Source organism: Coptis chinensis, chromosome 4 (genome assembly GCF_015680905.1).
Source record: "Coptis chinensis isolate HL-2020 chromosome 4, ASM1568090v1, whole genome shotgun sequence".
NCBI lineage: Eukaryota > Viridiplantae > Streptophyta > Magnoliopsida > Ranunculales > Ranunculaceae > Coptis > Coptis chinensis.
This window is the reverse complement of record NC_141459.1, coordinates 105,358,051-105,502,229: the sequence shown is the minus strand read 5'-3', so window position 1 is coordinate 105,502,229 and position 144,179 is coordinate 105,358,051. Positions and strand designations below refer to the sequence as shown.

At 35.9% G+C, this 144,179-nt stretch overlaps 8 protein-coding genes, 3 long non-coding RNA genes, 2 other non-coding genes and 5 pseudogenes across 20 annotated transcripts; 8 read left to right on the top strand and 10 right to left on the bottom strand.

The window, feature by feature from the left end:
- Window positions 1-419: 419 nt before the first annotated feature.
- On the bottom strand, window positions 420-2,550 carry LOC147506623 (caffeic acid 3-O-methyltransferase-like). The gene is made up of 4 exons (XM_086604275.1): window positions 2,074-2,550; window positions 1,496-1,809; window positions 1,319-1,383; window positions 420-907 (listed from the first exon to the last, which is right to left on the bottom strand). Exons 1-4 carry the CDS (start codon window positions 2,499-2,501, stop codon window positions 611-613), a joined length of 1,104 nt encoding a protein of 367 aa, XP_086460401.1. The 5' UTR covers window positions 2,502-2,550; the 3' UTR covers window positions 420-610.
- Window positions 2,551-6,722: 4,172 nt separating this feature from the next.
- Window positions 6,723-19,465, bottom strand: LOC147506622 (ubiquitin-activating enzyme E1 2-like). Its single transcript, XM_086558697.1, has 8 exons — window positions 19,337-19,465; window positions 19,058-19,260; window positions 18,450-18,486; window positions 18,293-18,350; window positions 17,324-17,541; window positions 15,049-15,129; window positions 14,115-14,221; window positions 6,723-7,092 (listed from the first exon to the last, which is right to left on the bottom strand). Exons 3-6 carry the CDS (start codon window positions 18,468-18,470, stop codon window positions 15,103-15,105), a joined length of 324 nt encoding a protein of 107 aa, XP_086414823.1. The 5' UTR covers window positions 18,471-18,486; window positions 19,058-19,260; window positions 19,337-19,465; the 3' UTR covers window positions 6,723-7,092; window positions 14,115-14,221; window positions 15,049-15,102.
- A 398-nt stretch (window positions 19,466-19,863) lies between these two features.
- LOC147506621 (phosphoglycolate phosphatase) lies at window positions 19,864-27,416 on the top strand. 3 transcript variants are annotated; one of them, XM_086558696.1, is made up of 10 exons: window positions 19,864-20,029; window positions 20,268-20,470; window positions 20,918-21,241; window positions 21,381-21,603; window positions 22,415-22,561; window positions 22,640-22,704; window positions 23,503-23,707; window positions 23,910-24,163; window positions 24,521-24,685; window positions 27,038-27,416. In XM_086558696.1, the coding sequence occupies exons 2-10, from the start codon at window positions 20,361-20,363 to the stop codon at window positions 27,048-27,050; spliced, it is 1,506 nt and encodes a 501-aa protein (XP_086414822.1). In that variant the 5' UTR covers window positions 19,864-20,029; window positions 20,268-20,360; the 3' UTR covers window positions 27,051-27,416. The 3 variants fall into 3 exon arrangements, with proteins under 3 accessions (XP_086414822.1, XP_086414821.1, XP_086414820.1); XM_086558694.1 differs by having other exon boundaries at window positions 19,865-20,029; window positions 22,640-22,764; XM_086558695.1 differs by lacking the exon at window positions 27,038-27,416 and having other exon boundaries at window positions 22,640-22,764; window positions 24,521-24,689.
- A 14,189-nt stretch (window positions 27,417-41,605) lies between these two features.
- LOC147506620 (uncharacterized) lies at window positions 41,606-42,751 on the top strand. The gene has a single exon (XM_086558693.1). It carries the CDS (start codon window positions 41,815-41,817, stop codon window positions 42,202-42,204), a length of 390 nt encoding a protein of 129 aa, XP_086414819.1. The 5' UTR covers window positions 41,606-41,814; the 3' UTR covers window positions 42,205-42,751.
- Window positions 42,752-45,218: 2,467 nt separating this feature from the next.
- EMB1974 (NHL domain-containing protein) lies at window positions 45,219-57,998 on the top strand. Of its 2 annotated transcripts, none has more exons than XM_086558690.1 (17): window positions 45,219-45,327; window positions 45,398-45,491; window positions 46,046-46,134; window positions 47,150-47,309; window positions 47,409-47,547; window positions 48,192-48,285; window positions 49,112-49,249; window positions 49,341-49,441; window positions 49,570-49,683; window positions 52,215-52,441; window positions 52,561-52,619; window positions 52,699-52,881; window positions 52,985-53,108; window positions 53,229-53,287; window positions 55,972-56,117; window positions 56,502-56,654; window positions 57,363-57,998. In XM_086558690.1, exons 1-17 carry the CDS (start codon window positions 45,258-45,260, stop codon window positions 57,672-57,674), a joined length of 2,262 nt encoding a protein of 753 aa, XP_086414816.1. In that variant the 5' UTR covers window positions 45,219-45,257; the 3' UTR covers window positions 57,675-57,998. The 2 variants fall into 2 exon arrangements, with proteins under 2 accessions (XP_086414816.1, XP_086414817.1); XM_086558691.1 differs by lacking the exon at window positions 57,363-57,998 and adding an exon at window positions 57,084-57,244.
- An 897-nt stretch (window positions 57,999-58,895) lies between these two features.
- Window positions 58,896-60,040, top strand: LOC147506618 (uncharacterized). The gene is made up of 2 exons (XM_086604274.1): window positions 58,896-59,382; window positions 59,606-60,040. The coding sequence occupies exons 1-2, from the start codon at window positions 59,062-59,064 to the stop codon at window positions 59,885-59,887; spliced, it is 603 nt and encodes a 200-aa protein (XP_086460400.1). The 5' UTR covers window positions 58,896-59,061; the 3' UTR covers window positions 59,888-60,040.
- A 604-nt stretch (window positions 60,041-60,644) lies between these two features.
- On the bottom strand, window positions 60,645-64,288 carry LOC147506617 (putative vacuolar membrane protein YML018C). Its single transcript, XM_086558689.1, has 3 exons — window positions 63,499-64,288; window positions 62,604-63,024; window positions 60,645-61,090 (listed from the first exon to the last, which is right to left on the bottom strand). The coding sequence occupies exons 1-3, from the start codon at window positions 63,988-63,990 to the stop codon at window positions 60,813-60,815; spliced, it is 1,191 nt and encodes a 396-aa protein (XP_086414815.1). The 5' UTR covers window positions 63,991-64,288; the 3' UTR covers window positions 60,645-60,812.
- A 9,021-nt stretch (window positions 64,289-73,309) lies between these two features.
- On the bottom strand, window positions 73,310-74,508 carry LOC147506616 (uncharacterized). The gene is made up of 2 exons (XR_015220839.1): window positions 73,718-74,508; window positions 73,310-73,633 (listed from the first exon to the last, which is right to left on the bottom strand). It is a non-coding gene; the product is annotated as an uncharacterized LOC147506616 (long non-coding RNA).
- Window positions 74,509-74,993: 485 nt separating this feature from the next.
- On the top strand, window positions 74,994-77,529 carry LOC147506615 (uncharacterized). Its single transcript, XR_015220837.1, has 2 exons — window positions 74,994-75,122; window positions 77,282-77,529. It is a non-coding gene; the product is annotated as an uncharacterized LOC147506615 (long non-coding RNA).
- A 4,098-nt stretch (window positions 77,530-81,627) lies between these two features.
- On the bottom strand, window positions 81,628-86,839 carry LOC147506614 (serine carboxypeptidase-like 18). The gene is made up of 12 exons (XM_086558688.1): window positions 86,675-86,839; window positions 86,365-86,510; window positions 86,006-86,082; window positions 85,759-85,881; window positions 85,281-85,383; window positions 85,127-85,164; window positions 84,825-84,926; window positions 84,636-84,722; window positions 84,350-84,532; window positions 84,167-84,238; window positions 83,966-84,087; window positions 81,628-81,739 (listed from the first exon to the last, which is right to left on the bottom strand). Exons 1-12 carry the CDS (start codon window positions 86,803-86,805, stop codon window positions 81,646-81,648), a joined length of 1,278 nt encoding a protein of 425 aa, XP_086414814.1. The 5' UTR covers window positions 86,806-86,839; the 3' UTR covers window positions 81,628-81,645.
- A 7,150-nt stretch (window positions 86,840-93,989) lies between these two features.
- LOC147506613 (uncharacterized) lies at window positions 93,990-94,996 on the bottom strand. The gene is made up of 3 exons (XR_015220836.1): window positions 94,977-94,996; window positions 94,348-94,403; window positions 93,990-94,228 (listed from the first exon to the last, which is right to left on the bottom strand). It is a non-coding gene; the product is annotated as an uncharacterized LOC147506613 (long non-coding RNA).
- A 6,240-nt stretch (window positions 94,997-101,236) lies between these two features.
- Window positions 101,237-102,961, bottom strand: LOC147506612 (putative vacuolar membrane protein YML018C; annotated as a pseudogene). The gene is made up of 2 exons (XR_015221154.1): window positions 102,161-102,961; window positions 101,237-101,686 (listed from the first exon to the last, which is right to left on the bottom strand). The product of XR_015221154.1 is annotated as a putative vacuolar membrane protein YML018C (transcript).
- Window positions 102,962-104,057: 1,096 nt separating this feature from the next.
- On the top strand, window positions 104,058-104,396 carry LOC147506611 (secreted RxLR effector protein 161 pseudogene; annotated as a pseudogene).
- Window positions 104,397-107,645: 3,249 nt separating this feature from the next.
- On the top strand, window positions 107,646-107,808 carry LOC147506610 (U1 spliceosomal RNA). Its single transcript, XR_015194078.1, has one exon. It is a non-coding gene; the product is annotated as a U1 spliceosomal RNA (small nuclear RNA).
- A 15,020-nt stretch (window positions 107,809-122,828) lies between these two features.
- LOC147506609 (serine carboxypeptidase-like 18) lies at window positions 122,829-125,274 on the bottom strand (annotated as a pseudogene). Its single transcript, XR_015221153.1, has 10 exons — window positions 125,144-125,274; window positions 124,671-124,979; window positions 124,395-124,607; window positions 124,206-124,292; window positions 123,920-124,105; window positions 123,737-123,808; window positions 123,560-123,657; window positions 123,365-123,478; window positions 123,232-123,277; window positions 122,829-123,150 (listed from the first exon to the last, which is right to left on the bottom strand). The product of XR_015221153.1 is annotated as a serine carboxypeptidase-like 18 (transcript).
- A 302-nt stretch (window positions 125,275-125,576) lies between these two features.
- Window positions 125,577-130,129, top strand: LOC147506607 (beta-1,3-galactosyltransferase 7-like; annotated as a pseudogene). Its single transcript, XR_015220834.1, has 7 exons — window positions 125,577-125,826; window positions 125,890-125,996; window positions 128,957-129,077; window positions 129,157-129,244; window positions 129,338-129,463; window positions 129,777-129,886; window positions 129,972-130,129. The product of XR_015220834.1 is annotated as a beta-1,3-galactosyltransferase 7-like (transcript).
- On the bottom strand, window positions 125,991-128,158 carry LOC147506608 (inactive RHOMBOID-like protein 8; annotated as a pseudogene). The gene is made up of 5 exons (XR_015220835.1): window positions 127,961-128,158; window positions 127,696-127,859; window positions 127,384-127,609; window positions 127,179-127,305; window positions 125,991-126,654 (listed from the first exon to the last, which is right to left on the bottom strand). The product of XR_015220835.1 is annotated as an inactive RHOMBOID-like protein 8 (transcript).
- Window positions 130,130-136,356: 6,227 nt separating the features above from the next.
- Window positions 136,357-136,510, bottom strand: LOC147506606 (U1 spliceosomal RNA). The gene has a single exon (XR_015194073.1). It is a non-coding gene; the product is annotated as a U1 spliceosomal RNA (small nuclear RNA).
- Between the last annotated feature and the right edge of the window lie 7,669 nt (window positions 136,511-144,179).

The window sequence follows — 144,179 nt, the reverse complement described above, 5'->3', positions numbered from 1 at the left end:
AGTGAGTATGTATTTTATTGTATTGTTGTGGTTTTTATTTCTAATGAAAACTTTTCCATTTGGTTGTGGATGTAGGCGAGACTTGCCGAACCCTGTAAATAATCTTTGTGTCTTTTCTCTTGGTTGTTTGTAATTTTGTAAGTATTTTACATTGTTTTACTACTCTTAATTATTATGAGTTATTTAGTTGATTTCGTACATTGTAGTTGTAGGTTGTTGTTTCTACCACGTCTGTTGCATTGGATTGATGTTTTTCTTCTTTAAAAGAGTTATAAGTTCTAACGAACTAGCAATTTTTTTAAGAGATATAGTAGGAATAAATTCATTTTGTTTTTCTTGCTTCTTCTTAAAACATGTCACCAATTTATTGGCTCCTTAATTGCAAAATATATTAAGAAAACTAGCTTCCGATGGAGTGAGAATAGGATTATTTTTTATTATTGAAAATTTGAAACTGCGATGTACTATCTATTTTCATGTTTTTTTACCCTGCACGCTTCACATTATATTTATTGGATTGAAATACTATGATAATTCAGGGCCCTTCACAATTTGGGGCCTTATGGCGGTCGTCCACCTGCACTTGCTCAGAGCCGGCCCTAAAGTTGGTTCACTTTGTAAGCTCCATAATCCAAGTATTGAATACACAACAAATAACACTAAAAGTCAAAAATCCAACTTCCTTTGCAAGTGCTTCGAATTCTTTCTCAGATCTTTCTTTTCCAATGCCAAGTAGTCCCATCATGATAAGATCATGTAAGAAGCAGACTTTTGCAGCATTATTTGTTTCAGTAGTTGTAGGATTAATCATATCCATTGCTATCACCTTTCCATTATTAGGTAATGCTACATAACAATTTTTCAATATCCTCAAGCAATTCTCGTCGCTCCAGTTATGCAACACCCACTGCATATATGCATGCAATGTTCATATTAGGTTTTTATAATTACTTGATAAATCAACAAAATAAATATTGTGATAAAGAGGCAGGCCTTTCCTAAATTTTGAGGGCCCAGAATAAGTTTCTTAAAATGGGCCTATATTATTGAGAAAAGAACAAGTCTTTAAAACAAGGGGTTGTAGGCCAATGTTCGAGGAGACTGGACTGTACATAATTTAACTAGACTGAACAGTTTTCACATGTGGCCTAGTGGGTATAAGATTATACTTGGAGGCCCAAATTTTAACCATCAAGTTGGGGGCTGAGGCAACTGCTTAGTTGGCCGGCCCTCAGAGCTAGCCCTGCAAAGAGTCTCAGATCGGTGTAACATATAAATAAACATTTTCATAAATGGTATATATATATATAAAACTCACTTTTAGAAGAATAGTCTCAGATTTTGGAATAATTTCAAACATATCCCCTCCAACATGTTCAACCCCTGCAACCAATTAAACTTTAGCCTAGAAGTTTATATACATACATAGGAATATGATCAACTTTTTCTACAATATTATCTTTATTTGCAGGTAGAAAATGAAATGTGATCTTACCAGGATAGGTTGGTGCTTGTTGGACAACATGGGGCAAATCAAAGTTAATACCCTTTATCAAAGGATACTTGGCAGTTATCATGCTAACGGCAATCCCAATTCCACCACCAATATCAGTTATTTCTTTCAAGTTTTCAAAACCTTTATATTTACCGATGAAAATTTCATTCATAATTAGGGATGTAGTATGAAACATTGCAGAGTTGAAGACTTGATTGAACCTTGGGTCTACGCTTGAGTATTGGAAAAGTGACATCCCATGTGCTTTGGTAAACGGAGAACCTCCTTTAATAATAACATCTTTCAAGTTGTACCTGAAATATATTGGATGTATGAACCAGAAAATCATCAACAACACTATAGGGACAGTTCTCTATATAAAACCCCAATATAAGATGGGGTTAAAACCTTCGAGTCTTTGACATCACCAAGATTTAATTAGGAAAAAAATATTGTAGACTTTTAATTATGAAGAAAATACACTGGTCAAATGGGTTAACGACTACCATTGTTATCCTATTGGGTTCGTCAAATGGGTTCACGACTACCATTGTTATCCTATTGGGTTCGCCACTTACCAGCTCTCGGCGACGACCTTGTCAAGACCCAAGATGAGAAAAGGACAAAACGAAATTCCATCTTTGTCCTGCACAAAGTATTTGCTTAGAGGTGCCAAACCATACAACCTTTCAATTAGACCATTTTCACGTATGATAGTGGTGCATGTAAGCACGGAGTGGCTAGCAAGAAGGCGCAACATACGATCCAACATCATGGAAGTCTCTGTTGGGTGGTTTTGAGTGGGTAGTTTAGAAGCAATTTGTAAGGGTGAAAGTTGTGCATTTGGCCCAGCTTTTGATATGATCTCCAACAAATCAAGCTCAATTGCTGCTCTCATCACCATGGGAAATGCTGATATCATGGATAAGTACATGGTGGATAAATTGACATCCTCCATCTCCACTGCACCATTGTTTTTCTTTTCGTTGTTCTTGGAACGACTCATGATTTTTTTAGTGTATGTAAATCAATGTGTTATGTGCCCTACTCCAAAGTCCTATAGATGAATAGATGTATTGAACCAAAGGAGCGTAACCCATATATATAGGTTAACGCACTTTTGTCTGTACGGAATCTTGTTGAAATAATTATGTTGCATGACTATAAGTCAGGGTAAAGATTTTTAAAATAGTAAAAGATAAGATTTTTAAAATAGTAAAAGATATAGAGCGAAAGGGTAATATACCTAAATATATACCTAAATTTTGACCTTACGCCGAAATTGGTCGTGATGTCTTTTTAAGTGACGTCTGTTTTAGTGCCTTAAATTGGTTGGGATTAATCCGTACCTGCTTTCATCACCCACCAGCTGACCAGCTTCATAAAAGCTAACAACAAGTACAAGTTATTACGATGCATATAAACTTATAAAGTGTGTTAGACTGTTAGTGATCAACTGCATTATGTGATCTTAGAGACGCTTTGGTTGAGAAAATCTTCGTGTTACATGCGACCATGCGGGTGAAAGTGTGGGAACAAAATGAAAGACCAAGAGAATATTGATTCGTTTCCAGGAGGACAATAACGGCCCAAAATCAACAGAGGCCTACGCCACTACTCCTCTTTACTCATACCAAGTATCACCGGTGATTTACCCCTCATTACTTGGAAACCAAAGTTCATAGTAGAAGATATTTTCACAGTAAAGTGCTCCCCTCTGTCTCAACAGATCCAGAACATGCAACACCCTCCGACTATTACCCACAAATTACAAAGGTGCTTTCCCACAAAAGTTCAGAATGTCCAAAGTCAGAAGTGAGAACAACAACCTCAACCCTGCTTTCAGTTGGCCATACGTAATTATAACCCCACCATCTAGAGGCACATAATCTGAACCAAAAATGTTCTTCTCACTACTCAGGTCGTATATCATCAGATCGGGGCTATCAATTCCAAACTCCCTTCTCAAGTCCCCAATGTTATCAAACACCAACCTAGACACCGCCTCCTCAGTCATCATCTCCAGTGAAGAGGACGATGACGCCTCACCTCCATTACGTGCCCTAACGCCATCATCTCCATCACTTTAAGTTCTCTCTCCACTGATCCAACTCCACTTTCCCACTCAAACTATCACTAGTAATCGACATTACGAAAGCAAAAGAAACAAAAGAACAAATTTTTGAAGTTCAAAAGAGATGCACCTGAAAACGAAAGGTTGGAAAGGTTTTTGTTTTTTTTTCTTTCGCTCTGCTTTTTCTTCCTTTGTTGATAGAATGAAGAAATGAAAAATCTTCACACACAAAAACCCTTCAGCTGCACAAACCTCAAGAAAGCCAAAATGTTTTGCCTTCCCCACAAAACACAATCATAACCTCGCCCACAAACTGCCACGATTTTCGGCCCATGGATCAGATCCAACAGTTCCCGCACATTTTCCAAACTTGTTCAAACAAAACCAGCTATGTGACACGTGTTGAACGCTTTATTTTATTTTTCTTTTCACACCACAACTATCCAAAAAGTAAATAAAATAAATGGGGTTGTGTAAGTGCCCTCCGTTCTCAAACATATCACTACAACACACGTGTCCACACTCCAGGTCATATCTGCACAGCTCGTACATCACCAGCTCGTACCAAGCCATCATGACGTAACAACGACCCAGACTCAGGTCGTCCCAAATATCAGATACAACCATATATGGAAGCAAATGATCTACCACGATCCTGGAGCTCAGTCAACACACCAATTAAGGAGACATTTACTTTGTAACATCAGGAGTAATGACGAATCATCAAGATCGCACAAAATATGGATCTACACTTGACAACGGCCTGGAGCAAATAAGGAAAGTCATCTCAAACATCTATAAGTAGAGAGAGATGAACTACGTAAGACTTGATTCAAGTTTACCCAAAAAACTTGATATGTAGGCAACTCTTGTCCCAAGAAAAAGTGCAGCCATTCCCTATCAAACTCAACATCAGGTCGTAGACACAAAATCTATACCTCTATAATCCTTATTAATCAATAACCATTGATTATTAATTTAAAGGTATTGCTAAACCAAAAGAAAAGCATACTATCTATTTCACATTCTCACCATAAAAAGAAACCAAAGATATGATTGCAAAATTTCGTTAGTCATGATTCTTCCACCTATTTTAGGGTTCATCACGTGGGAAGAAAACTATTCCAATTCTTACGTGAAAAAAGAATGTTTCTAAGGAACGAGTACTCTCGTAATAAAGATTTCTAAGAAAATATTTTCTAAATAAGTTACTAAGTAATAAATTAATAACTATTACCCACCTCACCACCGTAGGATCACACCAAAATTGTTGATGTATAGTATCCTGGATAACTTTATTAATATTTTGGACCATGACCATGTTTAGAAATTCAAGGAAAAAAACCAACATCATTAGCCACCCCTACCGAAGCCCCTCTTGGCATAATGAACACACAATATAATTCTGCGGTTCTGCCGCATACTTAGCCCATACTTACCTGAATGATGATTTCGCTTGGGCACTGATGATTTAGATTGGGCCCTTGCCATCTAAAAAACCATGTGAAATGAACTTCTTAATGTGAATAATTTAAGTAAGTAATGCAATTATACAAAGCAAAGCAATGCCCATTACCACGATTCCCTTGAATAACACACTTGTTGCATTAGTGAATATCTAGTTGAATAACATGTTGACCTGAAGATAAAACTACATACTCTTATGTATTCCATGCAGTTGAACTTCATACACCCTTTTTTATTTATGATACTCAAACATGATATTGGGATATTTGCATACCTTCTTTATTTGATGGAGTTCTATGTATGGCTTTTGGAGGTTAAAGAGAGTAATTGGTGCAAGACAAAAAGTAGTACAAACGTACATTTATATTAGTGTTTTGGAGAACATTTAAAAGAGAGAGAATATGCATACCTTCTTTATTTGGTGAAGTTCTATGTATGTTTTTAAAAAGAGAACTATGGAGTCGTGATTCGTGAAAAGAGAGTTGAGATGGAATCTAGTTTTTTTAGTACGTAAACCTGAGAAAACCTTTTTACATTTCTTACCCTTCTCTTCTTTTTTCTAGTGTAATATATAGTTTACAAGAAACAAAACTCTTAAAGGATAGAAATTGACTATTCCGCCCATGCATGCATATTTGGAAAAGCATTTCTTCACCGTTAGATCTCGCCAAAACTTAACCCGTAGCTCGAGTCAGTATGGGTGAATTTAGCAAAATAAAATCGTGTCAATTTATTATTTTAACCCCAATTTTATTGGAAAAAAATCAAGAGCATTTCCACTATTTTTTTACATTTAAATTGAACTTTTGTGTGTCATACATACTCAATTTCACACGACAATATGCCCATAAAAGTGATGCACCCACAAGTGCTTCAAATCCCATGAATAAATATGCCTTACGCCAACAAAACCTGAATAGTTGTTAAGTCCATTCATAAGAATTAGAAAATAAATAAAAAGTCAATAGAAAACTCCTACAATCCAAGGTATATATTGCTATCAATAAGAACCTAAAGCTCAAGGGTTATACAAACACTGTTAGAGCACTATTAGGCTCTTAGTAAAAGCAAGCAAATGCAATTTTCGCCAATGACAATCTTCTTGAGAGAACTTTTGTGGGTCTTTTGGCTTACTTGGTTTTAATCTTGTTAAATACATAGCAAGATTAGCTTATTCATGAGCACATAATTATTACTATCAATAGTTCTGCAGATAGTCCTACGGCAGAACATGCTTGGATCAAACAACTAAGATCCCAAATAAACAAAACATCTATGTAACGCTATTCATTGAAATTAGTATCCAACCCTTAGGTAAATTGGGCACGCTCGATAAGCCTGAACTGGAGAAGTAGTCTTGAGTAATTGCTGCTATTTAACCGAGGACATTGGCTCTAGTATTTCGCAATGTCGGTTGGCATGATGACATGTCCTGTAGAACGTAGACAACAAAAACTTAATTTAGTCACGAAACAAATTTACTTTTGGAACCCTCTAATTTATTCGTGGTGAACCTAACCATATTGGTTGGGTACTTGGGTTATGGGTCTCTAACTTGGTGCCTCAAGCGTTCAAGTGATAATAGGCCTTGGTCAATTTTATGTTAGCAAATTGGGTTATCACAGAATCAGAATCTACATCAGCACCTCGCAAGGAAGAGATCAATAAGAATGTAATGGCCTCATGGGACAGAACCAAGATTAATTCACATTGGAATGAGTTTAACGATTCACATTTACGTAAACTATAATTGGATAGGTTACATTGCGTAAATCCCATAATTAACTCCTATGAGGATCTTGCTAAGGCAATAAGGTTTAAGAGCTAGAGAAGTTAACATATCCTAATTCACCAATTTAAAATCGTTCCACAGGTATATGAAATGTACTATTTGAAAAGTAGGAAACTCTTGTGGCTTTCCTGGATTTGGCCCATGTGAACTGGAGGCAAGAAAAATAGCACCACTCCCTTTCAAGACAATGAAAACCACTTCACAAGAATGCCTCTGAATGGGCGTTCGTGAACCCGGAGCAAATGTCTGAAGCCATACTCCCACCTGAAAATCAAAAGTAACAGATATAGTTGGGTAAGGGGAGCAAACACTACTACAGAATGACACTTATACCACTGTTTTTAAGTGTGGTATAAATATATTTACCACTGTTATACAACCGTGACAATAGGTGGTGTGGTATATAATAATAGCAAAACTGTGGTATATATGTTTAACGGATACCACGGTTTTTCAAAGAAACGTGGTTTGTAATTCCCATTATATACCACGGTTATCAACATAACCATGACATATAAGCTATTGAAACCGTGGTTTATATTAGTGTATATGTTATAATAACGTGGTATATAATTATACTAAACACTACGGTTTATGCCAAACCGTGGTATATATATATATATATATATATATATATATATATATATATATATATATATATATATATATATATATATATATATATATATATATATATTTTTTTTTTTTTTTTTTTTTAATAATAATGCTAAAACAGTCTTCCACTTAAAAAAACTGAACTGCATAACAAAATTTACACAATTTGCCTACATACAACATTTCCATCTTCCCAACAAATTCCAAAATGTATAATAAACTATCAAACATTGCAAAAAAAGATAATAATAATAATAAAAAAACTTTCATTAATTTTTTTGAGTGCACTAAGAAAACAAACTTCAAATTCCTTTTCATAAATTAAAAAGGTAAGACTCATAAATTAAACCTGGAGGGTCCTAACATAGCTAAAACTCATCCTCATTAAACTTTTCATTTGAAACACCCCATTTTCCCCGATGAAACTGAATAATATCGAAGCGAACACCGTCAAGTTCATCTTTATGCGTGTATGTCTCCTTCAGTTCTAATTTGTTATCTGGATGAGTCAAAGCACAACATGTGGAGTTACTATATAAGAATAAAGGCGAAGTCGTTGAGCCAAATAAAGTGTTTGTCAAAACTTTCAATACCTTATTTTCAAATAATCCAGGTTAAACAAGCTTCTACTATTTCCCTCATAAACTTCATTGTATAATACCCACACTCTGTGCCACCGGTTAATATGGGCCCTAACATATAGACTCACAACATATGTAAACATATACTTTTCAAAGAAAAAAAACAATAATGTGTAGGATTTGTTTACCTTGATCTTGTCCCACTTCAAATGAACTTCGTTTCCCATCAACCCTTTGCAATATGAGGACCGCGACTTCACAATAAGATAAATGCAAAACATTTAATTCACAAGGTTTAGAGACAACCAATAGAAACTAAGCTACGCTCTATTAAGCGAAACATGATTCACTCCCACATAGTTTTGTACATACGAGGTTTTCACCTCACACATGACCGCCAAGAGGTTTGAGAATAGATGCATTGAAAGAGAATCAAGAAACTAGAAAGGTTAAAGCAAAATACCACCGTAATAGGGGTAAACAAGTAGGTCCCTCATCGACGATTTACTCCATCCATAAATTAACATTTTTTATGGTAAGGATGATCAATGATAATCATCAACTTGACACATTATGAAACAAAAGGAATAAGGTGGTTCGCAGATATTTCAAAACCAAATTAATATGAATGGAAAACCGAAAAAAAAATATCAATCATTTACTTTCTAAGTTGCACCGCAATAAAAAAAAAATATCGAGAGAGGGTGTCCTTACCGGAGAGTTGATGTAGCTTGCCCCTTGCCCAAAAGATCCCCTCGATAAGTGAAATGGAAAATTCAATTACCCGTATTTACAACAACTCTTTAAATCCCAAAAGACATTGTCACAAACACTTAGACCCCAAATCAATTCAACACAAACAATAACTATTACTAATTGAAAATAAAAAGGGAACAATTGAAGAAGTTGTCAAAAGATATTTTTTACTTCAAAATCATTGAGTAATAGAGCAATAGTATGAGGAATTTGCGAGTGATTAAAGAAACCACAAAATTAGTAAAAGATCTCACCGAAAAATTCCTCGCCAATCCCCCAAAAGTTTAATGAGGTTGAAGATTTTTGTTTATGTTCACTACCCCACCAAAATAAGGTATATGAAATCAAATCAAACACACTACTATATCAAGTGATAAAAGAAAAGAATATTGAAAGGGAGGACGAAAAACTAACCCTTCTTTGTTTGGATCATAGAAAGATGTGATGGTACATCTATAATTGCTCAATCAAAACTAACAATAAGAGGATTGGTTTTGCGTGAAGAAAATTATTGGTTATTTTTACGATCACTTTAAGCGCTCTAGATGATCAAATTTCTCGTTAGATAGTGACGAAATCATCGATATCACAAATTCTAACACAACTTTAAACACTTGAATGAGTGCCAAGCATATAGATATGAACTACCATACAAAATTTTGGATAGAGAAGCATTGGAGTTTACCGTCCCCGCAAAGTCCGGCCGGTTAATTGACTATGGCATGATCACGAACTTGCCGATTTTTGGGGTAGTCTCGACGGCCGTTGCTAGCTCTTCCAATTGAATTGCATTTCTCATATGAGGCCCCATATTCACTTCGATCGGTGAGAACAATATGGGTGTTGCATATAGCACTGTCATATCCTTCAAGATATTCCTACCGAAAAAAAATGGTGATATCCTAGCAACAAATTAGTCCGAAATAAGCATTGATATATAAATATCATAGTGAATGTCAACACCGCGAGTTCTTGGTACAATTACTGTTGACTTTATCACAAAGGTCACAAAAAAGAGTATAGATGAAAACATTTCATATCCGTTTAAGGTCTCCTTCAATGGGGGGGACGAAGAGGTGCTCTCAGTAGCTATCACTTATGCATGTGTCACGTCGGTTTGCACGCCATCTCTTCCTACAATTTGGTTTAAAATATAATATACCCGGGTTAGAGATGCTTAAGCGTAATAATCGAAAAACGTTAGAAATGATGCTAGGAAAACTCTGAGAAATAAGAAACATGGCTAACGTGAACACCTTCTATATGGTCAAAATTCATATGTATACTTGTTATCATTGACATAAGGCGATAAGGTTGAAGCATCTAAAGCGTCCGTTATGATCTACAATAAAGAGATAAAGAATAAAAATAAACATTGTTGCTAACTGTATAAAAAGGATTGCCCAGACGGTGTCATACCTTGGATCCCTTTTTATGATAATGGAAGGTATTGTATCTCCTTACTTGGTCGGTGCATATTTGAGTCACTGGAAATACAGAGAAATGTCAAACTCTGTTGTTTCGGTCCCATATAAGGATGAATGATATAGAAAATCCATAACACAACATTTGTAAACTACATCTGTTAAAGAACATTTACTGTAAAACAATGAGCATCTAAAACTAAGATTAGTCTTCACCATCTTCAAAAACCATTATGGTTCACGTTGAATCCAATTCCCCTCTTGACACACTTGAAAAGCACTTTCTCTCGAACTTTCACCCTCCTCGGAAAAATCAGATCCAATATCCGTTTTTCCATCATCAAGTCGATTTTGAGACAAAAATATTATTGTATAGGATTGATCTAATCTGACCCGGTCATAGAACACTAAGTGCATTTATAGTTAAGAAGCAAGTAAGAAACATGCTTATTATTATACTGGGATTCACTTTCGAATTTGGGCATAAGTCCTAGGGACAATATGGTTGAAGACCCATTGTGGTCGTTCCAAAAGTCGAATATTTGGCGGCTCCTTAAAGCCCCACAAACTTCAAACTTTAAAAGAGCAAAACCTAAATATGTTAAAAAAACAGAGTTTTTACAGAATAAAATACTATAGAAAAATACATTACACATTGTAAAGGATCATGTCTATCCATTTCATCTTTAATTATGAAAATAATAGAAGTTATAGAATTGTGAATACAAACGAAAAGTTTCCCGATTCACTAAACAAAAACTTTCACTATACGATAGTGATTAAACCTGAATCAGTAATATAATTCTCTAGAACTTCGAATGCCCGTGAGAACATATAGATAAGTGAAAAGGGCGAAGCAAAATCTTCTTAGGCATTTTCATAAACAATATCATATAGTTAATAGAGAAATGTGGAAGTAAAGTGTTCCTAAGCATTTTGTCAAACAACATAGGAAAAACGAAAGTGTTAAAGAAAAAAAAGAAAGAATTCTCAAGAAAAGTTAAAAAAAAAGAAGAAGAAAATAGAAGAAGGGCGACTGAAGAAACCGTTTGCTAATTTGCTCGATTGGTGGGAAGAAATCATCTTAAACCGATGATAAATTAAGGAATGGCGATTTGAAATGAAAGTGTCGCACTATTTGCAAATGAAGCAACTAGGTGAAAACCTAACGCGTCAACGCAGCTTCCTTGAGAGAAAGTTAGAGATTGGGGATCTAGGAGGGATAAGCCTAAGAATTGAATGGAGAAGGCAATTGCTTTTTTTTTAGTCTTTGGAAATGGAAAAAGTCCGAAATGGTGTTATATTTTCATTGAGATAGTTTTTTATTTCTTCGAGGTGTCTTTGAAATGTGCACCTTTGATTTTGAAAATGAAATTAGGGTTTAAATTTATGTTTCGTTGGTTGGGGCAAAGTGTTTGGGAATATCAGGAACGAAGAAGAGTAACGAACGGTTTACACTTTTTTTTTAAATTTTAATTGGGAAACCGCGAAACGCGGTGTCTTGTTTTCCTCAAGACGTTGAGTTTTATAGTTCGGAAATATTTAAATTACCGATTGACCCTTCGAATGTGAAGTGTAGAAAATTTGGGGGGTGAAACTTTTGGGTACCCTTTTGATTTAAAAGATTGGTTTAAAATGGAGAATATAGAAACTAATAAACGGGGGCAAGTTTTCCCATTATATATAAAATAAGATATAAAGAAGTCATAAACCACGGTAGAAAGTGAAAAATTACCTAAACTTATGTGTATTTAGCCTGACGCTGAAAGACGGTAATGCGCATACCCGTAGGATGTGTGAACGTGGGGAGAGTTTGTCTATGGGATGCTGAAAATTAAAAACAGTAATAAACACAAATAAATTTCAAATTTCAAATTAATGGTTGGAAAGAATGTAGGAGGAAGAACTAAATACCAAAAAAATTAAAACTTAAAATAGGACAGTAACACGGAATAATGACATCGATAAAATTAATGCAATGGCAAAGCAAATGTGGGTGTTCTAGGTAGTAAATCAACCAACGTGTGAAACACTGCGAAACGATAAAAACAAAATAAGAACAAATAGAATCACATAACATATATAATCATGTAAAATGGAAACGAATCACGTAACGGTTTGATGATCTAGGAGAAAAGAAATTAGGAAAAATATAAGGAAAAGTGAAATTACAAACTAAGAAATTAAAATACCAGAGAGAAAATTAATGTACCACCTCTTTCAATCTTTAGCATAAGAAACGAAGAAAGCAAGCTAATGAGATGCCAATGGCGAAAGCATCACCAACAACATGGCATGAAATGTAACGTGTGGGCTTATAAAGAAAACCATCGCAGTAGATGCGCTCTGCCTTCACAGTTGTCGAACGCTCCTTCCCCGATCTGATTAACTACTTAATTAGTAACCCATCCGAGTAACTTGAGATGTTCGAAAATGAGAACAAAATAAAAGATGTAATAGTGGTTTTCATAAGGGAAAAATAACTCGACAATTGACACGCGTGATGAGTAGCTATGTAGTGCGAGAGAAATAGAGAAGAGTGAGGCAAGAATGAAACACCTAGTTCACTCTTTTTTGAGGTACCAAGCTTTGTCATATCAAGGCAAAATGGGAAAGATCAATTTAAGTATGTGGAACAATCTTTTATAGGAACGACACCTTAAAGCGGGTTGTTCGGTTTTGTCCGTTTAGTGAAGATTACTTTTTTTTTTTTTTTTTTATGGATAGTCGAGAATGGAGAAGACGAACATTTTTTTTTCATATGTTATGGCGATGAATTATTCAGATGGATTTTCTCGATGGAAAATGAAAAGGAAATAAAAATGGGGTAAATGTACAATAGAAAGGAGCGCACCGGTTTATGAAGAAGGATTGCCTACAAATTGGAAACAAATAATAACAAATTAGGAATTCAGTGAATTAGAATTTGATTAAGAAACTTTAAGAAAAAATAAATCATCAAACTAACCTCATCCATTGCGGTTGCAAAGTATTAAACGTTGGTAACAATTCGTAGGAAAAAAAATGAGGGCCGGGAGAGAGGATACTATAACGAAGATAGAGAAATCATCGAGGGATTGAAAGACGTCTTTTTTTTTTTCTTCTATAGCAGCCGGAGATAGAAAGATCTGAAAGAGGGGTGATTGGTCATTATTGTAGGAGATTCAAATTTTTTTGGGAGAGAATAGCGAAGACGAACAGTTATTTGGGGGAAATAGGTGAAACGACGTGACTGTGATTTTTAGTTGGGGAATAGATAAACTTACTAAAATGCCCTTTCTATGAAGAGCAAAAAAAAAAGAAAATAGTTGTTGAATGACAAACATACCCTTCAACTTAAAACTGTCCAATTTTTTTTGGGTGAAACTTTTGGGTACCCTTGTAATTTAAAAGTTTGGGTTAAAACCAAAGATACGGGAACTAATAAACGGGGGCTAGTTTTCCCATTATATATAAGATAAGATAAGATATAAAGAAGTCATAAACCACGGTAGAAAGTGGAAAATTTATATACCACTGTTTATGTTTAAGGTAGTGGGGATGTGGAGTACTCTCATGCTGAAAAAAAACTAACCATGGTATATGGCCCAACTTATCCCACGGTTTTCATGTAACTGTGGCATATACTAGTAAACCAATGACCAAAGAAATTTCCACAGTGGTATATAAGTATTTCCCACGGTTTTTGGAAGAACCGTGGTATAAACGTTCTTATTGACCGTGGTATATGTGTCATTCTGTAGTAGTGAAAAAGGATTCAATTATAGATGTCAGTTTTTAGAGATAAACTTTTAGTTGGCATACCTCAGTTTATAACTCATATTATACACAGAGCTGCTTACTTTCAATATGCTTGTCAAATGAGACCCAATCAGACAAAAACTTAACTCTACGAAGAATTAACACAAACCTCTTTCATCCCATGTAGAAGAGAACCTGCAACTGTCATGTGTGATAGTCGTTCGCTCCCATGGTCACTCTGTGGGAGCTCACTAATATTCCTTACTATCGGTATCCCTACAACATACACAAAAAAGTCACTTCCCTCAACCACATATTAAGTAAATTAATTATTTACTGCATAGTCTAGCAAAAACAATCTTAAGAATAGTACAGAAAAACGTAATTGACTGGATTTCAATTCAGTTCTATTAATCATCTCCTATATTCTTTCAGTTTGTAAGCAAAAGTACATGCACCCAACCTATCCTTCTAACCACAATAAGAGCATATTAACAACTGAAAAAAACTAAAGGATTGATTTGGTCATAGAATACACTGCAAGAAAGTCTTGTTGGCATGAGGAGGTGGATACGACTTAGCTACTTTACAGTCTAACCAAAGAGGAGAGATATGATTGGATCTGATACTTAGAAGAAATAATCAGAACATAAAGCAGAGTGATCACTACTCTTGAAACTTGTCGGGGCTTGTGATAGCCATTATAGCAATTTACAGGTATGAATAATTATTATACACTAAAAAATGAAAGAGACCATTGTTCACACAAAGATCCTCCCCCAAGTAACATGTTAATACACCTATTAGCTAGTGATTCTTTCCTTCTAAATTCTAAAAACAATATTTGACAACCTAATAGCTTTCTCTGCAAGAGTCACCAACTGTCTGTTGGGAATCCTGTAATGATTACTTTTAAGAGTCCATGAGTCTTGGCCATACGTGCTAGGACAATTCTAGTGAACTGTACCTCTCCACCTTATACTTGACATGATACCAAAGCTGCAACTTAATTACAACAATCCTTTACCTTTTTGCATACAAACAATATAAGTAAATTTTGAACTGTAAAAGCGCATATAACCATATAACCGATAGATACTTACCGTTCACGCCTTTGAAATTAATTTGAATGATAATACAATCTGGTTCATTCTATCTTAGAAATGATTTTCAATCCAAGACGACTGGAAAAAAAAAAATGTTTATCAAGTATATATGGTACAAAAAACTTTGGATCCTAAACTGAAATAAGTATAGTAGCCTATGTTCAAGTAAGTACCTTGCTGGTACATGAATCCATGTAAAAGAATGTTGAAATTCAAACTAATCCCCTTGTTAAAAATAGAGAAATGCAAGCTAATCTTGAAATGCAAGCCAATTCACTCATACTAATTAACAACTCTTAGTATGACAGGACTGATTGACAACCCATTCCAATTGATTAACCAAAAAAACTCTCTTATCAGTGTTAGTAGGTCACATGCATGTTAGTACCATGTGCAAAAAGAATTCAAAGAATCGGTGTAAAGCGACACCATTTGGTTATGCTAGTATGCATACCACAAGTTGTTCACTTGTCCATGGTAAATCTCCTACTCATAAGACAATGAAAAAAATTAGTCAAGGTATTGCATTTAAAATTTGGTATAGTATAATTTGTTTGACGATAGAGCACGTGCATAGCATTGATCTAATTGTATGCATGCTACCCGTGACCAAAGGTAATGGCATTAGTAACAATTAATCACATTTTTTAGCTTGTCTTAAATCCCACCATCAACACCCCTGCCTTCAAAGGTATTATTAGTTAAACATTGCGGCCTAAATATGATATTATATGATGGCAATATTCACATATCGAAAAAACCTTGAGTGCCTTGTATTCAAGTTCGGTTCTCAAGTATTATTATTGGATTCAAATTCACATATTAGTTGGAACCCTTAGTTCAACCCATTAGGCGATTAATTGATAATAATGAAGAGGTCCTAGTCGGTTGGCATTTCACCTAGAGTCCGGGAGACATAATCGATATACAATTCACTACAGATTCAAAGATAAATGAGCAGAGAGCTCAAGAAACAGTTAAACAAATTGAGCTATCAAAAGAAAGCTAGAGACCGAGGAAAGAAGCTACTCAAACATTGTTTTATCGGAATATAGATATGCTACACCTGTAGTAATGCTTTCCACCACTTCATAAAATTCACTTTCTATAAAACCTTGATTCGAAATCTAAAAGTGAGCTCAAAATAGACCGAGGCAAACACAAGCATTTGCGCTATTATAGCCGACCTTAAAGTGTAGCAGAGAACATAAATCTAAAAAATCAGATCTAGTAATCAAATGTAATTAAATTGTGAGTGACGGTGTGTTCCAATAAACTCATAAGTCATAACATCAATATGATTTGCTATAAATTTAGTACACAACCATTTCTTGGAGTAAGGTTTTAAAATGCATGCGAGGTTTATGCCTCAAGGCGCCTTTAAGCCTCTTATAGGTTTAAGCATTCATGGTTAACTGCTTAAGCCTCACACATATTCTTATTACTTTTTTTCTTTGATTTTTTTGAAAATTTAACCCCTCATAACTTCTTTAAAGATTAAAAACTCACTATTAGATTATGTTTTGAGCATTAAAACATCTCATTCTATTAGAATCCCAAACTTCCATCATCAATGTCCATTTTTCATCCATTTTAAAAAAAAAAAATATTAAGGCTTAAGCTTCAAGCACCTCTAAGGCTTAGATGCACTTCTTTAAACACTGCCTAGGAGAACTTGTTAGCTTGTGATTTAGTGTTAGTGGTGTAGGAGACTCTGAACAAATTCGTGAGACATACCAAGCACCATTGGTAATGTATCTTTAAAGAAGTGCAATGAGTTGAAAGCCACAAGAATCAATATCTTTATCAAACACTAATGTGTAGAGTGTTCCGGGACAAAAGAACACGTTGCAATATGCAGCTGAGCAAAAATCAAACAAAGCCAACAAAGCACTAAAGTAATGAAATTATGTGTGATAAGCACATCCGTTAACTATGAAATTTTTTTCTAAAGAATGCATCGAAACATTTTGGGTCCTTTAATATATTGTTCAAGTACAAAGGCATCCAATTTGACTTCAAGCACTTCAGTTGCAAGTTTACTATATAACAAAATTTATTGGATTTGTGCAAGTGATAAGCATATGAAAAATGTCATGAATTATATAGAAAGAGAAACGCAGCTTAGAAGTTCAGTTCCTTCAAATTTCTGGGTTCAAGTGAGAATGTATACAATTTAACTCTCAAGCGCTTGTGCTAAGTTTATTATATATGGAAGGCTGACCTGAGCCATCAAGAGATACAACAATAGGAGAAGACGCGGAAGAAATACCTGAAAGTTGGAAAGTAGTTCCTTGGTTAATTTGGTTGTATTGGTGGAAACTAAAATAGCGTTATTCAGTTCCTGAAGCTTCTGCACAGAAGCCAGTGCCCGATTCTTTCCCACATCAACCTCAGAGAAGATGAAATTGCTGGACAAATCCCATAATTCCACTGTTCCTTCGTCATGCAATGTCTCAGATTTGACGCCAGCAAGTATAAGGTTCTTTGCTGCAAGAGGCAAAGGTCAATTGTTAGAATAGTCCACCATAATCAAACAGAAAGAGATAAATAACATTCGAAACCAAGACAGAGATCATATACAAATAGAACAATGAACCCTTCACAAATTGGGAATGTCGTGACTTTCTATTATGGCAAAAGTTGGCACCCTTGAGGTTAGATTTGAAAATTAAGTCACTTATATCTCAAAGAGAAAACAAAACTAAAAAAAAATTAAATGTATCAAGATGTGAATTTAATGAAAAGCAAAAAGGTAGATTGCACAAAACATGCGACACACCAAATTTTCTTATATCTTACGAACTTAATGGAGGAGAGCATAGTACGTTGTCAAATCATAATATATCATTTTCCATTTTTTGCATATCGTATCGTGTATCGTAAGATATGGTATTTTTAAAATTAATTATAAATATATGTATATATGAGTTAGTTTAATATATATGTATTGTTTAGCATAGGTGCTCTATCAGAACCGATCTAGATTGTTTAGCATATTTAGCAGTAGCATTTAAAGATGAGAAATTGGTGATAAGATGCTGCTTCTTTAAGATCTGAAACCCATTAGGCGATTAATGTGGCTCAAATGTGTGTACCAGCCATCATGAACATACTAAAATTTCTAACTTACACAAGTGTGAGTTGCATTGCCAAGATATGACATAAAACAGTTGTTTCGGCATCGAAAATTAAAACAGAAGCATAGAAGGATGCACATAGCTAGAGAAATTAAACCTACCATAAGATCCACAACCATCATTGCCAAGACAAATAAAATGATAGCCGAACTCCATAAACTGCGATTTAAAATTGAAAGCAAAGAGAACATCACTTCCTCAACTCTCAGTTTATCATAGATTAAAAAATAATGCAAGGTAAAGAAGAAGTATACACACCTGTATGTGATTAGCAGGCATACAACAAAAACAGCACCTGTGGAACCAAAGACCAAGAAATTTCAGTAAGCAGTCAGATGTGAATCACACTTCAAACTTAAGATTCTGTAAGATAGAAAGGACCACACTGCCCTTAGTATCTATTTTAAATTCTAAAATAATCAATTGACAAATTAAATTTTACTAACATGCTAGGGTCTGATCTCTATCGTGTAGAACATTGTTTCTGTGCTAAGAGGAATTACAACATCCACATGTAGAAACTTAAGAAATGATTCCAGTCGATGGTGTGGTATCAGCTATTATACTACAAACCCAAAAAAGTCAATTACAAACACACGAAGGAAATAATGCAAAAAAAAAACCCATCTCATGAAAAAGTGATTCAGTAATTTACTCAACACTAATCTCGTTTGTAACTCGATATACGGAAGTGGGATGGGCAGGGCTTATGATTTCTGACTTTGTATAATACGTGTTGTACATTAACGTTTTATCTCAGAAACAGTTCTAAAATTGCAGAAAATTGCTAGTAAATCATCATAGCCAAAAATGACAAATGAACTTCATTATAAGGCTTGACAATGTTCTCTGATCAAGGAAGTTACCGAATTTTTTTAAGGTTTCCTTTGCAACATAATTTCCAATCTTTCAATCGGTGAAGAATAACAATTTTACTCCACTACAGCACAAAAGCTTTCTTCTAAATGCAAGGAACCTTCCACCAAATGATCTCAGAACAGGAAGTCAAGTGCTTCCCACGAACATATACTAAACTTACATCTCGATGCTCCAACAATCCAATAAAAATCTGATTTGACACAAAAGAATTATTGAACATTTGAGAACTAACAAATCAAAATTTGATGAGTACAGAAAATTAGAACCTGAGTTTTTGAAGAGGAGAAATTTTGATTTTGATTTTCTTTTTTTCCTTTTGATTCTTTTTTAGTGGGCAGAGATGGAGAGAGATGGAGAGGAAGACGGAAAGAGAAAGGAATAAAGGATTTGTATTTATGGTAATTAAAGCCATTATTTATATTTATATTTATATTTATTTATGAGTAATAAATAAATAGCGTACAATTGAATAGTGGCGTGTAGTTGATTTCCGACTTGAATTTACACATACATCTTTAGATTACTATATAATCTTAAGGGTATAAATGGTAGTAAAATTTGAAATGACTAAATAGTCTTTTTTAAAGGCATTAAATAATTGATTTTAATTTTTTATTAAGGGCATTTCATGGTAGAAAAAAAGTTAGTCTAATTTAAAGGTCCATATTAATTATGGTATACTATACTAATAGAGATATATAAACTCTCTAAAATAGTCCCACGTGTGAACACCTATACATTCAGTTTAGTCCGGTTTATATCGAATGGGCCTGGATAGCTATCCTGATCCAGGTCCAGCCCATTTTTCAAAAAAGAGAGAGTGGAAGAAAACAACAAAGAGAGAAATGGGGAGATGAAACAAGAGACGCACAAATCCGATCCTCTTTTCCCTCCTTATAAATAATAATAATAATAATTAAAAAAAAAAAACACTCTGGTGGAGTTTCTCCATTTCAAAGGTAAACCCACCTTTTCTTATTTACTATTTATTTCCCCTTCCTCAATTGCTTTATTCATATGTTAGCTTATGTGTCATTATGTTTCTAATGTTGTTGTTTCATTGTACCACTATAGAAAATATAATGTGTGTGTGTGTTGACATTTGGAATTTCTGAACATTGGTTTATTAGAAGGAGTTTTTGGTTTGCCCACCACATGTTTGTTGAATTGAAAACTCATATAACTGCTGTTCTGCAGAAGTTAAAATGTTAGTTCAGAGTTGCTATATCATCTACCATTCCATTACTAGAGAGAATATATATTGCTGCGCGGAACATTAGTCTTTGTCAAATGGCAGAACAGGCAACTATACCATCTTGTGCCAAGTTACAGTTACCGAGAAGCTTCTATAAACTTAGCCACTTTGTTCCAAGGACTGTATGTCTCAGAATTGTACAAAGGTATTTTCCTTTTCCTACTGAATGAAATTTTTGTATCTCCATGGAGTCATGACACACCATATTGTAAAAATTATCCGTGTCGGATACGTATCTACTTGTCCGTATTGGGCACACCACGGACACATATTGTATGTGATATACACTTCATATTTGTGTCGGATATGGACACACGTATCCATGTCAGTCTAACTTAGGGACTATATTGTTAATGTAACAGCTAAATTAGAATTCTTAATATGGTCTCGAAGCAAAGTCGTAGACATGGTTATACAAATTACAGGATTGCAGATTTTGTTTTGTATGGTACTTGTATGCAGTGACTCATGACTGGATCATTCTATTTGATTATAATAACTTTCTTTAAAATTTCAGAAACTTTAGTTTTTCAGAACAGAGAAGTGGAAATAGTTTTAAAATTTTGAAATAATTAGGACATTTTTGTTTCAGAGGCTTTAAAAAGCAATGCTATGGGAGTTCAAAAGTTCTGGTTTCCGCACCGCTAGTCTGTGATTTCAATGCCCATATTTCCACGATATTGGAAAGAAGTGCGAACCTCAAGGATAGTTCAATGAGGTGTTGTTGCTTTGGGACTCTGATAAGTCCCGACAATGCAACAGTCCCAAACTGGGTACCTGTTCTTGATCAAGCACTTATGATGTTCAGTATAGTCCTCGCGTATATTGCTGGAGTAGTACCCCCGGAGAATGCTTACTTGAAACCTGAAAAGGTGTCAGATCTGGATGCTGCATCTTCACGTTCTTCTTCTGGTAGGTAAGGGTGAGCATATTTTCAATTTTCTGTGGTAAAAGCATGACATGCATATTTTTGAATGGTTTGGTAACCACAAATTAAATGTTTCGTTTGAGTCTGGCATGAAAATTAAAGTTTAGCTAGTTGTTTTTATTTGCAGTGCTGGGAGGAGTGATCAACAGGTAAATGTGGAGTATGCTTGGGCTGAAGTTAAAAGTAAACTTTTGGGTGCTCTTGATGCTGCTAAACAAGATGGGGGTTTGGAGAGTAGAGTGGTTGAAAGTGGAGATTATAGCACTAAGTGTCCTTTGAGTTTGTATGCGGTTGCTGACGGTCCTAGGTTGCGGTTACTTTGGACGACCTTGCAGAGACTTGAGAAAGAGGCAGGCACTGCCTCTACCATCTGCTTATATCATCGTTAGCATTGCTGTGCTTAGTCTAGTTCGTATGTTGGTAATAACTATCGTACTTGATTTGTTGTATGGATAAACTGGAAAATCTTAAAAAATAAGAATTGTGGAATGATTTCCTTAGCAGTGTATTGCAGGTCTAGGTTCATATTCTTGACATGCTTAATATTATAAAGGGAATTCATTACCTAGGAAAAGAATATTGAAAATTTACGAGATGAAATCCCGGTTTCATTACACAGGAAAAAGCTGATATATATGAAATGACATATAATATGATTATTTATTTTTCTTCAAGTCTTTACGTATTCAAACATATGTCACAAACCCACTCTGATTGGGGAAGTTGGAACCATTTTTAGTGAGTGAGTGTAGCAATCAATAATAACATGGGAGGCCTTCATGTATGTTACATAAACAAATTTCAGAACTTTGACAGGTCTTAAAAACCTAAATTTGAGAGATTCCAACAGTAACACACTGACAGATTTTGTGTGCAGTGTTGAAACATTGAATATATTGCACCTTAACAAATTCAATTACAAACTATTTTATGAAATTTCATGAAGTTCTGGGTGTAATAGTTATTTTTTTAATTTGTATTGAGAAGTAAAATAATTACCTGCTTCAGTGCTACATCTTGCCAATGGCTGTTGTGCAATTCACATGCATTTCCTCCAGCCAAAAGTAGAATTTTTTATAACTGTAACCAGATCATTTTTATAAATGCATCTAGAATTTTTTTTCATATTGCTAAGATCCTGCTAATTTTTATTTCTGGTAGGTCAATAACATTTCAGGAAGCCATCAAGTTGTTGATAGGGGTGACTGGATGGGTACTTCGTCAGAAGTTTTACAAATATCTAGTCAGTCCGTATTTGTTACGTGGCTGGAAGAGGAGCTCAACTTGGAGTGTAAGAAACATGACAAGGTACCATTAATGTAACTTTTTAGCCCAATAAAAACGCTGGCTAGTTTATTAATGAATTTCATTCTTTTCCATTTCCAGAATATTCTCTTAATGATGCTTCAGAAGTTAAAACAAGATGACAATATTACAAAGAACATTAAAAGGTCAGGCAAGGATGAACTCTATGCCGATTTATTGTACTTCCTCAGATTTCGCTTTCTCAGGTGATTTTAACTGTGGTTAAAGTTTCTTTCTTGTATACTCTTTGCTGTTCTTGCATGTTTAAATCTCTTGATATGGCTGTCAGTGCAATTGACTGTAAAAGTTGGTTCTGGACTTTTGGCTGCTTAAATAAGCATCAGCTACTTTTTACCACCGACAAGCAAGCATTACCAGTGAGCAATTAGCATAGACTGCTAGTTTAATGGCATTTCTGTAGCAACATAGAAACTATAATAGTAGAAAACCAAATAGTTTGTTAAAGCAACTTTCAGTTAGAAAATCTGAATGTTCAGCCAGCAACTTCTTGCACTCTGTACCTTCACCGGCATCTGCTTTTAAGAATAAGGGACAACTATTAAAAAATACTACTGCACCTTAATTCATTGTTTTATATAGCTTTTAAAGGGTTTTCCTCATTTTCTTTGTTTAGTGATCTGACAATTCAATTACCCCTCTTATAAGAAACAGAGCATATTGTGCTCTTACTCACGGGTATTTCCTCTAGATCCTTGTTACATCAAAAAGTAGGTGCTTAATGTGTTAGATATTCATTGCGCATTCATCATCTGATACTACAGTCTGGCAATGTTTCTGTGTTAGTGAATGCCTCATTTTTTACTTTTTATTTTCCTCTCTTTCGTAATGGATATTTTGGTACTTACTTTCATATCTTCCTTGCATGCCACAACATTTGGAAGCATTTGCCAATTTACAGTGACTCCTTTCTGCCTTATATCCAGCACAGGATGCCGTTATGATAATAAATTGCTTGCCCATCATGGGGTTGACATCTTAGAAGATCTGGTGATTACTTTGGCAGATGGAATCACAACCAATTACTTAGAGCTTATTTCCGTTGACAGTAACATGTCTAGTGATATGAATCGCATGGGTTTGAATTTGTGTTCCTTGTCAACGCGAGCACTTCAGAAATTACGGAATGAGGTAAAGTATCTCTATTTTTAATTTTTTAAATCTGATGCAAATTCCTCAGTTCTTTTACGAGTTCCCCAGACCCCAGGGGTGTATTATATTTTATTTTACCACATGTCGTGTTGCACATGCACATATAATTATTTGGGGATTGTCCGGATAGTTGTGCTACATTTGCCCATATTTTTAATTTGATTCATTGTCTTGATAATAGATGGCATTGAAACAATGGCTGCATCAAAATATGGATTCAGTTGTATCGATGTATGAGGATCGTTTTGATTTGTACAGTTTTCAAATCCAACTTACAAAGGAAGCAGACAAAAGCCGACAAGATAAACTTCCTTGGTGGAAGAAACTTACCCTGAAGAAAGCTACACCGGTAGTTAAGCCATTACAGTTTATGGTTATCAGCCCACTGTCCATGCCTGTGAAACGGACCAGAGAATTAAGGGCCTTAAATGGGTGGTAAGACTTTTCCTTCTCAGCTTGACATTGTCCATATATTGTTATGCATACTGTTTATAGGATGCATTTACAGAACCAGCGTCATATTTCTGTTAGAAATCTGGGAGGCCATAAATGTATCTCATCTTGTTTTAAGCTGTTGATTGAGTAGACAATAGTAACAAAGTTGAGTTATAGACTTATAGTCTCATTCGTCACACTGGATTAAATGCTGGAATGTACTTTGAGATGCTGTGTTATACATATATTCACATATAGCCTTATAGTTTTGATATTTTCGTTCTTGATTGTAAAACTTAAACTTCCATTCAATAAGGGAATTTTCTTACTTATTTTTCATCTTTTATTTTAATGCAGGAGGTATTATTTCAGCTTATTTCTTGAGTTCTCCGATATCACAATGCCTTTGGTTAGAGTCATTTTCTCGAAGATCTGTAGTGCTATCTCATTCTTTCTGGTTTGCTTGGTTGGGAGGTCATTAGGACTAATTTACAGTGGGATAAGGCAGTCCCTGGGGTGGAGGTGATATATCTACTCAGAACTATTTTTTTTCGTCATCTTCTTTCTTTCTTTCTTGTTGGAATGGTGAAGATAATCTGTAGTGTTATATAAAATGATGTCATCATTGAATATTTCTGTATTTGTGTTTTATGCTGATACTTGGCCATCTTAGTGAGCTCATTGTTATACACTGAAATAAGTCCTCTGGTGATAATTTAAATGTTTCTTCTCTGAGAAACTTCGTGCATTTGAACCCACACTGTACCTAGCTTGTGCATGGGAGTGCGAGAAAATTTAACTTTCAAGACTTTTAATTGTTCGGTTTGAAGGTGTCCAGTGGCCTATTGGTCAAGACTTGGAGGTTGTTCCCATATTCTTGAGTTCGGTTCTCACCTTCACAGGGGAAACAAGAATTTAAGGGATTAGGGAATAAAGTTTGCTTTGAAGTGAAGTCAAAGAAAATTAATTGTTTGCTTTGAAGTGAAATATATTTTGTTGCGCAGTAAATGCATATTAGATTTTTGCTATAGTGTTTCTTAGTTAAGTATAATTTTCATTAAATGATGCTTTTACACTTTACTTCCGTTGTTACCATTTCTTTAAATGATCAAGAAACTTGAAACAATCTTACAAATTACAATTAAACTGTTATTTTGGGATGTCTATCTTAAAGAGTCCTGGTAACCACCCCTGGATGCAATGATTCAATGATTCAAAATCTTGCCAAATTTTGCTGTTGGCCAGTTTTACTTTTTAAAAATCTAGAAGCATTCACTAGTTTAAGCATTCGCAAATGCAAACTTGTAGCCAACTTGTAAATATCTACTTCAATTAGGACCTTCCTTATATTTGATCATCTATTACAGTGCAGCTTGCAACAGACATAGTTATTCCACAAGTTCATTGTATGGTCGCACAGTTGGTAGTTTGTATGCTCCCTGTGAAGGTCACGGTTTCTCAGGGTACTGCATCATAATGTCTAAGAGAGTTGTGGGACTGAGTCTTCTGTATAGACTTATCCTTTATCTATTGTTCTGCGAGTTCTAGTCAACCTAGGCAAGTTGTAAAAACTTATTTTATGAAACTTCAAATATTTTAAGATTAGGGCATTAAACATAACTTTAGGAGAAGACTTTGTTGCTGTTGTAGAATTTTATTGCTAGTTCAAATGTAGCCTACAGAGGAAAAAATAAAATCTGAAAGAATTGTATGACCAGAGACCATGGACCTGGTGATTTCTTGAGCAGTTGATCTATGCCTCTGTGTTTACATGTATATCTGTAAAATATGATGTGTATGTAAAATGGGTTCAGTATTCCCGTGGGAACAAACAACTCGATAATCAAGGATAGGTAGAGAGTAGATAATTCTTTTTAAAAGTTCACAAAAGCAAAAGTACATTTCTCAAGATCTCTATATTTGTCTTTGTGTCCTACTAGCTTTACTTGCTAGCCTAATTTACTTAAGAAACTTCTTATTATATACCAACCATTATTTATGGTCCACTTATTTCTTAATATCTAGGCCCCTCAACTTTTCTTTTCATAGTCATTTTCAATATTCTTGGACATCAAACATGTCAGGACACTGAAACAGAAAGATTGCTTGGTCGGGTGGTTGATTTGATCTCCAAATATATATATATATATATATCTTGTTTTTTTTTCCCCAAAATTTTCGATATATCATATCCATGTAAACTACTTGAAATGCTGATAAATTAGAGAATGTTGGTCTTAAGTTTGTCCTTAAATTGGGGGAAAAACTATTGTATTGATGATACTTTGACTTTCTCTTTGGTGCCATTTTTTTTACTTGGTTTATTTATTACTTATTATTTTTATATTTTCACCCAAACTCTTTAACCCGCTTTCTGGGCGAAAGTGGGAATCCATCCTAAGACCTTGGGCCCAACCCCCCAAGGCTTGACTAGTGGTCCAGTTGAATGATTTGAAAGGTTATTAACTTGTAACTGTACCCAAGAGGCCAGGATGCAGCTCAGCTGGTTTGGAGTACACCGACATTCGTCTCTTAGATGTCTCTTGGGGGACTCCTTGTTTAGAGGATTGCTGGTTTACCTGGGTGGTGCCTAGCCTTGGACTATGGACCTGTTTCAGGTTACATATTGTTGCGAGCTAAGAAATTGCTTTGCTTTACAATACATATAATAAAGACCATGATTTGTTTTTTTCAATGATATTTATTCAGAAGCTGATATTTGATCATATATTGTGTCCTTGCTTCAAGATTTTTTTTTTTATTGCACTTGGAGAGAAACTGACAAAACTCGATAAAAGTTTATTTGAACAATCAATTTAAATAAAAAAAAAGTGTAATATGGTATGTTGTGACTCCCTTTATGTTTTATTCCAGGGGCACGAATTGATGATAGAAGGCAAGAGTTTAGGTGATCTTACCCTGGTAGATTGCGGTTAGAGGTCTCTTATGCTAAAAGCTAACTGGTGCCTTGGACCATATTTGCTTCAAGCCAGTGAAAGTTCTGATAAAAGAGCCAAAGTCATTAACAGAATGACAGAGGGGGGAGGTAGGTCTCTTTGTTTTATTTTCTTTTGTAAGAAGTTGATTTAAGGGGTAGCCACTTCTTAATGTACAACAATTGATTCTTGGGGCTTAGTAAAGGTCCTGACCTATACAATGTCTTTCTGACATTTGTTGGAAACCAAAACATGGCAGCTTCTGAATGGGGCTCAAATGAAAATGATCATAAATTGATGATTTTATCCATTCATAACTGAATGATTGATGTTTTATTTGATTGCATGTTTGTTAAGTGTGAGGACCACCTATTGAAAATATTTTAGGAAGAACTGGGACCATGTACTAAAATCTTTTCGGAGGATCTGGTGCTACTGTTGCCAAAACTGACACTGACATTTCCTTGCTATTGCATAACACTTTATGAAGGAAAACTGAACATTTTTTTTTCTTTTTTTGGTGTGTTTGTGTATGATGCACCACATTCTAGCACATTTCCTTTAATCAGATTATGATGGTTGTTTGGTTGGTTTGTTTTGGGGTTGGTTTGTCATAATCAATAATTAAGACATGAATCTTAGGCCTTCATTTTTGGGCTCCTTAAGAATGCTAAGATTGTTTGGCCATAAAAGGGTTATGGAATGTCGAAGTTATTTTGAACTTAAACTGGTAGGAATCCTGGAGTTGCATTGATGTATACTCCTATTAAGCGTTTCCTTTTTGATTGATGGGGTTTATTCAGTCCTTGCACAGGTGCAGATTGACTGCCTAAGAGCTAGGCACGAGCTAAGGCACGAATAAGCATAAGCCAACCCCATTTCTTACCATCTTTCATTTGTTGCTTAAAGTATTAAAGTGGTTTGATCATCATTCATGTAACTTTATACCTTTAGGCTTTACCATATTTGACTAATCAAATTATTATAGTGGTGATTTGATTCTAAAGTTCTGACTGCTTGACCCAAGGTTTTAGTGCAACACTTCAGTCTGCAGGGCATTCAATTAATTATTTAGTGCATCCTTCACATTTTTTGCCCCAATGGACAATATAATTTGATGAATATCCTAGGAAGGGTTGATTGTCCTTTTGTCACTCTTAAATCATAAATTAATAATTAGCTCTTTATGTATACATATATTTTATTTTCTCTTAACTTCCTCCATAAAGTTGTTACTTTCAAATTTAAAAGTATTATTTGAACTAAGATAAAACTAGTATGGGTATTCTGTTCTGGTGAGATTCTTTTGGAACTCCTTTGCTTTAATTTTTTTTTTGCAAATATACGATTACAGTTTTTCGTTTCTTCTGACGACATTATGGAGTATCAAATGTGTTGTTTCAGCAATTTTCTGTTTCCTTGAAGGCATTTTGTTTCATTTCAATTCTTTTGTGCTTTTTCTTGCTTTTAAAAAGAAAACGAAAATTGCAGACTTTCATCTTTTTATCGCATCTTTTGCTTTTTGTGCATATTGTGTTTTAAAATAGTAGTTGTACTGTTGTAATGGTCAGTTACCACACAGGTTGATCTTTTTTATAAGAATCACCCTTAACTATTATTATATATCTCTGCTCTTTATGTTATTCGAATATAAAATCAGCTAACCTTTATCACCATGATGGAAATGCTTTGTGTATTACCAAACTCACCTGAGTTTAATGTAAATTTTTCTTACGAATTAAAATATACAATCAAGGAAGATAGGTATTGTGTTAGCAAAATTTCCAACTTTGTTGTCCATAAAAACATCCAACGATTGCTAATTTTGGACAAACAAAATGGAATTAAGTTGTGTAAATGATCTAGATAGCTCGTTTCAAAATTTCTAATATTATCAGAAGGCTGAAAAGTTTATGCCAAAGTTTGACCGAATGTACTTGAAAGTTGGTTTGCGAGATAGATTTTGCAGGTTTAGAAGTTTTGAACTGAGCTGATTTTATAGTATGATCTCCATTGCCTCACAGCATCCTCAACAAAACTTGCAATGTAATTGCATGTCATTTGTGACATAAACTGTAATCTAATACTCCAACAGGGTGAGCCTGTCGATTGTGTTGCACACACAGGTCTTGCACCACGGAATATTAGAACCCACAGACTCTCCCTACTGTCTTCCCAAGATCTATATCACGACTCAGTAATTCTATCATTAACCAAAGAAGTAATGTAAAACACCTATACTGTTGGATCTCGATAAGTGTCCACTATAGAGTATCGATTATTGCCATCATGAACATAAATGATAAATCAATCATAAGCTGTAGGTTTAATGAGAACAGAGAAAAGGTAGGAAGTGGACTGATACAATTACTCTTTTGAAATGGGCATGTTAAAGCAATAAAGCATAAACACAATGGGATTCTTTTGTTGATTTTGCTGCATGAAAGCAATTGTGACAAAAGATGCGTTTGAAAATTGGAGTTTGCAAAAGTATGTCTCCGCATTCTCATTGTGAATGAGTGAAAGAAAAGGTAACATATGTTTTCTCTTTGCCCATGTATAAATCGAATTGTACTGTGAGTACTGACGTCTGTCCATCTCCTTTTCTTCTCCACCGCCATAACCATCTTGCAGTGCCATTTATAACACATAATAGTACATCAGATTTTGTCATGCCGACAATATGTTAAAATAGTTTTGACTGATCGAAATTTACTTTTCTGTTTTAATTTTTCTATTATTTTCTATTTTTTTTTTTTGTAAGTTAACTAGTATTACCCACTAGATGAGCCAATTAGGATTTTTCTTTTAGAATTCCGAAATCCTAATTGGCTCATCTCTAGTTATGGCTCAGCTCTAGTAACTATATTTTATTCAATTTAGTCACACATGCACGATTTATTGTTTTTAAATTATTGTTTTTGTTCCAAATTATAATGTAACATTATTATATGGTAATCAAGAAGTCATGCAAAAATGAACTGGCGAATTCGCAATGACATCGGTGATGTCGCTTATGCATTGGTATGGGTAGGGTAGCCTATGTCTAGTAAAAATTGTCATATTCCGGATTTCCATGACTGTTTTAGACCTGTTATGTCTTGTATGATTGCGGGTGATTGGTTCTGTTGGTTGACATTATACCATTATGGGTCTCCTTATCGACTTGTGTTCATCATTCTTTTAATGGAAATTTTGATATTTGGGATATAAGATATGATTATTGTTAGGCTGCGGCCATTCTTTTTGAACCTTAAGCTTTTGACTCTGTTGAGTAGATATGCAAAAAAATTAACAATAATAAGAACAAGATATCAGCAAGACTTTGGATGTCAATCTTGATAATAAAAACAATGTTACTAGCACATGGGGTCCCCATGTGCTAGGAAGGTCCCCATGTGCTAGGAACATTGTTTTAATGCTACTTGTTGATTTAATAACCTTCAACAGATTTCTGTTGTGCATTAGTTTATGATATATATTGTTAAAGTTGCATTTATATCAGCAATGTAAATTTACATAGATAAAAAAAAAATTGTACAAATTTATATTATCTGATGACGTAAGTCCGGTTTGTTCTTGAGCCGAAATTATTAGTAAAGATTGTTGATATTAATCCAATTTTTCTTAAATTCATAATTAAAATTTAGAATGGGACTTGAGGCCAAATTATTATTGGACTGTCTTTGGACTGTAATCCTTACATTGAAAAACCATTTTGCTGGTCCTGGAGACCATTGTAGCAAGTGCTTTCTGCTCTGCTACCCCATTGTCTCATGATTTAAGCTGCATCCTCAAGTGTTTTTAATTTCGGTTGGATTTGTGTCTATGAATGAGTCATGAACGGGTTTTAACTTATAGGCGCTCACAACAAAAACTAAGAGTCGCTAAATAGTTTGTTGTTACTAAGTAGGTATGAAGATATGATCGCATTTCACCTCAAGTTTTGGCATGAATTTACACAGTTACACCCCCTCAGATTCATGTATAAATCTTTAGATCTATTATCTATATACTAAAGCAGAGACCTCTAATGAAGGATTTTCTCTCTCCTATGTGGCACTCTAATATGAGAGTTAGTTTTTTTTCTCTCCTATGTGTCACTATAAATATGAAAGATAATATTTTATAATAGTTTACAATCCCACGTTGATATTGAACCTTTTTGAGAGTTTGAGTGTATTTCTAATTATTATATTTAGAGAGTTTGATTGTATTTCCAATTCTTATATATTTTATCAAATAAAAAATTTATTAAAAAATAGGTGATTTGTAAAAGTAATTTCTATTACTTAATCAAACACTTTTAGTGTTCCAATTCTTATATATTTGATCAAATAAAAAAATTGCTTTAAAAAATAGGTGATTTGTAAAACTAATTCCTATTACAAATCAACAATTTTAATGTCTATAATAAAATAAAAATTTTGAATATATCCTTAACACGGCCTCAAAACATAGTTAAAAACAATTATACAAAAAATAACCTCAAAAATATATAATAGAAAATGAAAAAAAAAATAACGGCAAAGTAATAATGACAAATATTTTAAAAAATATATAATAATTGAATGAAACTAACGCCAAAAACAATTAATAGGAAACCTAAAAACCTGGATGCAAATACATCGAACTAACCTCAAATAATATTTAATCTTAAATCATAAATATGGATGCAAATGCAAAGCATTAAACTAATCTTAAAAAGTAATTAATAGAAAATTAGAATATGGATACAATTGCATTAAACTAACCTCAAATAATAATTAATGGAAAATCTAAACTTGGATGCAAATACACCAAACTAACATAAAAAAATAATTGTCGGAAAATCGAACCTGGATGCAAATGCATTAGCTAACCTCAAAGAAAAATTAATTATAAATTTGAAACACGATTTATTATCGTGGAACTAATCTTAAAAAATAATTAACGGAGATCGAAAACCGGATGCAATCGATCAACTAATCTCAAAAAATAAAATGGATGCAAATGTATTGAACTAACGCCAAGAAATAATTAACGGAAATCGAAATTAGACGCAAATTCATTGAACTAACCTCAAAGAAAAATTAATTATAAATTGGAAACACGATGCAAATGCGTTAAACTAATCTTAAAAATAATTAACGAAAATGAAAACCGGATGCAATTGTAATTGAACTAATCTCACAAAATAAAATGGATGCAAATGTATTAAACTAACCTCAAGAAATAATTAACGGAAATCGAAATTGGATGCAAATTCATTGAACTAATCTCAAAACAATAATTAATGGGAAATTGGAAACTAGATGCAAATGCAACTTTATCAAATAATAAACGAGAAATCTCGGAAACCTGGATGCAAATACATTAAACTAATCTCACATAATAATTAACGTGAAATCGAAACCTGGATGCAAATGCATTGAATCGACCTCTCAAAGAACAATTAACAAAAATTGGAAATTGGATGCAAATGTATTAAACTAATCGAAAAGAATAATTAACGAGAAATCGGAAACCTGGATACAACTACATTGAACCAAAAAAAAAAATAACTTAATTGGAAATTGGATCAGCGTATTGAACTAACCTCAAAATATAAATAACTAAAAATCGAAACCTGGATGCAAATGCATTAAACTAATCTCAAAACATAGTCGCAGGGCCCGGCTCACGGGGGCAAGGCCAACTAGGGCGCTAGGGCCCCCTGTCAAAGCCCAATAATAAGGCTCCCCTTCAATGTTTGGGTCTGGAGTTTGTCTACTATTATCAAATGATCTGGATACAAAAATGTTTATAAAGAGAGTCAAACCTGGGGTAATTGCAGAGAAATTAGAATAGTAACCAACTACACTAGTTAATTTTGGATGCTTATTAGGCATTTAAAATACTTTTGTAGCATATTACTTAGGCCACTTTTTAAGAATTCGCCTTGGGCCCCAACAATCTCAGAGCCGGCCCTGCATAGTTGGGTTATATGTTGTGGGTATATCTCGATAAATATAGTTTTGCATTTAAAATGATGTTTATCTTATCTCTTTACGTATGATTGGGAACTCATTGTTATTCAAGTAGCTTCAATATATATATGAACTTCACATTATTAGGCAATCTCACAAAACTTCAATCAAACTTCTATTATTAAACAACAAAATGAAGTTGAATGGTTTTATCAAAGGTAAGTTCTTTTTTTCTAATGGAGAGTGAGGTTTTCACGTTATAAGAAATTTGGTTGAGTGATTAATATAATATTAATATATAATAGTTATGCATATTTGCAAATATTTTTTTCAGAATAATTAATATAACAACACCCGTTCGTAGATAATCTTTGAAGATTCCACATAGTGAGTCATGCATAATTTAAAAAATAATTAATGGGAAATCGGGAACTGGATAATCTTCGATGATCCCACATATAATAAATCAAGCATAATTTACTTTTTATGTCATGTTTGCAAGGACACTACAGATGGATCAGTAGACGTTGGTATTACACACCACAATGGATAATTAAAAGGAAATTGGAAATTGGAAATTGGATTCAAATACATAACTGAGCTTAAAGAGTATTTAACGGGAAATCGGAAACTTTATGCAAATGCAATAAACTAAACTCAAAAAGTAATTAACTAGAAATTGAAAACTGACCGGGTGCAATTGCATTAAACTAATGTCAGATAATAACTAACACGAAATTAGAAATTGGATGCAAATCTTTGAAAAATATTTAACGAGAAATAGGAAACAATATGCAAATACATCAAACAAACCTCAGATAATAATTAATGGGAAACCAAAAACTGGGTGCAAATGCATTGAACTAAACTCAAAAAATAATTGACATAAAATAAAAAAAACCGATACAACTGCATTGAACTAACCTCATAGAATAATTGGTGGAAAATCGGAAATTAAATATAAATGCATTGAAATAATCTCAAAGAATAATTAACGGGAAATAAAAAACCATATATAGTTGCAAATTAATTAACCTCAAAGCATAAATAAATATCGAAAACAAGATCTGAGATGTATTGAACTAATCTTAAAGAGTTATTAACGAGAAATCGAAACCGGATCATATGCAATGAACTAATCTCAAAGAGACTAATTAGCCAAACATTGAAAAGTGGATGAAACTACACCGAACTAACCTAAATGAATAATTAACGGAAATTATAAATTTGATGTAATTGCATTGAACTAACCTTAAAAATAATTAATGAAAAATCGAAAAGCTTGATGCAAATACATTGAACTAACCTCAAAAACAATTAACATAAAATCAGAATTGGATGCAATTACATTGAACTAACCTCAAAAGAATAATTAATGGAAAACCAAAAACTAGATGCAACCGTGCATTAAACTAAAATCGAGATTAACTAACGGAAATCAAAAATTTGATGCAAATACATTGAAATAATCTCAAAAAATAGTTAACTGAAAATCGGAAGTCGGATGTAATCAGATCACATCGACCTCAAAGCATAAATGTCCGCTTTTTTAGCCTTCTCACATGAGTAATTACAAGTAATTAGGAACCCAAAACAAAAGTGAGTTTATAAAAATAGACTCTTACATATATGCAATTTGTATAGAAATTGTAAACTATCGAACTAACCTAGAAAAACAATTAACGGAAAATTAAAAATTGAATGCAGATGTATTGAACTAACCTCAAAGAGTAATTAACGGGAGATTGGAACCTGGATGTAAATGTAATGAACTAATCTCAAATACTAATTAATGAAACATGAAAAACTAGATGTAACTGTATTGAATTAATTTTAATGAATAACTAACGGGAAATCATTAAGTGGATGCAATTGCACTGAACTAACCTCAAATAATAATGAACGAGAAATTAGAAACTTGATGCAACTGCATTGAACTAACCTCAATGAATAATTAATGAGAATTTGGAAACTGGATGCAACGTACTACATTAAACTAACCTCAAAGAATAATTAATGGAAAATCAAAAACTTGATGCAAATGCATTGAACTAATAACCCTAAAACATATTTGTATTATATGTAGGGGGAATAAATGTCTCCACAAATATAGTTTTGCATTTTAAGTAGTGTTTATCATAATTCTTTTATTATGATTGGGAATGTCTTGCTATTCAAGTAGCTTCAATATTATCTTCGCCACATTGGACATTCTCACAAAACTTCAATCAAACTTCTATTGTTAAACCTAACAATAAAAATAAGTCGATAAGTTTTATCAAGGTTTGATGATTCCTTTTTATAGAGAGTGGTGCAAGAAATTTAAATGAGTAATTAATATAATTTTCATATCTCATAGCTATGCATAGTTGCTAATATTTTTTAAATAATTTAATATAACGACACCCGTTTGTAGGACACGCTCATGTGATAAATTTTTTCAAGTGGGAGTAGTGTATTATTTGAGGATATGGAAACAATCAATCTGTTTTGGTGATTTGTACACATTAGTAAATGATTATGTTGGCGGTGATGATTTACCAAATCATCATAAATATAATAAAACTATTATACAAGCTAGATCGAGTTTAAGATAATTCCATTTGAAAATTACAGATTAATATCCTAAACAACAAAGTGAAGAGGCTATCTCAATTTGATCCCTTAGTTTCCAAGTACTTATACACCATAATTGCTGCTCATTAACGATTTGGTTTATTTTCAATAAAAATATATTACGATTCAAAATTTGCCTCTAAATCACCATAAATATAAGAAAACTATTATACAAGCTAAATCGAGTTTAAGATAATTATATTTGAAAATTATAGATTAATATCTTAAACCACAAAGTGAAGAGGCAATCTCAATTTGATCTCTTAGTTTCCAAATACTTATGCATCATAATCGCTGCTCATTAACGTATTTCGGTTTATTATCAATAAAAATATATTCTGATTCGAAAATTTGTGTGAGATATTTTGTAAAGCCTTTTTAGCAAACAAAATATTTAATAGATCCCGGGCGTATGCCCGGGTCCAAAATCTAGTATATATTATAGCTATACCCTCTTAGCTCTATTTTTCAAGGCTTCACAGAGTCTCCAATTTTTTGTAAACTCTAATACTAATTACAAAAAAAACAATTCCAAATCCTTAGATATATATTATAGTTATACCCCTCACCAATCTATTTTTTGGAACACTCAAAGAGACTCCAGTTTTTTCCAAACTCTATTACTATTTACTAATTACAAAAAAGTATGATATAAATAAAGAACTAATCCCATCTAGAGTTTCACAAAGTCTCCAACTTTTCCTAAACAATATAGCTAATTACGGAAAAAAAAAAAAATATACAAAAAAACTAAATTGCTAAAAACAATAGTTTCAACCAAAAATGATTTTCCTAAAATCCTTACGCGACAAAGAATAGTTTCCACACTAATCTCAGGTGAAATTCAACATAACAAAGTTTCTTTCTAGAAAATGACAATTAAACTATGAAAAAACAAAGGAAAAAATAAATTGAGTTGCTTGAACATTTACTTTATGCATTTGTTAACCACACATGTGACTAAGAAAAAAAAAGTAAACTAATCATAAAATAAGTAATAAGATGTGTACACCCAAAACAAATAAAATTGTATTGTATGTACTACATATATATGGGCCTAACAAATAAAGTTGGATCAATTTGATGTGTCATCCACTATGGGATTTAGACATTTAGTCATAGTTAAGAATTTCAAAAACTACAATTCCGACCACAATAATTATGACATATTCCAATTAAATTCATGAATTTTATAATTTCCAATTTTAGCAGAATAACGAGATTCAATTAAAATGGACGTTGACTTAAATAAATTATATAACTATTTATTTAGTTAAAGTGGACGTTGTGATTAAATAAATTATATACCAAACCAAAACAAATTACATGTGGAAAATTAAATTATACAAAAAATAACATTACAAAATATATAATAGAAAATGAAAAAAAAAAAAAAAACGGCAAACCAATAATGACAAATATTATAAAATATATATAATACTGTATGAAACTAACATCAAAGAACAATTAACGAGAAACATAAAACTATATGCAAATGCATCGAACTAATCTCAAATAATATTTAACGGAAAATCGAAAATTGGATACACATGCAAGCATTAAACTAATCTTAAAAAGTAATTAATGAACAATCGGAATATGGATACAACTGCATTAAACTAACCTCAAAGAATAATTAATGGAAAATCAAAACTTGGATGCAAATACATCAAACTAACATAAAAAAATAATTGTCGGGAAATCGGAAACTAGATGCAAATGCATTGAACTAACCCTCAAAGATTAAATTAAAAGAAAATCGGAAACTGGATGCAACTGTATTGAACTAGCCTAAAAAAATTAACTATAAATTGGAAACATGATGCAAATCGCGGAAACTAATATTAAAAAAATAATTAACAAAATCGAAAACTGGATGCAACTACACCGAACTAATTCTAAAAATAAATTGGATGCAAAGCATTGAACTAACCTCAAGAAATAATTAACGGAAAATTGGAAACTGGATGAAATTCATTGAACTAACCTCAAACAATAATTAAAGGGAAATCGGAAACTAGATGCAAATACAACCTCATCGAATAATAAATGAGAAATCGAAAACTGGATGCAAATGTATTAAACTAATCTCAAAAATGATTAACGGAAAATCAAAAACTGGATGCAAATGCATTGAACTGATCTTGAAGAACAATTAACAGGAAATTGGAAATTGGATGCAAATGTATTGAACTAACTACAAAGAATAATAAACAAGAAATCAGAAACTAGATGCAACTGTATTGAAATAACCTCAAAAAATAAATAACAGAAAATCAGAAACTTGATACAAATGCATTGAACTAATCTCAAAATATAGTTGTGTTATATATCGTGGGAATGTCTCGATAAGTATAGTTTTGTATTTAAAACGGTGTTTATCTTATCTTTTTTCTTATGATTGGAAACACCTTGCTATTTAAGTAGCTTCAATATGAACTTTTTCTTATTAGACAATCTCACATAACTTCAATCAAACTTCTATTATTAAATAACAAAATGAAGTTGAAGGGTTTTATCAATAGCGAGTTTTTTTTTAATAGAAAGTACATGTGGTTTTCATGTTATAAGAAATTTGGATGAGTGATCAATACAATATTTGTATATAATAGTTCTGCATATATAGTTGCATATATTTTTCAGAATAATTAATATGATAGGACCCGTTCATAGATAATCTTTGAAGATCCTACATAGTGAGCCAGGTATAATTTAAATAATAATTAACATAAAATTGGGAACTAGATAATCATTGATGATCCCATATAGTAAATCAAGCATAATTTATTTTTATGTCATGTTTGCAATTAAGGACACTACATATGGATTAGTAGAAAATTGGTATTACAAACCATATTGGATAATTAAAAGGAAATCAAAAACTGGATTCAAATACATTTAACTGAGCTCAAAGAGTAATTAACAGGAAATCGAAAACTTTATGAATATACGATAAACTAAACTCAAAAAGTAAATAACTAGAAATTTGAAACTGCTGCAACTGCATTAAACTAACGTCAAAGAATAACTAACGAAAAATTAGAAATTAGAAATTAGTTGCAAATCCTTAAAAAATATTTAACGTGAAATCGAAAACGGTATGCAAAAATGCATCAAACAAACCTCAATAATAATTAACGAGAATCGAAACCGGATGCAAATGCATTGAACTAATCTCAAAAAAATAATTAACGAAAAATCAAAACCAATGCAACTTTATTGAACTAAACTCATAGAATAATTAGCGGAAATCGAAACTAGGTGCAAATGCATTGAAATAACCTCAAAGAATAGTTAACAAGAAATCGAATCGGATGAAATTGCATTGAACTAACTTCAAAGCATAAATAATCGAAATCATAAACTAGATGCGGATGTATTGAACTAACCTCAAAGAGTTATTAATGAGAAATCAAAACCGGATGCAAATGCAATAAACTAATATAAAGACCAATTAACAAAACATCGAAAAATGGATGTAACCGCATTGAACTAACCTCAATAAATAATTAACGAGAAATCATAAATTTGATATAACTACATTGAACAAACCTTAAAAAATAATTAACTGGAAAATCGAAAAACTTGTCGCAAAATGAATTGAACTAACCTCAAAGAACAATTAACTAAAAATCAGAAATTAGATGCAACTACATTGAATTAACCTCAAACAATAATTAACGGAAAATCGAAACCTGGATGCAACTACATTGAAATCAAAAATTGGATGCAATATCCTTGATGAATATTTAACGTAAAATCGAACCTGGATTTAAATGCATTAAAATAACCTCAAAGAATAGTTAACTAGAAATCGGAAACCGGATGCAAGCGCATTGAACTACCCTCAAAACATAAATAACCGAAATTGAAAGTTAGATCTGCGAACTAACCTTTGAAAAATAATTAACGGAAATCGAACCTGGATGCTGAGATGTATTGAACTAACGTCAAAGAATAATTAACTAAAATTGGAATCTATATGCAAATGCAATGAGCTAATCTCAAAAGAGTAATTAACTAAAACATTGAAAACTATATGCAACTGCATTGAATTAACCTTAATGAATAATTAAAGAAAAATCGGGAACTTAATACAACTACATTGAATTAACCTCAAAGAATAATTAATAGAAATCGAAACTAGATATGCAACTACATTGAACAACCTAAAATAATAATTAACGTAAAATCGAAAACTTGATGCAAATGCATTGAACTAACCCCGAAACATAGTTATATTATATATAGGGAAAATATAATATCTCGACAAATATAGTTTTGCATTTTAAGTAGTATTTATTATAATTCTTTTATTATAATTGGAAATGTCATGCTATTCAAGTAGCTTCAATATCATCTTCGCCATTATTGTGATTCTCACAAAATTTTAATCAAACTTCATTATTAAACCTAACAACAAAAATAAATTCGATGAGTTTTATCAAGATTTAGTGTTTTTTTTTTATAGAAAGTGGCACAAGAAATTTAAATGAGTGATTAATATAATTTTTCTATCTCATAGTTATGCATAGTTGTTAATATTTTTTAAAATAATTTAATATAACGACACCCGTTTAAGTTTTCGGGTTCGAAAGCTAGTTTACATAAATAATGTACGAAGCAAGAACTGGGATTGTTTCAAATTCTCAAACCTTAATAGTAAATCCGAAAGCAGTTAGTAGTCGTGAAAAAGCAAAAGAAAAGAGAAGTTTTAAGAATCAATGGTAACTGCTAAATAAGCCTTTCCCAGTGCACAGGTTACATAAAGTAAAGCAGGCACATACAAGCATAAAGAAGAGCCATTCAAACCTGCAAGAGGACTTTGCAGCATTTTGAATCAAAAGACTAATGTATCCTTAACGTGTTAATCACATACTCTTCTTCATTCCTCTCTCAATAAGCTAGTAACGTAGTGGGGACCCATATGAATCCCATCATTGAGACAAGTACTGGCTTTTTTCACAAGGTGAGACCAGTTATTGAGATTTGAGAATACGATGCTTTGCTTTCTGTGTTTGATTTTTCAAAAAAAGCAAACCAAACAACACCACCATTATTTTCCCAAACTTAGTGTGTGTACTCTAAGTCAAAGAGAAGATTTCTTGAGCAAAAATCCAACCAAGAAAAAGCCACCACCTTATTATCTTTTTTTTTTTTTTTTTTTGTATGCTTCCTCTTTCAACATTCTTTACGTCTTAATTTACAAAATCACCCAACTTTTCAACTTAATATTTATTTATTTGCATAAGCTTTAGGCGCTCTAGCTTATAATACTACACTTATTATTTCCATAATGTTGATCTATATACAATAATATGCCTTTTTTTGTGTGGCTCTTGCTTCTTCTATACTTTTGGTGGAGTGGAAATAATATTTGTTGACCTTTAATCTTGACCTGATAGAACCCAGTGGATGGATGGTTAAAATGGTGTACATGTCGTCTTGTGTGTATTTTTCATTAATGTGTTGTAGTCAATGAGATTGCTTAGATCGACCTGGATGTGGTCCCTTTGATATGCATTGTTTTGCCAGAGGACTGAGAAAAAAAATTGTTTTGCCAGAGTATAATGGATCTTAATTAACAACTTATAGCATCACAGTCTATAACTACGTATTCAAGTATTAGATGGATGCTAGAATTTTCATAAAAAACAATGGACTAGTAATATATATGCAACACAGGGTTTGATGTGAAAACTTTGGCAACATCATAGCTTCACCGTACCTTCCATGATAATATTTGACTAGCTAGCACAGTCCTAAATGCATAAGATTGTAACTGTAATAGTGAGAGAAGTTGTTATGTGGATTTGTAGTCTACAGTCTTTTACTTTAGAACTTGTCCAAGCTTATGCATGGCAGTTATGCAAATAGGCTGATTTCGACTCATTTACAAGTTTAAAAGCCCATATTTCTTTTGATGAAATGGTTGTCTTGTAATTATAATTCTAAACAAGGGGGATTGTAGTAACAGAACCATTGAGCAACAGAATTTTTATACGTGTATATTTGCTATATTTTGTTCTTGGTTCCCATCCCACCAACAAATTTGGTTCGAATTTCAAAACTTCCTTTTCATTATTTACTTTTGCTGAAGCTTCTTCTTCTCCTTCTTCCTTTCTTTTGCCTTGGGTGGTTCTTGTGGTTCATGGATATTGATCTCTTGTGGGCTCTTGGGGGGTGGTCTATTGGTCCTGATTGCATGGCAACAACTACAACAACATCACACGCTACTACTACTACTACTACTAGATTGTTCTTTGTTGGATTCATTTTCATCATGGTTCTTTTCTTGGTTAATAATCCGACAGACAATCTGATGATGATGCCTACGTCCTCCTCTTCCTCAATAACAACAAGGAGACTAGTCTCAGCTTCAAGTTCAACAACAACATCCCACTTGCATCATAAGGAACAGAGTTTGGACACTCATCATACTTCATCATCATCTAGGTCTACTAAAACTAGTACTAGTAGACAGTTTGAAGCAAGCGCACACGAAGTACCAAGTGGTCCAAATCCCATCTCCAACAGGTAGATATACAATATATACAATTACTATTACGTACTACTGCTACTGCTAAGATCATCATCACCTCTCGTTGCTGTGGTTCGTTGTTGATGATGATGGATATTGTACGTACTGAAAACATTAATTATATGTTGTTGTTTTCCTCTTGCTAGCTGTAAGTGGTCATCATATACATGTATGAAAGGTTTGTTACACCATTGTCATCGTCAGTGTCTTCACTTTGACAACTATATCATTTCTTGAAGTAGTTACACATTTCAGTTCTGTTTAGAAATTTAAGATCATTGAAACAGATCGAGTCGTGATTGAATCAAGTGTGTGATGTTTATTATCCCCACATGGCCATCACCAACGCATAGCAAGTGGTTTTACTTTCTCTTATTATGTAATCACATATATGTGATGATCCTGGTTTGTTGCTTTACAAGGTCTTTGAGAGAGAAGGGGACAAAAAAACAATGTAGAGATGAACAGTTTATTTATTATGGTTGTTTGATATGGTCTGTTTGCATATATGTCTTCGAATCTTTTTTTATGAAGATACACTTGATCAGTTGTTGTCGTTACCTGAGGTTGATATCATATCCACCAGAAAGTTGTGCAATGTTAATGAGAAATTCAAGTTTGTCCATGAATTAAGAGATGAATGAACCGAAGCCACGCACAAACATATATGTTGTCCATGAATTCAGAGAGGGTACCGTCGTTAGAAAAACAGCCTGAGGGCACAATATTTTACGGTGGGGATTTTTGATGAACATTGAGACAAGTACGTGTTGATCTCTCGTCCCAATGCACTTATGCACAAGCCCTACGCGAATAATAAACCTTAGGCGTTTTGGTTTTTTTATCAGTGAGGTTACTTTTTCTGAGCCCTTTGTAGTGACAAAAACATTTATGTTGAACACATACCTCAAGGGGAAAAAAAAAAAAATGAAACTTCAGTTTAATTATACATTATATTTCTCAAGTTCTCCAACATTAGTAAGGTCTTAAGAGTTAGGACTTAGGAGTGATGTGCCTTACCAGCATTTTTAAGGCAGAGAGATTATTCTTTCAATGTAATTGTATTAGTTGTATTGGCTGGGGAAGTTCAAGCAGTTCAGGTGGGGGGAAGGGAGATAGATAAGATTGAAACTGACTTCACAGGGGGAGGAGTCAGATTAAAATAGATCTGTGAACAATCAACAATGACAACCTTTATTTTTTTTCTGCTTTTTCTGAGAATTAGTTAATACATATAAGCTAGTCATGGATGTTGCTTTTGATGTCTTTTCAAAACACAATATCCAAGACAATATGACACCGAAAGTCATTGAACCATATCATTTGCTAATAATAGTATCGCGCTCACTGTTGTTGATTGAACCACACCAAAACAACCAATCATACATATATGATTTTGATTTTTCCCCTTAGTCACTATATAGACAAAACTATCATCAACTCAACCGCCCGCCATTTGGTTAATTGGCAACGGACCTTTATGATAAATGACCATATATATCAGTATCCATACAGATATGCAGAATTCCTGAAAGAATACTTTCGGAGGATAATTTAGTGAAAAGACGCTCCCTGTCAATCGATAGTTCCATCAGGTGTAGCCACTGGATATGACGTTACCGGTGTGAATATGAATGTGGTGTGCTGCATTTCAAAACACGCAAGCCTCACTGCACCCACCATCTGTTGACAAACCCAAACCCAAAATTTTCTTTGATAATATATTTCAAATGATCATCAGCATTCATCAAAATGCATGCCATAGTGCCATGTCTCTCATCACCAACGTAGTACTTAATTAGACGTGGATGTATCTTCCACCTCGTGCCGGCCTCCAATTGAACTACCAAGTCTATTTATTTAAGAACTGGGCTCTATCAGTGTCTTACAACACTGTAACTTGAATAGAATCCACCATGCATGTTGGTTGTTACACCAGGTCTAAACTAAACGAGACTTTGCAAGTGACACTCCATAAGGCCGGCCAAATGGATTTACCATGGATATGATGTAATTAAACTGCTCCATAGCTGCTCTAGTAGGAATTCTATAATCTGTTATTTCTTTCTTCACACATGAGTATACGATATTTAAGTCCCCAATAATGTGACTAATAACCAGGTTGTCCAATAATTCAGCTCTTCAAGATCATCCCATAAGCTTCTGCGTTGAATCAGCAAGCAATGAGCATATATACAAAACAGGTTAGAGTTCAAACCATGCATCATCACTGTGAGAGACTTTTTATACATAACCAATGTATATTATATACGTGTCCAGCACAACTCATCACAAAACCATATCAAGACCTCAACCAGGTCAGGTCATATTAAGTCACTTAACTAGGTCAGGTCATATCAGGTCCTCAGCCAAGTCTTGTAACGGTCAGAGGAGGAAAGACAGTTACAACAATTCTATAACAGCAGCCATGCACTTATTTATCCTCAATTTAAGTTCATTCAAGTCCTACATTAAAAGAGATGGACCAAAAGCCATATGCTATAAATCAGGAGGGAACTATCAAAAGAAGTGAAGGATCGAGGCTCAGTTTCTTTCCATTTTCCAACTCAATCACTCAATTCCAATATGAACTACGTCTGACTTGATTCCAGTCCACCGAAAAATTGAATATGTAGGTAGTTTGATCATTCGAATTCCGTCATAACATTATCTTCCCTAATCACCTAGACGTCGTGACAAGAACACACCTTTACAATCACTACTTATAATTTGTCGTGTTATTGAAAATTGGCAACATTTACAACCCACGGCCGGACTCATATTAATCCAAATCCTTCATTTAATTGTAGTAAGAAGAACCTGGCAATTTTATGAGTCCAATAATAGATCTGGTTCAGTTTCTAAAACGCAGATCTGAACCAAGTAAGCTAACCCAAGCCCAAATAGTACCCACATTCAAACCCGAAACCCATTGGGCTATATTCAACAAGGCCCAAGACACTAAAAGCCCAATTCACCCCTCTTAAACCTCCATTAAAACCTCAGTAGTAGTTTTGGCAGTGAACGTAAAAAAAAGCAAGAAGAAGAAGAAAATGATTCCAAGACTATGGAGTTTCAGAAGAAAACTATCAAACACACAACTCCCTCGTTATTTTCACTCAGGTAAAAACCACTTCTTTTCCTTTCAAAACATTTGGTTGTTAATTGCCTATTGTTGTTTCACTGTGCCCAGGTGTATTCAATCAACATGTAAAGCCAAATGTTCCATTTTATTATTCCGGGGTGACTAAATATGGAAGAAAATTCGAGGGGCGTGTTGTTTTCAGGTGATATTATGTTTTACATTCAAGTTTTAGATTTTGATATTTAAATGTGTGTATGTATGAGATGGCATTTTGTTTTTTTTCATTGGTTTGATATATTAAATACGTTGGAACACACTAAATTTGCATTTGTGCGTGTTTGCGCTGTTCTACCTGATGAGTAGTAGGTCTTTTAGAATTGAGGTTTAGGCTGCTAGTGTATAGAGCAAAAGTTTGTTGTTTGAAATTGAGGTTGGAGAACTTATTTGAAGTCTTTGGTAGTGCTCACGTTATCGACGATAGTGCAGACTCGATCAGAAGTGTGTGGAGTCAGTCTATGCGGTATACTGAAATTACCCATTTGTACCCTCAAAGCACAATATCTAACATGAAGCTTTTTAATATCTTGAGATTATATGAATAAAAGAGAGTCTGTCCTTGTGAATATTTTTATCTGTTATGTTTTGTAAGAACTAGAATGGTGAACCCGACAAAGATCAAAGGCTTAATATAGACAGGTTGCCCTTGCTTTTTGGAGGTGCTTTTGATATTACTCACTAATATTAATTTGTTTTCAGGTATTCAACAATGTCAGAACCAACCCATGAATCTCCACCAGATATAGAAATTTTGACATTCTTTAAGTCAACTGTAGATGAACATGAAGGTAAATCATTACATATATAGTGATCATATCTAAATAAAGTAAGAGATAGTAGTTAGTTTCATCGAGGGGAAGGATTTTAGGTTACGTTAATAAGCATCAATTTCTTTTTTAATACTTCGTAAACCTATAATGATGCGCCATTGGTATGTTGAACTATAAACTATGCCAGGTAGTGTCAGCTGCGACATCCAAGTTCATGGTCTAAACATATTACGACCGGCTTTCTAAAATAATATCAAGTGTTGTTCCTATTTTGGAGTTATAACTTCAGAAGTTTTGGGCCCAATTAAAGAGGCGACCACTTTTCCTGGGTATAGTAACAGGAGATTGATTAGATCCAGATCAGAAATATTTATGCATTTAAACGAATATCTGTGTTCAGAATCAGTAACCTAGCCACCTAGGTATTATGGGCCATGGGTGCCATGACCGAGGCTGTTAACATCATTCTCAGTGTGTTAACTATTCCAAGCATATGACACAGGAATCTTCTTGGATGAAGTTGTTAATTCTTGATCACTTCAGTTATTAATTTCCTCCTTGTTGCCCACCTTTTTTTCCATTGCTTGAATCGCCTGAACATGCTAATGGTTAGAGGAACTTCTTTTCAATTCGCGGTTAATGGATTAATATTAGAGTTTTATTACCTCGAGTCAATTGCATCTGCAAGCTCTAAGAAAGTTTTGAGCACCTTTATCATCTGAATTTAGTGTTGCATCACAGTCGGAGTGCTCTAAGGATGGCCAAGCTTAAAAAGAACAAAGAAGTGGTTGGTTTTGCTAAAGTACAGATATACAGTAACTTAAAAAATTATCAAAAGATGCATCCTATCTTGATAGAGTGATTTATATTCTGATTCAACAAAACTGCAACTGTTTGCTGCTGCCTTTTGAACTGGTGACATTGTTGGTCTAGATTTATACTGCCTCTGTAGTGTTACTTCTATTGGATAAATTGTTTCCATCTATTTTCTGTAATTTTCCATTGAAAACTTTGATTCAAAATGATTTTACAGGTCCAAATCATTGTTGGTTGAATAAACTTGAGGAGAGCAAAATGCATTTTGGCAAAGATAATCTTTTTTTAGTTCTTGCTGGCGCTTTCCCTAGAGATTCTCTAGGATTGGGCTCCAACCACATCCTTCTGTTTGAAAGAGTTAAATATCTTCAGCGGAGGTAATTGAGGTGCTGCTGTACATCCATTTCTGTAGCATCGTTAAAGAAATGTCATTATCTATCCGAAGTATCTGTCTAAGCTATTTATTTTTCTGGTAGGTACCCACAGCTATGTGTATTTGGTTTTCAATGTGACACTTCAAATTGTTCGATTTCTTCTCAAACTCATATAGTCCATGCTATCATGAAAGAGTATCTTACTTTTCCTATCTTGTTGACTAACAAGAATTTTCCTGTGGTAAGTAACAACCCTTACTTAGTGCTTGAGAATGCGGAATAGCAAATCCATTCTTCATTGATTAATCCACTTGTTTTAATCTTACTAATATATATATTAACCTCTAAACCCTTAACCTTAACAGATAAAATGTTAAAAATGTTGGATATTCTTTTATACTTTATTCCTGTGCAACATGGACACTCCATGTATAGAAATCTTGCCAGGTTGGGCACCCCGCCGTGCCCACTGAGTTATGCTAATTCTATTGGATGTTTGTTTCAAGTGTATGTAGTTCCGTGTGTCGGACATTTTATAGTCATTTTGGTCACGCACATGAGTGTGTCATTCTGAGATAGCTTTATTTGCACTATGAGCAACATATCTGGTAAACACCGCTTTCATGCTAGCTGTTGTAAAATGCATACTAGTGTCTGGATACATTATTGCTAGTTGCAGATGTTAACTCTTTGTGTGGTTCCAATGATTTTTTATTTTTTATTTTTTGTTTATTATTTATATTATTATTATTATTGTTGTTTTCACTCAGACTATTTAAAACCCATTGTATTTTCAAACTGCTTGTTTCCCTACATTGTTTCATAGCTTAATTAGTTCTGTTTCTTTATTTGCTCTCCACTTATGTAATGCATTGTTGTCTGTAGATAAAAGATGAGGGTTGTTACCTGTTATTTAAGGATTTTAAGAGCCCTATGCTGTATTATCAAGAGGGAACAGACATTGGAACAATTAGCAGAGGCGAGCAACCTTTTTTTTCATATCAATTAAACTTTGTTTGTTATAAAACATTTACAATAATTATGAGCTTATTGTACCTTCTCACCCATCATGCTTTTTTACTCGTATTTAAGCAATACTCAAACATAGCATATTATGCTCCAACCAACTTAAGGCTGAAATGGCTCAACTGGAGTAACCCAGAGTTGATATATGATTGACTGAAGGCAAGACATTAATATAGTGCATGGTTTGGTTTCAGGTCTAGAACTGGAACAAAGTAACAAACACATTGCAGGTCATTAGATTACATCTGTGAATGTATAACTAATAAGAAGGCATTCTCATCAGGTTGTGTTGTGGCCTGTAGCACACCGATAACTGTAGACAACGTTGGATTGGAATTTATGTTTCCCAAAACATGAAACTGTCCTCTTGTAGAAATGCCATCATCATAGAGTAGAACTAGTTTTGATGGAAAAAATCCAGATGAAGTGGTACATTTCTTGCAGAAAGGCTCGTTTGTCGATCTTTATCTTTTGGTTTCTCTTGGTGTTTCCTCTTGAATTGATTAATGTTATGCACTGCTATGTCATATTGTCATGTACTTAACATTTTGGACTCTTAAGACTCTTATACTGTATAAATGTTTAATATTTATTTTGACAAGTATACTTGGCCAGCATAATTTTATGCATTCTTCTTTTACTCCAAACAATTGCCTTTAAATATCTCAACCTTTTTTAAAAAAAACTGGGTGTTTTTTTTTACACTCTACATTGTGGATCCAATCGTTAATGCCTTTATTCTTTTTCAATTGATAACACCGACTTGGTCATTGATGCAGCTATTGAGGAATTAGGTTTATTAAAGAATGAAAACTCTGAAGCGGTTAAAGAGTTGAAAGTATTTGGGGCTAAGCAACTGGATCTCATTAAGGAGCCATGTGTCTTTCCCTTTCAGAATTTTTTGCTTCACTATCCTGGTATAGTTATTATCTACATGGTTTACTCTAAAGTTTCTTTTGGTTGCAGTTCTCTAAACCAACTTTAAATTCCTTAATCTTTTTATTACAGGATGCATCTCTGTTGATGAAGATGGAAACCGCTTATTCCTTTCAGACAGCAATCATCATCGAATCATCATATTTGACGGCAATGGAAAGATATTAGACTGTGTATGTATTGTTTTCTTTACTGGAAAGCACCATTAGTTGAAGCCCTGCCCCGGTTACATAAGTGGTGTTCCTTTATTGTTTAACCATTTGAACGGTCTCTTGTGGACTGATCCTGTATCTTTCTCTAGATTGGTTCTTCTCCAGGTTTTGAGGATGGTGAATTTGAATCAGCCAAATTGTTACGTCCTGCAGCTTCATTATATCACGCTTTTGAGGATTGTCTTTATTTCGTGGATTCAGAGGTATGCCACTTGTCATAAGTTCAATTCAGAGGAATGCTATCCTTGTATGCTACTATCTTAAACCATGTCTTTACTCAATGATTGATTATTCAAATAAATATTGTCTTTTTCTTTCTTGTTTCTTCTGCCTAACGGGTCAGCTAGCTCAAACATAGATGGTGCTAGTTAACTTGCTGTCGAACTGAATTGGAACCGTTAGAGGACATTCTTTCAACATTTTAGTTGTCATATCAATTAACAATGTCAATTTTTGTCTAGAAGTTAAGTTTCTATAACAATATTGGGTGGTAGAAATTAAAGAGAAGTTCAAATGGCTGATAGTGACGGATTGAATTAGTGACTTTCATTTTTTCATGAACAATGGATTGCAATCTTTTGCAATTAAGTTTTGGCATGCATCGGTCAAAATCTTACCATATTATTATTATTGCATACGGATTCCTCTTTAAAAGTCTAATAAAACTTACAAAGGTTGTTTTTAAAAGCAATTGGCTACAAAAACCAATTTTATAGGCTTGATGATAAGTAGCATTTCTAGGCAAGATTCTGCGTCCAATGGATGGAGCCTGTGGAGGTTACTCTTTTGATTAATACATTCATGCCAAATATATCGCCTATATATGTGAATGTGGTCTATTTTAGTTGCTATGTTCTTGAGAAGAGAACACTTTGAGTAGAGTTAATCTTCTTCATTGGAGCCATGAAAAATTAGCAGGGAATTACTGAGTGATCTTATTAGGAGAACTAATGTTTGTGATGTGCTGGATTTTTAATTTGAGGGTTGTGGACACAAGGTGCAAGGGCCCAAAACTCTGGAAAACTAATCAGCAGATTAGACACAGTTTGATGCTCTTCATGTAAATTTGCTCTTGTATTTTACTGAAGGTGACAGTTTTGTCACCTCTCAAAACTTTATCCTGATCCTTTGCGATGGTTGATCGTGCATGATTATTCTGGTTGTATGGGACCTATTTCATTTATGTTTCAAAATATCTGGTATGAACACCCTGGTCTTATTCGTGTGCTAAACTTTCCACTTGTGGCTTGTAATTTTAGCCTTCGAAATCAAGTACACAGTGAGTGCCTTGAAAGATTAGAAGTAATATGTGTATGGGAACAATACAATTTTTTTTTGCAACACGAAGTGTTCGAACCATATCTTAAAGAACTGTGGCAACATATGGAAGAATGCAACCCATTCATGGAAAGGGAAAAGGAGTCGTTATCTTTTTACTGCTTCAAATGAAAATGTTGAATTGCCAATTTCTCCATAAGCTCGAACTTATGTGAAGGGTCAATTATATTAATATGAGAGGAGGCTCGGGAGAAAAATAGGCAGGACACACCTAGAAATTGGGGTGGAATAATCTCAACACTCCCCCTCAGCGGGACACGCTGGAAATAAACACAGGTGAGCATTTTTTAATTTTTTGTGCAACTTTCACCTAGCAAGACTTGAACCCGAGACCTCTTATAAACCTGTGCTCTGATACCATGTTGAATTGCCAATTTCTCCATAAGCTTGAGCTTATGTGAAGGGTCAATTCTATTAATATGAGAGGTGGCTCGGGAGAGAAATAGGTGGGACACACCTAGAAATTGGAGTAGAATAATCTCAACAGAAAAAAATAAAAAATAAAAGGTGATGGATAAACCCTGTGTGCATTGTCATGGTTTGTACAAATTTTCTCAGTTGAGTTTGTAACTATGCCTTTTTGGAGATCCTTGTCTAATTGTTTTTCATGTTGGCTAGAATGTTTGGCTCTATGCTGGCCAAAGCGTGACAAGGTGAGGTGGTGGATAGTCCACAAACACCTAGGCGTTGCTTAAGTGATGCCTAGGCACCATGCTACAGTATTTTGCAGGGATCCTATGTTCTATTAACTTGAAAAAATCAACACATCATATACTAATTTCAGTAATTATATGAACATAATCAGATTTCGTGGTTTTTTTTCTCATTCTTTAAGAAGGCTTTAACTTTTAAAGAAAAAAACATATTATAATAGGCGTCAGTTTTGACAGCATATATTAGGCTTGAAGCCACTAAATTTCTTGTCTATATATTATATCTGTATTACGAAGCTGATGACTATTATACTCCATCTTAGAAAATTTGTACTAAACTTGTAAGGTATATTTTATTACATATCGGCCTCTTTATTAATGACCAAATGCCAATTCACAGCTTGGTGCGAGTGGAAGGGTGGTGAGGCATGTAGGATATAAATCCAATTAAGGTCCATCAGTTAAATGGAGATGTGATCAAATGTAGATTTCAATTTGGGAATATCAATCCTGTTACTGACCTGTAATTGGGATAATGCATAATCGATGAGGAAAAAATAAGTAAATTGGGATTTGCATAGGCGGAGTGGCGAGGATTGTCGACAAAGCTCAATTATCAGTTTTGTTGTGTTTCATATGTACTTTTGTGTTCTTTTTTTATCCTTACTTTTTGTGGAAAAAATTGCATATTTTTTCATGACAAATTTTGTCAGTTATCTTATGTGGGTAAACTTTCTGTGAAGAATCATGCTATCAGGAGAGCTGATATAGGGGGGAGGACCATAGAAACAATATATCCACCATTCAGAACTGGTAATAACATTAGTGGTATATGGAACTGGGTCTTGGATAAACTTGGAATTGGGAGAGAAGTTGCTCCAAAGTCTAAGGAACTTGATTTGGAGCCTTTACTTACTCCTTGGCATCTGATGAAGTCAAGGGAAAACAATCTTTTGATTGTTAGTCGCAGGTAACTAGTACCTCTTCTCACCCTTCTGTATCAGTTCATGCCTTTTCCTGTATGATTCAAAAGTGTTCTATTTGTAGTTCATAGTTCCTATTTATAATTTACTTTTCCTTCAATCACAGTTTTCATACCTTATGGATTATGGATCCAGCGTCTGGAAGGATTGAAAAAGTAGTAACAGGTTTCCTTCGAGATCCTCTGCTTTTTCTGTTATTTGCTTCACAACTGTAATTGAATGTTGACCGATAAAATTTCTGAAGGATATCCGAAGATTCTGGAGATCTGTGGACAAATGATCACAGAGAAAGTATCCTTGTTGAAACAGATATCTAAGGAGAAGTTTGAGCAAGAAGTATATTCTAGTACAGTAGAGGGGTTCCCAATTGTTAGTCTGGTTTCATCATTGGTAACATTTCGCAACAGCATAGTATTTTGTGATACAGGTACTAAGTTTTTGTGAATGCATTGAATGGAGTAACTTACCTTTTGGATTTTTGCGTAGTCTATTAAAAATAATCATTTAGTTGAAACTTTGTGTACTTGAAGTTGGTCAAGCTGTTTTGAAATTAAATAGGGAATCTGGAATCATTTCAAATCTCCACCTTTCAAACTTCGGGATCCTCGGTCTGCCACATTGGCTAATGTCTCCTTTGGAGAATATTTTTGTTGGGTGAGTTGGCTTAGTGCAGTTATAAACCCTTACAACATTATATGTTTCAATTTGCGTTGTTTTGCATTTTCACTAGAGTATTGCTCAACCTGGTACTTTTTTCACTTTCTTTTCTTTCAGTGGTAATACGTGTCAGAGAGTGTGTCCTGATCATCTTCAGCGTTTCAGTGTGCTCCCAGGTATGTTTCTATCTGATTCATTTTCGTTTTCTCTTTTCCTTTTGTCAACATGTTGTCTATGCTCCGGCACTTTCATAATGATATTGGATGATCTGGTACAACTGTACAAGTACCAAAGTTTTTTTTTTTGAAAAAGCAAGGCAGACCCCCACCTGTATATTAATCAAAAGAGGTCTTACTTAATTGGTAAACCATCAAAGACTTTGTCCTCATCGACAAAATCAACAAATCCATACCAGGAGGAGGTACAAAGCCTAATAAGCTCTCAATGTGAACGCATAACAAACCTAACTCATACCACGGACCAGTTGACCACAAGTATATTGCATTACATCTCTTATGTTACCGAAACAAAAGCAAAAATCTAATTCTTTTTCCCCATCCTCGAGTACTTCTTCACTAGATCAGAGTGATCTATCCTTAAATGTCCTTTCCCTTTGTCAACATCTTGAAAGAATTTATCACAAGCTCCACAAACATACGTCATGCCGTACTTGTCATCCCATAGTTCTTTGATATAATTGTCAAGAAATCTGAACTTTTTGTTCTGGAATAGAGATGCTCCTTTTTTAAGCATGGTGATGGTGGGATCATCGATCTCTCCAGGAGAGAGAGTTTGGATTTGCTTTTTTGCCCCTCTTAGGTCTCCCAACCTCAATCCATTCGGTATTAGAATTCATATTCGCCTCCACCGAGGAGTTCTGTTCTTTAGTAGGTAAGTGGTCATTGAAATGTTCGGTTTCATGTTCAGGGGGTTCATCCTCTGAAGTATCCCCTGCATCTACATGTTCAGCCAAGCCATTGAGTGCATTTGGTGTGACATGAACTCTAGTAACTGTAGGTTATGACTTATCCCCTATGCCTTGCATAGGTGTTGCATCCTCCTCCTCGTGTTCTTCTTCCGCAATCACTTGAAATTGATTTAAGTCTTGTACTATAGGTTCATTTGGTTTCTCCCTTGCAGTAGATATGGAATTTACCTCACTATCTTGAGCTTTATATTTCTCCACCACATTTATGATCTCAGTCACTTCATCTGCTGCAGCAGCCATATGTTGCTCTTTCTGCTTGTTATTTACCTTTTTTACAGCCCACACTGACGTAACTTTGGCTGCACAACTTGATTCTTTGTGGCCAAACTTATGACAGGTTTTACATGCTACGGGTATCCAAGGATACAGGATTTCTCGTAAACAGACATGTTCGTGGGGCAGCTTATATAGTGTCTTGAACAGCTTATATAGTGTCTTGAACAACTTTTTAATTTACACTTATTAACTTGTTCGTGGGCAGCTTATATATGACACTATATAAGCTGTGCAAGCCACTATATAAGCTGCTCAAGACACTATATAACATGTCCGTAAACGGACAGTCCATTTAAGAGAAAGCCTGTCCAAGGATACTCAAGTTCTATATCAAGTTGATTCTCCCCCATCTTAACTCTAACTGAGCTCTTATACTCATGGTCGACTGGTACTACAACACAGAATTTTGCAAAATTGAGTCTTTGCCTGAGCTTAGTAGCTTGGTCCATACATAAAGGATTACCTATTAAACTAGCAACATAGCTAAGTCCATCATCAGTCCACAACTCCTTTGGGAGATTCATAAGTTTCACCCACACTGGCAATGTCTTGATCTTGGATTTTTGAGCTTCAACTTCTTGAGACCATTGCCTAATGACAAAGAGGTTACCAGTAATGTGCATTGGGTCATCTTCAAGGACTTGCCTCATGTCTTCATCCAAATTAAACTTGAAGTAGAATAAGTCTTTGTCAGTGGATATGGAGTATCCACCCTTAATCTTCCAATTCTTTTGCTAAAAATCACAAACTAAAGGAAATGGGAGCCTTCTCCTACAAAAAACCCAACTACATAATTACTCCATTCAGACACACCATGGTTGATTATATAGTCTGGTATCTTAGCTACTCCAACAAGATCAACATCCATTCCTTTAAGAGCAGCAGAACTGTTGGGGTTACTCCCTTTGAAGAGAGAACTCCATGGATTCACAATTGAGCTTGGTTGTGAAGAATTCGTTTGAGGAGCCGAACTCACACCTTTGAGGTTGGGTAACCAAGTTAACACTTTGAGAAGTAGCACCACTAGCAACTGATGGGGAAGCTGCTGGTAAACATAAGGAACTCCCTTGAGACAAGTTCGCACCTTGACGAGCACCATAAGCAACAGTGGAAGGAGTACGTCGGATCTCAAGTTTGGGTTCTCCATAGTACAAAAGAGTACGTCGGATCTCAAGGAAGAAGGATCTTCAATGATGACCTGGTCAGAGGATGGGAAGATGGTGGTCAACGACAGTGAAACTTTTAAAACTTGCCTAAAAAGGAAGCTTTGTCTGAAACTCTTATTTTCTATGAAGGAAAATTACTAGAAATGGCATAGAAATAAGGCGTTTCTCTCTCTAAAGTTTAGGGAGGTCACATGTTCTGGACTCTCTCTCTCTAACCTATTATACGGTCACAGTTAACTTATGTTTGACATGCTCCTCTTATTAATCTATGGGATATTCAAGTATTATTTGGTGGTGCCATATCTATGCTTGATCACAATAAAACTTTCTTATACGTGAGAACCTTTGATTGGATCTTTCACTATCCAATAAGAATTAGCAATCTGATTCCTCAGCCGCACAATAAAACTTTCTTATATATGTGGAGCAGGTAGATGCAATATACAGGTGAATGTAGATATTCCAGTGGATACTGAGCTTGCAGGACCACTACAAGAAGGATGTATCTGGCGCCAAGCAAGAGGTTCTGCTGCCGAAGTCTCAGGATTCGATGACATGGATGCATCATCACAAGAAGTATGAAGCTTGCATTTTACTCATAAAAAAATTCATTTCACAGTCTCGTGCATGATTCTGGGATTAACATTTGCATAACAGTGTTCCTTATTATCAACGGTTTAATTCTTAAAATCCTAAACACTTGATGAACTAACTTGTACTTGTGATTTTGAAATAAATGGTCCACAATTCCTACTTCTTAGTGACTCTCGTTTGAAATAGAAGTTAAGAGTGAACTAAGTTTTACTGAAATATGTATATTAAGGCCTTCTCAAAGATCACTCCCTGCTTATAAAACATGGGCTCCATCTGGAAAATTAGTTGTAAAACTACCTGGTATTTAGATTTATAATCTTATAGTGTATATAGTACCACAAGTGCTCAGATTGTGTGTTTTTGCAGGTTGGTGTTGCTCAACAGTGGTTTGACGAGTTAGATAATCTTGCCTTTGAAACGGTTGGGGATGATGCGAATGGTAATCCGGAGACTAACAGTCAAGAAGAGAACAGACTGAGCATTCATAGTGCTATTAACATCAGTCCTGGAACAAGTGAGGTATGTCTATTAGTCTATGGATATCTTTGTCTTAATTACGAAGAGACAGATTGCTATGGATTTAGTAGTAGATAAGCTCTTACCAGTATAGCACAACCCTAACACTGTTAAAGAATTTTTTTTAGAGATTAATTAGACGAACTGTTATTTTGTATAGGTACTGTTGAGATATATATATAAATTCTAGTATGTGGTTTAGTCCCACATTGAGTAGGTAGTAGTCTAAGCATGTGTTCTCTCCTTATTTGTATCTCAACAGGTACAAAGTACAAGCTGGATGTAGTTGTAGTGCTTTGTATGTCGTTTAATATATTCACTATTGCAACAAATTTCGAAAAATATTAGTATGGCCATTTAGATGTCTACTTGGTCTTGGCTTATGTATTGCAATTGGCATTTTAAGTTATTTTCATGCATTTGCTCCATCAGATGCAAGTATGCAACAACTTGTTAGTTATGTAGATTCTCCCCTCAACGGTATCTCTGAAGACCCAAAATGCTTTATTCAGATCACTGTTCAACTCAGTATGCACAACTAGAGTCCTAGTCTCCTATTGCATGTTGCTAAATATGGAGCAACCTCTGATACAAACAAAATGTTGAGAACCAAGCCACTATACCAATAGCACCTAGGTAATTGCAAATGCACACAGCTTTGAGCACAAATGTGAATCAACAAGTCCTAACATTATCTCCATTTCTTGTCAGGTAATCATTTATGCTGCACTTTATTTGAAGATGAAAAAGAATTCAATATATCAGGAGTTCTGCCATGAGGAAAATGTCAAAAGGATATTAGATATTGTAAACCACAGAAGTGGAAAGCTAGGAACGGATGCATGTGCTCAGTTAGTGGTAAAATCAAACAGAGGAATTAAAGACATTGTCTTCATGAAGCCCTTGCGCCTGAGATTGGAGTTTGATTGTCAAGACCACCCAAAAGCTGATAAAGCGAATGAAGTTGTTTTAACAGACTCTACGATTGAGGTCAATGTATCTCTCAATAAAAACCATTGCTGACAATCAAATTCGAGTCCGTATGCACTTTGTTGAGGAACACAATTTTATGCAGTGTGGATCACATCATATTCTTGTAACTAGATGCTACCCGAGAAAAATCAGGTTCCCCATTGAAAAGAGACTGTACATATCAGGAAAAAAATAGGAGACGACATATCTCATATCCGTTTTCTCCTGACATGGATAATCTCGATTCTTCAATTTTGAGAATTGCTATTTGTTGTACTGTACAAATGTTATCTGTACAATATTTATTGTGACAAAATGATATTAGTGTTGATGAAAGTGATTGTGCATTTGTGCATTAATATATTCTGTTTTACATATGGGTGCCTCGGGTGGTCAATTATTGTAGGAGATTGAGAGCGGAAATACTGAATTCTATATGTAAACATGGCTGAAAGACTGAATGTATCTCAATATATATGGGGAGAGTATCTAGAGGAGCACCAAAAGCTCACACAGACTAAATGATTATTGCACTTGATTAGTTGATTGTATGAATTTGAATTTCTTTTTTGCAACAGATTTTGTGAAAATTTGGCCATGCTTTGAAACAATAATAAGATCAAAAATGAAATTTGGGAGGTTTTTCCATCACTGTGTATGCTCTTTCATAGAACGAAATCCTACTACAGCAGTTCTAAAGTTTTTAAACCTGCTTACTATTCAAGAAACCAGCCATATCACCCCCAGAACTACTCTTTAAACTTTTTCCTTTCTCTACTCTGTTCCTTCTTCATTCTTGTATCATGTTTGGTAGGTCTTCAAATTAAGTTGTGTAAGTGCATTTTGCACACATACATGTAATAATTGATGAGAAACGCACTCTTTCTCAATATCGCAAATAAGGACAAACATTATAAAATTCATCATCTTAGGTTCTCTGTAATAATAGAGTAGTGCTCACGCTCAACTGCTCGAGCTCCTCTTTGAGAGCATCACGTCTGTGTTTACCAATATTGATTTGCCAGACTAAGCTATGGAGTATACGCGATTACTGGAAAGGAAGTTACAACTATGGGCAAGGCACTACTAGTATTTTCTGAGTTACAAATATTACCTTAGTTAAACATACGTGATTTGCATGGTGCAACTCTTTAAAAGGTTCCTTAACGATTTGGGATTCTTGATTTTCTTTGGTGAATTAGGATTCGGATGGAGATAACCCTGAATTTCATATGCATCCGCATATCCAAACACCCCTGCCATAACCAAAACCTCTGTATATATTTACATGCCATCAGAACTACACCTCTGTATAAACAACTGGTCTATTGTTACTTCAACGTACAAACAGTAATCTTGCGTGCCAAGTTAAAGCGCCCTTCTTCTCCAAACAAGCGCATACACGTATCTTCAAGATTAAATCATCAAATCTGTTGTCATGGAAGAAGAAGGTAGTAGAAAAGCAAAGAGAGGTAGACCACCAAAGACAGGGAAGCTCACCCCTTCATTTATCAAAAACCCAAAGCACTTTAAGCCATCCATCATAGATCTTACGAGTCCGTCCATCTCAAAATCCTCTACTCCTTCCATCATAAATCCCAGTACTACCTATGGTGATGAAGATGCAGAATCTGCACTATTTCGGAAGGACATAAAAATTATAAAGAACATCGTCGACCCAACAACAGCACCCTCTAAAGAAGTTTTCAGACGTTCTTACCATGCAAAAGACCAACCATCTCATCCCCATTATTCACAGGTTTGTACATATATCTGAACTTCTTTCTTTCTTACTTCAAATATATGTTGGTATCTATGGTTGCATTGATGTATTTTCTTTGTTTTCTTGAATGGTGCATTGGCATATGATCATAATGCAATACCGATCAAATTTGAACTAGGAATCTCTCTTTCTTACTGGATTCTTGTATTAGTGTTTAATGGATTTCTTTGTTTTCTCGAATGGTTTTTTGTATGTGTAGTTGGTGCTGGAGGCAATAAGAGAACAGGATGACAAATATGGTTCCAAAGAGGAAACTATAATGAAGTACATTGAATCAGCTTACAATGAATCTCCCATATTTTTCCAAGATGTTCTCAAGTTCACTTTGAAAAGCCTTGTGGATGAGGGAGAGATTGAAGTTACTCCACAGTCTACTTATGTCCTTCCTTTCCATCACGAGAGACTGAGAATCAAAGAATCTGAAGCTGATCCAAGATCGATATACCAAACCTGTACCATACATCAGAAACGGCACAAATGAGTTATCAAAATGCTCCTGGTTTTGATATTTTTCTCTTCTTAATTTATCTACTTCCAGTTCCAATATGTATATGTTCGATCTGTATATTGTGGACTGGTGTCTATTGTTAGTGGTCATGATGATCAAGTAATTTGGAGCACCATGCCATGGAAATCTTGATTGTTTCCAGGGAGCACCACGCGAGACATGATCCGCCCAACTGATGGGTGATTGAGTACTTATATTTATTTTTGTTTTAATTCAAGAATATAGATTCAAGCATGTATGGTGTAATTAAATAAATGTGTATTGTGTTAAGACTTTGTTCATGCATGCTATGAAGGATGGCTATTACTATTGAACAACAACATATCTAAGCCAACCCAAAATTTGGAAAGCCCAAGTTTCAGCCACTTCCAGGCTCCAGATATGGCATTACCATAATCCTGAATTGAACAATCAGGTTCTCTATACCAAAACCGATGCTAGTTATAAATATACCCTATAAATAATTAAGGTGAAGATGGATTAGTTGATACATTAATATTACTTATTGTTGATGTGATGATGTCTACTTGAAAAAGAAATTCGAAAAAAAAAAATATATGTATGGCCTAAAGTCTGTGCGATGGAGGCGTAGTCTTGGGAACGCCTCACACAATGAAGCGTACCCTTCCTATGCATATACGCAGTACTCAACATTACTCAACGCTTCTAGGGTGTTTTAGGTACGCCTTGCCTCAAACGCTTTGTAAAACATTCAGGTGAACAACTAGGATTCTCTGAAGGACTAAAGATCATTTATTTAAAAGACTAAATGAAGTCATTGTCCGCGCTAGCTTAAATAACACAGATGATAAAATATCAAAATGCAGCATAAGATTACAACCACAAAATACAAGATTTCTTGAATGTAGTCAGATAATGCATGGAAGCTTCCAACATACTAAGTGCCTGCAGCTGCATCAATTGTGTGTACATTCTCGCTTTCTGTTTCTGAAGTAACATCTCCTCTGTGAAAATCGGGCATACTGATTCCTACGAAACCAACCATGACAGCTGCACCTCCTAGATAATCCATGAGATTTGGAGCATGTCCTGTTACTGAATCAACAATAGCTGCCATTGGGACTTCAATTGTGAGGCCAGCAGTTGCGACTGTAGGAGTTGTTAGAAGAACAGCCTTTGCCGACAAGTAATCACTCATCACATTATCAAGCAGACCTGAAAAAGATGCTTGAAACATTAGACCAACTATTCCAAATATTCCAGTAAATGAACAAGATGAAATTTCTTTTCTATTTTCCTCCTGGAAAGAGAGTACAAGGAAATTCCAAAAAGCAAATAATGGTAAAGCCACCATGAACAAATGTTATTCTTCTGCAGTGACTTCTAATAACTACCTATGAAACTAAAAGGATATTACTGTTTTAAACGTCATAAAGTTGTTCCAGAAATTCAATACTATGTAAATATTTGGTTTGAAATGGCGCCTACCAAACAATGTGCCTGTTCTTTCTATGGATCATAGCATGTGTTGATCACATTATAAGTTTCTAACCTTATATTTCTCTACTTCCATTTCCTCTGGACTCAAACCTTAAATCAGTTATATATTATCTGTTTAAATCAGTTGCATCAGCCAGTACCCTGCCAATTAGCGTGAGTCATGTTCAGTGAGTCGATATGACGATATTACATGGGACTATGGGAGTGATGGGACACTGAAAGATCTTTTAACTTTATTCTATCATAATCAATTAGCATTAATTAAGGGAGGTAAGAGGACTGCAATTGCATCATGATAAGTTATGGTAAGAGTTACTTTGTTGAAAGCCTCATGATATTCCTAACACTACGTAACAGAAACACAAAAATGAAACCATTTCTGTCTCTTTGTTTTCTCCACAAACCTTCTATATAAATCAAACGCTTCCCACTTTCTTACACACAACTGCTCCTCGATCTCTAATCTAAACAATGGCATTCTCTTGTAAACAAATGATGATGTTCTTTCTCTATGTGCTACTAACATGGGCTATAGTATCCATGACCGGGGAAGCACGACCTTTGGCCTCGTCCCGTTCAACTTTAGCTGCTCGACTACAATTCGAGGACACATACAAGTGCTGGGAATCTTTGATTGAGCTTCGAGCATGTACTGGTGAAGTCATTCTTTTCTTTCTCAATGGTGAAACATACTTAGGTCCTGGTTGTTGTCAAGCCATTCGGATCATTGAGCACAAATGTTGGCCTTCCATGCTTGGTTCACTTGGCTTCACTGACAAGGAAGGTGACATACTCCGAGACTATTGTGACTCTACTGACTCTAGTACTACACCACCACCACCATCGCAATCGTCTATTGAACCCAATGAAATAGTGTCCAAGTCGACGTTACCATAATTGAGTCCAATATGATGATTACACTGTTTAGTTCTCCTATAGTACTGTTCTACGTGTTCTGGCTATTGTTCAAATAAAGGTCTTATTTTAGTGTTTTATCAATGTTTGGGTCCAAGTACGTCTTGGGTTCTTGCAGAAGCATGAGTCCGTATTCCATATTGTAAGTCAGTCTTTCACATTTTGGAATTTGGTATATATGCTACTGTTATTTCATATTTATTATCAACATTTATGCCTTTTTCCTTCTAAATTACCATGAATACTAACACAGTTATCCTATGCACATAGAAAAATTGAATGCTTATTGAAGTGTGAGGATATAAAAACAAACCTTTACCGATTAGGAGACCAAACTGCTTCCAGCTGAAAATGTGAAAAGGCTCCAAGTTTGTAATATTCAGTACAAGGGCAACTGGTAGGAATATTAAGAGGTTGAAAAGGCCTAAATATCCAAGTAGTTGCGCCATACTCACACGTCCACACTTTTCATCCTCGTCTGGTATCCTCTTACGAATAATGGTGATAAATGAAGCATACAAGCATGCGGAAGCAAGAGCAAGAATGTCACCAAGCAGAGGCTTTGTATCAATGACACTTAATTCAGATTCCATATCACCCAAGCTGACAATTACCGTTCCTCCAAAACATAAAAGGATGCTTACTAACTTTAGCAATGTGAACCTCTCTCCCAAGAATATTAGAGAGAGCAAAAAGGTAAAAAAGCTAGATGTGCTGTTTAAGACGGTATTTGACTGCAGGAGAAAATAATACAAATTACAAGCTAGAAACAGGAAACACCGAAACGGCATCTTTACCACATGTAACTAGACTTCATATATTTGACAGAATTTGATGGTCATCACCGTGCTATTCGTATTGAGGATCACCTAAGTTTGGAGATTATTTATTTTTTCAGCTGATATAGGAACTAAAATTAGAATACCAAATGGTGTTCAAGAAGGAAGACCTGAATGGAAACATATATAGGGGAACCTCCTAGGCATGTTTATTTGTGAGTTGTTAGTAGGATTCCTTAGATAATATGTAGTTTACAAACATCTGCTTGAAAACAGAATGAGGAGTAGACCTGTTACTAGTACCCTCCCTGATACTATGTAAATCTTTTCCAGTTTATTGTAGTTACTTAACTAGCCAAAATAATGTAAGCAATTTAGATTAAACTGATGCATAATCAACAAATGCTAAAAGTATTTAGACACGCTTACTGTCACACTTGTATACTTGAGAGAGAGATTGGAACAGAGATATGAAAGAAACCAAAAAGGGCACAACAAGAGGCTAACTCTTGCGGTTTTAGTACGAGTCCAGCGCCCTTTGGCATCCAGATGGTTATTAGATACAAGTGCCTCACTCATTTCTCCATGTTCAACAAATTCAGATGGATTTAGATCATCCCCTTTCCTAGTTAAATTGCTCTGCCCAAGAAGAACCTCTTCCTTGTCCGAACGTCCAGCATGAATGACATTCTTATTACTAGACCAAAACCAAGTACACTCAACTGAATCCTCCAAATAATGCCAAACTTCAACAACAGGAATATAAATCATAAGTAAAGCATTGCATACATAGGTGACAAGGAACGGTGAAACACCTCCATCTACAACAGATTGAACAACAAAACCAGCAGCAACCCAGATTGTTGCAACAGCTACTATGTATATTAAACCCAATAACCATCTCCAAACTTCAGTATTCATAACTCAGGCCCCCAGTTTTTTATCAAGTACTTAACCAGTAACCCCCCACAAGATACTATAATGTTACATCATCACGCGCGTACACATCTTTGCACACATTCTCAGTTTTAGCTTAAGAATTCTTCAAGTCAACGTACAGGATAAATAGATAAACATATATTTGTGTTAGCTTGATCAGAGATGATAAGTAGAAAAGCTAGAAAACTGATAATGGAAATGAGTAGGTTGCAAAAGGACAAAAGACATGAGGCAAGACAAGGGTTGGTTAATTATTTTCATTTTAGTGTAAGCCGTCCTTAATCAATCACTGTGTTTTTTTTCATAAAGTCTTAACGTATTTGCCCATAAGCCAATCTGCTTTTAGTGTCATCTTCATAAATTATTGTACTACGTCTTGTTGTAAGACTGTAGAGAAAAAAGAGTTTTTTTTGTTTTTCACGCTCAGAGCGCGCCTGCGGTCATGTTTGTTTTGAATGTTTTAATTTCCCAAAGCAAGTGGCTTCAATTTTTTTTGTGGGGAACCCCATTTCTGAATCGCGATTTTGGTTTTTGGTAAAAACAAAAATTAGTTTTTTAAAACCTAACTTTTCCAAAACCAAGAAAGAGATTATAATAGAGCAATTCTTTGTGAGTTGAGTGTTCATTCTTTGTGAGTGAAGTGAGAGACTTGTAATCTGTTACTCAGGACATCTAGTAAAGCTTGGAACTCCCAGTGTGGAAGTATGCAAATTGCCGAACCACGATATATCTCATCTTGTGGTTTGTTCTTCCTTTACATTAATTGTTTTACTTTATATGCTTGTTATTTGATATTGGTAGTGTTGGGATATTGCTTGGAGGTGTTGAAGTCTTGTCTAGTGTGAAGGATCGATCTTTATGTAGGATTGATCCGCTTTGTTGTGAATAACGTTGTTTCCGCGACTTATATATTCACAACAATTGGTATCGAGGCGTAGGTATACGACCTAGGATTTTGAGTTTAGTGCTCAAAATTTGTGTAGACAAGGTGTTCGATTAAATTCGAGGTGAAACCGTTTCTTTTGAGTTATTGTGTGTAACTTGAAAAGATGGCTCCCAAGATGTCAAACGCAAGATTTGAAGTAGAAGTTTAATGGGAAGAATAACTTTGGGATTTGGCAAGTCCAAGTAAAGGACATCCTCATCCAACAAGGTTTGCCTGAGGCTTTAAAGGGGATTAAATCTAAGGCGCGAAAGTATGAATAATGATGATTGGGAAGAGTTCGATCTTCGCATGTTCATCAATCCGGTTATGTCTTGCTAATGAGGTTATGTATAGTGTGATGGGAGAAAATACCGCCGCCCAGTATTTGGCTCAAACTAGAGTCTATGTATATGACCAAGAGCATGATTTAACAAAATGTACCTTAAGAAGCGTCTTTATCGGTACATGATGGTCGATGGTTCAACGATGCAAAGAGCACGCGTTAGTGAGTTCCGACGGCGTCTAGCGGATTATTTGAATGTTGGTATGAAGATGGATGATGAGGATCAAACAAAGATGTTTAATATTCTCCTTGCCGAAAGCTATGAGCATCTAATGACTACATTCATGAACGAGAAAGTCGCCGATCTTGACGAAGTTCAAAGTGCACTTCTTTCTTATGAGTTGATGAAGAAGACGCGTGTAGAAATAACATTGATGCGGTCGGGCTAGTGGCAAGAGGAAATTTGTATGAACATAATTATTCAAGTAATGAGAATTCTAGTTCCAAGTCAAAGAAACCTTTAAAATATGTACGTGCTACAATTGCAATGAAAAAGGGACATTATGCAAGTAATTGTCCTCACCCAGAAAGAAAGAGAACAAGAGAGATGGTCAAGAAAGGTAAGGCAAAAATTGAGGGCAAATTATGCTTCGTGCTCGAAAAGGGATGAGTTCACTCGCGTGTGTCCACACAAGACTATATGACCGAAAAGTGGATTCTTGATTCCGGATGTTCCTATCATATGTGCCCGAATAGAAAGTGGTTTACTTCTTATGAGAGCATTGATGGTGGTTCCGTTTTAATGGGTAATGACGTTGCTTGTAAGACGGTAGGAATTGGAACTATACGGGTCAAGATGTATGATGGTGTAGTGATGACTTTAACCGATGTGAGACATGTTCCTGAGCTAAAGAAAAGTCTTATTTCTCTTGGTACCTTGGATTCCAAAGGCCACAAGTTTGTGGGCGAAGGTAGAGTCCTAAATATTGTTAATGGCTCTTTAGTTGTTATAAAGGGTCAAAAATATGGAACCTTGTATACTCTGATAGGTAGTACGGTGATAGGCGATGTAGCAGTGGGTGCATGTAGTAATGATTCTGAGTGCACTAAGATATGACATATCGCGTTTAGGGCATATGAGTGAAAAGTGGTTTGTCCGAGTTGGTCTGTGAGTTTCTTGAAGAACTTGAAGAAGCCAAGTATGGGGTTCTGTGGAGCATTGCGGCCTATGGAAGCAGTCAGCAGAGTCAAGTTCAAGACAAGCAAGCACACGACAACGAGCATCCTTGATTATGTGCATACGGATGTTTGGGGACCCTCCATGGTGGCTTCCAAGGGAGTAACCGCTATTATGTCTCATTCATTGATGATCATACTCGCTATGTGTGGGTGTATATGATGAAATCGAAAGATGAAGTGTTTGAGACATTTAAGAAGTGGAAGACAAAGGTTGAGAATCGCACGATAGGAAGGTAAAAGACATTACGGTCCGACAATGGTAATCGAGTATACCTATGGACCTTTCCAAGAGTTCTGTGGCGCGAATGTGGAATTGCCGGACACGGATCGGATAAATCGGGGGCACGCCACAAATGAATGGAATGGCGAGAGAGGATGAATAGAACTTTGCTTGAAAGAGCAAGATGTTTATTGTCTAATGCCGGTCCCAGGCAAAGAGTATTAGGCGGATCACGGTGTCCATGGCGTGTTACCTGCATAATAGGTCACCAAGCATACAAATATATAGATTGCGGGACACCTTATGAGATGTGGTCGTCCCAACCCACCGATTATAGTATTTCATGAAAGTGTTTGGATCGACAACTTACTACCATGTGAGGGACAAATAAGCTAGATCCTGTGAGCTAAGAAGGCCATATTCTTAAAGCTTCGCAAAATGGGGTAAAAGGATATAGATTGTGGTGTCTAGAAGACCACAAGTTCCCCGGTCGCCAGAGATGTTACCTTTGATGAGACTTCCGTGTTATCTTCGATGAAGTTCCAAGTAGCTCGGGCGTAATGGTGAAGTCTATAGGTTCAAGCTTAATGAGCTTGAGTTGTCCGATGCGCCAGATGACCGGTTAGATCATGATGAGGTACCAAATCATGGAACCACACAAAGAACAGAAGAAGAGCAAGAGCATCCGCAACTTGTAGTGGGCCGACCCTAGCCACGAGACAAGTTAAAGAAGTGCACAAGTATGGGCACGAAAGCCGGTGAAACACTATGGTCGTGGATTTAGTGGCATATGCGATTGAATATCGAAGATGATGAGCGATAGCTTCAAGGAAGCATTTAGAGATGCTCATTACGAGATTGGTTGGTAGCTATGCAAGCAGAGATGAAATCTCTTGATAAAAATCACACATGGGACCTAGTTTTATTGCCCGCAAAGCGGCAAAAGGACTATCGGTAGTAAATAGGTGTTCGAAAGAAAGAGGTCCTTCCCCGAACCCGACAAGATCGGGTACAAGGCAAGAGTGGTAGCAAAGGGTTTTTCACGTAAGGAAGGAGTTGACTACAATAAGGTATTTTCCCCTGTGGTCAAACATACGTCCATTCGTGTGTTATTGAAGTTTAGTTGCTCACTTCAACTTGGAGTTAGAGCAACTTGATGTGAAAACCGCTTTGCATGGGGACTTGGAAGAAGAGATCTATATGAGACAACCCGAAGGGTTTGTCGTTCTTGAAAGAAGATTATGTATGCAAATTGAATCGGTCAATGCGGGTTAAAGCAATCACCCGCAATGGTACAAGCTTTGACACATTCATGATGCAACATGAGTACACCCGGTAAGTATGACTCGCTGTGTTCTACTTTAGAAGGCTTCGTGGTAATGACTTCATCTATCTCCCGCTTTATGTGGATGACATGCTTATTGCTTCCAAAAGCATGGTGGAGATAAACAAGTTGAAATCTCAACTTAGCTCGAGTTTGAGATGAAAGACTTAGGTGGAGCCAAGAAGATATCGGGCATGGAGATTGACAGAGAGATAGGAAGAAGCGGCGGATAGTTGTATCTCGGAAGAAATACATTCGTAAAGTAATTTCTCGATTTGGTATGGAGAATGCAAAGTCGGTTTCTACACCTTTAGTGGGCATTTTAGGCTTTCAAAGTTCTCTCCTAGTTCGGTGGAGGAACAAAACATATGGCAAATGTTCCTTATGCAAGTGTCGGGGCGGTTTGATGTATGCTATGGTGTGCACCGCCTTGACATTTCCGCAGAGCGAGTTAGTGTTGTCGCCAGGTATATGACAAATCTCGGGAAGCGGCATTGGGAGGCGAAAGAAATGGGTACTAAGGTACTTGAAGCGGTACCTTGGATGGGATTAGCTTATGGTGGAGGCACTTGTTATGTCGTCGGTGGGTTTGTGGATTCTAATTATCGCAGTGATCTAGATAGACGACGATCGACTCACCGGTTATGTGTTTATGATGCATGGTGCCCCTGTTAGTTGGAGGTCTATGCTACAGCTCTGATTGCTCTATCTACTACCACCGAGGCGCAGTATATGGCGCTGGCGCAGAGGCGTTGAAAAAGAGGCACTATGGCTTCGAGGTCTTCTAGATGATTTGGGTATTGAGCATAACAGTGTTGCTTTGTATTGTGATAGTCGAGTGCTATTCATTTGGCGAAGAACCAAGTTCATCATGCTCGGACCAAGCATATTGATGTCCGTTATCACTTTATACCGGGATGTCGTTGAGGATGGTGATGTAGCACTTGAGAAAGTAGACACCCATGACAATCCTACTGATATGCTGAGAAAGTTGTCACCGGAGTTAAGTTCCAACACTGTTTGGACTTGCTCTAAATCCTACATGTTTGAAAGAGCCCTGTGTGGGCATAGCCCCTTCGAGGCGCTTGATCGCGAAGTCTTCCTTCTTTGGAGGTGTTCCTACTGGATGTGATCTTGCTGGATGTGTTCGGCTTGGTTTTATGTGTTAAAACCTCACCGAGGTGGAGAATGTAGAGAAAAAAGAGTTTTTTTGTTTTTCACGCTCAGAGCGCGCCAAGGCCAGAGTGCTAAGCCACCCGCCATGCTCCGGTGTTTTGCGCGACCAGCTCGCCAGCGCCAGCTCCTTTTTGTGGGCTTCGCTTACAAGAATCGCAATTTTGGTTTTGGTATAAAAACAAAATCGTTTTTTTCTGAAACCTAACTTTTCCAAAACCAAGAAAGAGAGAGATTATAAGAGAGCAATTCTTTTTTGGAGTTGAGTGTTCATTCTTTGTGAGTGAATTGAGAGACTTGTAACTGCTACTCGGGACATCTAGTAAAGCTTGGAACTCCCAGGTGTGGAAGTAGGCAAATTGCCGAACCACGATATATATCTCGCCTTGTGGTTTGTTTTTCTTTTACATTAATTGTTTTACTTTATATGCTTGTTATTTGATATTGAGAAGTGTTGGGATATTGCTTGGAGGGTGTTGAAGTCTTGTCTCTTTGTGAAGGATCGATTTTGTTATAGGATTGATCCGCTTTGTTGTTATATATTCACGTTGTTTCCGCGACTTATATATTCACAACACTAACTTATTGGATCACCACAATAAATAAATAGGGAGTTGAAAATGTATCCCGCACTCACTAGATCTGCATAGGATGTGTCACACATGTTAATTCTTCATTGAGTCTAGACTTCTGTATTTACAAAATGAGTATAAAATAATAACTTATACGAAACAAAATAAATAAATAAAACAAAGGAAAAGAAAATGTCTAGACTTATGTATATGTTAATTGCGTGTTTAAAATATCGGAAGCTTGTGATTTGCATGCTAATGCTATTAAAAGAGGCTCAAAATATACAAGTACCATAAATAAAGAGTGGTTTGTGTGAGACTGATAGAGGTTTCGTGAGGGGTCTAGAGCTTCTGCCTCTTTCCAGTTTGTTTAATTGTATATCTTCTTTCAGTCCTTTGTTTAGTACGGTTAGTAGGGACTAATTGGTTATTGAGCCCAGTCATATATAGGTCCAAGGGCATGGAATAGTAGGGTCGACAAGTATTTCCAGGACAATAACTTCACTAAATGTCCCTACGAACATGCACTTACACTAAGACAAATGAAAATGGAGATGTGTTAAGTTGCCTGTATGTTTGTATGTGCAGTGGATGACTTAATCTTTACAGGAAAAGATCCAAGTATATTCGAAGAATTCAAGAAGACCATGACAAGAGAATTTGAAATGACGGACCATTGGGCTCATGTCATACTACATTGGCATAGAAGTGAAGCAAATGGAAGATGGCATTCTCATATCTCAATAAGGCTATGCAAAAGAAATTATCAAGAAGTTTGAGATGGCTGATTGCAAGTTGGTGAGCACTCCCGTTGAATGTGGCACAAAGTTGTCTAAGCATGATGAAGGTGTAAGAGTTAATCCAACACTCTTTAAAAGTCTTGTTGGCAGCCTACGTTACTTAACATGCACAAAAGACCTGACATTCTCTTTGAAGTTATTGGACTTGTTAGTCTTTACATGGAAGCACCAACAATGACACATGAAGGCTGCAAAAAGGATTCTTCGTTACCTTCAAGGCACACTCAGTTATGGCTTGTTTAACTCATCGTCTAACAATTTCAACCTTGTTGGATATAGTGATAGTGATTGGGCTGGAGATGTGGATGGTCGGAAAAGCACCACTGGGTATGTGTTTTACATGGGTGAGACTGCGTTTACTTGGACTTCAAAAAAGCAACAGATTGTCACTCTCTCTACTTGTGAAGCAGAGTACGTTGCTGCCACATCATGTGTTTGTCATGCCAAATGGATGAGAAATATGATGAAGGGACTCCATATGGCTCAAGAGTCTACAGACATTTATGTCGACAACAATTCAGCACTTGCATTGGCAAAGAATCCAGTTTTTCATGACCTGCAGTAAGCATATCGAGACAAGGTACCATTTTATCAGAGAATGCATCACAAAGAAAGAGGTTCAGCTGCAATACACAAGGTCTCATGATCAACTTGCGGACATTTTTACAAAACCCCTCGAGGTCGAAGATTTTGTTAGAATGAGGAAGATGCTTGGAATGGTCAGCACAAATAAATTAAGTTTGGGAGGGGGGGTTTTTGAAAATTAAACTTAATTTTCAACAGCAGGTCACAGAGAAAACTCAATGCATTTTTTGTTTGACTGCTCATATACAAGACAAGTATAGTCATCTGGGATCAAGGCAGCAATTGGGTTCACCACTTCAGTGAGGAATTCAAATAGTGAGTGGTACTGGGCTACTGGCTAAGGATGCGAAATAGAAAGAACAATTTAGATTCTAAAATTATATTGTAAGGGCAATGGTGTGTGCAGCTGTACGCGCCATTTAGAATGAACCATTGTACATCACAAAGACGTATAGTGCAACAGTGGTGTGTAGAGACATTATTATACACATGAAGATTTATCTACAAAATGCTATAAATGAGCTAGTAGATTCTTCAGAAACCAGGGAAATCATCTCAAGCCTAAGACTGGATGTTGATTCGAAGCAAAGGACCACAATTCAATGTAGCTGGACGCCTGGACTAGGTCGCCTGAGGACATACTGATGCTAAACGCGGATGGGTGACTGCTAATGGTGCTGGATATGTTGGAATCGTTTAAAATAGCACCTAACAATTGTTAATGCATACAGCTGTGATCATAAACTAGGATCCTAACAGTATCTCCATTTCTTGGCAGACAATCATTTCGGCTGTGCTTTACTTGAAGATGAAAAAGAATTCAAATTTTCAGGAGGAGATCTTCCTTGAGGAAAACGTGGAAAGAATATTAGATATATATTAAATTATTGACATATTGTACCATAAAAGTTGAAAGCAGGGAACAGGTATCTCTACTTTCTTAGGTTCGATTGCAGGACGACTAGTATGTTATTATGTATGTTAGGCTTGAAGCGTGTCGGTATAGAGTCTTTGTGTTCCTCCTTTTAATGATCTAACTCTCAGGGAGGCTTGTAAGGTTTAACTTTTTGCAATAATAACATGTCAGGGTCTGCCTTAACCCCAGCTTAATCTTTTAAAATAAGAACATTAACTCAAGCAGAGGTATCTTCATGAAGCCCTTGCACCTGAGATTGGAGTTTGGTGTTGGCATAGACCACCCAAAAGCAGTTAAGAGAACAGACTCTACTAGTAACCAGCTGCTACCCGAGAAAGATCAGGAGAATTTCCCATCGAAAGGAGACGGTGCACTTATCAGAAAAACAAGAGGAGGCAGCATGTTATGCATCGGTCTTCTCCTGACATGGATTATCACTATTCTTCAATTTTTAAAATTGATATTTCTGGTACTGTAGTGTAATGAAACTGTTGAATTGTACACTGGACACTGCATATTATGAGTTGTGATAGATGATACTAGTGTTGATGAAAGTGGTTGTGCAGTAATCACGTACATATCTTCTCCTTAAAGCATAAATAAGTTGTGTGTTTCTTCAATTCTTTTCTTACAATTATATTCAAGCGAGCAGATCGAAGTCATGAGTTTCTACATATAAACCTGGCTGGCTGATCGAAAGTATCTCAGTGATGGGAAGAGAGTAGTGTCAATAAGTTGAGTAACAATCACGACCACAATGACTGGAAAACTTTATATGCAAGACAGCAATAAGACATTATTTTTACATAGAATCTTATTCGAGTCTAATGCGACTGTTCATGACTAAGTACATCCGAATTTTTTTTTTTTTTTTTATGTAGAGTATCAGGGGTGGATCAAGCAAAGTTCCAATAAAATTGTTACATCTTAAAAATTTGTTTACTTTATTTCTATTTCATATAAATGCAAACCCTTAGTTTATTTAACAAAAAATTTAGAAGATAACAATTATTGTAAAAATTGATCATAATTTTATTTATTTTTTAATAGTTTTCTCACAAACTTTTTTTTTAATTGAATTTTATTGATAAAAAGAACATAGATACAAAGTGAAGTAGAAACATAAGAGTGTTTGTGAGGGAAATCCTCACAGACAGAGAGATCCAAGACAAGACACTATAAATACATGAAGAAGACTGGAAGAAGAAAAAATGTCCTCCACCTAGAACACCGTAACAAATCATGGCCAAACAACAAGGTCACAAATTTGAAATTTCAATAGATTTATTTAACAAATAATTACACAAGAGAGAGAGGGAGGAAAAAGAATTCTACACCAAATTAAACATCTTTGAGAGCAGTAAATCTTGACCACCTTCTAACTCTCTCAACTAAAAATCCTAGACCCCCTGTTCCACGAAGACTAATTTCTGGAACCTCGTTTTCAAGAGCACTAATGTTTCGTTTTATTCCTTGGTGAGAATTACAAAGATTTCAAAGTAACAACAAAATGACACACCTTTTCTTTTTCATAGATAAGCATGCATGCATCTTTCTCTTTGTCATCTACTTCTTGAACTTCTCATCTCTGCAAAAGAAATTGAAAAATCAAATAAAATTTAAGGATAAAACGATTCTGAACTTAATTTTAAAATTAATAAATGATGTTTACCTCATCATTGAACCAGCCATTTTCAGTTTTCAGATACAACGTCACCACCACGTTTTGCCTTGTGTATATGTAGGGTGAGAACCATAGGAAAAGAAAATACAACACCAATTTGTATGTTGATCTTAAAGCATATATATAACCTTTTCTAAGCTTGTAAACTCGGTTTCTTGAAACGCCAATTGTTTTCTCAGACATTGAGAACAGTCATAGTCAAGAATTGTAGACTTCATGTACAATTTTATGGACTCCATCAAACTTTCAGCTGCTCCTAGACCTTAGTCACACAAACCGTGCACTACCCCCCTCGCTCCCGATCTCAAACCGCGCTCTCGCGCTCTAAGAGCAAAACCTCCATAAAACCGCGCTCCGTAATTTCCAAAAACCAGCTCCCGTAATTTGCAAAACCGCGCTCTCTATTTTAGTGCAAAACCGTGTCAAATTTCCTCCACAAACATGTCTATGCAGTCTTGAAATGATGGATTCAACACAAAGAATAAAAGAAATGAAATAGAATTTGTTGATTACCAGAGAAAAAGAAAAAACATGAAACCCCATTGTTTTAAGGTAGATGGATTTCACATAAAACTAAAATTCAAGCTTTGACAAAGTTGTAGGTCCTTGAAACTGTGAATGACTTTGAGTTAAATCCTTTCATAGAATGATTTGATAAACAAATCAAAGACGAAATTGTTTAATGGTTAAGAAATGGTTTGAGCTAAAAGAATGGTTTAGAAAGTTGTTTTGGTTTCAGTGGACTATGTTTTGGTTTTTGGTTTTGGATATTGCCTTTTAAGTTTCAATACAATTATTTTTGATTAGTAACATACAACGTGGTATTTTTGATTAGTAACATACAACGTGGCATCCTTAACTAATGTGCCCAATTGCCCATCGACACTTTTAAGATTAAATTATATGTTTATTTTCTTTTTTTGTAACTATATTTCATTTTATTTTGAATATCTAAGTTTTATTTTGTTTGAATAATTTTTTTTACTACTTTGTTTTACAAATATGTGTATTATTTATATGTTATATACGTCGCTCTTAAGGCGCTCTGAAACACAGAGCTTCTCAAGTTAGGTATAACACCCCGTGTTTTATTTCGTTTATTTTTCCTAATAATAATAATAATAATAGATAATAGATAAAATAAAATAGGATAAGTGTTAGTGGAAATAGGAGACGTGGGTTTATGGGATAAACCTTCTTCCCTATTTCGGGGGTTTTTGTTTTTAACAGAAAGAAAACCGAATAGGGTTGGTAAAAAAATACAGCGAGGGTTTTAGAAAAAATGGGAGTTTGGCTGAAAGAAGAAAAGGAAGAGTTCTTCGGATAGCTAGCTGACAGTCGACTTCGATCTTTCGGGGTATCGCTTTCGGGAAGCTGTTCGGTTTTAAAAACTGTGAGTAGTCTGAGGATGTTCTTTTAAAATTTTGTTTTATGTTCATCATATATCCGAAATAGTGATTTCCTTATTTGATATAGTGTAAACTCTGCTAATGATGCCGTAAACTCTATTAATGGTGCCGGCAGTTTAGATAAAATTTGGAAGTACTACAGAGCCTAAAGTTCTGACATATTTGAGAATTTAAGCTGTCGAAGCCTTGACACCTTGACACCGGTCGTTACTGGCGTCCCATTCAACACCAAATCGTCATATTATATGTTGTGTTGAAATAATGTGTTTTAATTGATTTTATTTGTGATGATTGATTGTCGGTGGTTTATTGTTATGGTATAGTTGGTGGTAGCGAGTGTTTTAGTGCTGTCGAGTGAGGGGGCAGCTGTTAAAGCTTGAAGCTTTGAACAAGCTTTAATGGAGGCGCTAGCCCATTAAAAATATGAACTGTTTTGTTGTTGTGTGGTGTATGCTTTTGAATTATCAAACTGTGTTTGGGATAGCTGTTAATAGGTGCTATTAAAGCTTAGGAAAAGCTTGGAAATGGCATTAATGGCGGTCGGGGGTTGAGTTGGAAGGTGAGTGGAATCGGGTTATGATGGTATCGGTTGATGGGGGTTTTCATGGGGGTCAAACCCGATAGGATGATGGAGGTGGTCGAGTGGTGGATTAGTGGTGGCTGACGGTGGAGAGGGGCTGATGGGGAAGAAGAAGGAGGTAGAAGACGACTTGTATTTTAGTGGGCTGGGCTCTAATTTCTTTTAGTTGGGCCGAATTAGACTTGTGGGCTCAAGTTGTTTAAGACTTTTGGGCTTGGGCCGGTTTTAAGTTATTTTTGTGGGCTGGTTTTATAAATCTAAGTGGGTCAGGTTATAAGGAGATGAACAGTGCGTTTTTGGTTTGGAGTTGGGCTTGGGCCGAACTCAGTTATGGGCTTTGGTTTAGATTTTCAAATTTGGATTTTTGTATTAGACTTTGGGCTTTAGGCTGTGGGCTTTTGGGGTTAGATAAGTTTGGACTGGTTGATCATTGCCGACTTCTGGCAGTCGACGTTGACTTTGACCGTGGTTGACTTTGACCATTGACCCAATTTGACTTTTAACTTCGGATTATGATTTGGGTTATTAGGATAGGTCAAGGGCTATTAGCTTGCTTGGCTTTAAGCTAAGACCTTTATATATATACGTGTGTATGTGTATTAACTATTATGTGAGATTTTCGCCTTTTATGATATACAACGTTATGACAATTTAGACATTGGTATATTAATAACGCCGAACCAAAAAATACATACATTAAACAAGATACTTCGCTCGTTTCTGAGATAATTTATTCAATAAAATTTCAATAATCGTAAACAAAATTTACCACACTTTTAGAACTCTCCACGCCTCAAGTTTTGGAATTGAGTTTTATACGATTGATGTCGTCATAGTTAGGTGGGCATTTATTGAATGTGCCATAAATGGCCCGTTAAGCGTTATATATAGGTATTCATTGAATGTCTTATGAATGACCCGGTATTCATTGAATGTGCCATGAATGACCGATTGTTTGGACTACCCTGAGAACTAAGGTATTCGCCTTGTTAGTTGTATTCCTTGAAAGTGTCACGGAATGTAGGGTTAGGTATTCCTCGAATGTGGCGAGAATGACCTAAGGTACATAGGTTGTGAAATATGTGTATAAGAAAAGTAATTGATTAATTAATAAGAGAAATTAAGTTGATTGTCTTGAGTGTGTTTTGAGTTTACTTTTGAATGCCTAATATAATATCTACAAAGGTTATATAGAAGTTCTAACTTTCTTTGGCGAGAGGGTAGGACTTAATAACATTTTGTCAGGACGGGCCGGTCCTCTACCCTTATATAGCAATGGATATCGGTAAGTTTTAATTAAATGATTTAGATATTAAAACGAGTTATTTGAATGAGTTAATATAATAGAAGTTTTGCTTGGGAAGACAATATGCCGGTTGAAATGACGGAACTACCTGTCTTCCAAGCTGAGAATGATTAGGTTATGATAGATGTAAAGTGTTAGTTGTATAAATAAAGTTTGAAATGTTTATATGTAGTTAGTCTACTCATACCAGCAAATTCCATTTTGCTGACCCATGTTTGCTTTGATTTGGCAACGTGGGTGTGTTCTTGGGAACATAGGTGGAAGGCAGTGGAACCGCAGCGTGTGATTGGGATTCTTTCCTGGAGCAGCCTGTTAGTTTTCTTTTAGGTCTAATTCCTATTGGAATGATGTAATAACGTAGTTTACCTTTTTCATGGCATGAGAACATAGTAGTGAGGAATACTATTATGAGAGTTTGTTTGATATTTTATTTGGAAGGATGTTATCTTAATAAAGCAATGGCGGATAATTATTGGGATTATTTTAATTTAAGTTGTTTCTTTTATGACATGGCTATTAGGGTTTGTATGTGTAGTATCCTCCGTCATAGTCTGTGTTTTTAAACAAGTGAACCTAGTGATGTTTGAGATATTTATATTTCAAATATTCACTTTGTTATTGTTTAGAAATTCGGGCTGTGACATTAGGCGCTCTTACGCTCCTGCTTCCGCTCTCGCTCTCGCTCCCGCTCAACGTTCTCGTGACTAAGTCCTAGACACGTCAATTCAATTTTTCTACACGTCAAGTCCTCTGTATACACTTTATTGCACGCACATGTTATCTAGAAAGTAAAATAAAATCTTAGTAAACAAATTAAAAAACTCCAAAAACATTAATATCCAAGAACTTTATGTAGTCTGCATACCTGCTGCCTATTTTGAATCTAATATTTATCAACACTTAGATAACATCCGACTGCCATGTCCCAGAAATGAACACACTTGTCTTCTTTATGCTTGGCGGATTCACCTGGTAGGAATTTGAATTAACAATATCAATAACATCCATCGTTAAAGGCTCATCCTCAAGCACATAAAGGAAATTATGCAGTACACTAGATACAGAGGCAGGATTCTAAACCAAGTGGTGCGAGATTATGTGCACACCCCCACCCCACTCCCCAAAAATATGCAATTTTGTTTTTTATTTTTTTTTGTTAGCAGGTCTAAACAATAAATATCAACAAAATTATGCATTTATTTCAATTCACAAAACTAGAGGGCGTTGACTACTGAGAATTTAATATTGACTTAAGTACTTAAGTCATTAATTGATACTACTATGCCTATATATATCTACATAATCTAGTCTACAAGTCTACAACAATTTAACAAATTGTTAATTTCCTATAATATTTAACAAATTGTTAACTTCTTATAATACTGTAAGTCTATATAACACTACTATAATGTGGAGAAAACTATAAAAGATTAACATTGAAAATAAAAAATTAACTTGTTTTATTTTGTTATTTGTTATTTGTTTTTTTTAAGTGAAAATTTTATTGATAATGATAACGAGTTTTACAAATAATTAAAATAAGCGTGCAATAAGCTGCGTCGCAAGTCCTTTATGAATTTGTTTTTTGTTTTTTGTTTGGGTTAAGGTCTGATGCTTGTTTAAGAATTGAGAGTGAAAGAAATGAGGGAGAGCTTACGAGTTTGTTATGGGTGATTAGAATTATACAAAAACAGTTGGGCTTTGGGCCTTTTGCTAGTTGTTTTAGTCTAATTAACCCATCAAACTTTCAAAGACACATTTGTCCATTTTTAATAGTTTTGGACTCAAAATAAATGATAAATTATAATTTTTTAAGGGTAAAAAGAGAAGTAAAAAAAAAAACGTTGGTTTATTGGAATGTTTTTTTTTTTTTGAGCCTAGACAATGGCCTAATCCATGTTCTTCACCAATCTTGCTTTCCATAAAATATAATACAAGTGCACTTTATGTATGTACCCAAAACAACTTTAGCTAACATACAGGATATACCCTGCACAAGTTTGATCAATTTACATAAACTATGTTGTTAAGTAATACGAGGTTTTGAAGTCATAAGGTCATCATGATTACTATTTTTGGAAACAGAGGATACCTTCACATATTTGTCTAAGCAGCAGTTTGGGGTCAACAATATTAATAAACCAGAGAAAATGAATATGAGGACTAAGTTTTGTTCCTCTGTTGATCTGGTGGTATCTATTGCTTTACGTCTAGTTATGAGGACTAAGTTCTGTTCCTCTGTTGATCTGGTGGTATCTATTGCTTTACGTCTAGTTATCTCCAGTAGAACAACTCCAAAACTGCATACATCCGACTTCAATGTCAACTCGACTGCTCAAGCATACTCACGGGGGCAATATCCTCAGATGTCTCTATTATCGGGTCTCGAAGTTCAACTCCTACTAGGTGAAGATGTCCAAATTTTTCTAATTGTATTTTCAACAGATCTCACCGAGGGGAGTGTTGACATATATGAGCCTCTAATATATTAATAAAATTGACCATTCACATAAGTTCGAACTTATGGAGAAATTGGCAATTTAACAGTTCTCACATGATTTTTAGAGCAAAAACTACTATAACTAATGTCTAATCAAATCTATAGTATGTCTGGAATGGACTTTCTATAGTTGGGACAAATAGTGGCCTAGTAGTTCTCCAAAGACAGTCTCCTAAGTTCAAGAGAGCATCCTTATTGGCAGATGCATCTATTCCAAAGTTAGCTTCTCTCAATGTGTGAGTGATCCACCATTGTTCCATCTGTGAAGCTGCTCTCAACCATCTTGCTTTTAGGTGCCAAAGGAGAGTACGTCTTTCCTTTAACTTCCAGAATCGTTGCATGCCATTGAGCCACTCTCTATCCACATGTTCATCCATCCCTTATCAACTGCCATTTCAAATGCAAGTACCATGGTTGTACATGTTGCGTAAGCACAACGTAATTTTTCTATTTTGGTAATTGAAAAAATAAATAAAAAATTAGCTGGCACCGAGTAAAAAACAGTTACTTGCTTCGGAATAAACCGTGTGATATTTTAAAACAAAAGCAAAACCCACTGGGCTTATAAGATGAAGAACCAAGCCCGGTCGATGAGCAAATGAGACCTGTGCATTAGTCTCCAAATGTCTATCTGTGATAGGATTGCCATTTGACAATCAGATAAACCTACATACACGACAAATATAGCTTCAGTTTTGCCCCTTTTCAGTTGTGAAATTAACAGTAGTATGTCTGCATGTGATAAAATTCTATGACTTAGTTGTAAATAGGGCTGGAAATGGTGCGGGTTTTGACCCGAATCCGACCCAATCCAAACCCATTTCAACGGGTTTGGACCTTAATAATGAGTCCGAATAAGAAAATGGGTCGGATATGGATTATCCATTTTTAATTCGATTCAAATATGGTTTTACTCTAAACGGTTCGGATCCTCCTAGATCCGAATCCAAAATATAAAATTTTGTTAATATATCTTCCAAATAATAATAGGTCTCTCTTGTTTGTAGACACGTGGGTGATTGAGAACTTGTGGTTCGCAATTCGGGTCGAGTCCGATTATCCCATTTACGTAAATGGTTCGATATGGTATGCCATTTTGGATTCATTCGGGTCATGGATCCGGATCTGGTTTTGTATTGAAAAAATGGATCTGGATATGGATATAGTCTGATCCGACCCGAACCCGCTCCATTTCCAGCCCTAGTTGTAAACGTTGGGGAATTTAAAAGTTGTTGACACGCCGAAAAATCCTAAGGTGCCAAATAATTGAATTATAAGAGGGTCTCTCTGGGGTTCCGTCATGAAGTAGTGAAATAGTTGTATATCACCAGACTCATCCACACCAATGCATCTGAATATGGAACATAACTTCAACAATTAAATTTGGTGTCATATGTATTATTATAATTTAAAACTTGTGCAAGTCTGCATGTGTAATGCCTTTTGCCGTGTTCTTGATATTATTTGGAGTGTGGGAACTACATTAGCAAAAGGAAATCAATTATACTAAGGTGACATCCCCTAACCCCTAAAAAAAGTGTGTTACTTGTTTTGCATAAGAAACTGTAACAAAAAAATAGCTAAAGATGATTTTGTAATATTGCTTCTACAAATTGCTTATTTGGTTTCCAAATTCAAATAAGAAACAAACAAGTGGCAAACACCAAGAATTCATAGGCCAATAAGAAATGCCAAATAAAAGGAGTTCATAAAACAAGAGTTTTCCCCGCGACGGTCGTGGTGAGCATGGGCAACATCCGCGGCGATTTTCGCTAATAGTGCACTTTCGCAACAAGTTCTCACTCTCAACTACAAAGGATTGTGAGATAACCACCTAGCTATCATGGCAAGGCATTCCTCAGGCTTGTATTCGAGCCGCGGTGTCCCCCCCGCCTCGAGAAGCAAATGCAGAATATCGGATTGCATAATATATCATATCATTACTAGACTTGAGAAGGAGAGGTACATTCTTACCTTGACAGTTGCAAATGTCATGCGGTTAGAGTATGCCCTCGTATACCTGCTAGCATAAGAATATATTGCTTAGCTATCAGATTTTGCGAGAAGACTAGGGCGGTTGAAACTTGTAAGTCAAAAACATACCCCTAACTTGACCATCGACTAACCACGGCCGCCACCGCCTATAATAGAGTAGTTGAGGGATTTAATCCAGGCTTGGGTACCCAAGTGATTTTTACCATTGTCATGGTCCCCACTGCAAGATAAAATAATAATATTAGTAATTGCAGCACTTTAATGGAAAATGGAACCATGTAGCCATTCACTCTAATACAACTAGCTACTGTGGACGTGGTATCCACGTGGGATCCACAAACTTTTTTTTTTTTAATTTTTTAAAAAATTAATAAATATTAAATTACTATTTTGTCTCTAAAAAGTTAAAAAAATAATAATAAACTATAAAATGACCAAAATACTCCTACGTCCACGCACATTCACTATTCACTCGACCCCTCGTCTTTCTATATATTAAAGATGTGTCAAGAATATAGAAATTACCACAAAAGATTCTTATGGAAAGGGCTAGACCTTATGACAGCTAATGCTCTAATTAGTTGGGAGGACATGTGCTTCCCCTTTGCTGAAGGAGGACTGGGAATAAGGGATTTGAAAACAACAAACAAGGCAAAGAAACCCTGAAGCAAGTATGGCAGATTGCAAAGTAACAAGGAAACGATTTGGGTTCAATTAGGTTAAGAAGAACTTAGTCAAGCAAAAAGAACTTTTGGGAAATGAAGATACCAACCGATTGTTCCCGAGTCGAGAAATGTAATCGGGTTGAGAACCGGCTATTCCGTTGATACTATACAAGATTGGAGATGGAAAGAACACGAATCTATGGCAAGATCCATGGTGCATCCAAATCGCATTCTCGAGAAAGATTCCCACAAGTGTTACGCTTATGCATCTACAGTAACCTTAACTCTAAAGTATCATGCTTTATAGAGAATGACGAGATGGGCGCATTACCACAATACATAAGAACACGCTTGAATGATATAGTCACCGTGGATGGAAGAGGAGGTTGAGATTGAAGGAGGAGAGGATAGTATTGTATGGAGGGAGTTGTTTACAGGAGAATTCAATCTTAAAGATACCTATGAAAGCTTAAGGAACATGAGACGGATGCCACTTGGCGAGTTTGATTTGGTTCCCGAATAGGATTCCGACACTCGCTTGTGGGGATGGATGTTTTTCAATGAAGAGCTGAAAACGAGGGATAAAATGCGACAAATGAAATGTCATAAATGATGACATATGTGTGTTATCTTTGGAGGGAGACGGAAAGTCATCAAAGACTGCTCTTCGAAAGTGCTCATACTCGAATATTTGGTAATGCAGCTTCTTTGTTATCGGGCTACAGCCGCATTTAATGTGATAACTTGGCGGGATGAAGTCGAAAGTGGTTATGTCAAGAGTAAAGGAAAAGGAAGCAAGGCGACGCACTAAAGCTAGTCACAAATGCTTTTCTCTTTGGATTTGGAGAGAGGAACAGCAGAATCTTCGAGAGGAAAACAAGATTCCTTAATCGATAGTACATTTCGTAATACAGGATGTAAAGACAAAGATCAACTCGATCACATACAAGATGGAGGAAGGGCGTGAAAGAGACGAAGTTCATGCAAAGATGGAATGCACACATTGAGCCCATTTCGATAATGGCTTCGAAGATGCAAGTGGGAAAGAGCGAGAACCTGAATAGTGAATTTGAACAACGATGGAACACTAACAGTGCAGCTAGGAGGATGGGCAAATGAGTTTAAGGGATGATCGAGGGGCGAGTGTAATGGCAAAGAAATAAAGGGAAGTCGCACTTCCACTCAATCGCGTTCATTGAGCTAGAAGGACTACATCAAGGGTTGAAGTTAGCGAACAAGCACAATATTAAGAGGATCAAGGCCCAAACAGATTCAACGAATGTGATCTCACTCATAAAGAACAAAAGGAAGCCATGGAGAGCAAAGAAGATGATAGAAGACATAAAGGAACAGATAAACAGCCTAGAGTCATTTCATATTACTCATATTTATAGAGAATGTAATAGGTTAGCAGATAAATTAGCAGAGAATGTACTAATTGTTTATTTTATTGAACTCACCCCAAGCTCATTTTATGAAGATATAAAGAAAATTGTATTTGAAGATGCTAACGGGGTCGAGTACTTAAGGTTGTAATAAGTCCTGTTTTTTTCTCCCTCTGGGAAAGGGGTAGGGGACCTCTTAATTAAAAAACCCCGCTTGCCTGTCAAAAAAAAAAAAAAAGAAATTACCACAATTTTTGCCGAGTCAACAGTCAATAAAAGATTGGAAATGTAACCAGTTGACATGGATTTTCTTTAGTTGACGACACAACAGAACAAAAACTAGAATGAACTTGCTATAAACCTTTAGCATATAAAGGGAAGGTGAGATATATCTACCTGTATATCAAAGCACGATAACCTCTAGCGCTGAGATTCTGATGATAAATTATACTACTTTGAACATCTCTTTCCAAAGGTAACTTCTTAAATTTGCATCTTACCCATGTGTTTATTGATCCCTGAATGTCATCACAGAATACCCAACTGATGTTAATTATATCCCATCTCCCTCTTTGAATATCTGTGAAACAATCATACCTTTCTGATATGGAGAGCATTGCGAACACTATCGTCATTTGCCCAGTAGACCAGGGACACATAATTAAATTCCTACATAGTGAAGTTCAATGATTAATTAGGTATTGCTGAAAACTTCTTAGCATGTGAAGAGTATGCACTAACATACTTACACGCAAGTTTAGAGAAAGAGATGGAACTTACCCTGCACTCAGACTTAGGAGAAAGCAAAGCTGGAAGTTTCTTTCCAAGAAATCTTCGATCTCCTTGTATCCTTCTTTCCAAAGGTAACTCTATAGTGCAGTTGTTGGGATCTGAAATGCAGTTTGGCTCCGTAGAATAGCAGTTTGGCTCCAAAATATGGGCTTCGTTCACCCTATTAATCAACTGCTAAACGCAAAAGAAATTTTGATTTTACATGTCTTTGACAGTTCCAAGAGGACTTAAAACTTAGAAGCCCAAGGAGACAGAAAAATCCTCACACTCCCACCTCTAAAGCAGCTCCCAGATTCTTGACACATTCGACGTTCTTAGGATCTACATTTACATACTCTCCTTTGCAAGTCCTTTTCGTCAACTACAAAAACAATAAAATAAATATCACATGCGCCTCAATAAGAGCAAGCTATACAAGGAAGAAATTCAAAAAATTGGAATGTTTTGTGGTGAATAGAATTACCTCGTAGAGTTCGTCTGTTATAAGTGCCATCCTATGGGAGAACAGAATCTTTGAATTACCATCGAAATGCACATCTGTCACTGGGTTCCCTAATAGATATCCCTGGGGCATTACCATTGGCCAATATGTTCAAGTTTAAACTGAAAATAACATGTTTTATACACCGCTTCTTATGCAAAGTGACCATTGACTTCATTTCTTTGAATGAGAGAAAGAAGAATAAACAACACAATGTGAAGACGCAAAGTGAACTCTTTAAATTACACAACAACTTGCTTCAGATATCACTTCAGAGTATGTACCTTCAGATTGATGAGTGGTTTGTGCTGAGCTGAAATACCTGCCACACCATCATGAACAACACATTAAATTGAGTGACGTGAATTTCATTAAATTGAGCTGGAAAAGAAAATTGAAATTTAAAGCTGGATGATCCAAATACCCCCAAAAGCTCACCGTCTGCTATTTCCTTGGCAATGATTGGAATAGTAATGCCACAATAAGAATCACCGCCAAGGTAAAATGGATTATTGTTGAACTCTGGGCGATCAGCCAACCACTAGCCAAAGATCATTCCAATTAGTTGAAATATACATGGATAAAACACTTGGACAGGATGTTATGAATCATGATAGATCATGGATGTCTTGCATGATGAACTGAAAATATTGTGTCAATGAGGCAGGTGCGGTAAAAATCTTATCTCAAACTGAGGAAGGGGGTATTTGGTATGTCCTGTTAAAACTTAAAACTGCTCAGAAGGCTCTAGTAATCTATTGACCAGTGATGTGAGCATACTACTGCCGATGTCCTGTTACAATTTTTTTGGACTTGTATATCTTTTTTCTTTTCCGGTCCATTCTCACACACTCTAAAGCGACGAATATATTTATGTGGCTTTCATGAGCTAAGCGTATCCGAAGGGCTTCCCCACCTTTCTTAAGAAGATATAAGTTTGTCTAGATGATTTTGTGTCACTGCTGTTCCATCCCAGCAAACTACTCGAGTATGAGAATCCAGTACCAACAGGTGCATCTAGAAAGATAATGCTGCAAACCTGGAAGTTCATTGTCACCATATAAATATCAGAGCCTTCAAAAGTGATCACCCTCACAGATGGCTTTACAAGAACCATATTAGCGACAAAGAGAAATGACTTAAAATGCTTCATTCAATCATACCTTCGTCCAAGAGTATGGATTTAACACAAATGAAGGCAAGCCGCTCCCACTGTAGTCATCGTTGATCCTTAATGGACCTACATGGAACCAAAGGATTATGGGACTGTAGTATCCTCCTCTTTTACAAGTGCATCTGCCAATGGCCAATGCTCAAGTATTCTAAAACTCATAGGGTGTTTGCTTTGACACTTATTTCTTGATTGCTACAGCGGTTAAATAGTCATTAGAAACACAAGGCAACGAGATTGAAAATCTGTAGAAGAGAAACCCCCTTCCCCAGTTTACATTGTCGCCTTGTTTCTTTTCTACTCTTCGATTCTGGTTTGATAGAATGTGATTAATGAAAAAACATGGATCACCTATTTCCAAAACAAGTCCACTGAAAGCTGAGCAACCAGGGCCTCCTGTGAGCCAAAGCATAAGAGGGTCCTCTTTGGGGTTCCTTTCTGACTCGATGAAGTAATAGAATAGTTCCACACCATCTGAGTCATCTACATTAACGTATCTGAATTTGGAACATAACTTCACCAATTAAAATGTACACATATAATTTAAACATGTGTTTCATTTGCTTTAGTATTTTTTGCTATGTAATCATGTTGTTTGCACAAGACATAAAAATGAGATAATAAGTAATTTGTAGCAGTGAGAGACTAATTAGAAAGTCACCCGGTTTCAAGTTGGAACGGGAGGAGACCTGGATAACCTGGTAGAGCCCTTACTTTTGAGCGGGAGAGTGCTACCACTCCAAAAGAAGAGCAGTCCAGTAGAAGCAGCACAAGTAGAAGAATAAAATGCATTGCGGTTCAAGGGACTGTTGTAGGAAAATAGGATGGGCTTACTAGTTATATACTTACTAGATTGATGCACGCACAACGTGCGTTTTGCTTAGGAATAGCAGTGGTACCCCCAAACGTACTGTCATCCCGTCTGGTCCCCCACCTACATTAATAAAATGCATTAATTCAAATACGTGGTTCATAAGTGGGGAGAGATGATATCCAACTACTTTAATTATTAAAATTTAAATAGCGCGCCCTACCTTTCGTAGTTTTTTTAATTTTTCTGATTTTGTCCTCGCTAAACACTATTATTACAATCTATGCCATCCGAAATTTCAACAATTTCATTAGAAATTTCAGACAAATTTTCACACTATTATTACAACCCATGCCACAACGGCACAACCTATGCCATCCGAACTTTCGACAATTTCATCAGAAATTTTAGACAAATTCTTATATTTTTTTTTTAAAATTTTTTTATCCCGAAAAATTTAACATATTTCTAAATTAGTGGATTAGTGGCATAATTAACAATTCGTAATACAGTAAAAATTAGATAATGGAAAATATTGGAATAAAATTCGAAGCTTCAATAAAAATTCATTTTTTCAATTCGGATTAAAAAAACGGAAATGGCAAAAGTTCGGGTTAGTAAGTAATTCGAAAGATAATAATCTGAAGCTAAAAATAAAAAAAAAATAATGATAAAATTTAACAACATACTTAGCAAACTTATAGTAACAATACGAATAATTCAAAATTAATGATTTCTTGCCGAATTAATGAATTATTCCAGTATCATTGAAAAATAATACATTTTTAAGCGTTTTCGAATTAAACAAATAATTCACCGAATTGTTAACTATGGTTAGTGGGACCTCCTTACATCTAGAGTAACAAATCCTCGGAATATAAATTTTTAATGATCTATTCAAATTTGAATTTTGAATCGGATTTTTATTTAACCCGATTGATTTCGATTTCGAATAGGCACCATAATATAAGTGTGAAAAACAATAGGCACATCGCGCGTGCCAGAATAGGTTTCACGCTTATCGATCGTGCCCAGAATGCTAATATCTATAAATTGCCTGAGATACATTCGTATAATCAATAATGGAAAATGATGTTGTATACTTGTGTGAGTATTACATGGAAAGCGGGTGAAAAGTGAACGGACCACACAAATAGGGGTGATCTATGCCAATGACCAAAATATTACCGATATATCTCAGTTTTTGAGGTACCCGATATGGATATATTGTGATATATTAGAGGAATATATCGACACATTTTGTCTCTGTTATTTTATGATATATCGATATTGTGATATAGATTGTTGAGTTTGACCAATTTTTATTAATATATCAACGATATTTCTCGTATTTTCCGATATATCGACATACAAAACAAAATTTTGACCGGTCAACAAAAAGATATATATCTACCGATATATCCGATATATATCAGTTTTTGGGGGTCCGATATATCGCCCGACATCCAAATATTTGACATTGATCTATGCAGGTGTTGAATATGCAGGGAGTGACTCTTAAGGACAAAACAGTCGAAAATGTAACTCTCAAGTCTTAACACTACGTACCTTTTTTTTTAATCACTCACAAGGACTGGGTAGATAAAATGTCAAATATATCCTTGACGCAAAACAAAAAATGGCTCAGGTAGATGAAAGATCAACTATACCCCTGATGCAAAATAATAAACGGCCCGGCCTTACCGAAATAACCCGATGTATATAGTATGAACAATCACTGTTCATACCTCAATATAATGTATGATTAGTAAGAACACTTATTAAAGTATGAATAATCATTGTTTATACCTATTTGGGGCATGAAAAATCATTGTTCATATTTTAACATGAGATATGAACAATCAATGTTCGTATGATCGAACAATTATTGTTTATACCTATTTGAGATATGAACAATTAATGTTCATACTTCAACATGAGCTATGATTGAACAATCATTGTTTATATTTATTTGGGGTATGAACAATCACTATTCATACCTCAACATAATGTATGATTAGCAAGAACATCTACTGGAGTATGACCAATTAGTGTTCATACATATTTAGGGTATGAACAATCATTGTTCATACATCAATATAGTGTATGAGATACATTACCTATTTGGATATGAACAATCACCAAATTTATTTTATTTATAAATATAACGTAGAGGGGTGAAACTGATATTTAAAAAAAAAAAAAAATTATGCTTTATATCTATAATAACACGGAGGGGTAAAACATGTATTTAAAAAAATGTAAAAAGGTCGGGCCAACTTATTTTATCCTTGAGGGTTACTAAAATTGAAATAGTGGGTTCGTAGGTTACTTAATGTTGGAATTTTTCATTGGGAGTTACTAAAAAAAATCAGAACAAGTTTGTAGACAGGCAACTGTTTGTTGTCCACAAAACATCAAGTGCTGATTGGTGGTTTTGCTGCCCGAAAAATTTGTTTTTCTGCCCAAAAGTTGATTAGGCCAATGAAAAGTTGATGTTTGTGGACAAGTCCGCCTACAAATTCGTTCTAAAAAAAAAAAATATCCTCTAGAGTTGGTTTAACTCAAATTGATCCTCCGGACTATTCTCTTGGTTGAATATGGCGTCTCAAATGCCATCAACGCCATCTTCAACGATGTCGGAAATAAAAACTATATATAGTATGCAAAGTTACCATCCCAGACACCCCATTTTTGCCCCCTGCATAATTCATTCATGATTTTGCCTTGAATTAAATTTGATCATATAAGGTGATTTGCTTTCTAGAGTCTTCATTTCTACATCAATCTTCTTTTTTTTTTTTTTCTTCTTTTAGCGTCTTTTTAGACTCTCCTTATCATGTTCTAGCTATGGGGGTGAAGTTTAGTTGCTTTCGAATTTTGAGTTTAAAATTACCAAAATGCCCCTCAGAACCCTTTGGAGCCCAAATCTCGTTTTTCCACTCTTTCTTTAGATAAGATTATTTCATATTTGAATTCCTCTTGAAAAAATCCTTCAAATGAGTACAAGCTTGCCTAGGTTCCTTTTGGATTTGAAACCCTAATCTTGCCATATCCCGCTTCAAAAATTTTATTGCTGCTACTGCTCAAAGGTCAATATATTATTGGAGTAAGATTTCGACCCAAGGGTATTTTTTAAGAGTTCATGGACCTTCCTAATGGATTCATGAACAACTTTTGTGAAGAAGAGTTTGCCTTAATTTTGACCCGGTCAAAGGAATTTGCAACGTTGAAAATATGGTCAAAATGGGCTTTTTGTGGATTTTGGACTTGTGCTTGTGGGCTGTGGATCCAGCTCGAGTTGGACCTTTTCATTAGGGTTTCTAGCCCATTTTCAAGCCTCCAAAACCTAGATAACCTTCCTTATTTGTTTGATTTGATTTGATCCCAAAAATCAAGAATATTCTAGAAGAATATGCCATTTTGGAGCCAAGTTTGGAAACCCCGGATTATGGGCTCATTAAGGACGTGTAGGGCTTGATTTTTTGCCCTAATCCATCTGAAATATCCAAAACCAAGGGCCAAGATCGCACCCCCTTATCCCACCTCTTGAATCAAGGGCCGTTTAGGAGGTGCAACCCGAAAGTAGCAGAGCCATTGGATTTTTCTTCATCAACACTCAACCATTGGATCAAACTCATTACCATATTTGAATCCACGCCCAAAAGCTATAAATATGGGTCTCATTCACCCACAAAAAAGAATCTAGAGCAAGCTAGAGCTAGTAATTCGGAGTTAATAATCTGGACCTAGTTATTCAGAGCTAATAACCTTCTTTTCTTTAGTGTTCTTCATTTTTTCTTTCTAGTTCTTCATTTTAGCCTTTTTTTTCTTCTCGTCGATATTGAGTAGAAACTTCTTTTCACCAAAAGTTGTTTTTTCCCTCAAATCACCTGTTTCAATCCAAAAATCACAGTTGTCAATTCAAGATCACACTACACCATAAATGGTGTTTAGTAACAGTTATAATCGTTACTTATATTTTTATTAACGCTTATATCCATTACCTCCAAGGTTATTCTGATCATTTAGGCAAAATTTAGTAACGGATATATTTGTTACATATATTAATTTAGTAAATGCTTATATTCGTTGGTATTTATTTGTAACAAATAGTCAATTGTTGATTGTCCACACAAATATTTCATTTCTAACGGATATAACTGTTGTTAGTGAAGTTTGGGGCCCTTTCATTACTAACATTTACCGTAACAGATATAACCGTTACTAAAAAGCAGTCGGACAACAAAAAACAAAATCTGGCCCTAAAAGGTTTCCACCCTATAGAGAGCTACATCACATCGAATTATCCACAATCCATCTTACATATGAAAATATTACATTACATTACAACTCAAGTAACAAGTAAATAAAATTAAAAAAAAAAAACCCCCCACTCGGTTAATATTATATAATTAAAGCCACCAATCTAAATCCCAATTTACAGACCAAACACTTGTAAAAATGAATTAACCTAATTGTATCCATCCAAAGTTACAATAACAATTGTAAGACATAACAGAAACTGACAAACACTAACAAGTTGACAAAACTACCAACTCGACCATTGAGAATATGCCAAGTACCAGTCAGAAGTAGCACCACCATCTGCACCCTTACATCGTTGGATGTGTATACCTGTTTTTACCAAAAAATAGTCGCCTTAATCTCATACTTCCCACATAAAAGAAGAGACCACAAAAAGTTGAACCCTAAAATGTAGGTTAATACCGCAAAATGACGTAACATGCATATTTTTACCTCAATGAAGGCACTAGGATGTGGACAGTTCTATTTCTATGATAATCTCCAAGTGTATTATACAACAATGCCGCAATATCAAGTGTACCTCTCTCATTATTGCTTTGAGAACATCTATGTCTCCATTCAAATTCCTATCTGCCAAAGAAGTGTCTATCCATCATAAAGTAATCAGTTGATTACTAACAAACAAGGATACAAGCAAGCAATTAAACTCATGCACCTAAGAAACAACCAAAATTCATATGTCTAAACTGTGCTTGTGAAAAATAAATCCCTTGTCCAATCACTTAGTAAGCTTAACATACACATAACCAAATCAATTTACTTGATTCACCCTCCCTAAAAGATCACATAGATTCAAAGATGCATATCATGAGTCTACCATGGTAGAAAAGAAATTGGACAAAATGGTTCTCTCACCAAGGCTTAAAACAGAATCCAAAAAGCATTACCTCAACATTATCACACAATTCTTATAACACCTTAACAACACCTCATCCCTTACCACTATGATTTCCCACAACATATTAGAAAGGTAGAATAGCTACCACTCAAACGCCATAGTGCTAACGATTTCCCATAACATTTTGCAAGTGAATTAAATGCAAAAAACAATATCTAAACACTACCAACAACCCATTTCCTTCATATGAACAAATTTAGTCTGTAATAATTTCTTTCAGCAAGGCAAGTAATTTCTTTTTTTCTAATAATAGAAAAAAGAGTACACAAAGAATTACCTTTCAAGGGTGTTAAAAGAACTTAAAATACACACCCAAGATTTGAGCTAGAACAATACCTTCAAGGTGAACTTAGATGTCATTCTTTTGAATCGATGACTCAAAACTAAATTTTTGCCTTGCATTCATATCACGAAATAATCATTGTTTCCCACACCCTTTAAAAAATGGAAGAAAATCAATCGATTAAGGTCAATCCTTCATCCTCTTAAAGAATGAAATAAGAGAAAGAAAAACACATATTAGAGGCACACATAACAAGTTATTGTAGTGTAAGGAATTTCATGCAGTCATAATAAATGAATACCAAAAGGAACAATACATAATAACGGAATATCAAGTACTCAAATTGCAAATAAAATGTAGTTTATCATGTTTGCCATTTAAAGTCTTGAATAGGCTACTTAGTTTAGTTCAATCAATAAAGCAGCTTATGATGAGCTAAGAAGCTTCGAGATTTTTAATGATTCATTCAAAAGTTAGTTGTATCATTAACATAATATAAACTGATAATTGAGTCCCATCACTGTCTGAGTGAGCAAGGCACATCAGCCAAACGGTGTAGAAACATTGCACCACATTGAGATCCTAACAAATTCTACTTAATTATAGAGATTTCCCGAGTCTTCAAAAATGCTCAACTTCGTATGAAATGGTACTTTCTTATAAGTAGAGTTACACCATTTATTAGATTTACAAAGCGAAAATTTTGCCCTGTTACAAAATGGCCCTTATGGTGTAGTGAATCTCCAAAAATATAATAAAAAACATAATAATATCGCACGCGAAAATAGTTTGATGAAACGAATTTCTACCTTTTGTGGTTGACACAAACGCCGACGATACATTAGTCTAAGTATAAAATGAGCATGGGCATTCTTGGGCATCTTCTTTGCAACATGTACCAAACCCTACAACACTAAACAAAACCAACTAGTAAGTAATATTCACAATGTAATAATAGTAAAATGAATAAAGTCACTCACAATTTTAAGATCAGCGACTTTTGTCTTCACGAGATGATGGCGATGATCTAGAAAAATGTTGTTGTTGTTGTTGATCGATGCAGCAGCGTCTACTATATCATGCCCACCACCAACACTTTCAAATGGTGATATTCTCCTTGGTAACTCTTGAACCACCACTAGTACGACTCTTATTATTATTATTATTATGCGACTGTTTACTACTTTAATATTTCCTTCCATCATGATGTCACCACGGGGTAACATTATTTTCTCTCCACCAACAACACTTACACTAGTAAAATAAATGGTAAATAAATAAAACCTCCTTGTCTCAATTGAATAAATCCATAAAAGACAAGTTATCAACCTTAGAACAATCTTGTTATTTTCCTACCCCGAAAACAATTTTGTGCATAAATTACAGACCACATCCGAAAAATTCAGTGATCAATATGTCCTCTTGGTTACAAAGGGAGCGGAAAATGGACCAAGGGATCTAATAACCTACTATGAATCTAACTAACCAATAGTTGTAGGGTTTTAAAGTGTCTTTGCTAATTGAAACCCTGTTTCTCTTTCTTAGTTGTTTAACCATTATAGGCTTTTTTAAGAAGTTAAGAACTACTATTTTTTGCAAAAGCAGAACTTTGATGCAATGTTTCCTTATGAAACTATTTCGAGGACTCTCGAACTGAGATACAAACTACATGTAAAGATCGTAAACTAAACAATTTAAGTAATCAAAGCGAAAATATTATTGACATGCCATTGCCTTTAACTTGATAGCAAATGTCTTGGCATCATATTGATTGTTCTTCATCTCAAGAACTAGTTGACTAAAGGTCTCCGCAGCTTCACACCATCTGGTATTTCCTCAGAATTCACTTGATTGAGAATCTTATAAAAATCACTAACAAGCCTCTGCACACCAACTGAAAAAAGAATCAGCTTCAAACAACATAAGAAATATTTCAAAAAAGAAGAAGCAGTCTCTCAACAGTCACACACTTAGGACTAGATTAAAATCGTATAACATGAAACAAATATTTACCATTGAATCATCAGGCCATCCAAGAAGTCGTGGCCCCAATCGTCTTCCCAAACAATCTAAGGCACAAAAGTAATGAGTTATAAGTTCCCATCAATTGAAGCTCTGGATGAGAAATATGTGCAATATGAGGAAGACAAAAAAAATCAGATTAAACAAAAAAATGCAATTTTGGTGAACCTAACTAAATGATGAATGCACCAACATTGCAAAGACAACATTAAACATGCTTACATGCCCAAAGTTGCACCAACTATCAAACTAATATATTCAATTTCCAAACACAAAGAAACTGACTCATTAATCCTTTTAAAATGCTCACAACAATAATATAACAATTGAATCCAAGCTATCGTAACTCCCACCAACTGAATTAACAAATCCCAATCCAACAAAACTACTAAACACCCAACATCTAAAATGCCAAGCCCCTAACAACATATCCATTTTCCTTGTAGATCCCATACCCAAACCTAGTATCAAAACAAACATAAATTCAAATCATCAAATTGGCCCATTCCCAAAACAACAATACCCATCTCTCAAATCAGACCCAAATTGAAGAAATACAAACAAATCTCAAAAACAAGATCTCATTTCATAAACAATAATGCAAGCAATGGAAAACTCACCAAGAGAAGAACACTTGTTGGCCTTCAAAGGGTAACAACAGCAGATAAGAATGAATACAAAAGGTAATAAGAAGGCTAAGATTAAGATAGTATGAAAAAGGTGCGATAAGAGATATGACGAGTACGAACTTTGATCTTCATCAAATCAAAAAACTTCCCTTGCTCCATTATTAATATTAATATTTCCACTACTACTCGGGTGTTGTTGATATCGTTATGCTTCTCATGCTAGGTGAGAAATGAAGTTTGCATCGTTTTATTTAGTTCTAATCTTTTTCCCATTAGTTCCACATATACCCTTTTGGTCTTTGTGTTAGATGTTCTTTATCCTTTTTTTATTTGTTTACTAACGGATATAATTGTTACCCAATATTAAAACAATACTTTGAAAATAATTGGAAAAATAAAATGAAATATACTAACGGATACAAAATTACCTAACAATTATATCCGTTAGAAAGGTACTAACGGATATATGTGTTACAAATGAAAATTTTGCTGTGTTACAAAATGACCCTTATGGTGTAGTGTCAAGTTTATCATCAATCAATCAATCTACAATCAAGTATGAGGCAACATTCCGAACAAGGTGACATCTTTCTTTTTTCTTTTATTTCCTTTAGCATTGCATATTAGGTTATTTTTTTATACCATATAGTTATTAGTTTTTTAATAATTTAGTGAGGATCATCCAACTTGATAGATTAATTTTTCAAGCTTTCTTCGTTTGCTTATCTCAACACGTTACACCTCAATAGAAGTAAGGCTGGTTTTTACCAGGCGATTGTGGGTGCCTAACACCTTCCCACATCGTACCTTGACTCCCGAACCCAATAATCATCTAGTTTCGAGGGCAAGTCCTTCACATAGGTTTTACTCAACTTTTCCTTGATAAAGTTAGTGGCGACTCTAAAATCAATTGCATAGACCTAGGTACACATTTTTGCGTGTACACATCCATTTCGCCCAACCCGAACACGCACACAGACACATATTTTAGGTATTTATTTGTGAATAAGTTGGATATATGGAGGTGTTACTAAATTTGAGAAAAAAATGTGAGAAAAGAATACACTGTTGGGTGATGGATTTTTGTTTGTGTTTAAACTAAACGGAGAGTGAAACACTGTGTTGCAACTTTGCAAATAGCCTAGGGTGCAATATAGTATAAGTGTACTTAAAGGTGCAATAATCTATCACAGCTATCACTGTAGGCCATTTTCATGTCATATATAAACGTCATTCTAACATATGAATAGTATGACTAATCGTCCTGACTGTTAATTAGTTCTTGAACAATGGCTGGAATGATCATGCTGGAATATGAATCACTGCATATATAGAGTCGGTTGGAGAGGAATTTTGGATGATCAATCAACCACTGCAAATAATACAAAGTCAGAAAGACTGCAAATTACAAACTACAAAGCTCCGTCACCAAAAAAAAATGTGCACATATTACATAATTTCACCAATTAAAATGTGCACACATTTCATTTGCTTTAGTATTTTGTGCTATGTAATCATGTTGTTTGCACAAAACATAGTTAAAGATGAGATTGTTTCAGCAAGATTTGCCTAAACACACCAGTTGTGTCGGAAGTGGTCTTTTTCGGAGGAGATTGCGAAGGAGATGGTTGTTTGGGAGAGTTGAGACCGGACTTTCGTTTTGAAATTGCCTACATACCCAAAGATATTGCTTGGGATCAAGTATCGATTGCGTAGTTCTGGAAAAATAACGAATGTTGGATTTTATAGGTAGGATTGGTAATAGTTACTTCCTCGTTCTCCAATATTCCAATCGTGGGATGAAGTTGGAGAACTGGCGGGAGAATTGTCCAATTGTGGGATGAAGTTGGAGAACTGGCGGGAGAACTGTCACACGATATGAAGTTGATGGAAGTGAATCTTGAATGTGGATGAAGTTGTGAATGAAGTTGTGGACGAAGTTGTGGAAGCTGTTTGACTCGCAAAATATGTGCGCAATTGATATTGATTTTACGTGTAGGTATGTAGGCTTTGAGCATAGGCTTTGAACATGGGCTCTGAGTGTGGGATTTATTATAGATAAGCTCTGAGCATGGGCTTTGAGTGTGGGCTTTTTGGGCACTGAACATGGGCTTTATTATAGATAAGCTATGAGCGTGGGTTTTTTGTAGATAAGCCCTGAGTATGGGCTCTGAGCGTGGGCTTTTTGGGCTCTGAGCATGGGCTTTTTGGGCTCTGAGCATGGGCTTTATTATAGATAAGCTCTGAGCATGGGCTCTGAGCGTGGGTTTTTTGGGCTCTGAGCATGGGCTTTATTATAGATAAGCTATGAGCATGGGCTCTGAGCGTGGGATTTTTGTAGATAAGCTCTGAGCATGGGCTCTGAGTGTGGGTTTGTATTGAATTAGGCTTTTATTGGGCCACATTTGTGGGGGCCGGAACATCGCCCTCTCTTTGTTACATGGGCAAAGCCTGTGTGGCAAACAAATTTTTTTTTTTTTTTTTTTTTTTTTTTGGAAAATGGATCTTGATGCATGTGTGGATCAATGTAATGTGGATGCAAGCAGGAAATTGCAAATTACTCTAATTTGGTGTACCTTCTCCATGAATAGAATTTTGGAACTCTTAACCATTTTTTCGGAATTTGTCAAATTCCTGAATTTTGATTCTGTAACGAATTTTTCTGATCTTCTTGACCAAAGTGAGGCATTGTCTTCTAAGCATTTTTTATTTTGAAAAGATTGTAAGTTTATTCTTACAGCCATGCCCTTGGGACTTCATGTTTACATGTTCATCTCCTTTTACAACTTCCTTCACGCAAAAATCTCACCAAAAGTTCCACCTTCTTTTTCATCCTTCTTTGTATAAAACCTCTGGTGCACTTCACATGATACTTCACATATGCATAAAAGTTTAGTAGATTTCATACCGTCTTGTCCATCTTTGAACCTTCTATATGTCGTGAAAATATATCAAGAGAGACAAATCCTCCGTTGGTGCTTAAATCGTGGGATGAAGTTGGAGAACCGGTAAAGAAGATACCACCCTTTGCATGGACAACATCTACAATGGGTTTCCAAGCTTCCACTGCTCCTTGATTAACGGCAAACTTTGTTTAAAACAAACAATTCAATCAATTCCAAAGACGGCAATTTAACTTCATATGTTAGAAAACATAGCGGCAATTCAATTAGCGGCAAATCAAAGCGAGGGACAAATCAAAATCAAAGTGACAAATTCAACTACAGCCGGCAAAATCAAGTAGCGGCAATTCAAGCAAATCAAGCCGGGTAATTCAAGCGCGACAATTCAATTAGTGGCAAATCAAGCGTGATAAATCAAATACAGCCGGTGGCAAATTCAACTACTGACCCGGTGGCAATTCAAACAAATCGGTTTGGTAATTCAAGCGTGACAATTCAATTTTACTACCCGGCGACAAACTTTCTTCCTAAATATTGATCAGCGGCATTTCAATTCGATTTTAATTCAAACTTTCTTCCTAAATATTGATCAGCAGCAATTCAATTCTTCGAATTCAAACTTTTTTCCTAAATATTGATTAGCGGCAATTCAATTCTTCCTAAATATTGATCAGCGGCATTTCAATTTGATTCGAATTCAAACTTTCTTCCTAACTATTGATCTGCGACAATTCTAAATATCATTTGGATCAACGGCATTCCAGAAAACACACATCCAGCGGTATTTCAATTTGAAGGGATCGGCCGTAACAGCAGAAAATCAATCGAAGGGATCGGCAGCTCAAAGCTTATGGGATTGATTGAAGTACACTTTGCCGATCTTTATTGCCTTGAATGCCAAATGAAAAAATCCCTGAACTTATCTTCTCATTCTGCTATAAATCTCTTTGGTTCTGACTCAAAACACAATGACCAATTACAACCCCTCGTTAAACAATTGATATGGCGATTCATCCGGTACCCATATAAGCTTGAATAGTTCATAGGCTTTAATTCAACTTCTTCAAAAGAATATCCCATTGGTTGGGATCGGTAACATCGCGACTTTAATTCTTTCACTTTCGGTTCGGTTTGATTCAATGGCTTGCTTATTATGAGTTGTGAGTGAAGCAAGGTTGTTAAGGTAAATGTGAAACTAAGGTGCCAAAGGCCTATATTGCTTGTGGCGAGAGGAGAGGTGCACTTCCAATTGAAGACTTTCTGGAAACAAAACTGTGAAATACCATCGGGGGCCTTAGGTACCCGATTTCTACAATAAAATTAGTTGTGAAATACCATATCATCGGGGCTGCAAATGGAAACCTATTGTTTGTGAAATACCCACATGATTATAATGGAAACCAATGAATTTTATTGTTTGTGAAACAAAAGGTAACCTATTGGTTTACGTTTCTTATGAGAGTCCTTGATATAAAAAGAAAGCAAATCGGCTCATCATCAGTCATAAAACTGAGAGAGAAGAAAATAAAATAAAAAAATAAAACAAAGTTCTGATATGTAGAGAAAAAAGATGTTTTCTCATTCTGGTGTGAAGGGCGCGACTCGCGCTCCATTTACACCTGGACAAGGCGCGACCCGCGCTCATGCATTTGGTGACTTACAGGCTCTTAGCGCGACCCGCGCTCTACCTTATTTAAGCACGAATTTGCTTTTTTCGGAAGTTTTCTGAAATAGGATAAATATAAGTGCATTTGGTGACTCCTGAGCTCTTCAAATGACTGCGCTCCAATCAGATTTAAGCACGAATTTGCTTTTTTTCGGAAGTTTTCTGAAATAGGATAAATATAGGTTTTTTCTGTAGAAACCTAACTTTTCCAAAACAAAGAAAGAGAGATTATAAGTGAGCAATTCTTTGTGAGTTGAGTGTTCATTATTTGTGAGTGAATTGAGAGACTTGTAATCTGTTACTCTAGACATCTAGTAAAGCTTGGAACTCGCAGTGTGGACGTATGCAAATTGCCGAACCACGATATATCTCGTCTTGTGGTTTGTTCTTCTTTTATATTAATTGTTTTACTTTAGATACTTGTTATTTGATATTGAAAAGTGTTGGGATTACTTTGGAGGGTGTTGAAGCCTTGTCTAGTAAGAAGGATCGATTCTTGTGTAAGATTGATCTATTGTAGTGGGTAACGTTGTTTCCACAGTGTTATATTCACAACAATTGGTATCAGAACATAGGTTTACGACCTAGGAATTTGTGTAGACAAGGTGTTCGATTAAATTTCAGAGTTAAATTTTTTTTTTGGGTTATTGTGTGTAACTTAAAAAAATGGGTCCCAAGATGTCAAATGCTAAGTTTGAATTAGAAAAGTTTAATGGGAAAAATAATTTTGGGATTTAGAGAATCCAAGTAAGGGACATCCTCATCCAACAAGGTTTGCATAAGGCTTTAAAGGGGATTAAATCTAAGGCAGCGAGTATGAGTGATGATGATTGGGAAGAGTTCGATCTACAAGCTTGTTCATCAATCCGGTTGTGTCTTGTTAATGAGGTTATGTATAGTGTGATAGGAGAAGATACCGCTGCCGGTATTTGGCTCAAGCTAGAGTCTATGTATATGACCAAGAGCATGACTAACAAGATGTATCTTAAGAAGCGTCTTTATCGGTACATGATAGTGGATGGTTCAATGATACAAGAGCCGTTAGTGAGTTCCGTCGACGCCTAATGGATTATTTGAATGTTGGCATGAAGATGGATGATGAGGATTAAGCAACATGTTTAATATTCTTTTTGTCAGAAAGCTATGAGCATCTAATGACTAACTTTATGAACAGAGAAGATGTAGATCTCGACGAAGTTCAAATTGCGCTTCTTTCTTATGAGTTGATGAAGAAGACACGAGTTGAGAATAACATTGATGAAGAAGACACGAGTTAGTGGCAAGAGGAAATTCGTATGACTAGAATTCTACAAGCAATGGAAATTCTAGGTCCAAGTCAAAGAAGCCTTTAAAACATGTACAGTGCTACAATTGCAATGGAAAGGGACATTACGCAAGTAATTGTCCTCACCTGAAGAAAGAGAACAAGAGAGATGGTCAGAAGAAAGGTAAGACAAAAATTGAGGCAAATTATGCTTGGACTCTGAAGGGGATGAGTTCAGTCTTTGTGTGTCCACACAAGACTATATGACCGAAAGGTGGATTTTTGATTTCGGATGTTCCTATCATATGTGCCCAAATAGAAAGTGGTTTACTTCTTATGAGAGCATTGATGGTGGTTCCATTTTGATGGGTAATGACGTTGCTTGTAAGACGTACGGTAGGAATTGGAACTATACGGGTCAAGATGTGTGAGGATATAAAAACAAACCTTTACCGATTAGGAGACCAAACTGCTTCCAGCTGAAAATGTGAAAAGGCTCCAAGTTTGTAATATTCAGTACAAGGGCAACTGGTAGGAATATTAAGAGGTTGAAAAGGCCTAAATATCCAAGTAGTTGCGCCATACTCACACGTCCACACTTTTCATCCTCGTCTGGTATCCTCTTACGAATAATGGTGATAAATGAAGCATACAAGCATGCGGAAGCAAGAGCAAGAATGTCACCAAGCAGAGGATTTGTATCAATGACACTTAATTCAGATTCCATATCACCCAAGCTGACAATTACCGTTCCTCCAAAACATAAAAGGATGCTTACTAACTTTAGCAATGTGAACCTCTCTCCCAAGAATATTAGAGAGAGCAAAAAGGTAAAAAGGCTAGATGTGCTGTTTAAGACGGTATTTGACTGCAGGAGAAAATAATATTAATTACAAGCTAGAAACAGGAAACACCGAAACGGCATCTCTACCACATGTAACTAGACTTCATATATTTGACAGAATTTGATGGTCATCACCGTGCTATTCGTATTGAGGATCACCTAAGTTTGGAGATTATTTATTTTTTCAGCTGATATAGGATCTAAAATTAGAATACCAAATGGTGTTCAAGAAGGAAGACCTGAATGGAAACATATATAGGGGAACCTCCTAGGCATGTTTATTTGTGAGTTGTTAGTAGGATTCCTTAGATAATATGTAGTTTACAAACATCTGCTTGAAAACAGAATGAGGAGTAGACCTGTTACTAGTACCCTCCCTGATACTATGTAAATCTTTTCCAGTTTATTGTAGTTACTTAACTAGCCAAAATAATGTAAGCAATTTAGATTAAACTGATGCATAATCAACAAATGCTAAAAGTATTTAGACACGCTTACTGTCACCCTTGTATACTTGAGAGAGAGATTGGAACAGAGATATGAAAGAAACCAAAAAGGGCACAACAAGAGGCTAACTCTTGCGGTTTTAGTACGAGTCCAGCGCCCTTTGGCATCCAGATGGTTATTAGATACAAGTTCCTCACTCATTTCTCCATGTTCAACAAATTCAGATGGATTTAGATCATCCCCTTTCCTAGTTAAATTGCTCTGCCCAAGAAGAACCTCTTCCTTGTCCGAACGACCAGCATGAATGACATTCTTATTACTAGACCAAAACCAAGTACACTCAACTGAATCCTCCAAATAATGCCAAACTTAAACAACAGGAATATAAATCATAAGTAAAGCATTGCATACATAGGTGACAAGGAACGGTGAAACACCTCCATCTACAACAGATTGAACAACAAAACCAGCAGCAACCCAGATTGTTGCAACAGCTACTATGTATATTAAACCCAATAACCATCTCCAAACTTCCGTATTCATAACTCAGGCCCCCAGTTTTTTTATCAAGTACTTAACCAGTAACCCCCCAACAAGATACTATAATGTTACATCATCACGTACACATCTTTGCACACATTCTTAGTTTTAGCTTAAGAATTCTTCAAGTCAACGTACAGGATAAATAGATAAACATATATTTGTGTTAGCTTGATCAGAGATGAGAAGTAGAAAAGCTAGAAAACTGATAATGGAAATGAGTAGGTTGCAAAAGGACAAAAGACATGAGGCAAGACAAGGGTTGGTTAATTATTTTCATTTTAGTGTAAGCCGTCCTTAATCAATCACTGTGTTTTTTTTCATGAAGTCTTAACGTATTTGCCCATAAGCCAATCTGCTTTTAGTGTCATCTTCATAAATTATTGTACTACGTCTTGTTGTAAGACAATATGGTCTAATTGCTAAGTTGCTAACTTATTGGATCACCACAATAAATAAATAGGGAGTTGAAAATGTATCCCGCACTCACTAGATCTGCATAGGATGTGTCACACATGTTAATTCTTCATTGAGTCTAGACTTCTGTATTTACAAAATTAGTATAAAATAATAACTTATACGAAACAAAATAAATAAATAAAACAAAGGAAAAGAAAATGTCGAGACTTATGTATATGTTAATTGCGTGTTTAAAATATCGGAAGCTTGTGATTTGCATGCTAATGCTATTAAAAGAGGCTCAAAATATACAAGTGCCATAAATAAAGAGTGGTTTGTGTGAGACTGATAGAGGTTTGGTGAGGGGACTGAGGGGTCTTCTGCCTCTTTCCAGTTAATTTGTTTAATTGTATATCTCCTTTCAGTCCTTTGTTTAGTACTGTTAGTAGGGACTAATTGGTTATTGAGCCCAGTCATATATAGGTCCAAGGGCATGGAATAGTAGGGTCGACAAGTATTTCGACAATAACTTCACTAAATGTCCCTACGAACATGCACTTACACTAAGACAAATGAAAATGGAGATGTGTTAAGTTGCCTGTATGTTTGTATGTGCAGTGGATGACTTAATCTTTACAGGAAAAGATCCAAGTATATTCGAAGAATTCAAGAAGACCATGACAAGAGAAATTGAAATGACGGACCATTGGGCTCATGTCATACTACATTGGCATAGAAGTGAAGCAAATGGAAGATGGCATTCTCATATCTCAATAAGGCTATGCAAAAGAAATTATCAAGAAGTTTGAGATGGCTGATTGCAAGTTGGTGAGCACTCCCGTTGAATGTGTCACAAAGTTGTCTAAGCATGATGAAGGTGTAAGAGTTAATCCAACACTCTTTAAAAGTCTTGTTGGCAGCCTACGTTAGTTAACATGCACAAGACCTGACATTCTCTTTGAAGTTATTGGACTTGTTAGTCTTTACATGGAAGCACCAACAATGACACATGAAGGCTGCAAAAAGGATTCTTCGTTACCTTCAAGGCACACTCGGTTATGGTTTGTTTAACTCATCGTCTAACAATTTCAACCTTGTTGGATATAGTGATAGTGATTGGGCTGGAGATGTGGATGGTCGGAAAAGCACCACTGGGTATGTGTTTTACATGAGTGAGACTGCGTTTACTTGGACTTCAAAAAAGCAACAGATTGTCACTCTCTCTACTTGTGAAGCAGAGTACGTTGCTGCCACATCATGTGTTTGTCATGCCAAATGGATGAGAAATATGATGAAGGGACTCCATATGCCTCAAGAGTCTACAGACATTTATGTCGACAACAATTGAGCTCTTCCATTGGCAAAGAATCCAGTTTTTCATGACCTGCAGTAAGCATATCGAGACAAGGTACCATTTTATCAGAGAATGCATCACAGAGAAAGAGGTTCAGCCGCAATACGTACACAAGGTCTCATGATCAACTTGCGGACATTTTTACAAAACCCCTCGAGGTCGAAGATTTTGTTAGAATGAGGAAGATGCTTGGAATGGTCAGCACAAATAAATTAAGTTTGGGACGGGGGGTTTTTGAAAATTAAACTTAATTTTCAACAGCAGGTCACAGAGAAAACTCAATGCATTTTTTGTTTGACTGCTCATATACAAGACGAGTATAGTCATCTGGGATCAAGGCAGCAATTGGGTTCACCACTTCAGTGAAGAATTCAAATAGTGAGTGGTACTGGGCTACTGGCTAAGGATGCGAAATAGAAAGAACAATTTAGATTCTAAAATTATATTGTAAGGGCAATGGTGTGTGCAGCTGTACATGCCATTTAGAATGAACCATTGTACATCACAAAGACGTATAGTGCAACAGTGGTGTGTAGAGACATTATTATACACATGAAGATTTATCTACAAAATGCTATAAATGAGCTAGTAGATTCTTCAGAAACCAGGGAAATCATCTCAAGCCTAAGACTGGATGTTGATTCGAAGCAAAGGACCACAATTCAATGTAGCTGGATGCCTGGACTAGGTCGCCTGAGGACATACTGATGCTAAACGCGGATGGGTGACTGCTAATGGTGCTGGATATGTTGGAATCGTTTAAAATAGCACATAACAATTGTTAATGCATACAGCTGTGATCATAAACTAGGATCCTAACAGTATCTCCATTTCTTGGCAGACAATCATTTCGGCTGTGCTTTACTTGAAGATGAAAAAGAATTCAAATTTTCAGGAGGAGATCTTCCTTGAGGAAAACGTGGAAAGAATATTAGATATATATTAAATTATTGACATATTGTATTATAAAAGTTGAAAGCAGGGAACAGGTGCGTGTGCACAGTTAACATTAACTCAAGCAGAGGTATCTTCATGAAGCCCTTGCACCTGAGATTATCACTATTCTTCAATTTTTAAAATTGATATTTCTGGTACTGTAGTGTAATGAAACTGTTGAATTGTACACTGGACACTGCATATTATGAGTTGTGATAGATGATACTAGTGTTGATGAAAGTGGTTGTGCAGTAATCACGGACATTTCTTCTCCTTCTTAAAGCATAAATAAGTTGTGTGTTTCTTCAATTCTTTTCTTACAATTACAAGATTCAGTCAGCCACACCATTGTGCATAGCTCCCATGGAAAGCTTAAATGTCAACCTTGCCTGACTTCCTTACTGATCTCTCTTTGACATCTGTTCTAACACAGCATCTGCAAACCTACAGCAGCATTCTGAAGCAAAATTAGCCCCCTCTCTGTGTAGTCATATAAATTTTCAAACCATTTCTCTTATAGTCTCCGTTGAGGGCGTCACAACCTTTGACCGTGAAACTCAGTTACCACGAGTTTCAACAACTATCTCGTCTTCATGAATATGGCCAAGGATGCGTCATAAAAGCAACTAATGTTAAATCCAGTCACTATGATAACTTAATCGCAGTCTGGGACCTATCATCGCCTTGATCTGTCTGCTATTAGCTTAAGCTTCCAAACGATACTAGTTGTTGTCCATACTCCATAGGCATTTGGTAGATCCAATGGTTCAGTTACTCAACCTCCCTGCGAGTTTGCTATGGGGAGCCACGGATAAACGAAAAAGAAACTCTAACATGGAAATGGCTTCTGGACATGTCACTTTCATGAAATGTACAGGTTGTACCAACTACCAAGTAATTGAAAAGTTTTTTTTTTTCTTTCCGGAGTTTTAGATTTGAATGGTGAATTGCTACTTCTGAAAACCTTATCCACTGCCAGCAAGTTTAATAGGGTCATTGGCATAACAAAAGTCAAATTTCAGTTGCAGCAAGTTGCTTCCGCAACCAACCATTTACACTTTCATACACCTATATCATTTACGTGTCCTCGTCGTATCCATGTCCTAGGTTTTATCATATATGATATAACTTGTGACTATAGGTTAATTTTCTTAGTTCGTAGTACTATGCTATGGTATCTCACATGCAAGACTTCCCTGTAAACAGATGGAAAATCTTCCAAAAAACTATGCATACACATAAGATTGCACACATACTTTTGAGTTTTGACCAATAGCTCAATAAAAGCAAAGAATGCATGATTATATACAGAAAACCATGGATATGGAACACGTTAATGCTCTTAAAGAATAGCTCAAGAAATACAAGGAATATGCATAATAATATACAGCAAACCATAGTTTAGCAGAGGACTCACTTTGTGTACGAGCTAATAGTAATCCTACAAACAAAAATAAGATTCGTAAATTCTTTCTTTAACACCTATGCAGACAATTTCTATGTTACATGGACACGCAATTTATTTATAAAAATCTGTGTTGGATACATTACCCACATGTCCATGTCGGACACGCCACAAACACATATTGTACGTGGTATACCTCAATTTTGGATGGTTCTCCATGTCAAACACTTGGTAATGTCATATAATGATATAGATTTATGAATTTGCTCGAGCTAGCTATAAGCAAGCTGAGACTAATCCGTTTGGTTTAAGTTCCGTTTCTATGATGACAAACCCATGGCAATATGGTACTAATCCAAGCACTATAGATCATGTATGACACCGCAGCTTATTTGTGATATGCATCCATGGTGAGCAAGCAGAGGCGTTTTTTTACGTTCTTTGTTTTCTACTTCAGTACTTCCTAGTGGTTATGTAACATGAGTTTTGCATTGTTACTTTCAATGAAACATCTTTCATTGACAGTCAGTGTATTAGTGTATACAACATGGATGTTCCATTGGGAAAATTTACCAAGAAAAAGCTACTCGGTATAGAGGCAAATTGGCTGGGAAGTTATATTCTCAGGGTGTGTAATCAGGTTGGTCATGATCCAACTGAGCATTGCCAGTTGAACAAGGCAATGAACATCCTGCTAAAGAAAGGACCACAAACTTAGAACCCGAGTTTTGGAATTTGTTATTCGGCAATGTGGTTACCCAAGGTGGGATCTGATCATATTTAGTGTTATGCACACACTCAGTTCATGAAATAGAAAAGAAGGTTTAGTCCCACATGGGGCGGCAAGAGTTTATACAGCTAAAGATGGAGCTATAAAATCATGTTGAGATGCACATTGAAACATACTTACCTGGACGGGGTCAATGGGCGATCAAGAAGTTCCATGGCCTAGGTTAGTGAACTCCATTGCACTTTGGAGGGGTGTTCGCCTAAGATATCTTTGGATAGTCTACGTCTTAATTTGTTGTAATTTGTTGTAGGGGTACGCGTTCGCGCGGCCCCTACCCCTTCCAAATCAAAGTTCAAATTTTAATGTACTGGTAAATTTCTCGAGTCAGACTAATTAAACTTTTTATTTTATCAACTTAAAAACAATTTGAAGATTTTAATACGTGGTTCCACAACACCATAAAAGCTAGATCCGAGTTAATTATTTTAAGAATACACGGGGAACAAATTTATATAAATAAGAATTATTTGAAATAACGACAGTAAGCATTGTACCTCTTGAAGCATCAATTCAAATATTTCAGTTGCTTCATTGTTCAGAACGTTGAAGGTTTTACTACATCAGGTGAGATTCTCCTTTAAGACATATCATCAACCAAACTCAAGTAATTCTGATAACTTGAAACAATGTTAATGACACTATTATGTTGTTTCATAAACTATAAAGTCCAAAAGAGTGAAACTTCGATCACCCAAAACCTCATAATAAATCACATATCATATATAATATTACACATTTAATATCTATCTTACATAGAAGCAAAGGGGAACAATAGCACAACTTAGGGAGTGAACCCCATAAAAATCGGAGATGCCAATTGAGCATTGGAAACTCCCATACCGAGTGTTCCAAAAAACCCACTCTTAACGTGTTTATATTTTAAGCCCGCATTAAGCGATACAAAATTAAATATTATCTCATCTTTGCTCCTCTGACCTTTTTCACTGCCATAATCAATATCCTTTTTACCTTATTTATATTACTTTCACTAGTAAACGGGCACGTGCAACGCACGTGCTAGGTAATAAAAATTGGGGAAAAGAATGAACGCATGTAAATTAGAATAGTAAATTAAAAAGTTAAATAAGGAAAAACACTTCAGTTCTCAAGGTATTTCTAAAGTTGACCTCCAGTGTGTATTTTTTACTGAAAAATATTTGGAGACAATTTTGGTACTTTGTAAACTTGTGCTGTATAATTACCAACCAAGTGTATTACTGCCTCTACCGCTAATCAGGATCAGAGAGAATTTAGTAAGATGTTTACCACTTGATAATAGAACTGAAGCTGTGAAAAAAGAGCCCGTTTACAATTTTGATTATATTCCTATTGCGCTCCCAATAAACAGTCTACTCATTGCAACAACATTAGCATGAGCTCCACAGCACAAAAGGTTTTAACCAGACCAGCAGGTCCGCCGTCCTTCCTTTTCCAATTTGTGAAGAATGACCAGACTTGTCCACCTCAACAAGTCTTACTTAGCAATACTATTGATGTAACTGTTGGCAATATGGAAAAAACTCCCAAGAGGGAAGCAAGTCCAACCCCACCAACACCTTGTCCAGCATATGCAACAACATTTTCCACCTCCATACCAAGATGATTCCTCATTTAAATATGTGTCAGGTGCCTCTCTACAGCATGAATCCTCCAATGTGTGTAGCTGGCGCATAGGAAGTAATTTTGGAAAAAATAATTTAAGTGTGAACCTGTCGGGTAGTTATCATGAGAGAAATGGTCCGAATGTAGGCAACAGTGATGTCGATGCCAAAGATATGTATGCTTAAATATGAAAATCTGGTACCTGGAAAAAGTAGGGTAAGTTGCAGTACTGTGAGCCTCAACATGAGCATACTGGATGGAACTCCACCTTAACCAGATTCATTTACCAGAATAAGTACTGCTTCAAGAAAAAGGGAACTTTTGTTGTTATACTTCGAAATAGGAATCCTTCTAGTGTTAGTGATCATCGCTAGAGCCTTCTAGTGTTGGTCAAAACAACGCATTCTAAGGACTTCCATTTCACCCGCTTAAGTGTGTGAACTGTTTGGTCGTGGAGGTCGAGCATATTTGTGTATATTGATTAGTCTCTATAAAATTAGGTCGGTGAAGTTCTAGGAGCATGTGGGTACCGGAGAAGGAGAGCATTTATAATCTATTTAGGGGCAATAAGCAATCCAATCGATGCACCCCCGCAAGTTGAGTTGGATGCTACCACCGGTTAACTAAGCGAGTAAGTTTTGCCAAAAATGTAGTGTTTTTTTCCTTATTCAAGTGAAGAGACACTAACCAAAGATTCATAATCATAACAAATACACCCTAGGTCAAAACAAATACACCCAATTTTCATGTTAAAACAAATTATGAAAGTGAATATATATGTAGTCTAAAGGAAAACCAACTTTAAATCTATAACAGGAAAAAATTAGAGTTTAAGCATCGTCAAGATATTACTGGAAAAACTTGATGCGAGGAGACCAAGAAACCAATCCACGCTTATGCATTTTATCTAACGACTTACAACACAAAAATCACAAGAAGGGAAATAGTATCTTACAACTTATTTTTGTTGTTGTGAAATAGCTCTCCAAAAAATTACCGATGGAATGGGAAAGATCAAAGTTAGAGAGCAAATAATTGCTTTAAATCCATAAAAATTAACAAAGAAAACACATAAGACTTACACATTCCCATTAGAACATTCTCTTGTATCGTGCCTTCCCATGTGAAATTGTTATAAGAAACATTCCCTGTAAGAGATACTACCATGTAAGATCATTTTGTTCTAAATCAACATAAGAAGCTCCTAAAAACATAAGAAGAAAGTGTACTTGTTCAGGCATGCACCTTCTACCTTTTGCTGGACACCATAACATCCAAGGATAGAAAATGCAAATAATAATAATAATAGATTAAAAGGGATTGCTCAAGTGGTTGGAAGAGCTGATGGAAACCAAAAGTACCCTGAGTATAGCAACTCAGATAGGCACTTTAAGTCAAATAACTACAGAGGTAAACTAAGCTGGGGAACCTAACCAAGTCTACAATTTAGAGTAGCTCTTAAAGAGTGATAATTAGTTTGCCTAAGTCGACCGACCTCTGCACCAATCAACAATTAATCCAAATAATCCTGAAATTATTTCAAGTGGCATGCAAAGTAACAAATAAAATAAAGACATGAATATTAAGGACATATACTTACACATTTCTGTTTCTTCCCAAGACCCATGCAGGTATAGCTCCAGTAAGCATGTTATGGTTTGGGCTAAACATGTTACTCAGGTTTATCCGTGTCTTGCATTCTCTAAGGACAAAGTACTGATACCCCATTTCTAGATATTTTATTTGCTTCTACATGTGGTATATATGGCTATAACGAAATAAATATAGGTTCCAGGAAACCTCCTAATTCTATATCTTATCAACTTGAGTATCTAATTACCAATTTACCCTTTGTGTTAAGAGCAAAAAAAAAGTGGCTGTCTAACTTTCTGGTTCCCTTTCCATTTAAAACTTAGGCATAAAACCGGAAATACGGGAACTAATTGGGAAATCTGGTATCCGTGGTTACATAACCTAACGAAAAAACAAAACAAAACATAATTATTATTCTACACTGGAGAATAAAATATCTAAAAAAAATGCAATACGAATAACATTTTTTTTATCATTGTCTTCAAAATGATCTAGCGAATTCATCAGTTCTTTTTTTTTTTTGCCGTTTTAAATATTTTGGTCGGTTTAAATAAGTAGGTAGGTTGGACAAAGAAAGAAATTGTAGCTAGCTAACAAAAGCAATTTTTTTTATGATAGTAAACACTCTTATAATTTGGTTGATAAGGAACCATAAGACCGATTATTCTCAAAATATGAAGAAAAGAAAACAAAGAGAAATAAAAATAAGTATATTTGTTATCACTGTGAAATACTCAAAAGTATACTTGGAAGACACAAAATTAAGTTGAAAAAATAGAAAACTGAATTAAGAAAATGGGGTAGAAAGAGCAAATCAAATATTCGAACTGTAGATTGTAATAGAAAAATAACATTTAAATAGCAATAAATCTTGTTTAGATACATACGTCTATTACAATAAGGCTTGAATTCTGAAATCCCTAAAACTACAATTGCGGAAAACCCATAAAACATTGAAAACACATTTAAATAGATTGAAGGGCATAATGGAAAAGAGTGTGTGTAAACTGTAAAGTCCTTGGTCATCTCTTTGAGTTGAGAAAAGTATAAGCAAGTAACTTCACACCGGTGATTTAACTTTCAAATTCCAAGTTCCATTGTTATCTAGAAAGAAAGAAAGAAAAATAGGGATGCTTAGACACAGGTAAATTAAAATGAAATGCTATATCTAAACCACATAAGCATTATGAGAAACGCAGTCATATGCTGCCATTCATCACATCCTATGGAAATCAAACATTAAGATGGAGCAATAGGGATGCATGAAGAATTAGAACACATGAAATCGTAACTCATTTTTTGCAATGGATACAGATGAAGTTCTTTCGGCATTAATGGTTCAAATCACGCATGAAAATAAAATAGAGGAAGGCAACATACAATAAACTGTTTAATTAAGATTTAATTCAAACTGAAAGTAAAAGTGAAATTAGGAAATAGGAACCTTACCTCTTCCATTGCGGTTGTAGAGGTAATGGAGAGTATGCAGGGGGCTAGACTAATTAGAGGGAGAAGTAGTTAGGGATTAGAGGATGATTTACTTTTCTTTGTAAAATCTGGAAAGGTGTTGAAACGGTGTAAAGAATTTTGTGTGGTTTCCTACAAATTGGAAACAGAGAATTGTATCAAAGAGTTTTATTTACTTACTTGCATTTATAACGAAGCAAAGAATGCCACCTGAATAATCGACTGGTTTCAGAATTTTTCTAATCGCTAATAATGTTTTGAAGAAGAAGCAAAAGTTGTTCTGTGATTACCTGCAAATGAAAATCAGAGAATTGAACCTGTTTTCTACAAAAAGGCCTGAAAACATTCAGAATCATGATCTTACCGGTTGGAAGTCTCCTGTGCAGAAGAATAGATCTACAGAAAAAGAAAAATGGAGAGAAAAAGAAAAATGGAGAGGGAAAAAGTAGCCACTCTCAATAGCATTCGTTGGTCGCTCTTCGCGGAACGGGTTTTAATTGGGAATATCAGGAATGGAGAAGACGAACGAACCGCGAAATTGTGTCTCTGTAGACGTTGAGTTTTATAGCCCTGGAATGCTATAAATTACCGATTTACCCTTTCCGCGAAGAGAAAAAAAAAATGGCTGTCCGATTTTCCGGTACCCTTTGGATTTAAAACTTTGGCCTAAAACCTGGAATTGAATGTGCAACGCACGTACCCATTTACGGTATTCATTCAGAAGTCCATAACTCAGTCAATCACTGTGTAGTACAGTTAGTAACTCAGTTCCCTATAGATAAATGCACAATGAGTATGTTTTGTTTTGTTTTTTCGTTAGGTTATGTAACCACGGAATTACGGAATTCTTTCATAGAGACATAGACAGCCACTATTACATTCTATTGGATTATCAAAATGATTAGGCCCTCAGCTCGTGCAAGTAGAGATGGGTAGTTAAAGTAGGAAGGAAGTTTAGTGTTGTAGCTTCGTCTAATTATTCGTTGTAGTACTAATTTCCTTAATCATGTGAAACAACGTTTGTCATGCATCTTATTATCTTATTTTTGTTCTTCCTTCTAGGTTGTGGATGCATTCATGGCAGTCAGACCTCTTCCGCGGATGTTTGATTAGTCAAAGAAGCGAAACAGTTATACCTAATTTCTATGATGTCTTGCTGTTTCTCGGCTACTTGTAGACTTATTTTTCAGTCAAGTTAATGGGAATTGATGGATTAGACCAGTTTACAAAGCAAATATTTTTGATAGCAGTGAGACAATCTATTCTCAACTGAAAATGATATCGCTTTAGATGGTTCATTCGTTAGTTTCCAAGAAACTTCCCTCTTAATTGAGCCTTAAATTGGCTGAATTGATGGCCTTTACCTAGCCATGGTAAAGTATTACAGTTTCTATTTCTTGGATAAGCTCACCTAAAGTGATGGGCGTGCAGGCAAAGTTCTTGGAGTTATAGTTCCCATTGATAGCAACTAAACGGGTGTAATAAAAGTGTGGACGTGCTTGCATTGTAATATTATGTTGCAGAATGACGAAGTTTGTCATTAATGTACATTAAGCACTTTCGTACAAAGCTTAAACGAGGAAGCATGGGCCATTTCCATTAAGAACAGATTCATGTGAACTTATATGATCTAAACTTGGATTCCTCCACCATTTTGAATCATTTGCCTGTTGGATTACGGAAGTTTTGCTAATACGTAAATGACACAATTTACTATCAAGCTATATCCAGTGCATGCGAGAAGTTGGATTTGAATAAGCTCTTTTATCTTAAAATATATCAGTGGGTCTCCCATGAACAACGACTACTAACACGATGAATCATATGATGTGACTCTTGTTCAAGAGTAACATCCTGCAGTTTAATTTGTTGAGATACTGTACGAAGAACCAAAGCAGCAACTGAAGATCCGATCCTCTATGCCAAAGTTAATTAAAACCTGCTATAATCGTCCAAAAGCATATCTGAGAGCTCCACGCCAGCAAGTCCTGGATTGCCAATAGAAGAGCAATCCAGATTGAATTAAGCAGCTAGCAGGTGGTGAAATCCAGGATACAGCAGTAGTATAAAGCTGGAGAAGCAGTAGTTTTCTGATGAATTAACTAATGTGCAACTTTCTGACTCAAGTTGATAAGATATAGAATTAGGAGGTTTCCTGGAACCTATATTTATTTCGTTATAGCCATATATACCACATGTAGAAGCAAATAAAATATCTAGAAATGGGGTATCGATTTTTTGTCCTTAGAGAATGCAAGACACGGATAAACCTCGAGTAACATGTTTAGCCCAAACCATAGAAAGCACGAGCAAAAAGTTGCATTCAAAGAAAGAAGTGCAGAAGTTGAGCACAAATAAGAATGTTTTTGTTTTCTAAAGATCATGCATGGTTTTGTTCATAAATAATATTGTCTAAAACAGACATACAGTTGCAGGATCAGCTGAGCCGTGTTCTTTGACAAAGGCTTCCAAAACTCCACCAACTCGGACATAATCTGATTTTTGTATGGTAAGGCGGTAGGCCGGTAGGGAAAGGGAATTGCACTCATCATGGGGAGAGATCCTAAGCTCCCATTGACTTCTATTCCAAAAAGCATAGTTAAGCAACTTCACTCAGGTTAAAGATTACAAAGAGAATCACAAAAGAAACAGGATGACACTTCACCTAATGATTGACATATTCACTACTTCACCTAACTGAGTTTTCCATTTCCAACGTGAACTCCTTAGTTGAGTTATTTTTACCTCCAACTACTCTATATTATCGAATGAAAATCTGTATATTTGTTGCTCCACCATTAAAGAATGTTGATAAACTTAAGGCAATATATTTGATATATTCAATGAATGAAGAATGTACTTAAAGAAGTGCATCCCCCAAACTTGAAATAATTTATATATGTAGCTTAAGTATCCAGAAGAAGAGGCAAGAATGTGAAGAAACAATACATGCACATGCAGAACATACATAGATAAAGAAATTATAATCCGAAAAATGCATAGGCAGAACAAATACAAACCAATGCATTTATTATGCATCTACTCCAAAAACACAAACAAATTGTATTTTAAAATGAAATACACTTAGTATTACAAAAAGCATGACCCTTGGAGTCTATAAACAAAAGCTTAAAAAGAGCAACAAAGAACATCACCAAAATGAGCAACTAATAGAACCCAATATTTTTCATGCTCATTAGTAAACATCCATAGAAACCAAAGACAGTAGGCTTTAGTAAAACCTTAAGAAGGTGCTGCAGAAGAAATCATCCCAGCTTTCTTCCCTAGCATAAGCGAAAATCCCACCAAAGATCAATAATAGACCCTCGTGATCTCCGATGGGCTTCAACTTATATTCCTTTCCAAAGTAGTATGATTAATCGGTTGTTCTCCGCAAGCTCAACAAGAATAACAACATCACCTGTAGAACACTCATCACACAACCTCCCCTCTGATTCCAGTAATAGAACACTCATCGCAACTGAATTCCTAAAGAATATCCTTGCATAAGACTCCTCCACAACCGCCTTGACCCCTGCAGCACCAAGTGCAACAGGGGCATGTTTGCTCGATGACCCACAACCAAAATTATCTCCGGTTTAGATTTGACTTCACCTGTTTCAATGAATCGAGTTTCATAAGTAAAGGGAAGACCAATGAGGGCATGAGATCCAAGCTTGCGACATGTGATGCTTCTCTCAGGTGCTTATTTGAAGTTAATGCTGGATTGAAAACTGAAGCTGAAGTAGTCGCCAATGATTGATCGCTTCAGACAACTAATGAACTTTTCTTTCACTGTCTGCAAACCTTTTGAAAAAAGTCAGTATAAGGCAATGCTCAAGGACCAATGTTAGCTTCGTTTAGACAAACAAAAGAAGAAAAACATAATACATGCCCAATATGCATCGAATACATTGCCCCAAACTTTGTCAACAGGGCGTGTGGAAATATAGGAAAAAAGGAAAGGCATGCTGAAGAATATGTACCACAACGCTCTTAACTTTTAAGCATATTCTCTAAAGCTGACCAAAACTGCTACACAAAAGTTTTAGAACCTATTACACCTATACATTAGCATATCAGCATATGGTAGGTGGAATCGATCGAATTCAATATTGAATTGAATTTAAGTAGTCACTACTTACTCATTTTTCTTTCTTAATCATCTACTGATTCAGTCTTCGCATGGGCAGTATACCATTGAATTTGTTTAGGAAATGAAAAAAACCAATAAGTTAAACTAAGTATTGATAAGGTGAGAAAATTTGTACTTTGTACTTGATCATCGGCAATGTATTGATAGGTTCTTCTTTAATAGTGATTATCCCCTACGATTCTGTTCTTGTTGAGCATCATGCATCATTCGTTATCGACGTCTGCTTTTGCTTATTTCTCGTTCTCTGGTACTTTGTTAATAAGAAAGCCAAATCTTTATGAGAACGAATTCCAAGCACGACAAAACTAATACCAAAAAACTAATTGCAACCAATATATTAGAATAGAATAGTAAGACTTGATTTAATATATAAGACTTGATATATAACACTTGATTGCAATCAAGTTAAGAAGCAAGTATCGGTTTTATATATAAGACTTGATTTAATTCTTCTTAGCTTCATAATCTAGTCCCAACAAATTGCAAAGATATCGTATGGACATTGTGCTCATTGAATGTCTTTCAAAGAAATTGTAGCATTATTTAAATTGAAACAATCCCTTAAAAACTAAACTAACCTTTGAGTATGATACTGAAAATGAAGCGTGCAACCACAGTAAGCCTGTAACATGCAGAGTAGCGATATTAGTGAATACTTAAGGTGGGAAAAGAAGCAAAAAATAAAACCGAAAAGAAAGAAAAAAAATCAGAGCAGTGAAATACATAATGGAAGTGAAAAGGGACGAATCTATCCATCCTATTCTTATCCCACCTATCGATCGGAAATATTGCCATCCCACCCCAAGAATCTCGGATTTGAGTCTATTCCGATTTCGCTACACATCAACACTCGAACTCCGAAACTGAATCCCTATGAACAGCAATCGATCCGGGACATCCGAACGGAATCACGATCACGCTTGTGGTAATAAACAACTGGACATCGCCACTACCTACCGGAAAAAAAAACTCGCCGCTTCCGGTTCAGATGCAAGAAGATGTTTGGGAAAAAAAAACAAAAGAAGAAAACTTTTTCTGCCATTGCCTACGAAATGACAATCGAGTTTTGGAGGATGAGAGACGAAATAGAACGCAGGTTTTCGTTTATTGCAGAAAATTAACTTTTTTTTTTTAATTTGTGAATACGTAATGATTCAGTAAAAGGAGCGAAAGAAAGAAAATTAAGAAAGAAGAGATATACAGACATAAGTGTTTACCAAGATAAAGGTAAGGGAGAAGCAGAGAGTAACATGATAATTTGTTACTTAGAAGAAGTGATTATGATTTATGATATTCAATACACCATTGGTTGCCACCACGTTTTTGGATTAAGCCTGTGCACAATGAAGGTTATATTTTTTTGAATCATGATAATATCACACGGGAAAACAATCATATACAAAAGTAATCTAACCTCTTCCATGGCTAGGCAATGCGTCCAAACTGCAAGAGGAATATGAAATTGGAGACTGTGAGAGAGTAGAAGATAAACAAAAAAAATCAGTAAATGGCAAGGCAATTTAGAGATGGTTGAGGAGAATCGCAGGAATATAGAAGAATAATATATATTTTTCTCTTTTTTTTTACCTTTTAATTGGGAAAGCAGAGAGAGTTCGAAACGGTGCGTTGTTTGCGATGAGTTTTTTCTTTTTTTTCGAGTATGAGAATATCTAATGACCAATTTACCCTTTGTGTGAAGAGCAAAAAAAAGTGGCTGTCTAACTTTCCGGTACCCTTTCTATTTAAAACTTTGGCATAAAACCGGGAATACGGAAACTAATTGGGAAATCTGGTATCCGCTTTATATATAAGATATTCAAGCGAGCAGATCGAAGTCATGAGTTTCTACATGAAAACCTGGCTGGCTGATCGAAAGTATCTCAGTGATGGGAAGAGAGTAGTGTCAATAAGTTGAGTAACAATCACGACCACAATGACTGGAAAACTTTATATGCAAGACAGCAATAAGACATTATTTTTACATAGAATCTTATTCGAGTCTAATGCGAGTGTTCATGACTAAGTACATCCAAATTTTCTTTTCTTTTCTTTTTCCTATGTAGAGTATCAGGGGTGGATCAAGGCAATCGGGCCTTAAGCAAAGTTCCAATAAAATTGTTACATCTTATAGATTTGTTTACGTTATTTCTATTTCATATAAATGCAAACCCTTAGTTTATTTAACAAAAAATTTAGAAGATAACAATTATTATAAAAATTGATCATAATTTTATTTATTTTTTAATAGTCTTCTCACAAACTTTTTTTTTAATTGAATTTTATTGATAAAAAGAATATAGATATATACAAAGTGAAGTAGAAACATAAGAGTGTTGTGAGGGAGATCCTCACAGACAGAGAGATCCAAGACAAGACACTATAAATACATGAAGAAGACTGGAAGAAGAAAAAATGTCCTCCACCTAGAACACCGTAACAAATCATGGCCGAACAACAAGGTCACAAATTTGAAATTTCAATAGATTTATTTAACAAATAATTACACAAGAGAGAGAGGGAGGAAAAAGAATTCTACACCAAATTAAACATCTTTGAGAGCAGTAAATCTTGACCACCTTCTAACTCTCTCAACTAAAAATCCTAGACCCCTGTTCCACGAAGACAAATTTCTGGAACCTCGTTTTCAAGAGCACTAATGTTTCGTTTTATTCCTTGGTGAGAATTACAAAGGTTTCAAAGTAACAACAAAATGACACACCTTTTCTTTTTCATAGATAAGCATGCATGCATCTTTCTCTTTGCCATCTACTTCTTGAACTTCTCATCTCTGCAAAAGAAATTGAAAAATCAAATAAAATTTAAGGATAAAATGATTCTGAACTTAATTTTAAAATTAATAAATGATGTTTACCTCATCATTGAACTAGCTATTTTCAGTTTTCAGATACAACGATATAAGTCACCACCACATTTTGCCTTGTGTATCTGTAGGGTGAGAACCATAGGAAAAGAAAATACAACACCAATTTGTATGTTGATCTTAAAGCATATATATAACCTCTTCTAAGCTTGTAAACTCGGTTTCTTGAAACGCCAATTGCTTTCTCAGACATTGAGAACAGTCATAGTCAGGAATTGTAGACTTCATGTACAATTTTATGGACTCCATCAAACTTCCAGCTGCTCCTAGACACGTCAATTCAATTTTTCTACACGTCAAGTCCTCTGTATACACTTTATTGCACGCACATGTTATCTAGAAAGTAAAATAAAATCTTAGTAAACAAATTAAAAAACTCCAAAAACATTAATATCCAAGAACTTTATGTAGTCTGCATACCTTCTGCCTATTTTGAATCTGATATTTATCAACACTTAGATAACATCCGACTGCCATGTCCCAGAAATGAACACACTTGTCTTCTTTATGCTTGACGGATTCACCTGGTAGGAATTTGAATTAACAATATCAATAACATCCATCGTTAAAGGCTCATCCTCAAGCACATAAAGGAAATTATGCAGTACACTAGATACGGAGGCAGGATTCTAAACCAAGTGGTGCGAGATTATGTGCACACCCCCACCCCACTCCCCAAAAATATGCAATTTTGTTTTTTATTTTTTTTTGTTAGCAGGTCTAAACAATAAATATCAACAAAATTATGCATTTATTTCAATTCACAAAACTAGAGGGCGTTGACTACTGAGAATTTAATATTGACTTAAGTACTTAAGTCATTAATTGATACTACTATGTCTATATATATCTACATAATCTAGTCTACAAGTCTACAACAATTTAACAAATTGTTAACTTCTTATAATACTGTAATTCTATATAACACTACTATAATGTGGAGAAAACTATAAAAGATTAACATTGAAAATAAAAAATTAACTTGTTTTGTTTTGTTATTTGTTATTTGTTTTTTTTAAGTGAAAATTTTATTGATAATGATAACGAGTTTTACAAATAATTAAAATAAACGTGCAATAAGCTGCGTCGCAAGTCCTTTATGAATTTGTTTTTTGTTTGGGTTGAGGTCTGATGCTTGTTTAAGAATAGAGAGTGAAAGAAATGAGGGAGAGCTTACGAGTTTGTTATGGGTGATTAGAATTATACAAAAACAGTTGGGCTTTGGGCCTTTTGCTAGTTGTTTTAGTCTAATTAACCCATCAAACTTTCAAAGACACATTTGTCCATTTTTAATGGTTTTGGACTCAAAATAAATGATAAATTATAATTTTGTAAGGGTAAAAAGAGAAGTAAAAAAAAAAAGTTGGTTTATTGGAATGTTTTTTTTTTTATATTCTAGCATTTGAGCCTAGACAATGCCCTAATCCATGTTCTTCACCAATCTTGCTTTCCATAAAATATAATACAAGTGCACTTTATGTATGTACCCAAAACAACTTTAGCTAACATACAGGATATACCCTGCACAAGTTTGATCAATTTACATAAACTATGTTGTTAAGTAATACGAGGTTTTGAAGTCATAAGGTCATCATGATTACTATTTTTTGAAACAGAGGATACCTTCACATATTTGTCTAAGCAGCAGTTTGGGGTTAACAATATTAATAAACCAGAGAAAATGAATATGAGGACTAAGTTTTGTTCCTCTGTTGATCTGGTGGTATCTATTGCTTTACGTCTAGTTATGAGGACTAAGTTCTGTTCCTCTGTTGATCTGGTGGTATCTATTGCTTTACGTCTAGTTATCTCCAGTAGAACAACTCCAAAACTGCATACATCTGACTTCAATGTCAGCTGACCTGTTCTAGCATACTCTGGGGCACAATATCTGTATGTCTCCATTACTGGTCTCGAGTTCAACTCCTACTAGGTGAAGATGTCCAGTCTTTCTACTTGTGTATTTCCAGCGTATCTCGCTGAGGGGGAGTGTTGACATATATGAGCCTCTAATATATTAATAAAATTGACCCTTCACATAAGTTCGAGCTTATGGAGAAATTGACAATTTAACAGTTCTCACATGATTTTTAAAGCAAAAACTACTATAACTAATGTCTAATCAAATCTATAGTATGTCTGGAATGGACTTTCTATAGTTGGGACAAATAGTGGCCTAGTAGTTCTCCAAAGACAGTCTCCTAAGTTCAAGAGAGCATCCTTATTGGCAGATGCATCTATTCCAAAGTTAGCTTCTCTCAATGTGTGAGTGATCCACCATTGTTCCATCTGTGAAGCTGCTCTCAACCATCTTGCTTTTAGGTGCCAAGGGAGAGTACGTCTTTCCTTTAACTTCCAGAATCGTTGCATGCCATTGAGCCACTCTTTATCCACATGTTCATCCATCCCTTATCAACTGCCATTTCAAATGCAAGTACCATGGTTGTACATGTTGCGTAAGCACAACGTAATTTTTCTATTTTGGTAATTAAAAAAATAAATAAAAAATTAGCTGGCACCGAGTAAAAAACAGTTACTTGCTTCGGAATAAACCGTGTGATATTTTGCTACTACGTAAAACAAAAGCAAAACCCACTGGGCTTATAAGATGAAGAACCAAGCCCGGTCGATGAGCAAATGAGACCTGTGCATTAGTCTCTAAATGTCTATCTGTGATAGGATTGCCATTTGACAATCAGATAAACCTACATACACGACAACTATAGCTTCATTTCAGTTGTGAAATTAACAGTAGTATGTCTGCATGTGATAAAATTCTATGACTTAGTTGTAAATAGGGCTGGAAATGGTGCGGGTTTTGACCCGAATCCGACCCGATCCAAACCCATTTCAACGGGTTTGGACATTAATAATGAGTCCGAATAAGAAAATGGGTCGGATATGGATTATCCATTTTTAATTCAGATTCAAATATGGTTTTACTTAAACGGTTGGATCCTCCTAGATCCGAATCCAAAATATAAAATTTTGTTAATATATCTTCCAAATAATAATAGGTCTCTCTTTTTGTAGACCGTGGGTGATTGAGAACTTGTGGTTCGCAATTCGGTCGGTCGGTCGGATCCGATTATCCCATTTACGAAAATGGTTCGATATGGTATGCCATTTTGGATTCATTCGGGTAATGGATCTGGATCTCGTTTTGTATTGAAAAAATGGATCTGGATATGGATATAGTCTGATCCGACCCGAACCCGCTCCATTTCCAGCCCTAGTTGTAAACGTTTGGGAATTTAAAAGTTGTTGACACGCCGAAAAATCCTAAGGTGCCAAATAATTGAATTATAAGAGGGTCTCTCTGGGGTTCCGTCATGAGGTAGTGAAATAGTTGCATATCACCGGACTCATCCACACCAATGCATCTGAATATGGAACATAACTTCAACAATTAAATTTGGTGTCATATGTATTATTATAATTTAAAACTTGTGCAAGTCTGCGTGTGTACGCCTTTTGCCGTGTTCTTGATATTATTTGAAGTGTGGGAACTACATTAGCAAAGGGGAATCAATTATACTAAGGTGACATCCCCTAACCCCTAAAAAAGTGTGTTACGCTGTTTGCATAAGAAACTGTAACCAAAAAATAGCTAAAGATGATTTTGTAATATTGCGTCTACAAATTGCTTATTTGGTTTCCAAATTCAAATAAGAAACAAACAAGTGGCAAACACCAAGAATTCATAGGCCAATAAGAAATACCAAATAAAAAGGAGTTCATAAAAACAAGAGTTTTCCTGCACGGTCGTGGTGAGCATGGGCAACAGTCACGACGATTTCGTTAATAGTGCACTCGCAACAAGTTCTGTCTCAACTACAAAGGATTGTGAGATAACCACCTAGCTATCATGGCAAGGCATTCCTCAGGCTTGTATTCTGGAGCCGTGTGTCCCCTTGCCTGGAGAAGCAAATGCAGAATATCGGATTGCATAATATATCATATCATTACTAGACTTGAGAAGGAGAGGTACATTCTTACCTTGACAGTTGCAAATGTCATGCGGTTAGAGTATGCCCTCGTATACCTGCTAGCATAAGACTATATTGCTTAGCTATCAGATTTTGCAGAGAAGACTCTAGGGCGGTTGAAACTTGTAAGTCAAAAAACATACCCTGCAACTTGACCACTGACTAACCACGGCCGCCAGTCGTCTATAATAGAGTAGTTGAGGGATTTAATCCAGGCTTGGGTACCCAAGTGATTTTTACCATTGTCATGGTCCCCACTGCAAGATAAAATAATAATATTAGTAATTGAAGCACTTTAATGGAAAATGGAACCATGTAGCCATTCACTCTAATACAACTAGCTACTGTGATTCTGATGATAAATTATACTACTTTGAACATCTCTTTCCAAAGGTAACTTCTTAAATTTGCATCTTACCCATGTGTTTATTGATCCCTGAATGTCATCACAGAATACCCAACTGATGTTAATTATATCCCATCTCCCTCTTTGAATAGCTGTGAAACAATCATACCTTTCTGATATGGAGAGCATTGCGAACACTATCGTCATTTGCCCAGTAGACCAGGGACACATAATTAAATTCCTACATAGTGAAGTTCAATGATTAATTAGGTATTGCTGAAAACTTCTTAGCATGTGAAGAGTATGCACTAACATACTTACACGCAAGTTTAGAGAAAGAGATGGAACTTACCCTGCACTCAGACTTAGGAGAAAGCAAACCTGGAAGTTTCTTTCCAAGAAATCTTCGATCTCCTTGTATCCTTCTTTCCAAAGGTAACTCTATAGTGCAGTTGTTGGGATCTGAAATGCAGTTTGGCTCCGTAGTATAGCAGTTTGGCTCCAAAATATGGCCTTCGTTCACCCTATTAATCAACTGCTAAACGCAAAAGAAAGTTTGATTTTACATGTCTTTGACAGTTCCAAGAGGACTTACAACTTAGAAGCCCAAGGAGACAGAAAAATCCTCACACTCCCACCTCTAAAGCAGCTCCCAGATTCTTGACACATTCGACGTTCTTAGGATCTACATTTACATACTCTCCTTTGCAAGTCCTTTTCGTCAACTACAAAAACAATAAAATAAATATCACATGCGCCTCAAGAAGAGCAAGCTATACAAGGAAGAAATTCAAAAAATTGGAATGTTTTGTGGTGAATAGAATTACCTCATAGAGTTCGTCTGTTATAAGTGCCATCCTATGGGAGAACAGAATCTTTGAATTACCATCGAAATGCACATCTGTCACTGGGTCCAAGAGTATGGATTTAACACAAATGAAGGCAAGCCGCTCCCACTGTAGTCATCGTTGATCCTTAATGGACCTACATGGAACCAAAGGATTATGGGACTGTAGTATCCTCCTCTTTTACAAGTGCATCTGCCAATGGCCAATGCTCAAGTATTCTAAAACTCATAGGGTGTTTGCTTTGACACTTATTTCTTGATTGCTACAACGGTTAAATAGTCATTAGAAACACAAGGTAACGAGATTGAAAATCTGTAGAAGAGAAACCCCCTTCCCCAGTTTACATTGTCGCCTTGTTTCTTTTCTACTCTTCGATTCTGGTTTGATAGAATGTGATTAATGAAAAAACATGGATCATCTATTTCCAAAACAAGTCCACTGAAAGCTGAGCAACCAGGGCCTCCTGTGAGCCAAAGCATAAGAGGGTCCTCTTTGGGGTTCCTTTCTGACTCGATGAAGTAATAGAATAGTTCCACACCATCTGACTCATCTACATTAACGTATCTGAATTTGGAACATAACTTCACCAATTAAAATGTGCACATATAATTTAAACATGTGTTTCATTTGCTTTAGTATTTTTTGCTATGTAATCATGTTGTTTGCACAAGACATAAAAATGAGATAGTAAGTAATTTGTAGCAGTGAGAGACTAATTAGAAAGTCACCCGGTTTCAAGTTGGAACGGGAGAAGACCTGGATAACCTGGTAGAGCCCTTACTTTTGAGCTTGAGAGTGCTACCACTCCAAAAGAAGAGCAGTCCAGTAGAAGCAGCACAAGTAGAAGAATAAAATGCATTGCGTTCAAGGGACTGTTGTAGGAAAATAGGATGGGCTTACTAGTTATATACTTACTAGATTGATGCATGCACAACGTGCGTTTTGCTTAGGAATAGCAGTGGTCCCCCAAAGGTACTGTCATCCCGTCTGGTCCCCACCTACATTAATAAAATGCATTAATTCAAATACGTGGTTCATAAGTGTGATATGATATCTAACTATTTTAATTATTAAAATTTAAATAGCGCGCCCCACCTACAGTTTTTGTCATACGTTTTTTTTGTTTTTTTTTTTTTTTTTTTTTTTATGCCATTCGAAATTTCAACAATTTCATTAGAATCTATGCCAAACACTATTGTTCTTAGTGGTGGATCTACTATATTCCCTGGCATTACAGACCGTAAGAGCAGGGAGATCATTGCTCTTGCACCAAGCTGCATGACGATTAAAGTAGCTGCACCTCCTAAGTGAAATTACAGTGAATGGAGGCTAACAACTTTGCCAAATCAGTGGCATCTATTGCTTCCAAGAGAGTACAGACTGTACAACTCAAGCTTTTCAGAATTTTGAGGTAAGCATATGCATTTGTTAATTTTCTAATATGTGGTCTGTCTGGGCCTGATCTTGTGAGAAGTTTACCTTCTGCAGAAATGGATTGACTACTATGGTCCTTTTGAAGCAGTTATTGTAGATGCAGCTGACATGGGTCTTTTCAGCCAAAGGAAATATTCACCATCTAAGGTGAACTTTGAAATGATTTGTCTGGCTAGAATTACATAACAATAAAAATATGAAGTTTTCCTTTTCTGATATATCTTTCTCCCTATAGATATTGTACACATCCTAAACATTCCATCCAAAGATTTAAATGATATATTGCATTGAGAATTATTTAGGTTGTCAGTTATCCACATATATGATCTGTTGGGTTTTTTTAGTATTATGGTACGGTTCTGCTGAATGCAAATCTTTGGTCGTACTTGGCACAATATGTGACCGATCAAGAAAATATACAATCATAAAAGCCATGGATTACTATTTACTACTGCCACTAATTGCAATGTTTTCCACAAGTGCTCGTGTATATTTCTCATTATAATACACACCAACAGTCACATGATCCAAAAGAATGTAAGCAAAATGGTGTATTTACATTCAACAAAATTTTGCTTGGTTACACTTAAAGCAGAAAAATTAGTAAAACTGCAATGTGTCCCTCCATGGCTCCATTGGAGTACTCCTTCAGTTGTACAACAAGCTGAAGCTACCCAATAAACTATGAACAGATTTGATTGCACAAGTCTCCAATCCTTGCTTTTGAGATATCAGCGTATGGATACATATGATATTTGTCATTACGTTTGCAAGCCACTGTCAATCATCCTGCACTTACCGTGACCTGTACATACAAAATCAGCATTAGGGTGAAAGTTGCAACAAAAAGGTTAAATATAGGGATTAGCTACATGCGAATGTGTAGACAGTAAGTTGTTTGCTTCTTATCAGGAAGGTTTCTCAGGACATATAGGATTAATTCTAGGCTAAGTACATTGAGTTTAAACCATTACATAGCTTGGGATCTGAGAACTATTAACACTTCACAGGCATATCAGCTTACTGTACCATATGTGACAACACCATAAGTCGTTATCATGCTTATACTTCAAACCCAACAACAGTCCTGAACACTCCTTCATTTCTTGGATGGATGCACAAAACGCTCTCCCAAAGACAACCTTAGCTATGGGTGGGGGATGGTCGGGGATCATTATGTTAAGGGAATCATAGTCTTATATCTGGCTCTAAATCGCAGTCCATCTATCCTATTTGTAGGACTAGAAGCCATATCGAAGGACTGGAACTTGCAATTAAAGAGAAACTAATAGCGCAACCAGACTTATTACAATCAATCAGTATATATACCTGGCAAGAAATTTCTTTGTCGTTGCAAGTCCACCTTTTTGAGGTAACACAGTCAATATGGTGACACCAGCTACAATAGTTGTTTGCATTCACTCCATGAAGAACTGCTGTGAGACCTCCAACGAGACTGTAGTGAGAATGTTGTACAATAAGAGTTCCACATCAGCAGGAAACAAAACTTACAAGAAGAGAAAACAGAACTTACACAAGAAAAAATAGAACCAACGAAATACTCCTCATTACTGGTTTGTCAAGTTTGTGCTTGAATTCGATAGAACTTTTGTGATTGTATTCAAACAGGCCTCTTTTGAATAAAATAACACCAACCCAAGAAGAATCCCAGATACAAATCCCCAATTATCCACATGAGGTAGGAAACCAACAGAAAAGGTGACCATCGCCAGGAAAAAAAGAGTAACCAATGCTGAAGGCTGTGATCAAGCATAGACAGGCAAAAAAAGAGTTGGACAAATAAAACAAGAGCATGTGAACAGAGAAATTTAAGAGCTAGGAGGACCTTATCAGAGTAAAGTTTCCAGTTTCGGATAAGTGCGGATAGCATAGCACCAAGTAATCCAAACAGAGCACCAGAGGAAGTAACAGCTGGGTTGTTTTTGATAAAAAGTGCAGCCGTCAAACTACCAACAAAGGCAGCGAGTATGTAGACGAGCCCAATCCTCCCTACAAAACAGAAAGAAATAAGAAATTGTAAGCATCAGCCACAGCCATATAAGAATTCTGGCCAAGTATTCCTTTGTTTCGGGAAATGATAAGCAACTCACATGACCCAAACTCTTGCTCCAAATGAACTCCAACAAATATTACACTTGAGAGATTGACAACTAAGTTAATGATCCCTGCATGAAGCCATGGGGGTGTAAAGAGGCGCCACATTTGGTATTGTTGTATCAAAAGTTCCAGCTGAAGAGCCCCCATTTTATCCAAGCTGCAAGAAGACATGCATCAAGCTATCACTCAACAAAGAATCTAAGATGTTTAATTGAAGTTTGAAGTATAAACTAGCGTATTGCTTAAAAGAGATATTGCATTGCATCTATGGCATCTCATGATTAGAAGCACACTCACATCTATCACATCTATTCATTTACAAACATAAACCTGCTATAACCAGTTAAACAATGGGGGAGCCTTCTACTATATCATCTAAATACGTACTGAAGTACGCTGGAACTGGTCTTACTGAGAGGATAATCACCATGTCATGGGTTATAAAATGTGGTTTTGAGTTATGTTAGCATCACTAACAGTTCCCTACGGCCCTACTCCTAGAGGATACAAACTTCACCTGTCTTTGAGTTTGGTCATGATGTTCCCTATGGAGCATCCTTCCTGAAACACAGGTCTTAGAGGCTTCGCTAAACCAGACATCTACAATTGGGTTGCTACATAAGGGGTTACCTTCCCTGACCGTTACAAACTGAAATTTTACGTCCTTCATTTGTCTTACCTTTTGATGGCTAATAGTACGGTTTCCGTTTTAGTAACCATGGTGGTCGTCATGAAGAATTTTATCATCAACAAGGGCAGAGTCAAGGGGCGTCGCAAATGCCCGCAAATAGTAGTTTGGGTTATCTATTTTTGTTTATTGATTAGTATGTTTTTATGGATTTTTTTTCAATTAAAATTTTTATGGAAGAGGCACAACATAATAACTTTCTTAGGCTGGTAATGTATTGAAGTAACTTCTGCGTGTTGATTAAATAAATGTGGCAAACTATAGGATTCAAGATCTGAATAATGTCCCTATTATTTAACAGGACCATGTTGAAAGGTATCACGAACTATCTGCAAAAACAAAGATCTTCTTTACAACGGCAATTGCGGAATGGGATGCTGATTTCTATGTCAAAGTGGATGATGATGCTCACGTAAATTTGGGTATGTTTTAGCCTACTATAGATTTGCATATGTCATTACTGAGTATAGGTTTTAAATTTTTAATCAAATTCGTATGTAGGTATGCTGGCTATTACTCTTGCTCGCCACCGTTCAAAGTCCAGAGTTTACATGGGGTGTATGAAGTCTGACCCTATTCTTTCTCAGAAGTAACTTCTCGAGCACTTATTTCATGATAACAGATTAACCGATCTCTTTGGCATCATAATGTTGTGATGTGTCCTAACTACTCTCATCTGTAGGAGTGTTAAATACTATGAATCCAAGTACTGGAAATTCGGAGAATAAGGGAACAAATACTTTAGACTTGCAACTGGTCAGATTTATGCCATCTCAAAGGATCTAGCTACATACATCTCTATCAACCAGTAAGACATATTCACCGTGCTTACTATAGTTACAATTTAAGTACCAAAAATACGTATAGGCCCATTTGAAATGGTCATAGTATCCATCATTGTGGTTGATATATTTCAGTGTAAGAAAGTGTCCACATGAATCACACACTTCTCCTGTGCTTTACAAACAATTACAGTTCTGTATGGAAGGTCCACTGGTTCCCGTTGTAGAAATAGGTGGGACAATTGTTCTGAAGGATAGATGTTTACAAAATTAAACGGAGTTCTACATTTTATTTCAGTTTTGGAGGTCAGACTTTGGGGTTGTTGTTTGTGATTGCAGACCCATATTGCACAAGTATGCAAATGAAGATGTCTCTCTTGGTGCTTGGTTTATAGGGCTCGAAGTTGAACACATCGATGAGCGCAATATGTGTTGTGGAACTCCACCAGGTAAGATTTTTCAAAAAATCTGTTGTTGAAGCTGTAAATTTATTATGGGTAAGTTTTACTTTTAAATTATTGTTTCCTTTTGTAGACTGCGAATGGAAAGCACAGGCAGGGAATGTTTGTGTTGCATCATTTGATTAGACTTGCAGTGGCATTTGCAAATCAGTGGAAAAGATCAAGGAAGTTCATACAAGATGTGGTGAAGGTGATGGAGCTATTTGGAGTGCCATGATCTAAGTTAATTAGATGAGGGTGTGGCAACATGTTTTATTAGAGTTCGTTACAGGATGTGTTTGAGAGACAGGATCTGTAATTGTTCACGTTAATCACAACTGTCGATATGCACTTATGGATCGGAAGTATTGATTACAAAGGTGTTTTAGATCATGTTAATTAAGATTATCGCTAAGATTTCATTTTATTTTATGAGCTTTACACACCTTTGTACTATGCAGTTATCTATTTTGCAAAAACTCCTACAAGGGGCTCTTTAGACTATGTATGGACTGTTTAATCCGGTTGTCAAATGTGATAAGATTGCTAATCATTAGTGAGCGGGAATTATCGAATAGTATGTGAACTTTTGGGTTGAGTCCTCTGTAACTTAATTTTCGTCATTGATAATTGGCAATATATAAAATAGAGTATGCTCTATCCATATCTAATATGTTCTATCCATAATAATCAAATTTTGCTTGTGAGTTTGAGGGCTACTTTGTTTTGTTGGTAAAATATTATATGCTTAAATATAATGTGCCGATGCTAACGTACAATAAGTTGTTAGACGTTAAGGATGAAGGAACCAATGTACATAAAAAAAATAAAAAAATAAAAATAATATAAATATATATATATATATATATATATATATATATATATATATTTTTTTTTGACAAATATATATTGTTCATGCACATAAATAGTGGTTATCATGTGCCATTGTACGCTCCCTCTATTTTAAATTACCAAGTCGCCTTGAATTGCTGAAATTCCCAGGTAATTTCTCGTTGGTTGAAGATTCTTGACTATAATAGGTGAAACTTCAAAATTAGTAGAATATCAAGACCTCAAGTATGGTGGGGCTTGCCTTGTGTTCATACGTACCAAACAAACTTATGGATGTTTAACACTTTCTGCTTCATAAATTTTTGTAGTACTACTCCATTTTTTCTGTATTCTTTCTTTTTGCTGAAATGTGGCTCTGTGGCCTTAAGTTCCGGTCATTGATTTTGGTTGAATGGCGAGATAATCTGATAGAATTCCTACCATTAAGTGACCTGCTCACCATGACCAGTCATCACAAATTAATAATAGATCCAGTTTTAGTTGTAACTATATCTCAAGATTTATGCAACAACATCTCAAATTGTAATATACCTCTTAACCGGGTACACTTAAGAGTCAAGAGTGTGTAGACATTTGAGATCTACACATTTGTGGGAACTGCACCTCACGATTGCATCACTTAATTTCTCACCCAATTTGTTAGGATTGACTATTGCTAATGTTGTTCTGATTCTTATACATCTAGGTGCTACTCTTCGATATAGTAGGTTCAATATAAGCGACGTTATGGACAAGACTTGGAGAACTTTAAATAGGTTAAATAGTTTACACTTCTATTGCTTTATTTGAAACAAGTGCTTATTACTATGTACATATATCATTGACTATGCTGAAATTTTCCAGAGCTAGTGATGAGTATGAAGATGTTGTTGATGAATTCATCGCATTCGCTTTGGCTCCTTTGATGGATAAAACAAGCATTAGATGTCCGTGCATTAGTTGCAAAAACTTTAACCATTTGAGTCCCGATATTGTAAAAGACCATTTGATCATTGAGGGTATTGATATGACTTATGATCCTTTCGTTTTGCATGGAGAAGAAGGGCAAGTGCATGTAGTAGATGAAGGAGTTGAAACTACAGACTTTAACCTCATTGAGACTTATGAGATGCTTAAAGCGACAAATGAGAGTAATAAGAAAGAAGAGTTTTCTGGTGATAAAAAAAAAAAAAGCCAAATTCCAAAAGGTAGTTGAGGAGTCTGAAAGGCCATTGTATGAAGGTTGTAGCAAGTATACGAAGTTGGAAGCAGTTGTTATGTTGTATAGCATAAAAGCTAAACATGGTTTGTCTAATAGAGGTTTTACAGAGTTTTTAGAGGCGTTGAAGGATATGTTTCCGGAGGGTAATGTTATTCCAAAGTCAAATAATTCGGCAAGGGCGCTGTTAAGGAAGTTTGACCTGGATTATAAGAAAATCGACGCATGTGTAAATGATTGCATGTTATACACCGGTGATTTTAAAAATGATGTGAGCTGTCGAAAGTGCAAGACTACACAATGGAAAACTGATCCTCATACAAAAAAAGTACACGAGAAGGTTCCAGCAAAGGTTTTGAGGTACTTTCCTATTATTCCAAGGTTCAAGAGGATGTTTCAGTCTATCAAAATGGCAAAACAGTTGACATGGCATGCATCCAATGAGAGTATTGATGGAAACATGCGTCATCCGGTTGATAGTCCTGCATGGAAACATATTGATAGCAGTTGGCCCTCTTTCAGTGATGAAGCACGAAATCTTCGACTGGCGTTGTCTGCTGATAGTGTCAATCCTCATCGCACTCTTAGCTCGAGGTATAGTTGTTGGCCAGTCATTTTGGCAATATATAACTTACCTCTTTGGATGTGCATGCGAAAGAAGTATTTGATGTTGACATTGATAATCCCCGGTCCTAACCAGCCAGGTAATAACATAGATGTTTATTTAAAGCCACTGATTGATGACCTGCTACTTTTGTGGACAGATGGTGTGGAAACGTATGACGCATACCGAAAATCCACCTTCACATTAAGGTCTGTTTTAATGTGGACCATTAATGATTTTCCAGCATTTGGAAACCTAGCTGGATGTGCAACAAAGGGCAGATTAGCATGTCCCAGGTGTGGCGTTAATACATGTGCAGATTGGCTAAAGCATAGCATGAAATTCTCTTACATGGGAAGTTGTAGGTTCCTTCCAGATGATCATCCATATCGTTTGAAGAAAAGTTGGTTTAATGGGAAGCAAGAACACGGGGCTAAGCCAGTTTCTTTGAAGTCTGATGAGATTTTTACTCAGGTAAAATCTATAGAAAATGATTGGGGAAAGATCCGAAAAGAATTTGAGAGATGATTGGGGAAAACCTATAGGAAAGAAAAAAAAGAAAACGTGGAAAGGGCATACAAGGTAAGCAGAAAAAAAACTGGAGGTGCAAAATTGTGGAAGAAACAATCTGTATTTTTTGATTTGCCATACTGGAGATTTCTTTTGTTAACTCATAATCTAGATGTTATGCATATAGAGAAAAACATTTGTGAAAGTTTGCTCGGAACTTTGTTGAATCTAAAAAAAAAAATCAAAGGATAACCTTAAATCTAGGAAAGACTTGGAAGAAATGGGATTAAGACCTGACTTGCACCCTGTACAGAATGGGAGTAGAACTTTACTTCCCGCATCACAATGCACCTTGTCAAAGAGGTACAATTGTCAAAGAGCAGCATATATCTCAGCTTCTTGGCAAAATCCATTAATAGAGCTACATAGAATACTTATTACACAACATCCTGCTCAAATTCAATTTTATTCTCTTCTATTTTTATTTGTCTGCTTCTCCATTTGGATGTAGATGGATGACTAGCTAGGTGCACTATGACAATTTGTCCAACAGTTGATCATATGGTTTATATTATTTGGGATAGTTAGGAATACGAATTGAACTATGTGACTGACTCATTTACTTCAGCATAAGTGTATTTGCTGAAATTTTAACTCTTCTAAGAAATTTATTTGAAGGCATGTTGTATTTGTATAGTACATAATTTTGTCTAATAAAATCATGGCAGGGGTGTCTGCACTAACCAAAAACTAGACGATACCGTGAGGATATTCTGTTAAGCATATGATCTGTAGAACAATGTTGCCAGATTATTGAAAATTAATATTAGAGATGTTTTTTGAAATACCAATGGTGAAACTGTTTGAGCTAATGGCTACATACAACATGTTTTTAGTAATGAATCAATGTTCATCCTAAATGGAATTGCGAGTTCTGATCCGAAATGCAGTGATCTCACTGAAACAATTGACAATTGTAGCGTATTGGGTGTTATGTTGTCTGGAAGTGACAAAGTGCATACTGCATGATAGATTATCATTATATATGATTGTTAGGTGTTATAAAGGCCATTGTAGGGGAATAAGTCCGGTCCTATACTTTTACTTCACATATGCTAGAAACACCTTAATTTCTGAGTTAAAGGGAAGGTGGTGCACATTTTTGCCTCTACAAAAAAACATCATATAGGTTCTTCAAATGCACAACTACCGTACATGAATAACAAGTGACTCCACGGTTTGGTTGGCATTTGCACTTAATAAAGAAGTTTGAGAGAAGACATCTTCGCTTTGTAGAGGTACATCTATCTTCAATATTCTTTGTGATATTTTCACTAATTTCGCTCACCGGGTCTAATTGTAGGTTAAACCAATAGTTCTGTGACTCAGCTGCCACTCCCGCCCAAGTAAAATGGATGCTCAAGTGAGTTTTTGGGTTTGATTTATTTGTATTAGTTATTGTTTTTCGATGAATATTTGATTGATTTCTATTTAATCCTTTGTACGAATGGATTCAAGAAAACTTTGGTTTGATTATTCTCTCATGTTTTCAAGACTTGGTACGAATAATATTGTAACAGATTTTTCATCATTCATTTTGTGTTAAACATCACTGTCACGTGACTTGAGATAGATATTCTTCTTCTCAACGTCATTACCCTATTGTCCTTTTTTGGTTGTGTGAAGTGCTATGCTCAATTGATCTGGCACCTGTGTCATATATATGTTATTTCTTTTCTGTTTTGCCCTTTCAACTAGTGGAAAAAGGGTTATTACCCAATTAAATTTGATTTGACATCTATCTAAAATTTGCTTGAGTATCCCCCTATTGTTAACCAGTCAACGTGATACAAAAGGAAAAAGATTTCTAGGTGTGTTGTTCTTTAAACTTCCCTTTGAAATGCAGTGTGTTCTTTCCATCCATAGATGTTCTCGATCTGAATGAGTATGGAGAATCTTGGGAGTCGACTTCCAAGTTGAAGCATCGTGATTGATGGTGTTCACTATTGATTTAGGATGGGATCAGAAGCAAATGGTGTATCTCTGTTTGTTTTACAGAGATGCTCAAGTTAGAAAAACAGGTAATTTTTTTTTCTTACCAAGTTTCCCTTTTTAATTTCAGCATGCTCATGTTTAGGTGTAGATGGTAGTATTATTGTACTAATGTATCTATGTGTTTTTTATGATTGTCGACAATACTTTTGAGCACCTCATAAAAAATAACTACAAAGCCATCCTCTTACTGTTCTAGCTTTTGTAATATTGAGTTGAGAAAGAGAGCATACCTCCATTGAGGACGTCTAATGAATAATGTATTGAATGTTTTAAAATCTGTCTTCGAGCTGGTATGAATTAAGTATTAGTAAGTTATCTTGCGTTAACGGGAAATGCATAAGCAAGCAATTCACAAAGTTAATGTTATTGTCACTTATAAATAAAGTAATTGAGAAACTTGTGCTACAATAAAAGTGGATGCATAAATTTTGATGGTGTATGACAATGACAGAATAAAGGGCTCCAATAGGTTATAAACTAAGAGAGAATTGATTGAAGTGGATCACTCCTTTGCATCCTAGACTGTTATTAGACTGTTATATGAAAGTAATATAAGTAAGGTAAAAAGGACATTGATTATGGCAGTGAAAAAGGTCAGAAGAGCAAAGATGAGATAATATTTAATTTTGTATCTTAAAATATAAACACGTTAAGAGTGGGTTTTTTGGAACACTTGGTATGGGAGTTTCCAATGCTCGATTGGCATCTCCGATTTTTATGGGGTTCACTCCCTAAGTTGTGCTATTGTTCCCCTTTGCTTCTATGTAAGATAGATATTAAATGTGTAATATTATATATGATATGTGATTTATTATGAGGTTTTGGGTGATCGAAGTTTCACTCTTTTGGACTTTATAGTTTATGAAACAACATAATAGTGTCATTAACATTGTTTCAAGTTATCAGAATTACTTGAGTTTGGTTGATGATATGTCTTAAAGGAGAATCTCACCTGATGTAGTAAAACCTTCAACGTTCTGAACAATGAAGCAACTGAAATATTTGAATTGATGCTTCAAGAGGTACAATGCTTACTGTCGTTATTTCAAATAATTCTTATTTATATATATAAATTTGTTCCCCGTGTATTCTTAAAATACGGATCTAGCTTTTATGGTGTTGTGGAACCACGTATTAAATTCTTCAAATTGTTTTTAAGTTGATAAAATTGTTTTTAAGTTGATAAAATAAAAAGTTTAATTAGTCTGACTCGAGAAATTTACCAGTACATTAAAATTTGAACTTTGATTTGGCAGGGGGTAGGGGCCGCGCGAACGCGTACCCCCCTACAACAAATTATGACGTAGACTATCTAAAGATATCTTAGGCGAACACCCCTCCAAAGTGCAATGGAGGTCACTAACCTAGGCCATGGAACTTCTTGATCGCCCATTGACCCCGTCCAGGTAAGTATGTTTCAATGTGCATCTCAACATGATTTTATAGCTCCATCTTTAGCTGTATAAACTCTTGCCGCCCCATGTGGGACTAAACCTTCTTTTCTATTTCATGAACTGAGTGTGTGCATAACACTAAATATGATCAGATCCCACCTTGGGGTAACCACATTGCCAAATAACAAATTCCAAAACTCGGGTTCTAAGTTTGTGGTCCTTTCTTTAGCAGGATGTTCATTGCCTTGTTCAACTGGCAATGCTCAGTTGGATCATGACCAACCTGATTACACACCCTGAGAATATAACTTCCCAGCCAATTTGCCTCTATACCAAGTAGCTTTTTCTTGGTAAATTTTCCCAATGGAACATCCATGTTGTATACACTAATACACTGACTGTCAATGAAAGATGTTTCATTGAAAGTAACAATGCAAAACTCATGTTACATAACCACTAGGAAGTACTGAAGTAGAAAACAAAGAACGTAAAACGCCTCTACTTGCTCACCATGGATGCATTTCACAAATAAGCTGCGGTGTCATACATGATCTATATGTTGGGGATTACACCAATACCAATCGGTTCCCCCACTACACAGATAACTTGTATGAACACAATTCAACTCCAGATAAATTCTAAATATCAACTACAACCTATACTAACATGCCCAACTCGCTAAACAACTATTAACAACAGATAATAATGTAAAGCAGTAAAAGCAAACCACAACACAAAGATTTACCGTGGTTCGGCCAATGATGCCTACTTCCACAAGAGCCAGTTCTTAATAAAGTGGGAAGGAAGATTACAATCTCTCCTTTCGGTCTCTCCCTTACTAGATCACTTTATCTCTTTACTGTGGTTGTCTCTCAGAAGGTTATCTCTTTTGTTTTAGTCCGATTCCAATCCTTCCTCGACTTGTTAGGTTCTCGTTGGTTAGGTTTTCCAAAACCTTGATTTTTGGTTTTATCTCCAAAACCAAATTTCGCGGTACCGTAGCAAGGCCCACAAATTATGTTCGGAGCTGGCGCTCGCTCTGGCCACTCGAAAGACTAAGTCGCTACCAAGACTGAAGCCGAGCTGGTCGCCTCTATGTTATCGAACTCGAAGCGAAGTCGCTTATCTCGAAGCGCTGGCGCCTTCGACATGCGCGATTCGAAGCCCCGCCGCTTCGCCCAAATTCGGTTTCTCTCTCATGTGAGGGATAACTCAACAATCTCCCTCCCTCAAATGGGGGGGATACCTCCATGCAATTGCCAAATCAATAGAGGAGTGGTCGCCATTCCGCAATAGCACAACAAACATCAAACTTACCTTTCGATAAGACTTTGGTCATCATATCCGAATCCGCTCTTGTTTATGGATTTTCTCGATACACAAATGCTTGTCTTCGAAAGTACTTCTCTAATCCAATGATAACGCGACGCAGCTGTGCTTGGATCTAGAATGAAAACTCGGATTCTTGCTCAAGTGGATGGCGCCTCGACCGCCACATAGAACTACAAACCGTTTTCGCTTTTAGCCCTAGTTCGTCGAAGAACCTCTTCATCCATAGCAACTCTTTGCAACACTCGTGGCTGCAATGTACTTTCGGCTTCAGAAGTGGAGAGGGCAACACACTTTTGCAACTTAGATTGCCAAGAAACCGCCCCCCCGCAAAAGTAACCGGATAACCGGAGGTGGACTTCATCGAAATCAACATCACCGCCATGTCCGTGATCGCAAAAGCCTTCAAGTAAGGGCTTACTTCCACCAAAACACAAACACGATTTGAAGTGCCTTTGAGATATCTCAATATCCACTTAACACCTTCCCAATGCTCTTTACCCGATTTGATGAAAATCGCTTACCACCCCAACGGCGAAAAGCAATATCCGGTCTAGTACACACCATGGCATACATCAAACCGCCCATCATGGATGCATAAGGAATCTTTTTCCATCCGACTCGCCATGCTCACCCTTAGGACACATCTCTTTGGTCATGCTGAACCGCCACCAAGCGATTAACCGACTAGCTTCGCTTGATCCATGTTGAATCTCTTCAACACCTTTCTCAATGTAGCTTTCGAGAAAAGCCACAACTTCCCACTCTTTCTCGCCACGAAAGTGATCCGCGATCCCAAGTATCCCGCTTTGTTTGACCCAAATCCTTCATCTCAAAGGACTTACTCAAGTCTTTCTTCAAATTTTGATATCTTGTTGATGTTTGGGCCAACTATCAACATATCATCCACATACGCTAATAGACAATGAAATCCCCATCCGAAATCTCAACAAACACACAATGATCTAAGCAGACTTTGTATCCTTGCTTTCCATAAAGGAATCAAACTTTATGTACCAATCGTCTCCCTTGTGCTTGCTTCAACCCATACAAGCTCTTTTATCGCCTTGCATACTAGGTGCTCCTTGCCTTTGACCTCAAACCCTCCTCGGGTCGGGTCCATGTAGACATCTTCTTCAAGGTCTCCATGAAGAAAAGTTGTCTTAACATCTAGTCGCTTCAACCTCTAGGTTCATACTTTGCGCCATACCCAATACCACCCTCGATAGAAGTCATCTTCACTACACAGAGAAAAATCTCATCAAAGTCAATTCCTTTCCTTTGACCGAATCCCTTCACAACAAGCGAAGCTTTGTGCCTTGGGTGAGGATTGTTCTCCCTCATGCTTGACTTTGTATATCCACTTATTCTTGAGAACTTTTCTCCCCGCTGGTTTCTCAACTAACTCATAAGTGTGATTCTTATGCAAAGAATCCATCTCGCCATGCATGGCCTTCAACCACTTTTCTTTGTCCTGCACTTTCAAGTGCCTCTTGATAGTACATAGGTTCTCCACCATCCGATAGTAGCACGTGACGCATGTGGTGGATACCGGTTGAAGCTTTAGTCTCTCTTCGCCGGACTCCTTGCCCCATCTCGGCCGGTGCCTCGGGAGGATACACTTCGCTTTTGCTCGGTGGTGGTTCATGCATCTCATCCGCATCTTCTATACCAATAGGTTCTATCCCATTATGAGCAATAGATTTTCATCATGAGCTTCAAACTCATGGTTCTCTGCAGATTCTCAATGCCTTCTCTCGCGACGCTCCACAAGAAACTCCGGTTCTCATTAACAAGATCATCGGTGAAAGCTTGTAGCTTCTCACCCTCCCTCAAAGTCCGCTATGGTTTGGTCTTCCAAGAACACAACATCTCGACTTCGATCACCTTCTTGTTAATCGGATCATAGAGTTTGTAACCAAACTTTTCATCTCCATAACCCGTAAAATGCACCGCTTGGCTTTGTCATCAAGCTTGATCTCTCATCCTTCTAATATGCACAAATGCCCCGCACCCAAATACCCTCAAGTATCCATAATCAACATCTCTGCCTCGACCATACTCTCCGGATAATCACTATTCGTGAGGCTTTGCTTCGGTGACAGTTTGATCACATGCACGACCAGACGCGATTGCTTCTACCCAAGAGTTTCTAGGTAGCTTAGAGTGAGATAGCATGCATCTTATCCTCTCTACAATGGTACGGTTCATTCTCTCGCTATTCCATTCTCATGCGCGGGTCTTGGGAACGGTCCGCTTTCATGACGAATCCCATGACTCGCAATACTCTTCAAATGGCCCAATGTACTCACCCCCATTATCCGAGCGAATACACTTCAACAACTTCCCAGCCTCTTTTCCACCATGCCGTGGAATTTTCAAACACGCCAAGTACTTCATCCTTGGTCTTCGACTATAGGCCCATATCTTTCTTGACGATCATCAATGAATGTCAAGAAGTACGGCTCCCCCCGGGGACTTCACTCTCATAGACCACATAAGTCCGTGTGCACTAGCTCAAGGATGTTGTCCTTTCGCGGAGACGGAATCTTTGGAAAGACACCCCGTTGCTTTCCTACCAAACAATGAGTACATGTACTTAAATGTGTACCTTTAATGTCCGGGCATGGCCTTTTGCTTAGCAAGAACTTCCATCCCTTTTATGCCCACGTGACACGCCTCTTGTGCCACGCTCGATGATGAAGCTTCTTCTTCACCAAGATTCGGCTTCTGCTTTACACAAACTAGCCTATGTTTTGTAAAGAGAGCAAGTTTTTCCTCCTCGTCGCCGCTACAATGGAACCTCTCGGGTCGGGTTCCATACCCCGCTACCAAACGAGTTTACAAAGCCATCATCATCTAATTTCCCCGCCAAATTAGGCTTAGCCGTATGTCGTGGACATGTCTTTACATCCTTGAGTGTCAAGGTGTAGCCGACATTGGTTTCTACATGAACATCTCCAATGCCTATAATCTTCGAGACTCCAATCGCTACCCATCCTTACTTCACCATATTCACCACAAATTGTAGTAGTGAAGAATCCCCTCGGGCGCGTGTGACGGATAGATGCTCCCCGTAGATCTATCACCCACTCAGATCCCGACATGAGGTACTAAGACAAAGACACACCACATCGACACAATTCCCACTAGGTCGCCGACTAGTGCGGTAGTATCTCACCTGTGTTTCCGCCTCCTCTCGCACCATGTCTTCATGTACACAATTATTCTTCTCATCCCTCTTCTTCGTTCTCGCAGACTCATATCCGAAGTGGCCTTTGGTGGCACAATAGTAACATTGTCTCTCTCGCCTTTTAGAGTTCTAGCTTCACCCCTAGATTTACTTCATCATCACCTCTAGAACGAGATGGTTTTCGCCCGACCTCCCCCGCTTTCTCGTGAAAAGGACCTCGAGTTAGAAGAGCCGCTTCTTGCACTCCTTCTAGTCTCCTCATTCAACAAAGACGGGTAGCCATCTCCATGGTAACAATTCCATCCTTGGTCGCTCCATGTAGAGAAACCGCTAATGTCTCCCAACTTTCTAGAGCCTAATAGAAACAAAGCCTCAACTTCGCCTCCCAAATTGATCTTCATCAAATGCATCCGATTGATGATATTCTCAGACTTCATTAAGATGCTCGCACATTGAAGAACCTTCTTGGTACTTCTCGTGGTTCCGCAAACTTCTTAACGACTAGCACTTTGTTTCCACCCGACTTCCTCTCATAAAGGTCTTCGAAGTTTCTTCCATAGACCAAGGCGTCAGTAGTCTCTTAGGCCACATGGTGAAAGACACCGCCGCCTATCCATTGTCGAATGTACCCAATAGCTTTTCTCACAAGCTTTTTCCACTCAAATTTCATCGCCTTTTTTCGGTTTTACTCCCTCATTCTCAATGGAAGTGCCAAGTCCTTGCAAGATAGCAAGTCTTCCATCTTGGCTTTCCGGATGGTGTAGTTCTTCCTATTCGGACTCATCATAATGAAGTGTTCACTTTAATGGTCCATCTCTACAAGTTATTTAACCTCAAATCTTCTCTCGTGAATTTCGCAAACACCTTCCTCACCAAGATTCGATAACCCCCTAGGCTATTCTAACCAAGGCTCGATACCACTTGTTGGGATTACACCAATAGCAATCGGTTCCCCACTACACGATAACTTGTATGAACTCACTTCAACTCCGGATAAAATCTAAATATCAACTACAACCTATACTAACATGCCCAACTCGCTAAAACAACTATTAACAAATGTATAATAATGTAAAGCGGTTAAAGCAAACCACAACACAAAGATTTACCGTGGTTCGCCAATGATGCCTACTTCCACAAGAGCGGGGTCTTAATAAAGTGGGGAAGGAAGATTACAATCTCTCCTTTTCGCCTCTCACCTTTACTAGATCACTCTTTATCTCTTTACAGGGTTGTCTCTCCTCAGAAGGTTCTCTCTCTTTGTTTTAGTATGGATTCCAATCCTTCCTGACTTGTTTGGTTCGTCTGGTTTGGTTTTCCAAAACCTTTGATTTTTGGTTTTTATCTCCAAAACCAAATTCATGGATACCGTAGCAAGCCCACGAAAAAGACCTGACTGGCAAGGCGCTCTTCCCTTTGAGCGAAAGTCGCTACAAGACTGAAGCCGAGCGCTGGCCACTTTGAGCGGGTCGCCTCTATGTTATCGAACTCGAGCGAAGTCGCCTCTGGCCGAAAGGCGAGCTGGCCTCGACTTCTAACGCGATGTCGAAGTTTGCCCGTTTACGTCGCTCCGGTTCTCTCCCTCATGTGAGGGATAACTCCAACACTTTCATATCTCTGTTCCAATCTCTCTCTCAAGTATACAAGTGTGACAAGAAGGCGTGTCTAAATACTTTTAGCATTTGTTGATTATGCATCAGTTTAATCTAAATTGCTTACATTATTTTGGCTAGTTAAGTAACTACAATAAACCGGAAAAGATTTACATAGTATCGGGAGGGTACTAGTAATGTGTCTACTCCTCATTCCGTTTTCAAGCGGATGTTTGTAAACTACATATTATCTAAGGAATCCTACTAACAACTCACAAATAAACATGCCTAGGAGGTTCCCCATATATGTTTCCATTCGGTCTTCCTTCTTGAACACCATTTGGTATTCTAATTTTAGTTCCTATATCACCTGAAAAATAAATAATCTCCAAACTTAGGTGATCCTCAATAACGAATAACACGGTGATGACCATCAAATTCATCAAATATATGAAGTCTAGTTACATGTGGTAGAGATGCCGCTTTCGTGTTTCCTCGCTTCTAGCTTGTAATTAATATTATTTTCTCCCCGCAGTCAAATACCGCCTTAAACAAAGACATCTAGCCTTTTTACCTTTTTGCTCTCTCTATATTCTTGGGAGAGAGGTTCACATTGCTAAAGTTAGTAAGCATCCTTTTATGTTTTGGAGGAACGGTAATTGTCACTTGGGTGATATGGAATCTGAATTAAGTGTCATTGATACAAAGCCTCCGCTTGGTGACATTCTTGCTCTTGCTTCCCGCGATGCTTGTATGCTTCATTTATCACCATTATTCGTAAGAGGATACCAGACGAGGATGAAAAGTGTGGGCGTGTGAGTATGGCGAACTACTTGGATATTTAGGCCTTTTCAACCTCTTAATATTCCTACCGGTTGCCGCTTGTACTGAATATTACAAACTTGGAGCCTTTTCACATTTTCAGTGGAAGCGGTTTGGTCTCCTAATCGGTAAAGGTTTGTTTTATATCCTCACACATCTTGACCCGTTATAGTTCCAATTCCTACCGTCGCCTTACAAACAACGCCATTACCCATCAAAATGGAACCACCATCAATGCTCTCATAAGAAGTAAACCACTTTCTATTTGGGCACATATGATAGGAACATCCTAAATCAAAAATCCACCTTTCGGTCATATAGTCTTGTGTGGACACACAAAGATCTGAACTCATCCCCTTCCCCGCACAAGCATAATTTGCCTCAATTTTTGTCTTACCTTTCTTCCTCCATCATCTCTTTCTTCTCTTTCTTGGGTGAGGACAATTACTTCATGCAATGTCCCTTTTCATTGCAATTGTAGCACTGTACATGTTTTAAAGGCTTCTTTGACTTGGACCTAGAATTTCCATTGCTTGTAGAATTCTAGTCATACGAATTTCCTCTTGCCACTAACTCGTGTCTTCTTCATCAATGTTATTCTCAACTCGTGTCTTCTTCATCAACTCATAAGAAAGAAGCGCAATTTGAACTTCGTCGAGATCTACATCTTCTCTGTTCATAAAGTTAGTCATTAGATGCTCATAGCTTTCTGACAAAGAGAATATTAAACATGTTGCTTAATCCTCATCATCC

What these genes read in the sequence shown, in the direction of transcription:
- LOC147506623 (XM_086604275.1), bottom strand. Translation starts at nt 2,501, where the DNA reads ATGAGTCGTTCCAAGAACAACGAAAAGAAAAACAATGGTGCAGTGGAG. An exon ending in AAGGTCGTCGCCGAGAGCTG is followed by an intron (nt 1,810 to 2,073) that starts GTAAGTGGCGAA and finishes AATATATTTCAG; the next exon opens with GTACAACTTGAAAGATGTTA. An exon ending in CTGAGACTATTCTTCTAAAA is followed by an intron (nt 908 to 1,318) that starts GTGAGTTTTATA and finishes GCATATATGCAG; the next exon opens with TGGGTGTTGCATAACTGGAG.
- LOC147506622 (XM_086558697.1), bottom strand. Translation starts at nt 18,470, where the DNA reads ATGCCTGCTAATCACATACAG. An exon ending in TGCCTGCTAATCACATACAG is followed by an intron (nt 18,351 to 18,449) that starts GTGTGTATACTT and finishes TTTAAATCGCAG; the next exon opens with TTTATGGAGTTCGGCTATCA. An exon ending in AACTACTTTCCAACTTTCAG is followed by an intron (nt 15,130 to 17,323) that starts GTATTTCTTCCG and finishes TTTTTTTTCCAG; the next exon opens with TCGTCTTGGATTGAAAATCA.
- LOC147506621 (XM_086558694.1), top strand. Translation starts at nt 20,361, where the DNA reads ATGGCAGAACAGGCAACTATACCATCTTGTGCCAAGTTACAGTTACCG. An exon ending in TGTCTCAGAATTGTACAAAG is followed by an intron (nt 20,471 to 20,917) that starts GTATTTTCCTTT and finishes TTTTTGTTTCAG; the next exon opens with AGGCTTTAAAAAGCAATGCT. An exon ending in TCACGTTCTTCTTCTGGTAG is followed by an intron (nt 21,242 to 21,380) that starts GTAAGGGTGAGC and finishes TTTTATTTGCAG; the next exon opens with TGCTGGGAGGAGTGATCAAC.
- LOC147506620 (XM_086558693.1), top strand. Translation starts at nt 41,815, where the DNA reads ATGGATATTGATCTCTTGTGGGCTCTTGGGGGGTGGTCTATTGGTCCT.
- EMB1974 (XM_086558690.1), top strand. Translation starts at nt 45,258, where the DNA reads ATGATTCCAAGACTATGGAGTTTCAGAAGAAAACTATCAAACACACAA. An exon ending in CTTTTGATTGTTAGTCGCAG is followed by an intron (nt 52,442 to 52,560) that starts GTAACTAGTACC and finishes CTTCAATCACAG; the next exon opens with TTTTCATACCTTATGGATTA. An exon ending in CATAGTATTTTGTGATACAG is followed by an intron (nt 52,882 to 52,984) that starts GTACTAAGTTTT and finishes GTGTACTTGAAG; the next exon opens with TTGGTCAAGCTGTTTTGAAA.
- LOC147506618 (XM_086604274.1), top strand. Translation starts at nt 59,062, where the DNA reads ATGGAAGAAGAAGGTAGTAGAAAAGCAAAGAGAGGTAGACCACCAAAG. An exon ending in CTCATCCCCATTATTCACAG is followed by an intron (nt 59,383 to 59,605) that starts GTTTGTACATAT and finishes TTGTATGTGTAG; the next exon opens with TTGGTGCTGGAGGCAATAAG.
- LOC147506617 (XM_086558689.1), bottom strand. Translation starts at nt 63,990, where the DNA reads ATGAATACTGAAGTTTGGAGATGGTTATTGGGTTTAATATACATAGTA. An exon ending in TCAAGTATACAAGTGTGACA is followed by an intron (nt 63,025 to 63,498) that starts GTAAGCGTGTCT and finishes TTTCTCCTGCAG; the next exon opens with TCAAATACCGTCTTAAACAG. An exon ending in TGGTCTCCTAATCGGTAAAG is followed by an intron (nt 61,091 to 62,603) that starts GTTTGTTTTTAT and finishes CATCTTTTTCAG; the next exon opens with GTCTGCTTGATAATGTGATG.
- LOC147506614 (XM_086558688.1), bottom strand. Translation starts at nt 86,805, where the DNA reads ATGCATTTTATTCTTCTACTTGTGCTGCTTCTACTGGACTGCTCTTCT. An exon ending in CTTATATCTTCTTAAGAAAG is followed by an intron (nt 85,384 to 85,758) that starts GTGGGGAAGCCC and finishes ATCTTTGGCTAG; the next exon opens with TGGTTGGCTGATCGCCCAGA. An exon ending in AACCACTCATCAATCTGAAG is followed by an intron (nt 84,927 to 85,126) that starts GTACATACTCTG and finishes GTAATGCCCCAG; the next exon opens with GGATATCTATTAGGGAACCC.